The sequence below is a fragment of the Rhinoraja longicauda genome, chromosome 1 (genome assembly GCF_053455715.1).
Source record: "Rhinoraja longicauda isolate Sanriku21f chromosome 1, sRhiLon1.1, whole genome shotgun sequence".
Taxonomy (NCBI): Eukaryota; Metazoa; Chordata; class Chondrichthyes; order Rajiformes; family Arhynchobatidae; genus Rhinoraja; species Rhinoraja longicauda.
This window is the reverse complement of record NC_135953.1, coordinates 90,662,176-90,796,107: the sequence shown is the minus strand read 5'-3', so window position 1 is coordinate 90,796,107 and position 133,932 is coordinate 90,662,176. Positions and strand designations below refer to the sequence as shown.

The window sequence follows — 133,932 nt, the reverse complement described above, 5'->3', positions numbered from 1 at the left end:
CCAGTTGAGGTTGGCTGTTGTCATTGAAGAACCCATATCTCTGTACAATATCATTAACTGTATGTCTCCTGGTAATCAATCCGAGATAATAGGTCTCTAAAATGATGACAACTGACATCAAAACGTCAGTAAACCTTGAACAAATGGATCTGACTTTGTGAGAACTCCATAAATCATTACCATTAATTAACTCAAAATTAAATGGATGTGTGCATTAGTTTTGAATAGATTTACTGCTCTAAATAAACACAAAAAATATTTGATTTTCTACCTTCTATAAACATTCATCTCATTAATTATTTTTGTTAGTATGGCAGTACTCTGTGCCAATAAAGTTCGCTTGACAAAATTGATGAGGAATGCAGATGAAACTAAAAGTAGTTATGCGTATAGTTATTGACCAGTGGTGTTGACCACCTTGGTTACAAAGATTGACTGATTTTCTTTCCTTTATTTTGAAAGTAAAATATAAACTCTTAATAATTAGGCCATAGCATTAATTACAACTTATAACCAGTTTGCTTCTTCAGACTAATTTCATTGTTAATTACTTACTGCTTTGCTGTTATTTTTAAAGGACGTGCTTACTTCAGTGCTTTTCAACTGGATTTATTTTTACAAGGCTTTGTAATAACTTTGATTTATCTTAATAAAGAAACATAACAAATGCCTTTTGAGTGCAAGTGTTGTGAATTATTGTCACTATTTTTAATTAGAATAGTTCAGCTTCTAAACTATTATCTTTCTAAAATAATTTTGTAAACCAGTTATTTGCTGTAGGGTTATTGTTACACATTCCAGTACACAAATACAAAACTATGAAAGGGTTATATTGAGATGAAAGAAACATTTTATGAGGAAAACCAAAGCATAGAAACTCAGTGTATATACTGATCTATGTACAAAATACAATAATCAAACAGGAATGTGAATATTGCAATGCAGGTAAGTGAAACAAGTTCCTCTTTACTGCCTGAGGATCTGGCGAGTTTTGTGAACACAGCATTGGTAGTATCTCTCCAGCACTTGCAGGTGCCTGCTCTAGGTACGTCATGCCTCCCAACCATGCAAAATACGGGGAACACAGGATGTGGAGAGGATGTTTCCACTATTGAGAGAGTCTAGAACCACAGGGCATAGCCTCAGAATAAAAGGACATACCTTTAGAAAGGAGATGAGGAGAAATCTCTTTAGTCAGAAGGTGGTGAATCTGTGGAATTCATTGCCAGAGACGGCTGTGGAGGCCAAGTCAGTGTACATTTTTAAGGCAGAGCTTGACAGATACTTTATTAGCAAGGCTGTCAAAGGTTATGGGGAGATGGCAGGAGAATATAGTTGAAAGAGAAAAATAGATCAGCCATGATTGAATGGTGGAGTAGACTCTGGGCTGAATGGCCTACTTCTGCTCCTATGATTTATGAACACTGCTGCATGATCAACCAGGTGTGAGAAGGGAAAGATCTACTTTAAGCGACACCTCAACAAGTATCAGTGGTCGCAGGATGTTGTGATCTAGCCTCTTCTCTCACTCACCAGGAGAAAAGTCTCACTTATTACAAATTAATCATGGAATATTTTACAATATTTGAGCTAAACTTTTCTGAATGAAAACATCATTTGATAATTTTCCATTAGAACTGAAAAAAATTGAACTGAATGTTTTAAGACATGTTTAATGGGAGAGGTGGAAGAACAGACGGTGAAGTCTCTGATAGAATGGATGGCAGCAGGGACTAGGTAATTTAATCTCTCCTGTCCATCAGATGATCCCTATCGACCTCTCCTTTGTCAGTATCTTAAAACCAGATACAGAGAGGAAAATAATTTTGATACTACACAATAGTCTTTCGTGCAGAAACAAATCTCTAAATGCAATCAGGAACACTCTGAAAAGCAGTATGCATTGGTAAGTTAGGGCATAGCTCTCTGCACTCTAAATATACTTCCAGATAGAAGGTGTTGAGTGGGACTTTGTTGCATTAATAAATGAGCAATACTTGACTGAAATTCAAGAGCAACATTGCCCTTCACAAATTATGTTGGTTTTGGCTGGAGTTGGGGTAGTTAAGGTACTGGGGCCCAAACCACCTACACATAATGGTTGTGTAGGAAAATAACTGCAGATGTTGGTACAAATCGAAGGTATCACAAAAAACTGGAGTAACTCAGCAGGTCAGGCAGCATCTCAGGAGAAAAGGAATGGGTGAAGAAGGGTCTTGACCCGAAACGTCACCCTTTCCTTCTCTCCTGAGATGCTGCCTGACCCGCTGAGTTATTCCAGCTTTTTGTGATACCTATACATAATGGTTGGTTATTGAAATGTGTCTGCTTTCATTTTGGAGGTCATTGCCTGACCCACTACCCATTATTACTCTTCTGAGCACCCTTGAAAGTTCCCCTGAAATCATGGCCAGCATCCACATACTGTGACCACAATTAAGTATTCGGGACGTTGGCACTCAGAAGATGTGGTGGCATGGTGGTGCAGCAGTAGAGTTGTTGCCATACAGTGTCAGAGACCAGGTGCAATCCAGACTGTCTGTCTGTATGGAATTTGTATGTTCTCACCCTGACCTGCATGGATTTTCATCGGCAGCTCCGGTTTCCTCCCACACTCCAAATACATGCGCGTCTGTAGGTTAGTTGGCTTGGTAAAATTGTAAATTACCCCTAGTGTGTGTGTAGAATAGAGTTAATGTGCAGGGATTGTTGGTCGGCACAGACACCATGGGCCGATGGGCCTGTGTCCACGCTGTATCTCTGAACTAAACTAAAAGATCTGTTTAGATCTGATAAAGATCTGGACTCCAAAACATAATTTTCTGGACACCACCAGCCATGTCAATCCACAATGTCTCCTTTCAATGCACCAATTGCTTTTCAAGCCATGATTTGTGAATTAGGCTTCTCCCGTAACTACCCCTCTAATTGAGAGGGCTCTTGATTGTCAATTTGTCTGTCTGTTTGGCAGAATCTCTAGTCAAAGGATCTCCGTCATTATATTCTGCAAGGCTTTGGAGAAACCCATTCTAGGCAAACGTGCTGACAGTTACCTCCATCTCTGCGCTCACACACACTAGTCCCCTGAATGAACGTGGAAATGATGAACATTCATTCAGCCGATTGTTGGGGATATCGTATTGTTGGGCTCCAACTTCTGCAACGTTCACACCCATGATGTCGGGAAAGCTGCCTGAGGAGGAGTGGGTGCAAGGAAACGGTAAAGCCTGAGCTAAATTACTTTTTTAATTAATTAAGCTAATTTAAATATGACAAATTAAATTATGTGTTTTCTTATTTTTATTTGAAGGCTACTTTTAAAGATTTTTGGAAAATTCTTGGTATGTTCAATTTTATTGTTTTGAATGTTTGTATGTCAGAGGCAGCTTTGACAAGTGGTCAGTTGCAGGCACGGCTGAAGCAGTTGGCTGGTCAGATCACTGGGCAAGGCTAGTTGAACGAGCTGTCTTGTGCTTCACCAATCTGCTCATAGTTCTCTCGGATGTTCACGGCAGGGAAGCTGCTCTGGGTAAGAGTGGGTTTAATGGACAGTACATTGACAGACTGTGAGCCAGTCCAGAAAAGATATGGATCAAACATATATTGTAATGAATGGTCAAAGTAGTTTACCTGGCAATGTCTATCAGTAAACAATGATTTGCTTATTGATATTCCAGCACAATGTGAGAAGTGGTAAATAAATGAAAAGCAAGGTGTGCATTTCTAGAGGAACTTTACATCATTACTGCAAACTAGGGAACATGGCAGCCAATTTGTGCATTTCAAACTCCAATAATTTGCAACGTGATAAATGATCAAATTTTCATGAGATTTATTGAAGGAACAACATGGGGCAGGGTTCAAAGCGAACAACCCCTGTTCTCAGTTTGATTTGAGATTTTTATATCCAGCTGAGAGCGAGGATAGTCCCCTAAAGGCAGCACCTCAGGTGGCCTGGGTATTTGTGCTGCAGAATCTGGAGTGGAATTCAAATAAGAAGTAATTGTATTTCTATAAAGCACAGAACAAAATGTGAGGAGCCATAAGGAGTGAATTTCCTCACTCTTTCTCCCACTCTGGCACCTGCACTTTGATGGAGAAAGATCCTCTGGCACTAAATTGAGTAAATATTGTAAATAAGCTCAATTCTACCAAACCCGTCATTCCCATTCCTGCATTTTCCTACATTTTAACATTTGTATGTAATGGTAGAATTTATAACATAAACATGAGAAATTTTACTCTCCTGATAAAATCAAGATTTTATAGATTTAGCAACATTTAGTACATAATACCATACAATCTTCTCTGATGTTGCACGAGAGTTATTTAGATCTGGGGTAATGTAAAATGAACAGCAATAACTGAGTAAATTTTAAACATCTCCTTTAATTATAATTTCCATTGGTTCTGTAACCAAGAGATTTTTTATTTTTATAATCCAATCAAGTAAAGTGAAATATAAAAACAACCGTAGCATAAATGGACAATAATTACCATAATTGTGAGGGCATTAATGATGTGATAATGCATGCCTGTGTAGTGTAAATAAAAACACACCCCATAAATTCTTCCCTTGTTTTTATGTTTTCATTGTAAATCCTTTTGGCCATGTTTATAATTGAAATAATGTTACCTAGATAAAGGATCATGTAGCATGTGTTCTCTCAGAATACCCAGGCGAATCATGTGAACAAGACTCTCCAGATAAAATGGTGACCTTCACCAAATTAAATGAGACACTTCTATCTGGGGTCCACACTAGTACATCTGACCTTCATGCAGGGTCAGTATGTATGCAATTATGTAACAACTTTAGCACTGCATATTTCATGACACACCAGCCAAAATTGGACCTTTGTTGTACATCAGTTGCAAAATAAACAAGGAACACAACCCACTGAGATGAACAATGGGATGCCCATTAAAGGGTTCCATTTTGATATTGATGTGTTGCAGATGGCATCTGTCCACTTCAATATGCAATGCTCAGGATATTTGCAAACTCATCATTGATTAGTCTGTCAATGATCCTGCACTGTGGCTGGCAGAAAAGGCTCCAGCAGCCTTGTGTTGCTCAGTGATACCATTGACTACATGCTGGACAGATGGGTGGACTTACGCTACTGACCAGGCGAGGCCTTGAGCAGAAGGTCATGGCGTAAATGATGGACCTGATCTGCAAAATGGGCTTTGGGAAGGAATTGAAAGCAACTGCTTTATCAGTAGTATTTATTCACAAAGTGCTGGAGTAACTCAGCAGGTCGGGCAGCATCTCGGGAGAGAAGGAATGGTGACGTTTCGGGTCGAGACCCTTCTTCAGACTGATGTCAGGGGGGGGCGGGACAAAGGAAGGATGTAGGTGGAGACAGGAAGATAGAGGGAGATCTGGGAAGGAGGAGAGGAAGAAAGGACAGAGGAAGAACCTCTGACAGATAGTTCCTCTGTCCCTCTCTTCCCCTCCTCCTTCCCAGATCTCCCTCTATCTTCCTGTCTCCACCAACATCCTTCCTTTGTCCCGCCCCCCCTGACATCAGTCTGAAGAAGGGTCTCAACCCGAAACGTCACCCATTCCTTCTCTCCCGAGATGCTGCCCGACCTGCTGAGTTACTCCAGCACTTTGTGAATAAATACCTTCGATTTGTACCAGCATCTGCAGTTATTTTCTTATACTGCTTTATCAGTAGGGCAGTTCAAATGAACGAATAGGAATTGGATAATCGGCCCATGAAATCTGGAGTTAGACAAGGCTGCCCACTTTCCCCTGCCATGTGCTTTACAGAGCCTCTTGTTTCATCCATCAGGAAGCACAAAGTAATAAGATGACAGACAGGCAATGGTGTCACTCATTTCAAAGGGGACATTGTATTCATCCCCAGTCTTGCAAAGGATGGACCTGGCCTCATTGTCACACAATGTTCCATTCAGTTGGGAATCAGTTGAATTCTGCACTCTCTGTCATTCATACATAGAACATACTTAATACATACATATATACATACAACAGTACAAGGGCCAAGTTAATCTAATTTCCTCTGCCTGCATGTGATCCATATACCTCCATTCTCTGCATATCCATCTGCCTGTTTGAAAACCTCTTAAAACCACCATTATATCTGCTTCCACTACCACCCCTGGCTGCATGTTCCAGGCACACTCTGTGTAAACAAAAACGTGCCCTGCACATCTCCTTTCAACTTTCCCCCTCTGACCTTCAAACTATGCCCATTAGTCTTTGACAGTTCTACCCCGGGAGAAAGGTCTGACTGTTTATCCCTTTCATATTTTTATAGGCATCTATGATCTTCCCTTACCCTCCAACATTCCACAGCAAACAATTCAAGTTTGCCCAACCTCTCCACTTAACCAATACCTTCTAAACCAGGCAGCTTTCTGGTAAACCTGGCATTTTTTTCCAAAGCCACCACATTGTTCCAGTAATAAAGCGGCCAGAACTGCAAGCAAAACTCCAGATGCAGCAAAATTAATTGTAAGCAAAATGTTAGAAAAATCTTGGCAGAGGAACAACCTTGACTAGCCATCTGGTAGTAGTCAGCATGGAGTCTACTTCAGGCTCTCTGGGAGAAGAAAGATGGTTCAGAGGGAATGATTTCTTGAGCATATGGTCAAAACTACTTGGTAGAATTCATCAACAGAACTCATCAACACACACACAAAAAGACCTTGACCGGCCGACAGTGAGAGGAACCTCCTGATCAGGTCCTTGCTGCACGGTCGGCAGTATGTTCCACAGAACTCTGAGGCATATGTACTGTTCCTATGGATGCATATTGAGAGAAACTTTGACTGCAGCTGTAACCATGGCTTAAATTCTAGGAACTAGTTCTTAATGTTGGACTGGAGATACTGCAATATCTTTCAGATCCTGTAATTGAAAGAGAGCTGGCTCTATTGCAGTCTCTCTCCTGGAAGCAGAATATTGAGGCAGCAGAGAGTTTGTTCAATGCTAGGAACTTTTCTGTAGTTATGGGGTGTCATCCATTGTACACGCTATTTAATGTATCACCACAAAGAATTGCTCATCACCCTGCCCAATGGTCACATGACCATCTGTAATGCATTAACTAGGTCATCATGCATGGCAACTGACAGTAACAATGGTGATGTCCGTTTTGACCACAGCAATTGTTATAACTATGACAAACCATAGGAAATCTACTAGACAATAAAGTCATCTAATGGTGGCTTGGCTCATGCAAGCAAATGGGGAGCCTGCATACAGTAGAAGCCATTCTGTCATCTGAGAAGAGATAGAGCAAACCCCATCAGTAAGTCGAAGCAAGAAATCTGTGACATGGTTTCCTCTGAGGTAACCTTGATGTACTCGGCAGAATCAGTTCCAAGCTTTGTGGAGGTCTCCTGTAATTTGCAACAATCTCCCAGTCATTCTCATGTGCCTTTAAACAGCCTAAAATGTTCTTGGTGGAAAACCATAGATTTGGTACAATAATAGTAGAAACAATTACAAAGCAGATTTTCAAGTTTAACAGGGATTTAAAATTGTCAACCCATTGCTTCTGGAGAAACTTGTACGTAAATTGGAGATAATTTAATTAATTTTAATTAAAAAGTTACTTGTTACTTATCATGGTGCTTTGCAGCATAGAAATAAATATAGCACTATGTTTTGTTGAAATTTATTATCCCATAATATCTAAAAAAAAATAATGTATTAGTTGTTATTGACCTATAGTGAGCTTGAAATAGGAAACATGACAGGCTTACTGCTTTCTTATACTCTGTGGACTTCGAAAGGAAGTGTGAAAAATGGCAGGATGGAGCTCCACAGGAAGGATGGCCGAAGGTTTTAAGACAATAAGGAACAAAAGGGCAATAATTTTTTTAAGGTAAAATGTGCAGGAAAGTGAGTCTGATTAAATTGTGTTTATGCTTTGTTAAAATTCTGTAGAAAAATATAGCTGTTTGACATTCAAGTTTCACAAAAAAGCTTGGCAATTTTAGTTTCTTTTTAAAACAATGACACTGCTTCATTTTATAAGAAAATAACTGCAGATGCTGGTACAAATCGAAGGTATTTATTCACAAAATGCTGGAGTAACTCAGCAGGTCAGGCAGCATCTCAGGAGAGAAGGAATGGGTGACGTTTCGGGTCGAGACCCTTCTTCAGACTCATTTTTGTATACACTAAGCAGCAGGAAAATACCAGCCAACTCTGTGGCAAAAAGGTCAGTGTGTCGAGTATAGAATTTGTTCCAGGCATAAAGGAGATAAGAATCTAGCTGGAACCACTCTGCCACAACCCATTGGCATTTATAATACAGTCCAAATAGAGGAGGGTTCTTATTACCTGAGCTGATTGCAACCACAGTAGCTCATGACTAACGACTGTCTCACATTACATCCTGTTCAATCCTCCACTGAAGCCTGTTCATCGGTATCATTAAAAACTTACATCAACATGAAGGTAATGATGGTGAAGTGTGTTCCCTATTTCAAACTGTATCTAAGGCAGGGAAAACTGAAGATACAAGTTGTATGACAGTGATGTTAGATTTATTTAAAGAAATAAAATCTTCCTGCACGCAGCTTCACAGGAAATGAGTAAGATAAGTACATGTCACAATTGATTCAGTTCAGATAAGTTCAAATTAAAGCAAATGAAACCTGAAATGCAGATTTATTTCATTTTCTGTTGAAAAAGCTGCCTGAAAAAATTCAACAGAAGGCTGTTAGTTGCCTGTTTGCGGTCCTCTATGGAAGAAGGCTGGGCTAGCTCAAACCAGATTCTAGTGGGTATTGAATCAGTTTGGCACAGTTGGCAGCCTCTCTCAGGCAGCACAGTAAGGCTTGTGTGGGAAATGAGAAATGCCACATTGTTGCACTAGAGTCTTGTAATGGTGTAACACAGAGACAGATTTGGCCATCGTGTCTCTGCCAGTCTTTTTATTCACAAGCCACTTAAGCTAATCCTGCTCTCTTGCTCATTTTCCAAACTCCGTGAATTACCATTTTGAAAGCAACTAGCTTAATAATTTTTAAAATAACGTATGGACTTATGTTTAAAAATAACATTTCTTTCGATCAGAAGTCCACAGGATATACCAAATTCTAACTTATTTATTAAAAAGGATTATTTTTAACTTCCACTATAATTCATTTTTAACAATTATCTTAAAATTATGCACTAGTAATTTTATCTCAACATTCAGTGGGAGCTATCAATCTCATACACTTTACAATAGTATTTCTTAAAGCGCAGGCCACTATCAGCTGCGCTTAATTTTCTGTTGCCATTCTGCTAAAACATTAGTTTGTCAAGAATTTTCTCCTCCATGATGTTGACTGACTTGTGAATATTTCCACTATGTTCAGCTTTTGTTTCAGATATTCAGCATATGAAGGGCTCTTTATTTGCCATTTAAAATAAAATATTTATCACTGATATTCAGAAGCATTCAAGATCCTTTCTTGCTTTTGACAACTAACAGAGCACTGGTGGCTTAACTTTGCCACTTGCCAATGTTTCATTTGGCATTTTGAGTGTAGGGCTGATTCTGTGCAATCTTCCAGCACCCTCACTCCCCACCTCCACTGTCCCTGATGCACCCTTCCCACATTGGCAACTGTCATTGTTTTGCAAATGCGAGCCTCATTTTCATATTGCTTCCTCTTCCCCTCCCCAGTCCTTCAGTTAATCACCCACCAAACCCAACTCCACTCCCTTCTCCCCACCAACATCAAGCTAATAAGACTGACCTCATTATCTATTCCTTGTCAGCATAACCTTTCAGTCATTTCACTGTCATGCATATATCTAGTGTCCCTTTCAATATATTTATTTTCCCATTAAAAAAAGTTTTGTTAAGTTATGTTAAAGGCAAGTATTATATCTTCTCAAATTTGCCTCAGAGTCCATGGATGTAAAACACCAAGCGCTGATAACCTATAGAAACATAGAAAATATATGTGCAGGGGTAGGCCATTCGGCCCTTCGAGCCAGAACCCCCATTCAATATGATTATGGCTGATCATCCTAAATTAGTATCCCGTTCCTGCTTTCTCCCCATATCCCTTGCTTCCATTAGGCCGAAGAGCTATATCTAACTCTCTCTTGAATACATCCGATGTATTTGGATGGCCTCCACTGCCTTCTGTAGCAGATAATTCCACAGATTCACAACTCTCTGGCTGAAAAGGTTTTTCCTCATCTCAGTCATAAATGGCCTACACCTTATTCTTATACTGTGACCCCTGGTTCTGGACTCCCCCAACACCGGGAACATTTTTCCTGCATCTAGCCTGTCCATTCCATTAAGAATTTTATATGTTTCAATAAGATCCCATCTCATCTTTCTAAATTCCAGTGAATATAAGCCCATTTTTAGTGAAAACTAGACTGAGGTGGATCCATTGGGTCCAAATCTCTCCTGTGGGCCTCTCCTAGGGCAACCTTCCCCCAACTGACGAACCCAGGTCACTGGCGCTTTAAGGCAGCAGCTCTACCTCTGTGCCACTGTGCCGCCCTACTGTTGAGTTACTCCAGCACTTTGTGTCTTCACTTGGCTAGAAATTATATCATACACAGAAGAAAATACGAGCAGGAGTAGGCCACTTGCCCTCTCGAATGTGCCCCAACATTTGACATGGTCATAGCTGTTGCAATTCAGGTCTCAACTCTGTGCCAGTTCCACTTCTTCCTCAGTTACCCAGTCTTTGCACATTTATCTTACTCTTATAACTGCAATGACCGAGCCTCCATAGCAGGATAGAGAATTGCAGAGATCCATCACTCTCTGTCAGGATTTCTGGAATTCTCCACCTCAGCTTTTAATGACTGTCCCTTTATGTATGTCCCCTCATTTGAGACTCTCGCACTGTTAGAAACATCCCAAATCTACCCTGTCCTGTCCCCTTTAGGATCTTTATTTATTTCAATAAGATTATCGCCTCATTCTTCTCAACATCAAAGAAGGTATATTTAGTTTTTTTCGGCTGTCATGATGGCACAACCTGCTTATTTCAGGAATTTAATCCAGTTAAACTCTTCTGCACCGTCTCCAATGCTGGTATATTATTACTTAAATAAATGAACCAAAACCGTGCACAGTACTCCATGTGCAGACTCATCCTGTACGATTAACATGATGATTTCATTTTTTTTAACTCCACCCCCCTGTTGCAAGGGCCAAAATGCCATTAACCTTCACTTGCTTCACCTCCTATTTTTTTTGTGCTTCATATACAGGAGTAACCGCTCTGCACGACACTCGCTTGCAGTCTCTTTCCAATGAGATAATCACCTGCTATTTGATTCCTCCCACTGAAGTGCAATACCATACACTTTCCAACCTTAAACACCATTTGCTACATTTTAGTCCACACTCTAAACCTAACTGTATCCTGTTGCAGTCCAAATATCCTTCTTGCAACATACTAATATACTACATCTACAGATTCTCCTCTAATGACACTATTCTTATATCCTTGAAGAACTCCAGCAACTTGGTCAAACACATTGTGCCTTTCATAAAACCAAGTTGACTTAGTTTGATTGCATTAACATTTTCTGAATGACCCGCCTTTTCTTTCTAGGTTTTTTCAATTTCAGAATTTTTCCATCAACTGACCTACAACATCCTACTTTTTGTCTCCCTTCCTTCTTGAACAAAGGTGTCAAATTCATTTTGTCAATCTTCCAGTACGTTTCAGTAACTTGATGAGTTTGAAGAAACTTCACCCTATCTGTCTCTGCAATTAATATGATTTAAAATCCTTAGATGCAGGTGTTTGGTTCCTGTTCACCAAAGTTCACCTGGTTCCTGTTCACCTGGTTCCTGTCCAATTCTTTGCTCTTTGTGATAATGATTGTTATGAGCTTTCCCATCCTATTTGAAACTAGACCATTTGTTATTTTGGTAATGTTTCAGTGTCGTCCACTGTGAAGATCGATTCAAAGTATTGGTTTAAATTATATGTTCTTTCCTTGTTTCCTTTGATTAAAGCTTGTCTCATTTTCTAGGTGTCACACTTACCTTAATTATCCTTTTCCTTTGAATATCTCCAAAGTTATACCCAAACTTTTTATGATCTGATTTGACTGTTTACTTTCATAATCAAGTTTATCCCTTCTTTTCAATCTTCCGTTGATTTCATAAAATGTCTTGGTTCTCTGGTCAATCATTGGCTTTTGCTGCTTTGCATACTGTAGTATTGTTCTCATTTTTCGCTTAACCTCCTTTGCCAAACATGGATTGTTTATTTTTCTCATTGAGACTGGGATACATTTCTGTATTATGCACTATCTGCCACTGCTCATCAACTGACCTTTCCTTTAACCTATGTTCACTCAAAACTCCAGTCCATTTTTCATTCAACTCATTGTAATTAACCTTATTTAAGTTGAGGAAGAATTCTACCATGTTGAGGTCCCTGCTTACACAGCTTTGATATTTCCCTGTTTAAAGAAGCTACATTGGGGGTCGATAGACCACCAGTGTCTTCTTTCCTCTCCAATTCCTTATTTCTACCCAATCTGATTCAACATCATGATCCACTGCTCCTATATCACTGATCAACACTGCATTAATAACCTTCCTTGATTAATAACGTTACCCCACATCCTTTCCTTATTTGCCTATTCTTTAGGAGCATCAAATAACCTGGAATATAAGAATTCCCAGTCCTGGTCATCCAGCAACCATGTTGCTGTAATAGGTATTAAATCAAACTCCATTACTTCTATTTGTACCACCAATTCATCTACCCTGTTACAAATGCTACACACATTCTGGTAAAGAACCTTAAACTTTTTACAATCGTGAATTATTTCCATTTATAATTTCTGCAGTGAATTTTTGCTTATATTTTCTGGCCCTTCCTGAAAAGCTTTGATACTCATTCACCACTTCACTATTCTGCGCTACTAGCATTGCCTTGATGTATTGAACTTCCCCTCACTTGAATCTCCAACCTTCTGATTAAGGGCCTGTCCCACTTAGGCGATTTTAAGGCAACTGCCGGCGACTAGGCTGTCGCCGAACGTTCGCCGGGGTGTCGTGGACATGATCGTGACGAGTCTTCAATGAATCGTAGTGGATCTCGGCGCGTCGTGGAAAAAAATTCCAGATAGAAATTTCTCGACGACATATGGCTTGTCGCCAGCTATCGTAGCTTATTGCGGACGCTGTCGCATGCTGTCCCCAGGTTTGCTAGGTTGTCGCAGATGCATTTAGAAGCACGTAATATTAAATTAAAAAATGGCATTTGAAGATACCAGAAGATAGTTTTGTTTAACCAATTTATTTACCATCAGGACATTCGACAGGTAGATTGGAGGCGACAGTTTGACGGTCAGGTAAGCGTGGGAATTTTGCGATGTTTCCAGAGATGGTGTAATCTTTTAGCCAGGTGCTGGTTTCACAAAAAAAGTAACTTGTATCGACCTGACTCGGCATTGTCGTGGTCATTGTCGTAGGGTAAAAGAAAATTTTGGCGATCTGCTACTACTTTGACAGTCGCCGGCAGTCGCCTTAAAAATCGTGTAACTGGGACAGGCCCTTTAGTTTAAAGTCTAGAATATAACATTAGTTAAGTGATTTGCCAGAACAATGGCCCTAGCTCTCCTAACTTCCTGGTTTTTCCACAAAAATGTGGATTCCACAAGAATTGGATCAATCTTTGAGCCACACGTTCATTTCCCTAATCTCATTTACCCTCTGTCAATGTGTCTCAGGCAATAATCCAGGGATTATTGCCTTAATGGTTCTGCTTTTCAATTATTCCTGAGCTGCTTATAATCTCTCAGTAGAGGGTTTTTTCATAGACATACTTACTTTGTTAGATCATACATGCAGTGTGACAACTGGAGCTTCCACAACAATTCAAATTTCTCTGTGTCCAGAGAATAGGTACTTAACCCTGGTACAGGAGATATTGCCTCTGGAGCACTTTGGCTTTGTTGCAGAGCAAAAATCTGATCCTATCACTTTGCTTTCCCCTGTGACTGCTGTATTTTTCTTTTCTCTCCCCACTTGAATGGTCCCCAGTGCCATGGTGCGATGGATGGTTAGTACATCATCCCTGCAGTCCCCGCCCAATCCAAATTGAGAATAATAACCTGATAGTAATTAAACTAAGGGATATATAAAAACATTGTACAGATAACTCTCCCCACCTTAATATAACACTTCCTCTGAAACTCAGACTCCAGATCATGTCCTCTGAACCACGATTCCTCGAGCAGCCAACCCTCTTTGCAAATATGGTCACTGTCCACCCATTCCTATATGTTACAGCTATAGGCATCTCTGATCTATTTATTTAATTAGTTCGGATTTAATTATTTTAGACATGAACTTCTTTACTGTGGTACCATCCCCTTGGCTAATTAGCAGAGTGAAAAGAAACACACATCAGCACTGACAGCCAGGAGTAGGTTGCGATTGGGCCTGTTCCACGTCAATCAAGTGAATCGGGATCATTAAATCATACAGTGTGCCATAGAATGAAGTTGCAAAGCATGTCGTAACCAATGATGTACTTTTGAAGTGTATCACTGTTGTCATATAGGAAACATTGCAATTTGTTCTCGGCCAAATATCAAAAGTATGTAATTTTTGTTTATCAAGAGTACATTTTGGCAGTCACCAAGGAGAGAGAACTCCCCTACTCTTTGTGCCATGGGATATTTTATATCTACTTGCAAGGATAGAATAGGCCTTGGTTTACTATGCCATTCAAAACTTGACAGTGCAGTTATACCATTGTGTGACAGTGGATTGTCAGCCTGGGTGTCATATTTAAATCTCTGAAGTGTGACGAGAAGCCACAACGTTTTGATTCAGGATAATGATGAACCATGGAGGTGATAATTCTATCCACAGTATTAAATGTTTTCTACATTATGAAAGAAATTAGTTTATAGACCAACCTACCATGTTGCTGGTATGAAGCTCATCAATCAGTTATAATATTTTTGGATTGGCAATTATTTGGAGAATGCTAGGCATTTCAATAGTTAAGATTTTCTCTAAACCATAGCAGTCAATGAAAGATAAAGAGGAGCAATATGTTTATTTGAGATAACAATAGATTCAGTTTATTCTTAAGCAACACAAAGCCATACAAAATAAAGGGTAAAGCAGATTAAGGTAAGAATGATGAAGTAAATCAGTCAGCAATTCTTTTTTTTTAAATGAGCCACTGTGACAATCTGATGTATTCTTTGGGGTTTCCCAGCTATTGGTTAGAGGAAGACATGAGTTAAACTCACTTCATTAGATAATGTTAAATAACATTTAGGCATATTCTTTCAATGTCTAATGAAGAGACCCTTCTTCAGACCCAAAACGTCATGCATTCCTTCTCTCCAGAGATGCTGCCTGGCCCGCTGAGTTACTCCAGCATTTTTTGTTGACCTTCGATTGATACCAGCATCTGCAGTTTTTTTCTTCCTTATTAGGGACCTCTTTATAACGGATTTCAGTTATAGCGGACAGACCTACCAACCATTACTGCCAGGCCGGGCTGCCGACGCCACCCCTGGCAAGCCGATGCCATCCCCGGCCAGCACAGAGCTCCCCAGCCGCTTCCAGGCTGCGCCTGCCGCCACCACCACAACCTTTACCTGCACTCTGGCTACCTATGGGCTGCAACCAATTACTCCACCAATCGTCGCCTCTCCCCCGGCTGCCAACAGGCTGAAGCAATCAACTCACCTGGATCCCGGCCCAGGTTCCAGGCCTCTAGTCTGAAGAAGGGTCAAGTGTTCTCCAGTTTATGGAAGACCTGACTTGCAGTGATCTGATTTTATGTGAATTCTCCTATAACTTTTCATAACAATAGTAATCATAAAAAAAGTTATGTGGTATTCATAAACAACTGCATAGTTTAATTTAAGGATAGTGTTAGGGTGAACAGAGGATATTCAATGAAATTATAGAATTAAAGGAAGTATCTACAGACACTGCAAAATTGGTAGTTCCAGAAACAGCCAATTCCGACTTATGGAAAAATCGATATATGGACAGTTCTCATGAATAGATCCGTTGTGTAATCCAGGAATTGTCTGTACTTAATTATAAATATTTTATTATGCTTTAGTCACTTTTATTAATATTTTTATTTGTAAAATGATCAGTCTACATTTATAAATATTAAAGTATTGCCCAAAATTTCTCTCACCCTATTTCAGCAAGGCTATTAAGCAAATTAATTGGTTTAATGCCTCCACTAAAGTAGTTTACATTTTAGGATCCCCTATCCCATGGACTAATTTCAAAGTCATGATCATGGGAAATTCAAATATGATGAAGCATGTTGTCAAGAAATACAAGAAGTTCTGGAATCAAATACTAGAATTTAGCTGAATTTCAACCAGTTCAACTAATTTCAACCATTTCAGAAATAAAAGACTCCTAATGCAAAAGCAAACCAAATCATAATAATATTACAGTATTTACTTGTAAGAAAATTAAGGCGAAAGAAAATAAATGCAATTATGTAAATATTAGCCAACATATGTGTCATGGTCATTTGGAAAGGACAGAGTGTAACTAGCATTCCTGTTGATAATCAAGCTAACCATATATTCTATTGGCACTCAACGTTATCTAAATCTGGTGAAGTCTTCTGTAAATTGTGAGGATATAAAATACTGATGTTGAGTAGAATGTATTAACTTATTGCAAAATCTCGCTCAATCCCTTCCTTCCCTATGGTATACTGTAAATAATGTAACATCTTTTGAAAATGACTAATCATTTACTGAAAGTCAGTGATAATGGAGAAGATGTTTAGCAATCTATTTTGTAAATTAATATAGTTTCTGGACCAGGTCTTCTTGCACCTTAAGATATTACACATTAACAGGGAACAGTAAGAATAGAGCTGAAATCATTTTATTGCAATGAATACAAAGGTACATGTTTTTGAGACATAGGGCGAATCTTAATGTATAGACATTTTACATATGTGATTTCATCTCAGTGCATCAGTACATTATTGAATGACAACAAACACCTGTGGGAAGTGGTAGGGTAGACAGCAAGCTGCACTTGCTTTTTGTTTGTCAAAATAAATTCAAAAAAGCTAATTCAGAAGTACACAACACAGCACAAGTACATAATGAATCACTGGACTTGCTGGCATGGAATAACTCAAATACAAGAACTGGAAATGAATGCAATGGTAATTTATCCCACTATTGTGCAAGGTTGTTGAAATATGATAGCCCTGGGGATTAATGAAAGTACAGAGGGAAAATTCAGTGCTTTGTGCAAAGACGCATATAGTTGTACAATGTTTGTGAATTTTGTACAGCAGTTTAAATGCAGTAGTCTTTAAAATAAAACAACACATATAATTATGCACATTTGCTTATCCTCCAAATCAATTTTCATTCTTACTGTACATCCACAAAGAATCTTTTTTTGTCCTTGTACAAAGATGCCAAACATCATTGGGAGCTGCCCTTCACAGAGAGGCTTGGTGAAAACAAAATGTTGCAGTGCAATGGTCACAGGGGAAGGAGCAGTGGTAGCAGGTAAATATTGACCCACCACCTGTGCCCTTTCCCCTGTGATCGGTACTGCGATGTCAATGTTGAAGTTCACTATCACTTTCAATATACCAGTATTACTTTTGGATAATTTGGGAAAGGGTGTTTGAAGGTCATGATCAGAGGAGAGTGCCAGGGGACAGAATGGCTGGATGGGTGGAGTGCGAAGTCATGGAGAGAGTGGTCCCTGAGGAAAGAGTGGTCCCTGAGCTAAGGGGAGGGGGTTGGAGGCGAGGTTGGGAATAGTGACTGGATTCCTTTGTAAATTATCCAAGTGAATTTGAAGGCAAGATGAAAGTTTGTAGCAAAGGTGATGAAATTGAGGAGTTGCGCATGAGTGTCTCGATTTTCTCAGAAGTTGACATTAAATTGAAAATTAAAAAATTGGAGTTGCTGGATACTGATTTTTTTTTTAAGTGCTGGAAACACTTGGCGGGTCAGTCTACACTCTCTGGAGAGAGAATCGAGTTTATGTTTTTGGTCATTGACCCTTCATCAGAAATAATGAAAGTTTATTGACCTGGAATGATGACTCTGTTTTTCTCTCGCCACACAATGCAGTCTGACTTGCTATGTGCTCTAGCACCATTGTTTTTATTTCACATTTTATTTAAATTGATGCTATTACATTAATAGAATCTATCTCTGAGCAGGCAGAATGAACGTGTTTAGATATGATTGTCATTTATTAAGGTGAACAGTAATCAAAATCATAAGTAGGTTAATTGGAATTCTTTTGAAAATCATTTAAACTTATATTTTTAATCAGGCTAAAAATTAAACATAGTACATAAGAAATTATAGGGCATAACAGTACATATATTAGTTTTTGTAAAAATATATATTTTGTAATATTCTAAATCATGCTCTGTAGTCTGATAGTTTGAAAAAGGGAAGTAGCCAGGCTATATTCTGAACTGAGCACTTCCCCAATCTGTAAGAGCTTCTGCCCTTGGCTTCCTCCTCTCCTCACCATTTCAGCATTTAGCTTAAACTGTAGATTTTACAGAGTACAGAGTACAGATGACATTTGTATTTCCATTTTTCACTCCATTTGTATCCCACCAATACAAGTCACACATGGACCATGCCAAGTCCACAGCTTTGCCACCCGTGTGTCTTGAATGACAGTGGAATTCTACATTGAAGTCATAGTAACGTATCAATCATAATTGGAAAATGTGAAACATATGCATCACTCTCTTTCTCAAACAATTGGGAAACACTTGATTCCTGGAAAATGTGCATTTTGTAGTGAGTCCAAAACGAGCGTTATTATCCAAAGGTCTTTATTCATAGCAAAAACCGTAACAAGCTGCGCACTTACTTTGGACACCACTACTTAACTGCTTACATAATCTAATCTAATCTTTTGAGTTTGGCGCCAGACACAACTATACCTCGCGCTCCCGCATCCCGTGACTCGTTAGCCCAACCGAGGGTTCGAGACCCCCCCGCTAATCCGTATGTCCCTACATGACCCCCCCCCCCCAGAACCCTCAAAACCATACCTCACGGGTGCCCGGACCTCCCTCCCGGAACGCGTACGGAGGGGGGAAACCGATACCGCCAATGTGACGGGAGGCGGGGAGGCCGCCGCCGCCGGAGGCGATGGAGGGGCCACGGAAGCGGAGGGCGTAGGCGACGGAGAGCGCTTGATCGGGAACGGGGGCCCGGGCCCAACCATAGGCGGCGGGGGGGCTGAGAGGTGGCAAACAAGGCGCCGCTGGCGGCACCAGGGGGGCGGCCAGCGCGGCCCCGAGGGAGGAGGTGAACTGGGCTCCCCGATCTGTGGTGATGATAGCCGGTACGCCGAAACGGGCCATCCAAAGCAACGCCAGGGCCCGTGCACAGGAGGCCGCCGAGGTGTCCGACAATAGGAGCGCCTCCGGCCAACGTGTAAACCGATCCACCACCGTCAGGAGATGAGTATAACCCCTGGAATAAGGCAATGGACCCACCAAATCCACGTGGATGTGGAAAAAACGGACTGGGGGAACCTCGAATCTCTGGTATGGGGGCTGGACATGGCGATGAACTTTGGAGGTTTGGCACGGAATACAGGCCCGTGCCCAGGCCGCCACCTGCTTCCGCAGGCCGTTCCAGACAAACCGGGTGGCCACCATTGCCGAAGCCGCACTGATGGACGGATGTGCCAGGCCGTGAATGGCCTCAAAAACCTTACGCCGCAGGGCGGCAGGCACCACCGGGCGAGGGCATGAAAGGGAAACGTCACACCACAACTTGGTACCTGTGGGGCCATACGTCACCTGCTCCAAACACAGTCCCGAGGCTGTGGAGGCGTACACCTCGGCCGTTTTTTCCAGGCGCTGAGCCTCCGCTAGCTCCTGCAAATCCACCTGTCCGCCTACCACGGCAACGGAGGGAATGGCCGGCCGGGACAGGGCATCAGCAACCGTATTAAGCCTACCCGCAATATGACGGACATCGGTGGTAAACTCCGAAATTAGGGTGAGGTGCCGCTGCTGGCGAGCTGACCACGGATCAGAAACCTTAGCAAAAGCGAATGTCAGAGGTTTGTGATCCGTGTAGGCCACGAAAGAACGGCCTTCCAAAAAATAGCGGAAGTGGCGGACTGCTAAATAGAGGGCCAGAAGCTCCCTATCAAACGCACTATATTTGAGCTCGGCTCGCGAGAGCTGCCGGCTGAAAAACGCCAGGGGCTGCCATGGACCTTCGACCTGCTGCTCCAAAACCCCACCCACCGCCACGTCTGAGGCGTCCACAGTCAGCGCCGTGGGGGCGGAGGAGCGCGGGTGCACCAGCATGGTGGCGTTGGCGAGGGCCTGCTTGACCGCGACAAAAGCCGTCTCTGCAGATGCGGACCATACCAACTCGGCGGGTTACCCGCGAGGCATAGAAAAAGGGGGCGCATGACCCGAGCTGCTGCAGGCACGAACCGGTGATAAAAGTTCACCATGTCCACGAATTCCTGCAATCCCTTGATGGTAGTAGGACGTGGAAAAGAGCGGACCGCCTCCACCTTAGCTGGCAAAGGGGTGGCTCCGGCCGATGTAACCCGGTGACCCAAAAAATCTACCACCGACAGGCCGAATTGGCATTTGTCCGGGTGCAGAATCAGGCCGTGGTCCTGCAGCCTCTGGAATATAGTGCGGAGGTGGATAAGTGCTCCTGGACCGAACGGCTGGCAATCAAAATGTCATCGAGGTAAATGAACACGAACGGCAAACCTCGACCCACACGGTCCATGAGATGCTGAAATGCCTGAGCTGCGTTTTTAAGGCCGAAAGGCATGCGCAACCACTCAAACAACCCGAACGGAGTAATGGTAGCCATCTTTGGGATGTCCGGCGGATGGACCGGGATCTGATGATATCCCCGCACCAGATCGATCTTCGGAAAAATTGTAGCCCCCTCTAGGCTAGCTGAGAAGTCCTGTATGTGCGGAATCGGGTAGCGGTCCAGCCGTGTTGCCGCGTTAAGTCGTCGGAAATCCCCACATGGTCTCCACCCCCCAGATGCCTTGGAAACCATATGCAAGGGGGAGGCCCACGGACTACTTGAAGGCCGCACAATTCCCAGCCTCTCCAAGTTCAAGAACTCCTCTCGAGCCATGGCCAGCTTTTCGGGTGGGAGGCGCCGTGCCCGGGCAAAAACCGGCGGGCCCTCGGTCGGAATGAAATGCACCACCCCATGCTTCTCGGAAGGTGCATCGAACCGCTGAACGAGGAGCTGCGGGAACTCCGCTAGGACCGCATCGAACTGACCGGGGGCCGTGATGGCCTGGATCGCTGAACTGGGTGGGGCGGCGCTTGGAGGGGCCGCAGGCCCCGTACTTCGGGGCCGTTCGTCGGCCGAGGGCTGCAGGCCGCTACCGTGGACGTCTACTACCAACGAAAACGCCCATAGGAAGTCCGCACCCAAAATGGCCTGGCCCACATCCGCCACGATGAAATTCCAATGGTAGGTCCTAGACCCAAAGGACAGGGACATAGTCCTCTTACCGTAAGTGCGGATGGCGCTACCGTTCACTGCAATAAGGGGCGGCCCCTTCCCCCCCGCTTGAACTTCACAGCCGTAGGGGGGTACAATACTCACCACCGCTCCCGTATCCACCAGAAACACGATCCCGGTCTCTTGGTCCGTCACGTAGAGGCGGCGATTACGGCCAATCGAAACTGCCTCTACGTTCGATCGGCCCATGCATTTCCCGGAAACGTACACGGGGCTCTGCAACTTCGGGCGTCACTGCCCCACCGCCGATGGAAGAAACGCCAGCCGCTTTTATTCTGCCGTGCTGGTTGTACCCGCGACCAATAAACATGTTCTGCAGCCCCTTCTTGCCTGGCAGACTGCGAAATAGCGGCCGAGCCGTCGCTCTCCCGGCCGCTCCCCCGACTGCCGCTGGGCCTCGAGACACGATTGACCGAGTCGTCCCGGGTGTTCCACTCCCTGACGAGCACGTCGGCTTTCTCGGCGAACGTTCCCGGGTCGTCAAACGAGACGTCGGCCAACACCAGCCTGACGTCCTGGGGTAGCTTCTCTCGAAATGCCGCTTCAAAAACCATGCACGGCTGATGGTCGCCCACTAAGGTCAGCATTTCCGTCATCAACTCGGACGGCAGCCGCTGCCCCAACGCTGGTAGATGGAGCAGCTTCAGAGCCCGCTGGTTCTGGCTCCAGCCGAATTTCTTCAGTAGGAGCCTCTTGAGCCCCACGTACTGCTCCGTTTGGGGTGGACTGGTCGGATATTGACTGACCCTCGCAGCCACCTCCGCCTGCAGACAGCTCACCAGGTGGTGGTACTTCTCCTGTTCGCTCTCCACCTTTTTTATATGGAACTGCGACTCCGCCTGTACAAACCACAGGTGCGGCTGATGGGCCCAGAATGGCGGTAGGTGAACCTCGCCCGCGCTCGCTCCCACTTGCGACATTCTGCGTGTTCTTACGTTCGGGTCACCAATGTAGTGAGTCCAAAACGAGCGTTATTATCCAAAGGTCTTTATTCATAGCAAAAACCGTAACAAGCTGCGCACTTACTTTGGACACCACTACTTAACTGCTTACATAATCTAATCTAATCTTTTGAGTTTGGCGCCAGACACAACTATACCTTGCGCTCCCGCATCCCGTGACTCGTTAGCCCAACCGAGGGTTCGAGACCCCCCCGCTAATCCGTATGTCCCTACAATTTATTGTTTATATCAAAAATTGCGAACCATCTGTATGTTCAAGTGCCACCAACAGATTATGGAAACAGAGGACTAATCATGAACTATCTAATAATAATGAATGCACTCAGCAATGCCCTCTATCCATGAAATATCATGATGAGCAAATAAGATATAGTCTCCATAAACTATATACCTCTCTCACAGTGCAAGTGCATTTGTGAACAATGTGATCCTGTATTGAATTCCATACTATAATAATAATAATAATAATGCATTTTTTTAATATACTCAAAGACGCTTTACAGAGATTTTGAGAACATAGGGAAATGAATAAATAGATAAATAAGTAAATAAATAAATGAACAGAGAAAGGAGACAGAAGGTGAGGTGATTTTCAGTGGTTGAAGGCAGTACTGAACAGGTGAGACTTCAGCGATGAGACTATGAGCTAATTGTTATGTTGAACGATGCAGTTGAGTGTATTACATTGAGCATCTTTGCTTCTGCTTAATGTGCCATTGAAATAAACCCTATTTGTACACTATTGATTATTGAAGCAAATGTTTAATTTAAATCCAAATTTCATTTATCTAGGGGTTGTAGACAAGGATGTCCACTATCCCCGCTTCTATTTGCCCTTATTATAGAACCACTTGCTGAGAGTATTAGATCAAATTCAGATATTCACGGCTATAACACTAAACATACAACCAATAAAATTTCTTTATATGCGGATGATGTATTAATATACATTACAAAGCCAGAAATTAGCATTCCGAATTTATTAAATCTCATAACTCAATTTGGTTCATTTTCAGGTTATAGAATTAACTGGTATAAAAGTGAAATTATGCCAATAATGGAGCATAATCCGGCCATACTTCAACAATTTCCTTTTAAAATTGCCTATGAAAAGTTAAAATATCTTGGAATTTACGTGACTAGGAAATATACTTCTTTATTTAAATTAAATTTTCCTCCTTTACTCACTAAATTACACAGAAATATCCAATTTTGGAAAACACTTCATATATCATTAGTTGGTCGTAGTAATGCTATAAAGATGATCTTTCTCCCACAGCTACTATACTTATTTCAAGCAATTCCGATCTATCTTCCAAAAAAGTTTTTTTTAAAAATTGATTCAATTGTTACTAATTTTATTTGGGACTACAAGACTCATAGAATAAATAAAAGACATCTATGTAAGTCTAAAACTAATGGAGGAATTGCCTTACCTAACTTCTTATTTTATTATTGGGCGGTTAATATTAAAAATATAACCTGCTGGTTGGATGATTCTGATCAACAACCGGATTGGTTAAAGATGGAGAAAGAGGATTGTTTACCATTTGATATAGGTGCGATCCTCTTAGCTCCAATAAATTTAAATAAAAAAACATATGGAGGTAATCCCATTATACACAGTGTTATCCGTACCTGGAAACAATTAAATCTTACTTTAAAATTGAGTAAATTATCTGTTTTCCTTCCTATTGCGAATAACCCTTCTTTTAAACCGTCTGTCTTAGATAGAGGATTTGCTCAATGGAAAAGTTATGGAATTAAAAGGGTGGGAGATCTTTATCATAAGGGAACTTTTCTTTCTTTTCAGGATTTACAGCAGAAGTACGGATTACATGTTAATAATTATTTTAGATATTTACAACTTAGACTATGTAAAATTACACATGCAAGAATATAAGTTTAGAGGTCCAGAAACACTTGATGTATGCCTGAATCGACATTATAATTCAAATAAATTAATATCCTTTATTTATAATACTCTCCTAGACACTGACATTACGTCATCAGAATCTTATAGACGAGCATGGGAGGACGAATTGAATCAACTCATAATGCAAGATATATGGGATGAAAGTTTACAACATATACACCAATGTTCATTAAATACTAGACATTCCTTAATACAATTTAAAATAATACATAGATTACATTATTCGAAGACGAAATTAAATAGGATTTTTTCTAGTATCTCTCCTATTTGTGATAAATGTCAATTTCAAGAAGCTAATTTAACTCATATTTTCGTAACTTGTATAAAAATGCAAAACTTCTGGTTGGAGATTTTAAAAATAGTTTCTAAAGTTATCAACAAGCAATTGGATATGGATCCAAAATTAATTATATTAGGATTATCAGAACATACTACAAACTTTACAACAAGTCAGGTACATTTTCTTGATTACAGTCTAATAACTGCGAAAAAATTAATACTTAAATTTTGGAAAAAACCAATAACCCCCACAATTAAAATGTGGACTACGGAAATGACAGAGACCCTGCATTTGGAAAAAAATAAGATTTGCCTTAATTGACAAACCTGAGTTATTTTTTAAAATATGGTCTCCATTTATTGAATTTTTAGAAAAGTAAATGGGTTTGGCACAGGACTAAAATAAAAATTTAAAATTTAAAGTTGAAACTTGAGTTGAGGGTTGGATGTACAACTGTGGTTATTGTCTCCCGGATCTACCCCATTTAATTTTTATAGTTATATCTTTTTTTTAATCCTCTTATTCTCTCTTCCCAATAGTTTATAGTTTTTTTTGTTTTTTTCCCTTTCTTCTTTATTTTTTATTTTCTCTCTTTAAAAATTTAAAAATTGAAGCTATGTAAGAACACTGTAACAAATGTGTCTTTTATTTCTATTTGTACATATGCTTTTCAAAATAAATAAATAAATAAATAAATAAATCCTGTCTTTCTTGACTTCTGGATGTCCTAAATCCAATTGAGTTATTTTTCGATGTGGATTTATTATTTAGGGTGTATAGCAGCCAATTTGTGCACAGCAAAGTTCCAGAATGCAAACAGCAAAATGACAATGACCAAATTCTGATTCTGGTGATATTATAACTTTGACAGAGCGGTTAGGGTTGTATTAGTTTTGATTCTGAAAAATGGCATTTTTGGCAGTGCAATATTTCCTCAATACTGCACTAGAGTGGCAGTTAGATTCTTTTGCTCCTGTCGAAAATGTGAATTGAACCCACTATTTTTGGAGATACATTTGCAACCAATTGAGCAGAAACTGATGCTGTCAACTGAGACCATATAAATAACCCTGACTAATGCAGAGAGCAGGCTTGATCAAGCAAGATCAGTCCCGTTGGCTTAGTGGAGATGAAGGCTGGATTTTATCTCATCTACACAGGATTCAAGGGTGATGTTTATTTGGTTGATTGTTTTTGTCACAAGAACAATCTCCTAGTCTTTTTGGTTCTTTTCTGAGAAGTAAACAGCATAGTCCCCTTTTAACAACTTATGCTCTAACAAATTCCTCCAGGATAAAAAAATCAGTACTCTGCTGGAAATAGGACCTTTATTATATTAGGGTAACTTAGCAGGTCAGGCAGCATCTCCGGAGAAAATGGATAGGTGGTATTTTGCGTTAGGACCCTTCAGTTTGAAAGGGTTGGATGTTCTTTTATGTAAACCAGCATCTGCAATTTTTTGTTTCTCTGTTTAATGGGCAAAATCAGTCTATAAATGATGGTCACTCTGCTTGTAATGAACTGCAGTTAATATATTGGGCATACAAGGATGTGACATTTCGGGTCAGCTATCGTAGTCTGAAGAAGGGTCCTGTCCAGAAAAGTCTCCTATCTTTTTCCTCCAGATACAGCAGTTCCATGCTACCTGAGTTACTTCAGCGCTTTGTGTTTACCCCTGGAACATACTGCTTGAAAATACAATGAAAGCAAATTTAGTAGCCAAAAGAAATTTGCATGAATATTTGAGGGAGGAAATATTACTGGGATACAGGGAAAGAGCTGTAGAATAGGACTGATTGAATTTGTCTTGTAGAGAGTTAGCATGATACACTGATTGGTTTTCTTCCAATGCTGTAATGATAGGGCACCAGTGTAGGCTCTCTTTTTCTTACTTCCTTGAATTCAGTATAGGTGAGGTAAAATTCTGCATTGATGATCTTCACAAACTCAATATGGTTGATCAAGTCTGCTGCCTGCACTTGTTGCCACTTCCCATCCTCTTCCCCCCCTTCTCTCACCTCGGTTTGTGGGATTGACTGGACCGAGGATTAAATACTACGGTTATCATCTGAGGCAGAGAGAGCTGTGAGCAGCAGTTTCTCACTTGAGTAATGGAACCTGAGGCCCAGCTCCATGACTGCCCTGCTTATCTTTTGACTGCTTTCTGGTGTCAAAGGTCTCTTTAACTGGATTTAAATATCTCTGATAAGCCGAGATAATTAGGAACAGTTTTAACAGACAAATACTTAAAGTAAATAATTATCAACAAAATAAGATTTTTAAAAAATGTACTTGAAAATACTGTTAGATTTTAAATAAAGACTTAAAGATAAAGAAAGTAAAGAAAAATAAGCCATAACCTGCACTTAAATTTAGAACAAGGTTTGGTGACTCATTTGAAAGAATGTGTTGGGGCTATTTACACTGGCCTTTGCTTGCATAAAGCTGAGGGTCTGAGTGATGAAGTATTTCCAGCCATTCAGTTGAGGAAATTCCTTTCCTATCAGTGAATTTGGTGGATGAATCCATTGAGCGGGAATTGTGGAAATCAAAATACAGATGCAGATGTCAAAGACTAACTGACCCATTAGGAGGTAGTTTGTTAGCAGTCCTCTTAAGGCCCTGTCCCAGTTGGGTGATTTTTTTAGGCGACTACAGGTGACTAGGCTGTTGCCGCAAGGTCGCCGGGGTGTCGTGGGCATGGTCGTGAGTAGTCTCCAAAGGGTCGTAGCGTTTTTCTGGTCGTCGCTGGATTTTGTGAAGGCTTGAACTTTTTCGGCAACTGTTGGTTTGACGCCAATGAGCTTAGCTTGACGTCTCCTGACATGGGCGCTGTCGTAGGTTGTCACCAGGTTGTCACCTGGTGAAGTAGGTTGTCGCCAAGTGATTAAGGTTGTCGCCGGTGCTGACTTCGGCGAATTCCAAGTGTGGACTTGATCTGATCATCCATCAGTGTAATGTGTCCATAAATGATGTTAGGCTTTGTATGTTTCTGCACTTGTATTCTGTTTAAAGTTTAAATTTTAAAGTTTATTGAAATTTATTGAAGTTTATTACAATATGTTTGTATGCACCGTTTTATGTTCTTATCAACTTTTTTAAAAAAAATGTTTGTATATCAATAAAGGAAATTCTTGACATTTTGACGGAAAATTGATGTATGAAGTTCTTGTATTTCAGAGTAGTTTCTCATGGCATCACTTTCAAATAGTCATGATGCAGAATGATTGGAAACCCTACCGTACACCCCCTTTTATAGGGAAAGTGAGTGAAACGTGAATTGTCTTCAGTTGTCTTCAGGGTTATAGCTTGTCGCGGGTGGATATAGGTTGACTTCGGTTGTCATAGATTGTCGCAACTGTGGTGGTAGGTTGTCGTAGGTACGGTCGTAGGTGGATGTTCTACTTGCGGGTCGCTGGTTTTCGGTAGCTTGCCGTAGCATGACGTCGACTAGGTGGTAGGTTGTTATAGCTTATCATAGACATTGTTGTAGGGAGGTCCAGTCACTGGTTTTTCAGCGACCTGCTACGACTACTATGACTATGACAGTCGCCTTAAAAAACGCCTAACTGGGACAGGGCCTTAAGGAGCCATGAGCCAGTGTATTGACCTAGTGGTGTAGAAAATCTGACTAAGATCTAACATGTGCTGATCACTACTGCTCAGTATCTGGCAACCTGGCTCAACAACTGATGTTGAATTTCCTCGTAATCTCAAAGTCATTTCCTGTTCTCCAACACATGGCTTCAAACGGTAATGGCAGCATATATGTGGAATTGTAACAGGAAAGATAAGAAAGGTAAATACATGTACCACCTTATCTACATTGTGCACAATATATAGGTTTTAAATTAAAAATAAGAATGTAATTTAATCTCTGTTATCAGAGATAAACGTTCACAAAGATTACTGCATTAGCCGTGTGCAAACATGCTGTGTTGCAAGATGCAGGAACTTGAAATTCTTACTAACATTTAACATTAATAACTACTTTTGAATTTTCTAAAACTCCTTGTTCTCTATTCTTTCTCCAGAGTTTTACACAGTACCTTAAAACATTAAAAAAGCATACTAAATTCCTTCCATCTCACTCCAGCTCATTGATTTCTATGGACACAAACCCCTACACACTGTTTTCAGGTCTTTGGTCTTGATTATAATTTGTTCAATGACTTTACTTTAGTCTATTTCTTTAATGTCTTTGGCACACATTTTATTTCACCTTCTCTGGTCTTCTACATTGGTCTACTGTGTCCAGTTTTTTGTCACTGTCACTGCTTGAATGAATTCTTAGAGGTTTTGTCAATAAGAACAATTACCTTTCTTCATTCCTCTCAGTTAGACAATTTTTTTACTCCAATACTTTTCATATTGAATAAGTAGAAATGTTCTAAAATGAAACAGAACACACAATTTCAATGTTCATATTGATGATTTGTCTTTCTCAGTTTGCAGTAGTTTCCAGATTGCTTTCCAGAAATTCCAGGAGAACACTGCAGCATTGATCATGCTAGCTTCATCTTCCACTATCACGACTCACAGAGTTAGGTATCCTAATTAATTGAAAGATATTGCTGTTTATGTGTCAACACTCCCTGGTGGAAAGTTGAAAAGCCATATGTTCCCTCCTTTGGCGTCATGTAAAATACATAAAATGTTAGAATACATTATGCTGCATGAAATGGATTTAAATTGATGGTCATACATGACTTTTATCTTATTGCTGGCTTTAAAATAGCTCAGTCAGCAGGACAGATCTTTTGTTTCAATTTGTTTCTTTATTTAGACTGAAAATCCATAGGGGAAAATAAACATATACCTGTCACATTTGAGATATTTGATTATTTGTTTCTTCAGAATAAGATTTAGAATTAATTATGCCTAATTGTTATTGTTTCAAAAACAAACTGAATTGACAAATTTAATATGCAGGTAGGAACTGCAGATGCTGGTTTACATCAAAGATAGACACAAAATGCTGGAGTAACTCAGCGGGACAGGCAGCATCCCTGGAGAGTGAGAGAGGAAATGGGTGATGTTTTCGGTCGAGACCCTTCTTCAGACTCAGGGGAGAGGGAGATTACAGATATGGAAGGGTAAGGTGTGAAAAAGACAAATCAAAGCAGACATGAACAAGAAAGAGTAGAATGGTTCTTTCAGCCGAGGGGAAGGTGACAATGAGGCATACGGTCAGTAAAATTAATCAGGAAGACAGTGAAACTAGTCGGAGAACTGGAGTGGGGGAAGAACGGAGCGAGGGAAAGCAAGGGTAACTTGAAATTAGAGAAATCAATATTCATACTGCAGGGTTGTAAGCTTCCCAAGCGAAATATGAGGTGCTGTTCCTCCAATTTGCATTGGGCCTCACTCTGACAGTGGAGGAGGCCCAGGACAGAAAGGTCAGTATGGGAATGGGAGGGAGAATTAAAGTGTTTAGCAATTGGGAGATCGTGTCAGCCTAAGCGGACTGAGCAGTGTATCTTGTTTATCTTAACAAATTTAATGCAGGCCATCAGATGGATTTTTGAACTTTGCCCGATGGGTTGAAATGGGTGTAAATTTCAACATAGTGAACAATATAGTCAATAGTGAACAATATAGTCATAGTCAACATAGTGTCATATAGTGTGGAAAGAGGATCTTCGGCCCAACTTGTCCGCTCCGGCCAACATGACCCAGCAACACTAGTCCGACCTGCATTTGGCCCATATCCTTCCAAATCCTATCCATGTACCTATCCAATTGTTTCTTAAACATTGGTACAGTCCCGAATGATATAACTATTCTTGTCGATAATAGCAGCTGCTTTCCATAAAACCACTCCCACAAGTGAAAAAAATGCACTTGTTTTATTCATATGCTCGCTAACAAAACATTGAATGGGGAACTACTCAAAGGGAGTTCCCACGAGTGAGTTTGGGGAACATTGGACAAAGGAGGGAAACCCTACTTACCACAAGCTCAGTTAATCATGGACAGAAAGACGAGAAAATGTGTTTTTTGGATTTTTCTTGCTCTGACAGGGAATTTTATGGTTAGTTGATACAAAATCAAAACTGACTACATCTTTTCATCTGTACTTTTTCTGTAGCCTGTTAAGTGATGTATTTCCCCACTCATTGTTGTAGTCCACCATGGAAGAGTTTGGAAAAGTGCATGTTTTAAAGTGAATGGTTCACCATTTTCCAATTACTCACACCACTGCTGGCAATGTCCCAACCAATTGTTCTGGCCGGCCTCTTCAACTGCATCATTGTTGCTGCTGGATGATATGGCAGGGCCAGCGCCAAACTGGACGGAAATGATAAAAGGTGCCAAGCCTCGCACATTGTCAGCCACCCTGTAGATTGAGCACAGCAGCAGTAAACTTGATAGTTTTCCTGTTTGTGTTCAAGTAAACAAGATCAGATCCATCAACATTATTCTGACATTCTTCTTTGATCACTAGTTCCCGCGAGCTGACTACCGATGGGAAGATCAAAAGGTCGGCAAGGGAACATGGAAGCTGGGCATCAAATTGCTGACCATGGAAAATTTTGAGGAACAAAGGATAACGTAGCCTAGAGAACTATGAAACACATCTTTGATTCCACAATGCACTGGAGGAAAAAATCAATAGTTTCTTCATCCTCAAAAGGACTAAAATGGACTTTCGCTCTAAACTGAAATATGAGGTGGATGTTCTTCAGCTGTGGCTGGGCTAGCGCACCATCATTTCCTACAAGGCAAAATCAGGGGGAAGCACAAGAGACAGTGAAGCTTCACTCCCAGACAAGCTCAATGCCTTCTATGCACGCTTTAACAGGGAGAACACTCATGTGCCTTCCTGGGCCCCCTTAACCCCTGATGGTATTATAATCTCAGTCACAGATGCTGACATCAGAAGATCCTTCATGACGGTGAACCCTCAGAAAGCATCTGGATCTTATGGTATACCCGGTTGTGTTCTTAAAACCCGTGCAGACCAACTGGCTGGAGTTTTTGCAGACAGCTTCAACCTAACGTTACTGAAATCTGAGGTTCCCACTTGCTTTAAGAGGGCATCAATAATACTGGTGCCCAAGAAAAGTAGGGTGACATGCCTCAATGACTATCGACCAGTGGCACTAACCTCTGTGGTGATGAAGTGCTTTGAGAGGTTGGTTATGATGCATATCAACTCCTACCTCAACAAGAAACTGGACCCACCACAATTTGCCTAATGCCACAACATGTCAACAGAGGATGCGATCTCACTGGCTCTCCACGATGCACTGGACCACTTGGACAATAAAAACACATTCGTCAGGCTGTTGTTCATAGACTACAGGTCATCATTCAACACATTCATCCCTTCCAAGCCGGTTACCAAGCTCATGGAACTTGGTTTCTGCACATCCCTCTGGAACTGAATCCTCGACTTCCTCATCAACTGACCACGATCTGTACGAAATGGCAGCAACACTTTCTTGTCAATACCATCAGCACGGAGGCACCTCAAGGTTGTGTGCTCAGCCCTTGTTCTACTCACTCTATAGTCATGACTGAGTAGCCGGATACATTTTAAACTCCATCTTCAAGTTCGCCGATGACACCAACGTTGTTGAACGAATTACAGATGACGATGAGTCAGAGTACTGGGGGGAGATCAATCTTGCTAAATGGTGCCAGAACAACAACCTTGTTCTCAACATCAATAAGACCAAGGCACTGATTGTGGACTTTGGAAGAGGAAGGATGAGGATGCAAAAACATGTCTTCATCGACGGGGTGGTGGTGGAGAGTCAAAAGCTTCAAATTCCTGGGCATATACACATCCCTGAAGATCTGTCTTGGACCCAAAGTATTGATGCAATCATAAAGAAAGCACATCAATGCCTCTACTTCCTGAGAAGATTGAGATTTGGTACGCAACAAATACTCTCTTGAACCTCTACAGGTTTACAATAGAAACTATATTGATTTGTTGTATCACGGCTTGGTTCGACAGCACAAATGCCCAGGAACTAAGAAGATTGCAATGAGTGGTAAACATTGCCCAGTCCATGACCTCCCTACCAAAGAGTCGCTGCCTGGAAAAGGCAGCCACCATCATGAGAGTGTAATAAAAATGAACTGCTGATGCTGGTTTATACCAAAGACAGACACAGAATTGTGGAGTAACTACAGGAAATGGATAGTTGATGTTTTGGGTCTGGACCCTTCTTCAGACAGACGGCATCATCAGAGTCCCACACCATCCTGGTCACAATCCCATTTCACTCCTGCCATCGGGAAGAAGGTATAGGAGCCCGAAAACTATAATGTCCAGGTTCAGGAGCAGCTTCTTCCCTACAACCATCAGGTCATTAAACACTACAACCTCCAAATAGGCTCCAAACTATGTAGACTCGGGAACATTATTTTTGACGTGCAAAATTATTGTTTGTTTATTTTTGTTAAAAAAATTATATATATTGAACTTTTTTTGTTGTTTATCATGGTTTTTACAGAGAACTATGTTTACATATCTGTTATGCTGCTGACATATGACAATATAACATGCTTGATTCTTGAAGATCTTCTGAAAATGAGAGAAATTCAGAAGCAATTGCTTTAATTCTAGAAAAGCATGATCTCTTTCTGCTGCTGTTGATGGAGGTGGATGTGGAAGAGTGATCCTGATAGCTAAAGTGTCAGCAGGTTTTGGTTTTTACCTTGATGTCCTCCTTTATCACCTTTCAATACATAGTACACTCCGCAAAGCTGGATGAGTCATGTTCGTACTTCTTCTGCTAAATGTTCATAGAGGGAGCTGTTAGCATAGCTTCCTGGAACTTCCTGTCCTATAGTTCAGAACTTTTAGATCATAGCATGTGGGGATGGTCTGGACCAGCCATTGTTCTGGACCTGAAGAAATGTTTCAATTTCTCTGAGCTGAATAAAACTTGTTTTGGGGCCGGTTAATTGCAGTGAGAGTGAAGCCTTGTTCTCTGGCTACTGACCCGATTCATTTTCTGTTCCCTTCACCATCTGGTCCAACTTTAGTTTAGTTTAGAGATGCAGCGCGGAAACAGGCCCTTCGGCCCACCAGGTCCGCGCCGACCAGCGTTCCCCGCAAATTAACTCTAATGTACACACTCTAGGGACCATTTTTACATGTATCAAGCCAATTAACCTACAAACGCCTTTGGAGTGTGGGAGGAAACCGAAGATCTCGGAGAAAACCCAGGCAGGTCACGGGGAGAACGTACAAACTCCGTACAGACAGCACCCGTAGTCGGGATCTAACCCAGGTCTCCGGAGCTGTAAGGCAGCAACTCTACTGCTGTGCCACTTTGCCGCCAACTACCCAAAGGTGCTTGAAATCTAGTTCGACAAAGTGGGGATGCGAGGCTGCAGCAAACAAAACAAAGTGAAACAAAGTTAGGAATGGGGAGGCAACACTCTTCCTCAATGGTGGGGAATGATCTGGTCATTAGTTTAAGAATGTGCAGATGTGGCCCAAACTCAGCACTTCACCTGGAGATCCAGTATGGATCCTGATGGTGGGAACGTTTTATACAGGTTTCTAAAGAGGGAAAAACATTTTCAATATAGCCCTCATACCAATGGCAATCTTGTGTGTGGTTTCATTAAGCTGTGCATAGGGTCCGAATGTACAAACATTAAGTGCCACTTTATGCTGAGATTCTATCAGCAGGTTATTCCATTTGGTTTGAATTTTCCGCACCACCTGTCCCTTGCAGAAACATTTATGTGGGGAAACATATTTGGCCTTAAGTCCATCAGCTAGTGCTCTGCAATAAATGTCCTGGAAGCCCCGTGGGGAAAGGAAATGATGGGTCCTCTGGGATGCTTCCTTGAGCAGGCTTGAAAGTTGAGCTCATTATCAAAAGTACCTCATAATCATAACTCACAAACAAGCATCAGGACCCGAGTTTTGTGATGGTGGGATAAGCCCTCCCCATCAGATCCTTCCATTTACAATTTGATTCTAAACCCCACTGCATCCTGCTCTTGAGATTGCTGAGATGTAGATGAGATGGTCATCCGCCTCATGTTTGGAAAGAGTCTGGACAGGGATATGGTGGTGCTTGCTGTCTTTGCCTTCCGGGCTGTTTCTGGGGATGCATGCTGAGACAAACACTGCTGGAAGATCAGCAAGTCAGTGAAAGATGCACGGTAGTCTTCCCAAAAAAATACTGACCTTCCAGTATAGGATAACCATGGCTGAATACTACCGAGCACATTCTACGGTGCAGGAGCATGTGCTGAAGGATGCAGTGAAGCTTGTTGCAAGGCACTGCAAATACCCTGTGGGGAAGGACCACAGTCCAGTCACCAATGAACACTGAGAGATTGTATTCTATATAATTGTCCCTCCAATATTTCACTAATTCAGACATTGACATATTGTAAGTTAATGTATTGGATACATTTTTACAGTGAATAAACATAATGACATCTACCTCTTCTTTGCCTATTTGAATTATGAATAAAGAAGGTTTTGGAGGAAACAGGGCTTTCATTTAGGTTGGTTTACACCAAAGATAGACACAAAATGCTGGAGTAACTCAGCGGGACAGGCAGCATCACTGGATAGAAGGAATGGGTGAAGTTTCGGGTCAAGACCCTTCCTCAGACTGAGAGTCACGGGAGAGGGAGACACAGAGAAATGGAAGGGTAAGGTGTGAAAATGAGATATAACTCGTCGGAGAGAACTTCTTCAAAGTAGAGGTACCTTGAGGAGATTTCGCAGTGGAACACATTTCATCTGTTCCACTGTGAAATCTCCTCAAGCTTGAGCCTTGGCAGCAACGGGGGCCTCGGCGGCAATGGAGCATCAACGGCGGCAGCGGGAACGTCGGTGGTGGTGAAGCGTGAAGGGGGCGAGGAGAAGACAATGGGGATCCGGCGTGGGGGGACCGCTGTGAAGAACAATGGAGGACCCAACGTGAGGGGACCGCCGTAAGGGATGGTGGGAGAACAAAGGGGGACCCGGTGTAGGGGAGGGGGGGAGGAGCACTGTAGTTTTACAATCCTCTGCTGAGGGATAAGCATGCGTTCGTTTGTTTGTTTGTTCATTCCGGTTTAGGCGCTGTGCACACGGCAGCCAGCCAACAGTCGCTTGTCCTTTTCTTTTTTTTGCACTTTTAATTTCAAGTTTTTGTGTACCTTGTTGTGTGTTGTGACTGTTGGCAGACCAATTTCCCTCCGGGGATGAATAAAGTTTATGGTATCGTATCGCTCATACCACTGGGTTGTAAGCTACCCAAGTGGAATATGAAGTGCTGTTCCTCCAGTTTGTGTGCGGCCTCACTCTGGCAATGGAGGAAACCCAAGACTGAAATGTCAGAATGGGACTGGGAAGGGAAGTTAAAATGGTTAGCAACCAGGAGATGCAGCAGGCCTTGGCAAACCGAGTGCAAGTGTTCAGCATTTGGTCGTGCCAATGTAAAGAGGCCCACATCCTTTGAATTCTCTCATTTTAATTAACAAGCCCTTTCCTTCCCCCTCCCCTTTTCCATGCCCACCAGGATATGCACCCAATTCTCCTTTACTCCTTGCTCCCATCCCCTTCTGCTTATATTCCTCCTTCTGGCTTCACATTTCATACATCTTCTATTCTTATCTCCTTTACTCTCTTTTTGCCTTTTGATCGACCCTTGTCCAACAATCTGTTAATCAACCCCCACCTGCTCACCTGAATTCACCTATCACTTGCCAGGCTTTAATCCCACCTCTCTTCCATCTTTCTGCTCCCTACTACAATCAGAACAAAGAAGGAAACCAAGCCCAAAAGTCACCTATCCATGTTCTCCAGAGGTGTTGCCTGACTGCCTGTGGCACTTTGTGTCTTTTTAAACTAATTTGAAAGATTAAGATTAAGAATGGATGATACAATACAAGATCGTTAGCTTGGTTGGGTGGATGTGGAGGTGTTTCCTCATGTGGACAAGGAATACTGTTTAAAAATAAGGATTTTAAGGAAACAGAGAGATTACATTTTTATCTGAGCACAATGAGTCTTTGTGAACTATTAAAAGGGAGATGGATGGAGAATCTTTGGTTATTCTTAAGGAGATGTTGATAGATGAAAGATTGCCGGTGGCATACAGGAATGTGGAATTGGGATTCAGCCACAACTTTATCAAATGGCTCAAAGGCTCCAGGTGCCAGCTGGCCAACTCCTGCTGCTGTGTCAGACTGATTTCTCTGTCATACTATCAGCAAACATAATTCCAACTTTTCCACAGTGCTGTGATTAGTCACAGATATTATTATGTGTAGTAAAAAAATCACAACAGAACTTTGCTCTACCAATCTGCATAATATGTTATTGTGGTTTACCAAGTGGTAAACAGAAAATCCCCTGACCATTAATAAACACGCACTCAATCTACATTTCACCCAAATCTCCCAAATGTCATCTTCTTGCGGCCACGAAAGTTATGAAATGTTTTGAAAAAATATATATTTTTGCCTGTTGTTAAAAAAAATCTGGGGTAACTGTAACAAAGTAAGAAGTTATCAAAACTTTCCTGGGCAATGGTGAGTGGGCGCCTACTGCAATAAACGCCCATCATGTTTCTGAAGACATCAACTCATGTGCTTGCGAGCATTTTAATGACCAACTTGGTTTTGCATTGAAGTTTTTTTGCTAGTTTCATCAACTCATAACATTCGTCCGCTCCGTTTAACCCCCGCAGCACGGCTTGGCAAGGCTCGGCAGCACGGCTTGGCAAGGCTCGGCAGCACGGCTTGGCAAGGCTCGCCATCCGCCTCACGCAGGGCTTCAGTTTAGTTTAGAAATACAACACGGAAACGTGCACTTCGGCCCACCGAGTCCGTGCCGACCAACGACACTATCCTACACACTGGGGACAATTTTACCGAGGTTAATTATCCTACAAGTCTGTACGTCTTTGGGATGGAGGAGGAAACCGGAGAAAATCCACGCAAATCACGGATAAATCATACAAACTACGTGCGGACAGCGGCCGTCGTCAGGATCGAACCGGGGTGTCCGGCGCTACGAGGCAGTAACTCCAGCGCTGCGCCGCCGCGCCGCCCCATGACAGCGGAACAAGCCCGACCACGGCTACGCGACTGACAACGGTGCGAGCCAGTCACCGGCAAAGACGTCCGGAGGAGGGCGGGGACATGTTGGGAGGCTGGCAGGTCGGGGCGGGTTGTGGGTGATAGAGAGAGAGAGTCTGCTGGGCGACCAGGCAGAGCGGCTAGGCAGGACAGCACAAGCGCACACACACACTGCCTGGCTCTGCTCGCTCACGCACGCACGCAGCAACGCGCGCGCCACACCCCGAGCTCGCTCCGAACTTTCAACGGGATGGAATTTCGAGTCGTTTGAACCGCTGCGAGTGCGATGCCGTTGGGCTGGTAGGGAGGGGAGGAGAGAGCGCGCCCGCCCGCCCGCCACCTCCTGCGCATTTGCCGCCGGCCCGGCCCGGGGCAGGCGGCGGGGCCGACGGACGGAGCAAGTCAGCCAGGGGTGGAAGCAGTGGCTGGCAACATCTGACTGGCGCAACTGCTGGAAGTTGCTCGTTGCTTTTTTTTCCCCTCTCTTTTGAAACATGAAGAAATTCTCGCGTATGTCGAAACCCGAGCCGGGAGCGGGATATGTCGGTGCTGGAGGAGGGGGCGGCGGCGGCTCCGGCTCGTCGGCGGGCAGCGCTGGCAACTATGTGGGCAGGGTGTTCAGCGTGGGACGTTACCAGGTGACCGTGGAGGAGCTGATCGCCGAGGGTAGGTCGGGTGGGGAGCGGGATGGTGGGTGGGTGGATGTGCTGGCCGAGGCTTTGCGCAGTTGAGGGAGGGGGCGTGCGAGAGGGTGCGGGGTCCGAGGGGGTCTCTGCCCCATCGCCAAACTAACCCGTGGGCAGCCTTCAAACTCCCGACCCCATCACTTCAGCAAAGGCTCCCGTTTCATTCCCAGCGTGTATTTGTTTACCGACTGACGAGCTCCTCTTAAAAAGGTCAGCCAGAGGTTTAAAGTAGGGTAATGGCTCACGATGCTGCACTCTCTCAACATGACAATACAGTGCCACCTCTCCTCCCCTTTTAGTAGTCGTTTGCCCACTTTGTTCTGGTGTCGAATTTTATTTTAATGCTGTCTTCTTTTGATCCCTTAGCCAGCCGTGTGTCTTAATGTAAGTGTGACAAATTTCAGTTTTTGATTTCTTTGCAGGCCTACACGTGCAAATCAAACTTGCAAAACTTTTTAACCTATGTGAATTGTGTGATGGGGTGGGCGGGGAGGCATGTCAGGTACTGCACAATAACGCAATAATAGTTCTAACCTACTATAAAATAGAAAAATGTTTTGGACTCTTCTTTATACTGTCTGTTGCGTATTAGCCCTGTTAAGTTTACTTTACGAGAGTTTGTACACTTTTCTCCCTTCAACCCAGTTGCATCTAAATATATTATCTGATCACTAGAAATTGACTGTGTTTAAGCGAGCACTTTTGTGGCAAGAAGTATTTTTTTTTAGTGCAAAATAGCTTATTTTGCAAAATCATAACTTGTTACACCATTTCAGTACATGTTTGCATAGTACATTCAGTGACAAGTGTATGTAACATTGTATTTCAGTCAATTAAAAATAAGAACGCTTCATAAGTTATGTTACCTCAAACCTATATGAATAAAATTAAGACATTTGTTTTTATTCAACATTTTAATGTCCTGTTACATAGTGTGGTTGAACGTTGTGTTTTAGATGAAAGGGATTTTAGTGGCACCTTGATGCAAAGATTAGTTTATAGTTAACCTGGCTGTTGTAAAAACTTGGCATATTATTCTATCGTTCGCTTCCAACTTTATTTCTTAATTCTGTACTGTTTGTTAATGTTGCAACATAAATGTGGCTGAGACTGATAGTCATATGTTTGTTCCATAACCCCCAAATTCACCTCTCGAGTGGAAAAAAAACCAGTACTGGAGGTATTATGGTTCTCTTATGCAGCATCTATGGAGGAAAATGGGCAGAATAAAGAAGGATCCCGACCCCGAATAATGTCTATCCATTTCCCTTAACAAATGCTGCGTACCCCACTGAGTTCTTCTTGCAGTTTGTTTTTTTGCATTTATGACTGGTTTACCATCAGACATGCATCAAGACACATCATACGCTTACTTAAAACTTGCACTTGCAACCTTGCTTCCTGTGCTAGCACATTTGACCACAAGACCTTCCTCAGTAATATATTTCCATTCATTGTGCTCCATTGATTAGATGAAATGGTCTTCATTTTAGTTTGGTTGTAGTGTATTACATTCGCACATTTAGGTAACATATGTTGAAATTACATACACCAAAGCAATGCTCCTTTTTAGATCCTTTTGACAGCCTCTTTCTACTCTTTTATCCCATCCTTTGATGAGGTGTTGATTTCTTATCTCTTTGCATGGTAACTTCAATTAGTCATATATATATGCTGTGTTACAACATCAATACCCTATATCAATCTGATGTTCTAGTTTGCACAAATTTGAGCACCTAGTTAAATTTTTTAGTTATTTTTCCAAAGTAATCCACCTGGTGTGTGGAAGCTTGCCAATTTGTGTTCAGCACTCAACTAGTTTATTTTATTTTTTAACGTCTAGTTAAATACCACAAGATAACTAAATTTGTTCAAATGCACAGAGTTTTGGTCGAAGTGAGAGCAAAACTATTTATTTGTTTTAATTGTTATGGGCTATGATTAATCTGTTTCCATCGTTAATTAATGGGCAGAGGTGCTGATCAAACTTGTAACTTGCAGCAACAGTGATGGCTGCATTCAATGCCTGACGAGCACCTGATTCAGGAAATAAAGCATTTTTCAGAGCACCATGTGTTCTCAGTATGATTGGACATGTTTTGCTATTTTAATGCAAACTTGTTATGCTGTTACTTATCTTGCTGCTAATGTCAATTTGTATCAAATATTGTATAATCCAATGTTTGATTAGAAAACTAGAGAATCTTCTGGGAGCCCCCTCTTATCCTGCTTAATATGGTGTGATACTTTACTTGTCACATGTACCGAGGTACAGCGAAATTAATTTTTGTATACAGTTCTGTACAAGTATCACTATACTTAAGCACTTAGATACATTTCAGAGAAGCATGTCAGAAACAGTACTAGCAGTAGTACACAGACAGTATGCAGAGTTGCCAGTTTGGCACCATTTTCAAGTCCCAGTTATAAGTGCAGGGTTCTTGACCTGACCCTGAAGGTCTGTTGTCCTGGTGGTGTTACAGGGTTGGCCTGGTCAAGCGTGGCCGTTGGTTGTTCCACTGCTGTCGGCCGTGCCCGGTCCATGTGCTTGGCCTATTGGAGCATCGCTCGGTCCAGCTGAGCGCGCGGGATGTTGCAGGGCCTCCAGCGGCCCGCTCTACTGTTGAGGCACTGCACTGCCTCCTGCAGCTGGTCTGCATACCGGCTTAATATCTTCAGTTCTCTTGCTTCTCTGCTTTCCCTACCGTATTAGAGCTTTTTTCCTTCACAATCAAGCTCCTTGTCCAAGGATTCAAAATTTCCCCAATCACGCTTTACATATTGAACTTTAGATGGCACCCATGTCAAAGTCCGTGACGAATTCTATTACAAGGTTTTTGATTTGTGTTCAGTGCAAGGAGCAGTGTTGAAATGGAAGTGGCAAATGGTCACTTTTAGTATGGTTCTAGAGAATAGTTTCAGATCATTTGATAGAAGTTGGTTCCTGTGGACACTTTGTATTACTGTCAAAGGGTTTGTAAAGAATTTGAGTACATTATTTGTTGTGGTTAGTATGGCGAGTGACACTAGGAAACATAGAAACTTAGAAAATAGGTGCAGGAGTAGGCCATTTGGCCCTTCGAGCCATCACTGCCATTCAATATGATCATGGCTGACCATCCAGAATCGGTACCCTGTTCCTGCTTTCTCCCCATATCCCTTGATTCCCTAGCCCTGAGCTATATCTAAATCTATCTTGAATACATCCAGTGAATTGGCCTCCACTGCCTTCTGTGAATTCTACAGATTCATAACTCTCTGGCTGAAAAAGGTTTTCTTCTTCTCAGTCCTAAATTACCTACCCCTTATTCTTAAACTGTGATCACTGGTTCCGGATTTCCCCAACATGGGGAATATTTTTCCTGCATCTAGCCTGTTCAATCTCTTAAGATTTTTATATGTTTCTATAAGATCCTTCTAAATTCCAGTGAATATAAGCCCAGTCGATCCATTCTTTCATATGTCAGTACCGCCATCCCGGGAATTAACCTGGTGAACCTACACTGCGCTCCCTCAATAGCAAAAATGTTCATCATCAAATGAGGAGACCAAAACTGCACATAATATTCCAGGTGCGGTCTCACCAGGGCCCTGTACAACTGTAGTAGGACCTCTTTGCTCCTATACTCAAATCCTCTCGCTATGAAGGACAACATGCCATTAGCTTTCTTCACTGCCTGCTACTGTTCCTGCATGCTTACTTTCAGAGACTGATGTACAAGGACACTTAGGTCTCGTTGCACCTCCTCTTTTCCTAATCTGACACCATTCAGATAATAATCTGCCTTGTTCTTGCCACCAAAGTGGATAACCTCACATTTATCCACATTATACTGCATCTGCCATGCATCTGACCACTCACCCAACCTATCCAAGTCACCCTGCGGCCTCATAGCATCCTCCTCGCAGCTTACACTGCCACCCAGATTTGTGTCATCCACAAACTTGGAGATTAAAAAAAAATGACAATTAACTTTTGTCCATTTTGTAGCTTTATTGCTTTGCATTATGCATATTAGTACAGTAGCACTGCCTCAATAGCAAGGACGTCGTTCCTCAAATTAGGAGACCAAAACTGCACACAATACTCTAGATGTGGTCTCATCAGGGCCCTATACAACTCCAGAAGGACCTCTTTGCTCCTGTGCTTTCGTTATGAAGGCCAACATGCCATTAGCTTTCTTCACTGCCTGCTGTACCTGCACGCTTAAGAGGATAGACACAAAAAGCTGGAGTAACTCAGCGGGACAGGCAGCATCTCTTGGATTTTTGCTTGGATTTTTATGCCATCATTTGTTCTGCACATGCCATGAAAATGCATAATTTTGGAACTTGCTTGTCCACATTGGGATATTCACATGCTTTTTCCAGTTTAAGTATGAAATTAGTTGATTACTTTATTACTTTGAAAGTGAAGTATAATAGCAAAGATGAGAAAGCAACTGTAGATTATATTGGCGTAACTTACATAATGCTAATTTTTTTTATTTTCGGACAAAATACTAATGTATTTCTTGCATTACATGAATATATTTAGTGCACTTTCCATATACTTAGAGTAATCGAGTTGGAATATGGAAATGTTATTGTTAGGCTTACAGATAGATTTTGCACAATTTCTTTCAAATTTAAGTGATTGAACCTGAAAATTTCAATGAAGAAGTTCAGCTCTCTAGGTCGTACAGATAATGTGCATTTTGCATGGGATAATTATAACCGTTTAAAACTTGTGGCTTCAATAAACTCCATTGCTAAGTTTTCTTCAACTCATGCTTCCATCTATTTTCCAGTTGCCCAACGATTTTTAGGCTTCTCTTTCAATAACTGTTGAGTTTAACCTAATTACGGGCACAAGGAACTGCTGATGCTGTTTTAGAAAAAAAAAGGAAAGTGCTGGAGTAACTCGGAGTAACCACGGGAGAAGAATGAGGAGGAGATAAGACTTTTCTTTGCCTTCTATCACAGTGAGGGTGTGCCTGGAGCAATCACTATGATGGCTGTTTGTGTTAAAATTGTAATTGTGTGTCTTGTGTTCTTTATTGTCTACTGCCGGACCCTGACGTGAGAGGACGCTGGCGCTATTTGTTCGCCGCTTCTCCGTCAGGATAGTTTGTCTGTTTGTTTTTATGTCATGACTGTTTTTGTAAAGCGTCTTTGAGCACGGAAAAGCGCTATATAAAATAAATGTTTATTATTATTATTATAAACACACAAATTGGAGGAACGACACCTCATATTTCACTTGGGTAGCTTGCATTCCAATGGCATGATCATTGAATTCTCCAATTTTAAGAAACTACAATACCTCCCCCCCCCCCCCCCCCCCCCACCGTGCCACACACACCTATTGCCCTTTTCCCCTTCCACCTACATTTCTTCCTCTAGCGTTGTAACTCTCCAATCCTTTTATCTCACGTCTTATGTTTGGTTTAGAGATACAGCGTGGAAGTAGGCCCTGCGGCCCACCGGGTATGCACTGACCAGCGATCCCCGCACATTAACATTATCCTGCACACACTAGGAACAATTTGTACATTTACCAAGCCAATTTACCTACATACCTGTATGTCATTAGAGTGTGAGGGGAAACCGAAGAGGCCACGGGGAGAACGCACAAACTCCACCCGTAGTCGGGATCGAACCCGGGTCTCCGGCGCTGTAAGGCAGTAACTCTACTGCTATGCCACCATTGAGCCACTACCCCATCGAGCCGCCCACTATTATGTCTTTTCATCTCTGGCATTTGTCCATCATATCCCCCCCCTGCGCCCCAACCTTGCTTTCACTGGTAAATTAACCTATTTCCTGCTAGGCTTTGTCCTGCTCCTCCTCGCTTCCAGCTTTCTTTCCCCTTTCTACAATCAGACTGAGGAAGGCTCGGCCGGAAATGTCACCTATCCATGCTCTCCACAGATGTTGCCTGTCCCACTGAGTTACTCCAGCATTTTGTTGTTTTATTAAACTTAATTACCTTCTATGGTATGGAAAAGCTTCTCACCCAGCTTATGACATGGGTAGATGCACATTTCAGGTGCAGCAAGATTTATTCTTTTTACTAATCGACTGAAAGCTTTAATTCCAAAAATGCATTGGAATTTAATATATTTTTCCTGATCATTGTGATTGACTGTAGAAATGTGTACATAATTGCTTACAGTGTATTAACATAAGGACACCATCAGAAGTCTTTTTGAAGTTTGTGACACTCATTTGGCAGAAAATGTAGTTGTTGATTTTAACAGTGGAGTTTTCCCCATCATTGTTGTAAACAACTGGACATAATTGAATTCACCTTCAATATGTTGAGAATAGTATGAGACCACATGAGGATTTTGCTTTCTATTTCCTGGTTGTTTATTTTGACTGTAAAAGCTGCATGTTAGAATAAATGTTAATTCAATTGCAGCATTAATTAAGCCTTCATGGTTTTAACACCTAGAAAATTGTTCAATGTTAATACATGAAAGTGGGCCTGAATCGCTTGGTTAGCCTTTAAATAATGACAGGGCTATCAACTTTGAAGTGGACCGAATAGCATCATTATGCACTTTTGAGACAAACTTGAGCTAAACAGGGACTTTTTCATTGTTTTCGTATCTTAATTTTGTAAACTTAATTTTATCCCATTTGCTCATTATTTTTCTTTCTATATCTGATACTACCTTTACACTTTGTTTCTATGTTTTGGTCTCTTTGGTGAAGGAGACATACTGTGTTGCTGTCTTCGATCACTTGAGTCATGTTCCCTCACAACAATGCTATCTCCTTGAGTTTTGAATCATTTGTTGGGCATGTAATTCAAGTGTATGCTAAATAGTGGTTAATAATCGCAAGTTGACAGTAATGTATTAAAACTAAAAGGTTAATTTAAAATAAAAACTAAACCTTACAGTCATTTCTCATTCCTCTAAAAAATGTTAATTCAAGAAAATGGAAAGGACATTACCTTAGATAATGGAAGCTTGTGTGTCGGCGTCTCTCGAAGATTGTGTCTTGCTGGAAGCAAGATATGTTTTAAATTTATGTTGTGCTGCATTGCATCAATGCATCTAAAAAAATCTCGTACAATGAAGGTACAGTGGATTTATACCAAAGCCAATTGCCTCTAGAAATAATAATTGTTGTATTTTGGGTGCAATTCGTCTTTTCAGCACATGACAACCCAGATATATTTTTCTAGTTAAGTCCTATTGCAGCTATAAAATATGTTCATTCCTTTAAAGTAACATTGTGATTCTTTTTTAAAATTAAGAACAGAAGGATTTACTAAAGTGCAGCTAACTTGAATGTGACTCTTATGTTCCTACTTTTATGGAATATACTTCTTCAAAGAACTATTTTAAGTTGCTGAAAGATCTAGCGGCTTAATCAAACATCTGCACATTTAAATTGAAGTCTAACTTTTTCAGATGTATTGCTGGCTTCTAGCTCAATACTTAGATCAAATTGTCCACGTTTCTTTATCTTGCAATGTGTGTTGTACTGATCGCTAACCTGAGTTAGTTCACTGCCTTCCATTTATTTTGATCTAAGATGGAATGGAGGGATTGTATTCTGCTTTCAAAAATCCCTGGTCTGTTCTCCAGAGACATAATTTGTTCCTCCTGGGCAACTTCACTATCAGTGTATGAATAGACCCCCTTGGCAAATCACAATTAACAAGGATGGTGCAGGGACGTCAAATTCCAACAAAATATTTTGAGTGTGATCTTGTCATAACCAACATTCTGTTTTGTCAGAGTGTGTCTACGTTATAGGGAGAGATTGAGCAGGCTGGGACTCTATTCTAAATACTGTCTAAATACTGGCACTTGTTAGATTATATCTTGATGTTATAATTCCACTGACCCATTGCATTATTGAATGGATCATCACAGTAGGAATGAATGCTTACTTGTAAAAGATACATACTTGTGGGTAAATTGGATCTCTTAATGTTAATTTATTCACTTACATGAATAATTCCAGCATTTCTTACTCCAATGCAGGCAGTTAAGAGTCAGCCACATTTAAGTTTCTGGAGTTGCATATAAGTAAAACTTTTTTTATTTTTTAAACCCACAATGGTTGCATAACTCAGTGGGTCAGGCAACATCTCTGGATGACATCGATGACTTTTTAGGTTGGGACCCCTCTTCAGACTGGTTATGAGGTATGGATGGTGGATTACAAATGTTGTTCAGGAAAGTAAATCTAAGTCTAGTTTGAAACATCTAGTAACTTCATGGTATAGTTTCAAGCCCCTTTATAATAATTCTTGCTTGATTTTATTTGGTATAATGGAATGAAAACTGGTCTTTGAAGTAGTAACCAGAATTTGATTCACGATTTCAGGGACTTGACCACTATGCATTTGTGCCCTTATTTAAGAATAGTTATGATAGCATTGTACAATTTATGTCTTTTCAAATTTGCTTTAGGCAAATAGGTTATCATGAAAGGTTTCAGAGGTGCTGTACAATAGGCTCACAGGTACTTTTGCATACATATATTGATGTGTTTTATATTTTATTTTAGCATTGTCCAAAACATATTTGGATTTCTGTTTGCAAGCAAGTCGTTGAGATATTTGTTTAGTTTAGCAATACAGGGTGGAAGCAGGCCCTTCACCGAGTCCACGCCGACCAGCAATCCCCAACAATAACATATTGTTGAATGTAATTATTTTTGCCAGAATTGAAATACCAGAATATAGGAAGTTAGACAGATTCGTGAAATGGTACAGTAATGGTTAAAGTCATTGTAATCTGGAGGCACGTACTTGTACCCTAAAGCCTTGTGTCTCTATGCCCAAATGATATCTGAGGAATTTAAATTCTACTAATTAAGTGGTCTATTTCAAAATGTTCTATTGTCAATAAGAGTGGGGATGATATCCTTAGACCTTTGCAGCAAAATGTACGTTTTGCAGTAGGGAATTCAGTTGAGTTGACAGTCAGATGCTGGCGCAGCTGACTTGCACCATCATTGGGTTCTTCACCAAGGCCAGGATAGAAGCAGGCTTGTATTAAGCTTGCCAATATATATTTTTTGCAGGATAAAGTCAGTTGTACTTGAATGTGTAAACATTCTGAATTCATCATTCACATCTGGGCTGTGGTTCTCTATTCCTGTATTTTCTCACGTACAGTTATTTTGTAAGCACATTTTGTAAAGGTTAAGTAGCTCACAACAAAATCCCTGTTGATTATCCCATTTACAGAATATGAAATTGTCAATCAAATTCAGTATCCCAGATGTGTGTAAATTAAAAGCATGCAAACATGCCTACTTAAACTAGTATTTAAAGTATCTACATACCAAGTGGATTAAAATATCAATGACAGGATTCATGATCTTTTTAAATGTCCCTGGATTATTGCCCTGAGAAAATTTGTGCTATAGTCAAATTATCTAATCAGTTATGTATTGCAGTATAAAATCAATGTCAGATATTAGCTTTAACGGTTATGCCTTTTTGTATAGAATCTCCTACAATCCCAACAGGTTCGTTATGCTGTACGTTTGATATTGATACCTTCCTACAATTTGTATAACCGCCACAAAATTATGTTACTTTTGATTGTAGATGGAATACTGATAAACCTGCTTTATACTTTTTGAGAGGTGTCCTTAGGTGTCCAAAAAATCCTTAGTGTCTGGAAAAATCCCAGCTGAATGGAAATCTGCAAATTTTAAAACTACTGATGAAAAGAGGGAGACTAAACAGAAAACAGGACCAATTGGCCTAACGCAAGTCATTGAGAAAATGTTGGAATCAATTGTTCAATAAATAGAGGCAGAATGTTCAGAAAATCATAGCAGAGTTAACCTAATTTTATCTACTGGAAGTTATCAATGTCTAATTTATTAAGATTCTTTGGTGTAACTGGCAGGCTAGATGAAAAGGAACGAGTAGATTCAATGCTGTTGGATTTCCAAAAAAAAAGCTGAAGTGCTATGGATTACTATACAATGTAAGAACTCGTGCATTGGGGTTAATATATTTGTATGAGGTTAATATATTTCTATTGGTTCAATAGAGGGATGTAGATATCCTTGAATGTGAAACACAATTAGCATTCAGGTGCAGTAAATAATTCGGAAGAAGAATAGTACATTGGCCTATGTTGGAATGGAGATTAAGTATAAAAGAAGGGATGTCTTGCAATAACTTCACAGGGAGACCACATTTTGTGTATAGGTCCATTTGTGAGCAGTATATTTTAAGGATTTGCTTGATTGAATCGTTTCGGATAAGGTTCACTGAGTTGATTCATGAGATTAAGGTGTTGTCCTCTGACAAACAGTTGAACATGTTGAGCCTATACTGAAGGTGTAGAAGAATGAAAGGTGATCTCATTGGAATGTAAGTGATCCACTTGGAATGGTTGAACTTAGTGGTTTAGGAGAGAGCCAGTTGGCTCAATATACTGCATATTTTTCTTTTTCTCTACTTTCATTTGTCTCGACAAACTTTTCTTTTTTAAAGTACACGATTTTAAAGTACCACGATTTTTAAAGTACCACTGATTTTCTGGCATCCTTGGTTGCAAAGCTATCTGTACTATCTGTGTTGCTGGACCAACAGAAGGCTCTGAGAGGAGTCCAATGGTACCGGAATGATCTGCCTTGGGAGCAGAGATAGCTGCCCACAAAATTGGCTTCGGAAGTCAGATATGGGAATGGAACTCTGGCTGGGCCGGAGTTCCAGAGCCCTGGCTGCAAGGGGCATATTCGACCTGCCAATCAGAGCGGAAGTCCACATTTTTGGGAAGACTTCGGGGGGCAGATTTCAAGTGCGCTCTCGTAATTTTGTCTGGATTAAAGGAGGTGCCAGACGATTAGTTGCCAGAAAATCTGTGGTGATCCTGTATATATCCAATTTATTTTTGGAAGTTACTACTGGATTGGTCATCATTAAGTTTTCATTCAGTGCATGCAATGCTAACCCAGTGTTAAAATATTAGCATTGGGTTAGCATTGATGGATTTTATTTCTTTTAAATGTGGTCTTTATGTCTCACGGTAGAGACTTAAGCATTAAATCCGTGCTGACCCTTTTATGTCATTACTGATCAAGTGCTGTCTCGTCAGAATCGCGTTTGTCTTAATCATGGTTGTGCTAAAGTTTGGAGCACAATTCTAAAATAAGTCAGTGAGGAACAGGAAACTTTGGGTTTAGTACTTGGATGCTTTATGAGCATCAGGTGATGGCATACTGTATTTGTTTTGGCTTGACACATTTGTAGATTCAGTGCACATACCTTCAATTCCATAAAATGGATAATTGTGTTCCACTGCTGTGCTTCATAGATGTCAGCATCCCAATCATTCTACTATGATCAAGATCACTGAAAGAAGCAGAGTAGTACAGGTCGTCCCTGACTTATGCACAGCCCATACATACGAGTCCGACTGCGGGGGACTAGTGGAATGGGTAGAATTGTATTTTCCAAATGTTATGGGGCTGCAGGCAACTTCTATGAGCCTTTGGTTCCTATCACCCCGATAGTTGCAACAATCGGGAGCTGTGTTGCTGAGCTGACTTGCTCACTCAATAGTCGATGATGCCAGTTGACAATCCTCCCATCACAGCTGTTTCTATTTGTGAACTCTTTCTTTTCAAGTTTGAAATTTATTGGACAAATAATCAGTGTACCAGTCCTAAATACTGCAGATTGTTTCACTGTACAATTAAGTTATTATTGCAACGGAAATCTTGTCTTTTGGCTAGCTCATCTTATAGAGTTATCACAGATGGATTTCCCTGTTGTGTAGCGGTGATCACTTGCTGACGGTGTCCTAGATGAACTTATCCGTAATGAGTTTATTAGTGAGAATTATTTTTTTGCTTTGATTCTATTGTCGTATGATTTTGTCTTAATTGCAAGGTGTGTTCTTTGGGCAAATTCAATCAGTATGTTACAATAACTTCAAATTAATACTTCAAATTAATGAAAGAGCAATGTGCTTGTGTAGTCATCTTTATTTTTCTTTATTGTAACTTCATCTGCTGGTGGGTCAGCACCATTGGAAGCCATGGCAACAAATTGCATAACGCTGTACATCTGCCTTGTCAGTCCCTTAAGATGGTAAATGTCATTTGAACAAAAAAGCAAACTTGAGTCAAGCAATATCAGCAAAATAATAGTTGATGTTTTGGGTCGTGACTCAACATCAGAACTGCGAATATGGCGAGAAGATGGCCAGAACAATGACCATGAGAGGGGAGGGTGGCTCTCATAGGTGTTAGGAGGAACAAGAGAGGTGAAGGATGATGGGCAATTGGACCTTGGTGAGGAGGAGAGATGAATTCTGCTCCCAATTCCTCCGTCTACGCCGCATCTGTGCCCAGGATGAGGTGTTCCATACTAGGGCATCGGAGATGTTCTCATTCTTTATGAAACGGGGTTCCCCTCTTCCATTATAGATGAGGCTCTCACTAGGGTCTCCTGTATATCCCGCAGCTCCGTTCTTGCTCCCCCTCCCCCATTCGTAACAAGGATAGAGTCCCCCTTGTCCTCACCTTCCGTCCCATCAGCTGTGGCATACAACACATTATCCTCCAACATTTTCGCCACCTCCAACGGGATCCTACAACTGGCCACATCTTCCCATCTCCACCTCTTTCTGTTTCCACAGAGACCGTTCCCTTTGTAACTCCCTGGTCCACTCGTCCCTTCCCACCCAAACCACCCCTCCCCAGGTACTTTCCCCTGCAACTACAGGAGATGCAACACCTGTCCCTTTACCTCCCCCCTCGACTCCATCCAAAGACCCAAACAGTCTTTCCAGGTGAGACAGAGGTTCACCTGCACCTCCTCCAACCTCGAGTATTGTGTTCGCTGTTCCAGATGTCAACTTCTCTACATCGGCGAGACCAAGCGCAGGCTCGGCAATCGCTTCGCTCAACACCTCCACTCAGTCCGCCTTAACCAACCTGATCTCCCGGTGGCTCAGCACTTCAAATCCCCTTCCTATTCCCAATCTGACCTTTCTGTCCTGGGCCTCCTCCATTGTCAGAGTGAAGCCCAGTGCAAATTGGAGGAACAGCACCACATATTTCGTTTGGGTAGTTTACCCCCCAGCGGTATGAACATTGACTTCTCTAACTTCAGGTAGTCCCTGCTTTCCCTCTCTATCCCCTCCCCCTTCCCAGTTTTCCCACTAGTCTTCCTGTCTCCCTCTTACCCTGACTCTGTCTGAAGAAGGGTCTCGACCGGAAACCTTACCCATTCCTTGTTTCCAGAGATGCTGCGTGTCCTGTTGAGTTACTCCAGCATTTTGTGTCCATCTCCGATACATGAATCCTGTTGCCTCTATCTTTGATATCATATAATCGGCAGAAACAACCCTTGCGAAGGAGGAGAGGTTGAGATGTTTTAGTTTTTATTTATTCGTGTCATCATACTGCTGATGGTCAATAGCGAGCAGATTTTAGTGCCACATCGTTGGCCTCTGCAAGATCCTTTACAGTGCATGTGTCATGCAGCATGTCACAGCTCAGGAGATGTTCCATAGTCTGCCGCATCTTCAGTATATACCCACTTCAGCATGTTTGATTTGCTCCTCCCCATGCCTGTCCGCAGTCTGTTGAGACTGCGCCAGGTTATCCACGGTTGGTCGGAACCTGGTGGGAGTTTCTCAGAGGGATCGATTGCCATGTGAATGTCTCGCAGATTTCTCTAGTCTCTCTTCCCAGAGTTTGAGCCTTCTGGACGATGCACTGCAGTCCAGGGGATGGACAGGAGAGGAAACTTCTGCATGATTTCAACAGCTGAGGTAGCAAAGGGTGGTCATGTAGGGGGTGTCTTTCATCCTCATTGTCTGAGGTGTTTTAGTAGGAAGGGAATTTCATGGTTGACAAAGGGAAATAACAAATGTGCAGTAAAATCTCTTGGGGTTACCAGATTTGAGGAAAAGGAGATATGAAAGTTAAATATTAATAATGGATGGAGCTAAGGAGGCAGGGAAGAATAAGTCCACAGATCCTGATACAAATTTTAAATTGGTTCTTTTGAGGTTATAAAAAGCTCAGTATTTTCAAGTTACCAGCTAAAAATATTGATATTGGGGTTGTATTAAATAAGATATAACAACAAGCAACCCTCAATTATGTCATGAATTGACCAATTATAGCAGCAAAACATAATTTAAATTTGTGTAATTCAATGCTTTTTTGAAGATGTGTAAAAAGAAAAATAATCCATGTTTAAATGTGTTACAGGTGGATTCTCAATAGTGTTCTTAGTTCGAACTCACAACAGTATTCGTTGTGCCCTGAAGCGCATGTATGTTAATGATGTACATGATTTGAATATCTGCAAAAGAGAGGTTGCTATAATGGTATGTATTTTTTAAATTATGGGGCAACATGTTGAAAGTTGCTGTGATTAGTGTGAACATCTAGGTGATTACTTTCAAATCTCCTTGGATAAGGTACATTTTAAATCCATAAATTCTGTGTGATGGAGTTGAATTTGGATATCCTGGATATGTAAATTCCAAGTACCCCATGTATACAGTCAGTTGTCTCTAACTGGATTCCCTATGTAAGACCACCTGCATTACCCATTGAAGTGGCATGATATATTACTCACCAGTCTTTGAGTAAAATTGCTTATCTGGCCACAAATAAATGAGGTTGCCCAAACTGATTTTGTAACTTCAGACATTTTAAAAGAACCAACTTTTGACCCTCGGACTGATCTGTGATTTCGGTTGTAGGTGGGAAATATTAATCAACGACATTGTGGTATCATTCACTGCACAGTGTTTTTAATTAGAATAGAAATATATAGTATAGCCAAACAATTCCTATGATTTATTTCATAATTGGCTCTTCTGCTTTTTGCTTTTTAGAAAGAGCTTTCGGGCCATAAAAATATTGTAGGTTATTTGGATTGTGGAATTGCGTCAGTCAGTGATAATGTCTGGGAAGTGCTGATTCTAATGGAATATTGCCGAGGTAAGCCTACCATATTTTAAGTTGTCTGCTTATGTAAGTTTTCCTTTTGAAATACTTTATGATACATTTGTTATCAGTTTCCGTTTTATTTTCCTTTAATTACATTGCTTTTGTTTTAGAAACTGATCATGCAAAGCCAAATGATCTACACTGAGACATGGCATCGACTGAACAAGCAGTATTTTGGATTTTTGTTACCTGCTTCAGTAGTGCAAACATTGACTAAGTTCACATACTTAAAATATCTGCACTCAAACTCAAAAACATTGGAAATTAAAGCTAACATGAAAGTACATTCATATTTCCAGTGTTGTGAAGCTTCATCAACTAAATTCAATTAATCCAAAGGCAGTTTATCATATGGACTTGGTTACTATTTTCTAAGATACACCAACAGCTTTTCTTCCCTTCCTATCTCTTTGCCCATTTTCTTATCATTCTCAAGGGAGATATGTCTCCAACATTTCTGGTTTGCTTCTTTGCCGATACATGGTCTCATCCTGCCACTTTTCTGTGTAACTGGGCACTGGATCTTTTACTGCTTCTCATTATGCATTCCCAAGTACACTTTCCAGGTGAAACTGCGATTTATTTATTTTGTACCTTTTGTGTTTGGAATGCAGTATTTGTTCGGCATTTTGCCAGCGGGGAGATTAAATGTAGTTTACCCAAAACCATTCAATCTGCAAGCATGCTTCCAAGCTTCTGGCAGTGTATTCCTTTAATCCTCTATTCCTCTACTTCTTTGACTTCCATCTATTTTAGTGAAGTACAATGCAAGAATGTGGTTTAGCGTTCTGTCTTTTGACATGGCATATTAACACTTCTTCAGCTCAACTTTGAAGAATATTTTGTTTGAACCATTTCTGTTTGCACAGAACCCTTCACCTTCTGTTTTGATGTCTCCTTTCCCCTTTCTCTCTCTCCCTTGGATGTTTTCTTCAATTTTTACTGATTCTCATAAAAAGGCAATTTTTTTTTGTTTGATTCCATAAATTTTCTTGACCTGGTTCGTATTTGCAGCAATTTCTAATTTTGTAGCCTTTTTTTTTGTTTAGCAAAAGGGAACCATTTTCTGGAAACCCACACCTACTGTGTTTCTTTCCCACTTCACTGGTCCACCCGGGGTCTATCTCCCTTTGTTCGCCTTCAACCCAACTTGCCCCCAAGATGTTATCTAGACATATTAGCTTTTCCTGTCTGGCTCAATATGTCCATCAATTCTCCTTTGTCAGGTTCCATTTACTATCTACCAATCTATGTCTCGCACCTCCTTTCATATATCGGTTGCCTTGTCTCACACTCTGTCCTGATGCTGATTCTCACCTCAAAATATCCACAGTCCTTTTGCCACTTGACCGTCCCTTTTCCTCCCCACTTGCTACTTTACCCACTCTGCTCTTCCAGCAGTTTGTTTCTTTGAAACATTTTCTCTTTTGGTTCAAACATTATAAATTGAAGATATTCATAATGTGCTAGAAATAATGTCACAAGGTCATAAGTGATAGTAACAGAATTAGGCCATTCAATCATGGCTGATCTATCTCCCTCCTTTTCCCATTCTCCTGCCTTCTCCCCATAACCCCTGACACCTGTACTAATCAATAATCTATCTCTGATTTAAAAATATCCATTGACTTGGACTCCACAGCCTTCTGTGGCAAAGAATTCCACAGATTCACCACCCTCTGACTAAAGAAATTCCTTCTCATCTCCTTCCTAAAGGGAAGTCCTTTAATTCTGAGGCTGTGACCTTTAGTCCTAGACTCTCCCATTAGTGGAAACATCCTCTCCACATCCACTCTATTCAAGTCTTTCACTATACGGTATGTTTCAATGAGATCCCCTCTCATTCTTCTAAACTCCAGCAAGTACAGGCCCAGTGCTGTCAAACACTCATCATAAGTTAACACACTCATTACTGGGATCATTCTTGTAAAATGTCTCCATAATAACAGTGATATTATTTGCCATTGTTTCCCTAAAACCAGAAATTATTCAGTTACATGTGGAAAACCGAGCCTGCTGTCTAAGACCAAGTTTCTCCATAGGAAGTGTTAAAATCCTTGCAGATGGGAATCTTATTAAAACCATTGAATAAATACATACTTTTTGCTCAGCTTTTTGCTTATTATTCTCTAAATAAAATGATTGTAGGTGAGGCACTTTGAGAGAGGCATAACTACATTTCAAAGTTGTACTAAGCCATAATTGCAACTAGAAAAATGTTGCTGGCCCTGAAATTAAGCATGGAGTCTTTCTCAGGCATAATTATTTTAAACATTTTCTAATGGACCTATTGATTCCGACAATCTCGCATCTTCAGATCTTTATTTTGATTTAAGGACTTCAGGTAGCTAGTTACTAACTTAAAAACCCAGATTTTGTTCCATGACAATTTTTCAATGGAATTGGTTCCACAGCCAGTTTGTTGATATCCTTGATATTATATGCCAGAGATTCCATGAACTGATGCCATGACAATACCACAAGTTGAGAGAGAGAGGATTTCAATATGACTGGTCATCTTTATGGGCATCTTTTGTTGTGGTCAACGATGACTGCCTTGCTACTGCCCCAAGGTTCTCTGCACAAATCTTAATAGATCTTAATATTTTTAATTTATCAACCATTTTTAGTTGAATTCTTGAAATATATCAGTACTCAATGTTAAATCCTTTGCAGTTGATGCCATGATTTTAGTATCAATTAATCTCAGAATTAACGAGGTTCACAAAAAAAAATTACGTAAGCATTGTGGAATAATTTGCATCAGTGTAGTGTTTTCTATGGTTACGTTTTGTCATGCTTGTCTAAAGATCTTTTGAAATTCCAGGTGTGTCTCAAACCTATAAGCCTTGATAGTATTAATTTTAAGGCAAACTTGAAATTTATTTGACAGCGGGTCAAGTAGTGAACCAAATGAACAAGAGGCTGCAAACAGGTTTTACTGAAACAGAAATTCTGCGAATTTTCTGCGATACCTGTGAAGCAGTAGCAAGGCTGCATCAGTGCAAAACCCCAATCATACACAGGGATCTGAAGGTAAGAATTGCTTTGTAGTAATAATTTTAATTGTGAAAGATCACATATATAAAAAGTTGATTTTTCTCAGATTGTACTATAGTTTGTTTCATGGATCTGTTACTGATTACGGATTGCAAACAACTCTCCACCACTGCCCTCTGTCTCCTATCAATAAGGTAATTTTGAATCCAGTTTGGCAAATCGCCTTTGACCTTGTCTCCCAACTATCTGAAAACCTATTGAGAACACAAGAAAATAAAGTGGGAATAGGTCAGTCAGCCCCTCAAACTAGCCCTGCCATACTACCCCAGTCATCAACTTTTTTACTGTACCATATTTGCTGTAGCCCTGAATCCCAAAATTTAAAACACAAAATTATCTACCCCTAGTTTAAATCTTTTGAATGAGTTAGCTTCTACAGCCCTCCAGGCCATATAATTCCAGAGTTTCAATCACTTAGCTAAAAAAAAAATCTCTGCACCTGTTGTTTTAAATGACCAGCCATTTACTGTGTAACTTTGTCCTCTTGTTCTAGATTCTTCCATTAGTGAAACCATCTCAACATCTCCCCCTCATTCTACTGAACTCTAAAGAATACAGGCCCCATTTGATAGGAACATTCTCTCATTCTAGGAGTTAGCTTGATATCCTTTCTTGACTAATGCACAGGTATGCGCCACCAACACTCTGGAAAATCATAATAACATTTCAAAGCTTCCACCTTTGTAATAGAAGCTAATATGGTATATGACATCTTAGTTGTTGCATTTACCTGGTAATTTTGTAATTTAAGTTTGTTTAGAGATACAGCCCGGAAGCAGACTCTTCCTACTGAGTCCGCGCCAACCAGCGATCCCCATATACTAACGCCATCCTACACACACAAGGGACAATTTACAATTATACCAAGCCAAATAACCTACAAACCTGTATGGCTTTGGCATGTGGGAGGAAACCGGAGACCCCCGAGAACACCTCCACAGGTCACGGGGAGAACGTGCAAACTCTGTACAGACAAGCACCCGTAGTCAGGATCGAACCAGTGTCGTTGGTGCTGTGAAGCAGCAACTCTATCGCTGCGCTACCGTGCACAAGAACGTGATCCCTCTGTATTTTTGATTCCTTTTTCTGAAGTACAAGACCCTCTCACTTTCCCATGTTAAACTCCATTTGGCAAGGTTTCAACCACTCATTCTATCTCATTGCAGTCACAATATCCTCATCACAATTTGCCCTTCTGCATACTTTCTAGCTGTACAATCTTTGGAATCGAGACATATCATGCATATGGAATGAAAGTGAGGATAATTATAATTAGTTTTATTTATGTGAATGAAAGTAATCCATGTATGGCGTGACTAATTTAATGTTTTGGATTTTTGGGATACCGTATCTTTTCTTTCGATCAGTGATGTATGATACAGTTAATCAGGCAGCTATTCTCATTGTATAGCATGCGTGTCAACCCAATTACCTCCACAATTATCAACGGTCAGTTTATTGTCACATGTATTGTCACGGGCGGCACGGTAGCGCAGCGGTAGAGTTGCTGCTTTACAGCGAATGCAGCGCCGGAGACACAGGTTCGATCCTGACTACGGGTGCTGCACTGTAAGGAGTTTGTACGTTCTCCCCATGACCTGCGTGGGTTTTCTCCGAGATCTTCGGTTTCCTCCCACACTCCAAAGACGTACAGGTATGTAGGTTAATTGGCTGGGTAAATGTTTAAAAAAAAATTGTCCCTAGTGGGTGTAGGATAGTGTTAATGTACGGGGAAAAAAATAAATTGTCCCTAGTGGGTGTAGGATAGTGTTAATGTACGAGGATCGCTGGGCGGCACGGACTTGGTGGGCCGAAAAGGCCTGTTTCCGGCTGTATATATATGATATGATATGATATGTACCAATTAAGGTACAGTGAAACTCGAATTACCACACAGCCATACTAAAAAGCAACAAGACACACAACTACATTAAAGTTAACATAAACATCCACCACAGATTCCCCGCATTCCTCACTGTGATGGTAGGCAATAAAGTCCAATCGTCTTCCTCTTTATTCTCCATCGGTCGGGGCAGTTGATCCATCCGCAGTCGGAGCGATCGAAGCTCCTCGCAGCCGGCGGTCGAAGCCCCCTTGTTGGGGCGGTCAAAGTCCCCGCGTTGGGGCTGTAATTTCTGCGGCTTGGGGCTCCCGAAGCCGGTCTCTAACCCTAGGGATCGCGAGCTCCACGATGTTAAAGTCTGCAGGCTCCCGCGGTTGGAGCTCTGCGGTCGATCCCCGACAGGGACTGCAAGCTCCACGATGGTAAGTCCGCAGACTCCCGCGGTTGGAGCTCCCGAAGCCGGTCTCCAGCAGAGGCCGCCAACTCCTTGATGTTAGGCGGCAGTGTGGTCAGAGATACGGTGCCGAAAAAATCGCATCTCCGTCGAAGTAAGAGATTTAAAAAAAGTTTCCCCCACCCCCCACATGAAACAAGCTAAAGAACACTAAAACATACATTTAACACATACTAAAAAAACAACAAAGAAGGAAAGGACAGATAGACTGTTGGCAAAGCAGCCATTGCTGGTAACCTCTCAGAATAAGATAATTTAAATTGGAAACAATGACATTGCAAGGCCAATTTTTTACTTAGACAATAGGCGCAGGAGTAGGCCATTCGGCCCTTCGAGCCAGCACTGCCATTCAATGTGATCATGGCTTATCATTCTCAATCAGTACCCCGTTCCTGCCTTCTCCCCATACCCCCTGACTCCGCTATCCTTAAGAGCTTTATCTAGCTCTCTTGAATGCATTCAGAGAATTGGCCTCCACTACCTTCTGAGGCAGAGAATTCAACAGATTCACAACTCTCTGACTGAAAAAGTTTTTCCTCATCTCCGTTCTAAATGGCCTACCCCTTATTCTTAAACTGTGGCCCCTTGTTCTGGACTCCCCCAACATTGGGAACATGTTTCCTGCCTCCAACGTGTCCAACCTCTTAATAATCTTATACGATTCGATAAGATCCCCTCTCATCCTTCTGAGGCCACTGGGATCTCTTCTGGGGTAGGGTGACCTGTACAAAGGAGACGGGTTACACCTTAACAGCAGGGGGACCAACATTCTGGCAGGCAGGTTTGCTCGTGCTACACTTGTGGGTTTAAACAAAGTAGTGTGGGGGAGGGTTTGACAAACTGGGAATATGGAGATAGAGTTAAAAGGGAAGCAAATACAGGAGAAATTGCAAAGGACTCTCAAATGAATGGGGAGGGAAGTTCTATAAGGGGCGTGGCTGTGTTCTGCAGCTGCGGCTCACCGGCAGTCTCTCCGTTTTTTTCCCTGTTTTTTTGTCAATGTCGTCGTTAAATGTACGTTTTATTTTATTTTTAATTCTGTGTATGTAGGGGGGTGGTGGGGGGGTTGGGGGAAACCTTTTTTTCAAATCTCCTCCTCAACGGAGATGCGACCTTTACCGTGTCGTATCTCCGTTCGCGCTACGGCCTAACATCGTGGAGTCGGCGGCCTCCAGCTGGGATCGACCTCAAAGACTCCGGTCGCAGGGCCTGGACTTACCATCTCGGAGGCTTCGGCCGTGGGCCCTGCAGACCGCAACATCGGGAGCTCGCAGGTCCCTGGCTGGCGACCGGCTTTCGGGAGCTCCAGCTGTAGCAGCTTCGACCGCCCCGAAGCGCGAGGTTTCATTGACCCGCTCGCAGGCCCCTCATGGCCCTGCGTGGCCCGGCCGCAGCACTTTCCATCGCCCGGTGGGGGCTCAGGACCTTCATCGGCCTGCTCGGCTCGGCCCTGGGACTTTCCATCGCCCGGTGGGGGCTCAGGACTTTCATCGGCCTGCTCGGCTCGGCTCTGGGACTTTCCATCGCCCGGTGGGGGCTTCAAAAAGTTGGGAGCCTCGATCAACTCGTGGCACCACGGGAGAAGAATGAGGAGGAGATAAGACTTTGCCTTCCATCACAGTGAGGGTATGCCTAGAGCAATCACTGTGATGGCTGTTTTGTGTAAAAAATTATATCTGTGTGTCTTGTGCTTTTTAATGTCTACTGCCGGACCCTGACGTGAGAGGACGCTGGCGTTGAGTATTTGCCGCTTTTCCGTCAGGATAGTTTGTCTGTTTGTTTCTATGTTAATTGTTTTTGTAAAGCGCTTTGAGCATGTGATAAGGTGCTATATAAAATAAATGGATTATTATTATTATTATTATTATTATAAGAGAGTAAGGTCAGGGCCAATTGTGACCGGTGTGAGAGGAGAGGTGAATACGGAAATTAAAGTGTTGTATTTAAATGCGCGAAGTATAAGAAATAAAGTGGATGAGCTTGAGGCTCAGTTGGACATTGGCAAGTATGATGTAGGAATCACTGAGACATGGCTACAAGAGGACCAGGGCTGGGAACTGAATATTCAGGGGTACACAACATATAGAAAAGACAGACAGGTGGGCAGAGGGGGTGGGGTCGCTCTGTTGGTAAGGAATGATATTCACTCCCTTGCAAGCGGTGACATAGAATCAGGAGATGTAGAATCAGTATGGGTAGAAATGAGGAATTGTAAGGGTAAAAAGCCCCTAATGGGGGTTAGCTACAGGCCCCCAAACAGTAGCCTCGACATAGGGTGCAAGTTGAATGAGGAGCTAAAATTGGCATGTCGCAAATGTAATGCTACGGTGGTTATGGGAGATTTCAACATGCAGGTAGACTGGGAAAATCAGGTTGGTAATGGACCCCAGGAAAGAGAGTTTGTGGAGTGTCTCCAAGATGGATTCTTAGAACAGCATGTACTGGAGCCTACTAGGGAGAAGGCAATTCTGGATTTAGTGTTGTGTAATGAACCTGATCTGATAAGGGGACTCGAGGTAAAAGAGCCATTAGGGTGCAGTGATCACAATATGATAAGTTTTACTCTACAAATGGGGAGGGAGAAGGGAAAATCGCAAGTGTCAGTATTACAGTATAGCAAAAGGGATTACAGAGGAATGAGACAGGAGCTGGCCAGAATTGACTGGAAGGAGGCCCTAGCAGGGAAGACGGTGGAACAGCAATGGCAGGTATTCCTGGGAATAATGCAGAAGTTGCAGGATCAATTTATCCCAAAGAGGAGGAAAGATTCCAAGCGGAGTAAGAGGCACCCGTGGCTGACAAGGGAAATCAAGGACAGCATAAAAATAAAAGAGCAGAAGTACAACAAAGCAAAGAAGAGTGGTAAGCCAGAGGATTGGGACTCTTAAAGAGCAACAGAAGATGACTAAGAAGGCAATACGGGGAGAAAAGATGAGGTACGAGGGTAAACTAGCCAATAATATAAAGGAGGATAGTAAAAGCTTTTTTAGGTATGTAGAGGAAAAAAATAGTCAAGGCAAATGTGGGTCCCTTGAAGACAGAAGCGGGGGAATTTATTATGGGGAACAAGGAAATGGCAGACGAGTTGAACCGGTACTTTGCATCTGTCTTCACTAAGGAAGATACAAGCAATCTCCCAGATGTTCTAGTGGCCAGAGATCCTAGGGTGACGGAGGAACTGAAGGAAATCCACATTAAGCAGGAAATGGTGTTGGGTAGACTGATGGGACTGAAGGCTGATAAATCCCCAGGGCCTGGTGGTCTGCATCCCAGAGTACTTAAGGAGGTGGCGCTAGAAATTGTGGACGCATTGGTGATCATTTTCCAATGTTCCATAGATTCAGGATCAGTTCCTGTGGGTTGGAGGGTAGCTAATGTTCCACTTTTTAAGAAAGGAGGGAGAGAGAAAACGGGAAATGATAGACCAGTTAGTCTGATATCAGTGGTGGGGAAGATGCTGGAGTCAATTATAAAAGACAAAATTGCGGAGCATTTGGATAGTAGTAACAGGATTGTTCCGAGTCAGCATGGATTTACGAAGGGGAAATCATGCTTGACTAATCTTCTGGAATTCTTTGAGGATGTAACTAGGAAAATTGACAGGGGAGAGCCGGTGGATGTGGTGTACCTTGACTTTCAGAAAGCCTTTGACAAGGTCCCACATAGGAGATTAGTGAGCAAAATTAGAGCACATGGTATTGGAGGTAGGGTACTGACATGGATAGAAAATTGGTTGACAGACAGAAAGTAAAAAGTGGGGATAAATGGGTCCCTTTCAGAATGGCAGGCAGTAACTAGTGGGGTACCGCAAGGCTCGGTGCTGGGACCGCAGCTATTTACAATATACATTAATGACTTGGATGAAGGGATTAAAAGTACCATTAGCAAATTTGCAGATGATACAAAGCTGGGTGGTAGTGTGAACTGAGGAAGATGCTATGAAGTTGCAGGGTGACTTGGACAGATTGTGTGAGTGGGCGGATGCATGGCAGATGCAGTTTAATGTGGATAAGTGTGAGGTTATCCACTTTGGTGGTAGGAATAGGAAGGCAGAGTATTATCTGAATGGTGTCAAGTTAGGAACAGAGGACGTACAACGAGATCTGGGTGTCCTAGTGCATCAGTCACTGAAAGGAAGCATGCAGATACAGCAGGCAGTGAAGAAAGCCAATGGAATGTTGGCCTTCATAACAAGAGGAGTTGAGTATAGGAGCAAAGAGGTCCTTCTGCAGTTGTACAGGGCTCTAGTGAGACCGCACCTGGATTACTGTGTGCAGTTTTGGTCTCCAAATTTGAGGACGGATATTCTTGCTATTGAGGGCGTGCAGCGTAGGTTTACTAGGTTAATTCCCGGAATGGCGGGACTATCATATGTTGAAAGACTGGAGCGACTAGGCTTGTATACACTGGAATTTAGAAGGATGAGAGGAGATCTTATCGAAACGTATAAGATTATTAAGGGGTTGGACACGTTAGAGGCAGGAAACATATTCCCAATGTTGGGGAGTCCAGAACAAGGGGCCACAGTTTAAGAATAAGGGGTAGGCCATTTAGAACTGAGATGAGGAAAAACTTTTTCAGTCAGAGAGTTGTGAATCTGGGGAATTCTCTGTCTAAGAAGGCAGTGGAGGCCAATTCTCTGAATGCATTCAAGAGAGAGCTAGATAGAGCTCTTAAGGATAGCGGAGTCAGGGGGTATGGGGAGAAGGCAGGAACGGGGTACTGATTGAGAATGATCAGCCATGATCACATTGAATGGCGGTGCTGGCTCGAAGGGCCGAATGGCCTCCTCCTGCACCTATTGTCTATTGTCTAAATTCCAGTGTATACAAGCCTAGTCGCTCCAGTCTTTCAACATATGACAGTCCTGCCTTTCCGGGAATTAACCTAGTAAACCTACGCTGCACGCCCTCAATAGCAAGAATATACATCCTCAAATTTGTAGACCAAAACTGCACACAGTACTCCAGGTGCGGTATCACTAGGGCCCCGTACAACTGCAGAAGGACCTCTTTGCTCCTATACTCAACTCCTCTTGTTTAATTTCTTTTTCAATTGTATTTACTTTTGGTGTTAGTTGTTTTATAATAGTGTCTATACTTGCATTTCCTTTGCAGGTTGAAAATATTTTGTTAAACAATGATGGAAACTTTGTTCTGTGTGACTTTGGAAGTGCAACTCTTAAAATCCTCAATCCTCAAGTACATGGTGTGAATACCATAGAGGATGAAATAAAAAGGTAAGTTCTGTTTCATTGAATCCCTTCAAGCTTTTGGATTTTACACCAATTTTGAAGGCTGCAATAGCATTTGTTTTCGCTGTCTCACTTGACTAGATGACTAGATTTTAGAGGCTTTATTCCATGGGTGATTTGTGATAGCTGTGGTAGGTGGCTCCAAAGGGAACCACTGGCATTCAATCATTTGGAACTGTGATCTGGAAATCATGTGATATTCACTGGCTGACAGTGGTGCTAGTGGATACTAATTAAAACTAGGTTCTAAACCATACAGCTGCTCAGATTTTGCTTATTTAATTTGGTTTTCTATGATGAACAATATTATGATTTAACCTAGTCTTGTTGACATATGGAGTATATAACATTTGTAAATAACATTACCTTTGAGTATCAGTTCCGGCTTAAATGTGTTTGTCCATACTTGGATCAATAACAAAAAAGTTGCATAATTTTGAAACATTTATTGTTTACAATGCAGAACTTGTAAATCTCATTGGTGATTTTCATTTTCTTCTCAATAGCAGTAGACAGAATATATAAATGATATTTGGTGCATTAACTTTAATGCTACAAATAATTTGCATAGGTTGAAAATGTGCATTTTATTTTCATGCAAACTAAATGTGTTTTACACTAACCAGAACATTTTGAAGATATTAGACGTTTAGTTAGATATTGACTATAAACTGACCATTAGGTTACTAATTGCTTAACTTTGGAAGGAGATCAGGAAAGACCATTTCAGGTTGGATTGTTTTCCTTTTTTTGGTAGACTGGAAAAATCAGTTATCAATTTCATATTATACTACTTAACTGTGAAATCAATTGTGCAGCAGAACATAGTTTCACACAAAATTATATTCTACTTCTATTACCATTTATGAAAGTAGCAAAGTGATTTTAAAATGGTACATTCAATTTTTGAACTTTGTTCTTTAAATTCTGATATTTTATTAAAAAACGTCAAAAGGGAAGGCACCAGAATTTAATATTGTTTTGAAATCAACAGTACAGAATACGTAACACCTCTCAATTTATCGCTGCTATAATATTTGGTTTCACATGTGGTAATTTATTCAAAACACCAATGAATGCAAATATAAACTGGGTGTATTAAAACTATGAAAGGAATAGGATTGCACGAAAGTAAATGCTTGTAATTATCTTTTTAGATACACAACATTATCTTATAGAGCTCCTGAAATGATAAATCTTTTTGGAGGGAACTCGATCACAACAAAGGCAGATATATGGGTGAGCAAAACTTTCAAAATTTCATAGAACCTGGAAGCTATTTGAGCTTTAAGCCAGTTATGTGGTGAGCAATGAGGCAACTTGGTTCACTTCAGTCCCTATACACTAGCGACTGCAAATGGAATAACATTCTATGTGAGTTAACTAGGGCCAATGTTGCAGGGAAAAATACAAATTGCATCTTTTTTGACACTGACCTGTTCTTTAAATTTCTTTCTCATGCTCGAGCTTGCCTCATAGTCATAGTCAACATAGAAACAGGCCCTTCAGCCCAACTTCCCCACGCCGACCAAGATGCCCCATCTACGCTAGTCCCATCAGCCCACATTTGACCCATATCCCTCTAAACCTTTCCTATCTATGTAGCTGTCCAAATGTCTTTTAAATGTTATAATATCTTCCTCAACTACCTCCTCTGACAGCTCGGTCCATCTACCCACCAACCTCTGTGTGGAAGAAATGATCCCTCGAGTTCTAAATAAATGCATTCTCTCTCACAAAGCTATGACCTCTGATTCATGATTCCTCAACTCTGGGTAAAGGACTCTATGCATTCACCCTATACATTCCCCTCGGGATCATGTGCACCTTTAAAATCACCCCTCAGCCTCCTGCACTCCAAAGAATAAAGTTCTAGCCTACCGAACCTCTCCCTATAACTCATGCCTTCAGGTTCTTGCAACATCCTCTTAAATCCTCTCTACACTCTTTCCATCTTAAAGACATCTTCCTATAGCAGGGTGACCAAAAATGAACACAATACTACAAATGCGGTCTCAACAACTTCTTGCACAGCTGTAACATGAAATGCCAACTTTTATTCTCAATATCCTGACCGATGAAGGCCAATGTACCAAAAGCCTTGACCACCCTATCTACCTGTGGCACAACTTTCAGGCAACTATGTACCTGTACCTCTAGATCCCTCTGCTCTATAACACTCCCAGGGCCTCGCCAGTTACTGTGATGGTCCTGCCCTGGTTTGATTTCCCAATTGCAACACCTCACACTTGTGTGCATTAAACACCATCAGTCATTCCTCAGCCCACTTGCCAAACCTTCAAGATCCCGCTGTAATTTTTGATAACCATCTTCACTATTTACAATATCATCCACTTCAGTGCCATCTGCAAACTTACTAATCATGCCTTGTACGTTCTCATCCAAATCATTGATATAAACCACAAACAGCAAAGGGCCTGGAACTGATTGCTGAGGCACCCCACTAGTCACAGGCCTCCAGTCCGAAAAACAACCTTCCACCGTCACCCTCTGCTTCATTCCAATTCTCTATCCAGTCAACAAGCTCTCCCTGGATCTCATGTGGTCTAATATTCCAGTGCAGTCTACCACGCGAAGCTTTGCAAATGTCTGCGTGCCTTGTATGATGACACCAAGGGTAATTTCAATCGTTCTGCACGAGTTCACATCCTTACTTCATTGTAAGCTTTCTTATTTCAAAATAGATCAATGTCTAATTAAAATTGTTATAGCATTAAGCTGTTCAGATGTACATCTTGATAGCAGTGTTGCTAATGAGCAGTGGCAAGTTTGATCTAATATGCAATCAGATTTACAAAAAGGAAGAATATTAAACCAAATTGTAATAATGAGCTGCAACAATAAATATAAAATTGTTGTTTTACCGTTGACAAGCACTACCTAACGTAAATGACAGTTTTAATCATTTTGAATATCGAACATTTTGTTTAACTGACAAACATTTTAATGTAGGTTATTTTCTTCACTCGTGTTGAATATGCTGGGTTTTTAAATTCATGATCAGATATTTTTTGAAAAATACCATGTTTCTTCTTTTTAGGCACTTGGGTGCTTGCTCTACAAACTTTGTTTCTTCTCTCTACCCTTTGGAGAGAGTCAAGTTGCAATCTGTGATGGGAACTTTACAGTGCCAGACACCTCTAAATATTCTCAGAAATTGCACTGTTTAATACGTATGTACAGAAATTTATTATTGCTTTTAACATCCTAATTTTTAAAGCAAGTGTTGTAAATCGTTTCATCCCAAAAATATTTAAACATTTATTCACAATTTTTTAAGCTTTTGATATTGTTTTCATATTCCCCATGTTCTTTTTGACTTTGGGGCAAGGGGTTGGTCAGTTAACTTAAACTTAAGAGTATGAGATCCATTCTTGAAGGGAAGATTTTTGTATTTAAATATTTAAATGGTACTTGCACACACTTGCTTTACCAAAAATGCCTATGGATGTTCCAGATCAAATACTGATAAATATATAATGCACAGAAGATAAAGTTCCTTCATAGTTTTTGCTGTGCCTCAGAACTGCTAAGGTAAAGATAGAAAACAGGGTGAAGATAAATTATTGTTATGCAAGAGGAGACATAAATCAAGAAATGAAAAACCATGTCATCAGGTAATAGATTCCATTTTGGTATTGATATGTCAGGATGCTATTCAAAATTCCAAGTTTGATGGGAAATAATTTCCAGTCGATGTCTTGGGCAAAGTCAGAGAATCTACCTTTTATTCCAAGTGGATTCAATAGCATCTTAACTGCCTTAGCTACAGGAAACTAAAATAATCAGGCATAATGAGAACCAAAACCTCTGTTTTGCTTGAGTGTATTTGGCTCATGAAGATTTTGAAGAAGCATTGTGGAGTGTTATAAACTGGAGTGTGTAATCATCATTGCATATGGTTTCAAATTTAAATTAAATTAAACATTCTCTTCAATCTATGGCACTTTAGTTCTCGGAATAGTTTTTAAAAAACTGTCAGATTGATACTTTTTTCCATTAGTCTTTTAAAAAAATTTAAATTAGTTTGCATTAATTTTGGAGTTGGGTTCATGAGCATTCAGTATTATGTCTCAAGTCCACAGTTGCTGATTTGATAATTGTACTTTAGGTATTAAAGAAATCCGAGCAATCCATTTTATTTTACAAGACTGCTTCTGTTGTTTAATGTACAATGCATTTCATTTGTACTTTTTAACCTTTTATTTAAAAGGCTATATGCTTGAACCATGCCCAGACAAGAGACCCGACATTTATCAAGTTTCAGATTTTGCTTTTAAATTGACTGGAAAAATATGTCCCCTGCCAAATATAAATGTGAGTGTACCTTCTCTGTTCGGTATATTTACTCTAAGATGATCCATTGTGAAGATTTGGTTATCCTTTTAAAATAAAATGGATAGAAGAAATGTTGCAGTTACTGGAAAACACATTGTGCCAATATTCATTTGTTTGCCTGTAATATTTAGAATTTATATAAATTAAATCTGAAATTGTAACAATACTAATGAAATTATTTAAAGTAAAGCAAGTTTAAGATTTTTTGTATTTTTCATAATTTGAGATGCTGGAGTGTGATATGCAGAACTGAGTAGGATTCAGTTTTTTAGCTAACAAAGTTGTGAAACCAGTCTATAATATTAACCTTCACCCAATGATTGTTATAAAAAACGAAGAGCATTTTAGGATAGCACCAATAAAGTAATTTGGATATTCCGGAGGATTGGGCAGAAGTTGTAGCAGGCATTTTTTCTAGACCCATGTGTCCATATACAATGATCAGCAAAGAGGGATGGAAAATCACCTGACAGGTTTTTGTTTTATGCTGGACTTCTGATAGACTTCCAGAAAGGAGGAGTACATTTGTACCTGTTACTTGTTCAAGTCAGTTGTAGCCCTGTTAACAAAGCAAGAGGGGGCTTATACACGTTAAGGGGGTTAACAATGTCAGTGAAATTTAGTGTTTGTTTTGTGGATCCTGAAGGCAGGAAAAAAATTACATGTTTGATTCTTCACCTACCCCATGCTACAGTTTACGTGATCTTCACACTTTTGATTTGTTAACACAAGGACAGTCCCAGTGTTAAAATTCTAACTCTTAACAACCCCTTCAACTGTGATTGCACTCAAAATGCACCTTTCTGATCAAAGAGATGAAGGAATTCTTCCTTTTAGTGTGTCGTCAGATTAAAGCAATTGGCATTTAAGAACAAGGAAACGGGATACCCTCCTAAAGCCTATCCTCCATGGCTGACCCTTAATTCTTAATTACCCACGTTGAAATTATATCCCTTCACACTTTTTTTTAACAATCTACAATGTGTTTTGCCATGTTTGTGCTTTTGTATTCTGGCTCTAGGAAAGAGTTTTCCAAAATTCCACAACTTTTGGATGTGCTTCAGACCAATCATCTCTTCTGGATGAAATGGCACTGTAAAGTTATGACCGCCTGTTCCAGAATTTTCCACAAGATAATCTACTGTATATTCTCCATTATTCAAAAATTGTCTTCATATAATCATGTTTAGGACAACAATCTTACTCTATGTGACCTATGCTCCCTTTTTTGCCTTGGTCTAAAAATATATACTCAGTAGCTCAGACATCATCTATGGAGAGACAAACAGTTAATGTTCCAAATCAGTAGTTTTTATTATCAGAACTGAAAAAAGGTGAACCAGTTTTCATATGCAGTGAAATTAGCGTGTGAGGACAAGGTTGAGAAAATAAAAAGAGTATGATAGAATAAGAGGAGGGAATGGTTACATTCCAAAAGAGATGTGACAAGGAACAATGGATGGGTGTAATAAAATAAATTGAACAATAGAACTACTTTGAATTAAAAAAGAATTAATACTGAGTTCAGGATGCAAATTGAAAGATGTAGAACTTGTCCTTGAGTTTACAATGAATTTCATTGGAGTAGTGTGGGTGTCCCAGCACCAAGGTCATTGCAGGAGAGGAACTGGGAATTAAAGTTGGTACATTTGTTTCCCTGTACCCTTGAGATAAAGGATAACTTTCTACATAGCCTTTCAAATTCTTTTTTGTACTTGCCCAGTAATCCGAGTGATTCATTTATATGGCTCCTCAGTTTCTATTTTCTCTATTTCGAACATACTGATCTATATTTTTTTAATCCAAAATGAACACGCTCATACAGTTATTATACCAATGTCCATTGTAATGGACCTTGGTCCATTATACCAAGTCCATTTGCCACAGTTCTGCCCTTTAGTCTACCAATGACCCTTTGAACTTTTTTATTCCTATTCATTGTGTCAATTAAATTAGTATAATTAGCAAACTGTGATATTTGGCTTGCTATAGCTTCTTTGGTTTATAAATACAATGAAAATGTGTGTAGTGTTTTTGTGGTCCTAAATCACACTTGGACCATTAAACAATTAATTAAATACTAAACATGATCTGTTATTAATGGCCTACTTTGCCTCCAATTTCCTGTTCTGTTCCTTACCAAGACAATTGCTTATTCGATATATATTCATATGCTCCAAATTCCATATCTTTAAATAATTCAAGTACTAATTCCAAATGTATTCTTTTAAAATTGACTACAGGTTCAACACTGATTTTCCGGCACCCTTGTTTCCAGAGCCTTTCTGGATTATCAGTTTTTCTGGACCAACCGAGGTCACGTGATAATGAAACGACAATACACCCCTAGCTTGATAATGACTCTCCTCCCGTGTCTCAAAACCACCATGAAGTGCCAGAAACCTAAACAGAACAAATATAAAATGTAAACTAAATGTGAATGGAATGATCTGCAAAGCCACCCTCAGCTCCCACCGTCTTCCTGGCAATTTACAACTCGGGCTTCCGACCCCACTCCTGACTCGCAAAGTGCCCCAGAGAGCCATTCTGCACTCACCACACATTCCCGTGACTGCTGTTGTTCCAATTCATGTTGTAGCCTCTGGGGATAGTGCTTCTGGTCGCTGGCCCCTCCCACCCCCTTGCCCCCCCCGCCTCCTCCTTTTTACCAAAGTCGCTTTGAAAGCGACAGCAGGTGAAAGGAGAGGGAGCTGCACGGTGACCGAGCGCGTTCTGACAGTGAAGGCAATTGGAGAAAGTGCTCTCCCCAGGGGTGACAGTGTGAGTTGCAATAACAGCCACGTGAACTGGTGAAGAAGGACTCGCTGGTGCAGACCTGTGACATCGGCACCTAGTTTTAAAGTGAAATGACGCAAAGGTATTGAAGTAATTCAGTTGACTGAATCGGTCTGAGGAGGGTCCCAATGTCACCTCTCCGTGTTCTCCAGAGATCCTGACCTGCTGAGTCACTCCAGCATTTGTGTCCTTTCGGTGGGTTAAGAAAGGCTTGCTGATGCACGTTGCGAGACGGGAGTGGGGTCGGAAGCTGGAGCTTTAAACGACTGGGGAGACGATACAAACTGGGGATAGGTCGGCAGGCTGTATCTGACTACTGTTATAAGTGGGTTGTTAAAATGAGAGTTTACTGAATTGTATTTACGAAATAGAAGAGAAGATTGAGAGCATTGTTGATTCTATCACAGCGGAGGAGCGCGACTGGAAAGAGCACTTGTCTCTTGTATCTGTCAGGGAATTTCAACTGAACTTTCGTAATTTTGTCTGGATTAGAGTGGTGGGCGGACCATCAGTTGCTGGAAATTTGGTGTTCAACCTGTAGTAATTTCGGGGAAAAAACACATTTATATTTGTTTAATGTTCATCTTTGAATTAAAAATTCTAGTTCTTAAATGATTTGCCATTCTATTTTGCAGAATGTTTCTATCCCTGCAGTACTTCCTGAACCTATGACTGCCAGTGAGGCAGCTGCCAAGAAGAGTCAAACAAAAGCTAGGTAATTATACCTAAATTTGATCTTCCAACAACAGATGTCATTTATAATTTGGATCTACAACTTGAAAAAGGAGAAATAAATGAGTTGCGCGACATCAAGGTACAGTCTTAGGTGGAATAGAAGTTCGGGAAATGCTTTGCATGATCTCCTGACCCCTAAACTCTGTAATCTGGGGTCTTTATTTTACCAGAGATTTAAACTTCTCTCCCATTTTTCACTCCATTCACTGGGTACCTCCTTTTGAAAACTTTTCAAATTTGCTCTGAGCCTCATTTACTTGTCCTCTTCATTTAATCCCACACTTGCTTGGATTAAACTCTATCTGTCATTTCTCCGCTAATTTCTGTAGTTGATCTATATCCCGCTGTATACTTTGACATCCTTCATCACAATCTGTGACTCCAGTAATCTTAGTATCATCTGCAAACTTCCTAACTAACCCATCTGCGTTTACATCCAAGTAATTTATTTATATATATGTGTGTGTGCGTGTGTATATATATATATATATATATATATGTATGCACATGTATACATGTGTGTATATATATGTATGTATATACATGTGTGTATATATATGCATATATATGTCAATGTATATGTCAATGTATATGTATGTATATATATGCGTGCAAGTATATATGTATGTGAGTGTGTGTGTGTGTGTATATATATATATATGTGTATATAACAGCAGAAGTCCCAATGCAGATCTATGCAGAAGTCCATTGCTCAGAGACCTCCAGCCTGAATATTGTCCTTCCGTCACAACCTCTATCTTCTATCAGGAAGTAAATTCCAATCTTCAGGATCATCCTACTATGGAGGACTTTAATAAATGCCTTACTAAAATCTGTAAAAATCCACTGCCCCAACCTCATTGATTATAATTTTTGCATCTGGGGAGATAGAAACATTTTCTCTAGTGCTGTCCAACCTAAGGACCATTTTCGGTGTTATTTCCAATTTCCTGCATATTCAATATTTTCTGCTTCTCGGAGCTTTTCTTATTTCAATGCCTCTTCTGATCTATAGTCTATATGCTTGCCTTGCCTTCAAAGTTTGCTCCTGCAATGATCAAGTTGGGTTGCCTTCCATAATATTTGGGACAAAGACCCATCATTTATTTATTTGCCTCTGTACTTCACAATTTGAAATTTGTAATAGAAAAAATCACATGTGGTTAAAGTGCACATTGCCAGATTTTAATGAAGGCCATTTTTATACATTTTGGTTTCACCATGTAGAAATTACAGTAGTGCTTATACATAGTCCCCCTGTTTCAGGGCACCATAATGTTTGGGACACAGCAATGTCATGTAAATGAAAGTAGTCATGTTTAGTATTTTGTTGCATATCCTTTGCATGCAATGACTACTTGAAGTCTGCGATTCATGGACATCACCAGTTGCTGGGTGTCTTCTCTGGTGATGCTCTGCCAGGCCTTTATTGCAGCCATCTTTAGCTTATGCTTGTTTTGGGGGCTCGCCCCCTTCAGTTTTCTCTTCAACATATAAAAGGCATGCTCAATTGGGTTCAGATCGGGTGATTGACTTGGCCACTCAAGAATTGACCATTTTTTATCTTTGAAAAACTCCTTTGTTGTCTGAGATCATTATCTTGCTGTAAAATGAACTGCCGGCCAATGAGATTTTAGGCATTTGTTTGAACTTGAGCAGATAGGATGTGTCTACACGCTTCAGTATTCATTATGCTACTACCATCAGCAGTTGTATCATCAGTGAAGATAAGTGAGCCAGTACCTTCAGCAGCCATTCATGTCCAGGCCATAACACTCCCACCACCGTGTTTCACAGGTGAGGTGGTATGCTTTGGATCTTGGGCAGTTCCTTCTCTCCTCCATACTTTGCTCTTGCCATCACTCTGATATGTCAATCTTCGTCTCATCTGTCTCAAAACCTTTTTCCAAAACTGTGGTTGCTCTTTTTAGTACTTCTTGGCAAACTGTAACTTGGCCATCCTATTTTTGCGGCTAACCAGTGGTTTGCATCTTGCAATGTAACCTCTGTATTTCTATTCATGAAGTCTTCTGTGGACAGTTGTCATTGACAAATCCACACATGACTCCTGAAGAATGTTTCTGATCTGTCGTACAGGTGTTTGGGGAATTTTCTTTATTATAGAGAGAATTCTGTCATCAGCTGTGGAGGTCTTCCTTGGCCTGCCAGTCTCTGTGATTAGTAGGCTCATCAGTGCTCTCTTTCTTGTTAATGATGTTCCAAATGGTTGATTTTGGTAAGCCTAAGGTTTGGCTGTTGTCTCCAACAGTTTTATTCTTGTTTCTCGGTCTCATAATGGCTTCTTTGATTTTCATTGGCACAACTTTGGTCCTCATGTTGATAAACAGCAATAAAAGTTTCCAAAGGTGATGGAAAGACTGGTGGAAAGACTAGATGCTGAGAGCTCTCTTATACCTGCATTAAGGAGGCAATTAAACACACCTGAACAATTACAAACGCCTGTGAAGCCATATGTCACAAACATTATGGTGCCCTGAAATGGGGGGACTATGTATAAACACAGCTGTAATTTCTACATGGTGAAACCAAAATGTATAAAAATACCCTTTACTAAAATCTGACAATGTGCACTTTAACCACATGTGATTTTTTTCTATTACAAATCTCAAATTGTGGAGTACAGAGGCAAATAAATAAATGATGGGTCTTGTTCCCAAACATTATGGAGGGCACTGTAGGCCTGATAACAGCATGATTGCAATAGTTCGACACATGAAATCCATAAACACTTTTGAAGTGTTTTGTCTTTTGTTCAGTATCTGTTCTCATGGCTTGGTTCCAGAAGTTGGTAAGAACCAAGAACCAGAAATGAATGCACAAGGTGGAAAACCTAGAGATGGGGTGAACTTTTGATTCCACCACTAATTAAAAATAGCTGAATGTAATTGCATGCATCTCGTACTGATGCATTCCGTCATTATCGATGTAATGCAGTAATTTCCAGTTACATATAACATAGTAGGAGTAATGAGACAAAATCCTACCAATAACTTGTTTAATTCATTGACACTCATTTAGACTACACGGGGCATGATCTGTCTCCCTGTTTGATGCCAACTTTAATAAGTATGCTGTCCTCAAAAGTTTTGACTCGAGGTTTTGTATAGTAATAACATTGAATTGTCTCATAGCTGTTATTAGAAATTGTGTAATACAACAAACTAATATCATCTAAAGTGAGAGATTGATTACTAAGAGCGTGACAGTTTGAGCTGGCCACTTCACACAAAACATCCTAAATGGCTTAACGGTAACTTTTTCAAAGCACGTCTTAGTTCAGATTTATTATGGTTATTTCATAGAATGGTAGAAATTATAGCAACAGGTTTTCCCTTGCTTCCTGATTCTTCTGTCAGTGAACATTCAATTCATGGACCCTTGTTCTTCAGTTATTGCATTTATTTTATTCCTTTTTATATTCCTATGGTTGTGATCCTTTGGTCAAAGAACCTTTCCTTCCCCCCTTCTCCTTGTGCTTCATTTAAGAACCCTTGGGTGTACACATCCTTGTTTCCTGGTCATTCATCATATCCGGAGCTGAATGTACGAGGAATTAATTGATAAAGTTAAAATTGTGGTGAAGCTCTTGAAGTCCTTAGATAAAGTGTGGCGAAGCTCTAAATATGTAAATTAATACTAACACGTCAATATTGGACTTGCAGAGTTCTGATTGAGATTAATCCCCAAATTGTAAGTCTTGCAAACATTTTTTGCCAAACTGATCAAAACTGCAGCAAATTTTGCAACTAAGCATGTTTCTGTACCTGGGCTCTGAAAACCTTTTATAAACAGAAGAATGAATTTAAGCTTCAAAATCTTGCTAAGTTGTGGGTAGATCCAGTGTTCATTTTCAATCACAAACCATGCAGCATTTTCTGCCCCTACCCTCCAGCACCTCCCTCATTCTACTACCTGCTATGGTGTCTATCCTGTCTGAGAAGAATGTCAAACAGGGTGACTTCTGGTTAGGAAGCCTTTTAAAAAGAAAACTTACAGCCCCCTTCTATGATAATAGACCCAATGAATGTAGGGTCTTAGCATTTCAGTTTAATTCGTAGTTAGCGATTACAATCTACTGGGCAATTGTTCCAGCATATTGAGCCCATACATTTGTTAGTTTCTAATAAAGGCTAATAGAGTTGTTTTTGTTAGTCGAGTTTTGTGAAAATGTGAATTACTTCATTACTTATCAACTTTAATATTCATTACTATTAAAGAATATTATGCATAATTTCCACAGATTAAGTGAGGCAGTAGGGCCAACGGAGACATCAATAGCACCAAGGCGAAGACCAAAAGCTAACACTAATGCCGTAAATGCAAGTGTTTTACCAATTCAGAGCTCAGTAACTCCATTGAAAAAATCAATTCCAAGTGACGCTGGAAATCTTGGGCAAAAAGGTAATTCCTCATTAGGGAAAAAGTATTAAAGATATAAACTAATACTAACATGTCAATATTGTATTTAAAACTGAGACAGCATAACTTTGAGTATTTTAAATTATACTTCGTTGCACAATTATTTTGGCATCTAGCTAGATGAGGATTTGATGTATGGATTAATTACCTCCATCAGCAGTTTTATTTAGAAAAATTCACCTTTCAATTCAGAGATATTTGTGGAGACCTGTGCTTAGGATGGTATTAAGATATATTTGTAAATAAGACTGTTAAAATGACGGCAAGCAGAATTTGATTTTAAAATGGGGATTTAAAGATGTGCTGTGAAAATCCTTTCAGAAAGAAAGATCCCAGCACAAATATTGAAATGGTCCCGTTGGAAATCATTGCTGTCCTTGGGAGACTTTGGGAGAAAGGGATCCTGGCCAATTTTTATTGGGTCATTATTATTGCAGATCCACCTAGAATGGCCACCTGAAAATACTGGAAAGTATATCTGCAGAGAGGTGTAAAATATAACTGTAGCCTCCATTGTAGTTGGACTACCTTAAGAAAACAAAATGTTCATGAAGGTGGTTGTGTTTGAGGTGGGTGAGCATCTGAGCGTATTAGGTTACTATTAGCCCAGTAGGTTACTATGAAATCCATGATTAAGGCCAAAATCTGTCTTACTTGGAGGCTGGATTAACATCTAGTGCATCAGAGGACTTCTGCCAAAATTACTGAGAGTTTGCGAGATTGCATTTGGTCTTTTTGGCAAATCATTTTAAGATACTGTAGAGATCCACGTATTGTGTAAACACTCTGTTTAATCATTAACCGAATACAGCCCCCGTCGCTCACCCGTGTGTGCCCGAGTTCAAATCCCAACTGCCAAATCCTTTGTTCTCCTGGCACACGACGGCCTGGCCCTCCTGACAGCGTGATGGTCGCGCCCGACAAAGGATGGTTCGCTACCAAAGTGGCTCAGCCCGCCATAATACGTTAATATTCCCTGTTAAAGCATTTGATCCTGGAAATAGCAAGAAATGAAAGTGTAATGTTAAGAGGTACAAATGACAAAATACATTGTGTTATTTATCAGAAGTAGAATTGAATATACAGAAAGGATTGGCTTTTCTGTCTTAAATGCTTAGTATTGTAATAGTCATAAAAGGGTGTACCCTTCAATTTGAAACATTGTGTCTTTCTGGAGATTAGCCTTCTGTCTAGTCATGTTAAAGGTCACACTTCAAATCTTGATTGTCTTTGAGCACCTATTCGGTTGCACATTTAGAATTTTTATATCTGTTGGAGCAGATCAAAATATGCTTCAATGATCTATTTTGGGTACAGTTTAAATTAAGCATGCTGTGTTTTTTGGTAGCTTGCTATTTATTTGCATAAATATCTTCACAGCTGTTTTGCAAGCTGGAAATGGGCATTTAATTCATATGGCTCAGGGGACTAGGCAACAGCAGAATAGAGTTCTACAGCAGATACAAGAGGGAGACTTGAAGCATCATCATCAACAGTTGCAGCAACAACAACAGCAACAGATACCTAATGAGGCCCAAAAGGTAACAGCCAAGAATTTTAAAGTATAATTTCCTGTATCTTGTTTCAATATAATTTGCATTTCAGAGCACCAGCTTTCAGCAAATTATCAATCTTGAAGTGGCAATATATTCTGAGGATTCTAGCAGGGTACAGTAAAACTCTGATAATCTGGCATCTTTGTGACTTTGGTGCTGGAGTGGCAGATTTTCTGGATTTATTCGGTGTTAATTCTATTAATACTCCACATACTTAGTCATTGAGCTATCCAGCAAGGAACATGCCCTTTTGCCCAACATGTCTGCTGACCAAGTTGCCCCACTGAGCGAATGTCACATCTGACCATTACCCATATCCGTCTAAACTTTTCCTATCCATTTACCTGTCTGTGTGCTTTAAATGTCGGAAATGCATGCAATTTCTACTTTATGTGGCATGTACGCACCAACCTCGGTGTGGAAAAGATTGCCCCTCGAATCACTTTTAAATCTATTGATTCTGATCTATGCCTTCTGGTGTAAGACTACCTTACCCTAGGAAAAGACTGTGGCTATTCACCTTATCAATATTCCTTGTGACTTTATACACCTCTAAGCTCCAGGGGAAAAACATGGTTTATCCAAACTCACCTTGCAACTCAAACCCTCCAGAAAGTGTTCATAAATCCTTATTTTTCACCCTTTCCAATTTAATTACATATTTCCCATTGTAGTGGCCAGAACTGTGCATGTACTCCAAATGTGGTGCAAGATGTGCCCTTGCCAATATTCTGTAGAACTGTAACATGATGCTACTGCTAAACTCAATACGCTGTTCATTTATGTCAGCACCTTCATGGAACTATATATCTGCATCCCTAGATTTCTCTGCTCCACACCAATCTCCAGGGCGTTGCCATTTACTATGCCAATTTTGTATCCAGTTGGCTAGCTTGTCCCGGATCCCTTGTGATGTAACCTTCCAGACAAATCTACTGTAAGGTACCTTGTCGAAGGCCTTACTGGTGTCCATGTAGACAACATGTACCCCATTGCCTTCATCAATCTTGGTTGCCTCTTCAATTAAACTCAATCAAATTGGTCAGATGTGATTTCCCATGCACAAAGCCATGCTGATTATCCTTAATTAGTCCTTACCTTTCCAAATGCAGATATAATTCTCTCCCGTAAGTTTGCCACCACTGAAGTTAGGCTTGCTGGTCTGTAGTTCCCACTTTTTGATTCATTTTTAGTGGATGTTGCACAGTATCATAATTTTATAGTAATCCTTGCAAAGGGAGGGTGTAAACTGCTGAGCCAAATGCCAAATCATTGGAATTTTCAAAAATCGGATAGGAGAGTATCAGAGTTTTACCATGCATTATATGTTTTGTGATTTAATGAGCTGTTTTTGGAGAATGAACAAACGATTAAAGTTTTTGTTTCTTACACATTGCCACATAAATTCGAACACCAGTTCAAAAATATATTCACAAGTTACTCGGGAAAGTAATTGAAACCTGAGCCCTGCTGTTCCATGATGTCTCAAATTTATTCAGTTACATTTTACATAAGGTGCTACAGCCATAAATTATTTTATAAATCTATGGTACTTATTTCATATATTTTTTTAATTTCATATTTCAGATACAGCGCGGAAACATGCCTTTTCAGCCCACCAAGTCCGCACCGCCCAGTGATCCCCGCACACTAACACTATCCTACACACACTAGGGACAATTTTTACATATACCCAGTCAATTAACCTACATACCTACTTCTTTTTATTGATGTGTAACATTTTTATAGTATGAGATTTATTGTGATTTCTGACTCTGTAAACTATCTGAGGTTAATTCAGATCACCTTAAGTGGTGTTAATATTTTTGTTTGTCAGTGTCTGGGCCACTGAATAGCAATTTTGATCAGTGTGCTATTTATGTAGATCCTCCCCAAGACAGAACATGAAAAAAACCTGCACATTCTGGAAATATAAAATAAAAACACAAAATGTTGAAAATATTGAGCTGGTCATGCCACATCTGCAAAGAGTAACTGGTAATGTTTCAGGTCACAACTGGAAGGAGGAAAAAGTTTAAGTTGCAAAGAAAGTGGTGATGGGGAGGAAGGGATGCTTCTGATAGGCTAAACCCCAATTTTATCCCAATCAGGAAGATAACTTGGGGATCATGTGGAGTATCTGCATTCAGTCCGCAGGGGTGACCTGTTGTTGCCTACCACTTTAACTCACCATCTCAATCCCACTCTGATCCATCTGTAGCCTTTTGCACAGTTTATATTGACGCACAACAGAAGTTTGAGGAATAGCACCTTGTCTTTGCCTAGTCACATTGCAGCTTTCTGAACTTGATATTGAATTCTACAGCTTTAGGTAAATTTATTTCTGAATTGGTTGTCCTTCTGTCAACTCATTTGTGGTTTTCTCTTTTTCCCATTTTGTTCTGGAATTGGAGGACATGCCCCCACCTGACCTGCTGGCCAGGTGTGTATGTCATCCTGTTATGCATTTTTCAACTTTTACATTCTTTTGTCTCGTATTGTTCTATGTTCTTGCTCTCTACTCACTCCCATTCTTTCATTGACCAGATAACCTTGTTTACAACTTATCACTGAGGTCACCCTTGTTTTACCCCTTCAGAGACAATCCCCACTTCCTTCCTCCAACGCACCTACAGTTAAAGGCTTTTTTTCTCTTTTCCAGTTCTGAAGAAGGATTTTGGATCTGAAACATTAACTTGGTTTCTCTTCCAACAGATGTGGCTTGACCTGAACATTTCCGATAAAATAGGCCAAAGTCAGCATGGCTTTGTGAAGGGGAGGTCGTGCTTGGCAAATTTGCTGGAATTATTTGAAGAAGTAAATAGCTCAGACAAAGGAGAGTCAGCAGATGTTGTTTACTTAGATTTTCAGAAAGCCTTTGATAAGGTTCCACATGTAAGGCTGTTGAGGAAGATGAGAGCCCATTGTGTCAAAGGGCAGATCCTAGCATGGATTGCAAGTTGGCTGGATGGCAGAAGACAAAGAGTGGCAATAAAGGGGGCCTTTTCTGGTTGGCTGCCAGTGACTAGCGGAGTTCCACAGGGGTTGGTGCTGGGGCTGCTGCACTTGTATATTGTATTCACATTGTATATTACACTTGTATATACGTGGTATATTAATGATTTTGGATGAGGGTATTGAAGGCTTTGTGGCCAAGTTTGCGGATGATACGAAAATAGGTGGAAGGGCAGGTAGTGTAGAGAAAGTAGGGACTCTGCAGAAGGACTTGGACAGAGAGTGGGCAGTGATGTGGCAGATGAAATATAGTGTAGCAAATTGAGGAGTCATGCATTTTAGTAGTAGGAATAAAGGCGTAGAATATTTTCTAAATGGGGAGAGAATCCAGAAATTGGAAGTGCAAAGGGACTTGGGAGTGCTGGTGCAGGATTCCCAAAAAGTTAATCTGCAGTCGAATTGGTAGTAAAGAAAGCAAACTCAATGCTCGCATTTATATCAAGAGGGCTTGTATACAAAAACAGAGATGAAGAAGGGTCTCGACCCGAAATGTCACCCATTCCTTCTCTCCCGAGATGCTGCCTGACCTGCTGAGTTACTCCAGCATTTTGTGAATAAATCGATGTAATGTTGAAGCTCTACAAGGCGCTGGTAAGGCCGAATTTGGAATATTGTGAGCAATTTTGGGCACCATATGGGGGAAGGATGTGCTGGCTCTGGGGAGGGTCCAGAGGAGGCTTACAAGAATGATCCCAGGAATGAGTAGGTTCAACTATGATGAGCATTTGTTGGCACTGATCCTGTACTCGCTGGAGTTTAGATGAATGGGGGTTGGTGACTTCATTGAAACATACAGAATACCGAAAGGCTTGGAGAGAGTGGATGTGGAGAGGATGTTTATACTAGTGGGAGAGTCTAGGACTAGAGGTTTTTCACCTCAGAATTAAAGGACATTCTTTTTGGAAGGAGATGAAGAGATATTTCTTTAGTCAGAGGGTGGTGAATCTGTGGAATTATTTGCCACAGAAGGCTGTGGAGGCTAAGTCTGTGGATATTTTTAAGGGAGAGATGGGTAGATTCTTGATTTGTACAGGTGTCAGAGGTTATGGGGAGAATGTTGGAGAATGGGGTTAGGAGGGAGAGATAGATCAGCCATGATTGAATGGCGGACGGAGTAGATTTGATGGGCCAAATGGCCGAATTTTACTCCAATCTCTTATGACCGTATGATTTTTTGCCACAAGCTGGTCAGTTTATTTTCAATTTTGGTGAGGAAAATATGTTTTGTAAAGTTACTCTTGTCATTAAAATTAAAACTTTTTTGTCAGCTCTGAAATTTCAACATATTGAGATCACATTATTTGGTATTAGGCCAAACATAAATATGGGTCTCCTTTTAGTTTCCAATCGATGGCTACTTGTTGTGCCTGTGCAACACAGTATTTATGTGTTTGGTAACATATAGGTGTTGTGACTCCTGTTCTATACATAATTTTTTTTAAATTTCACAGTATCAACAGGCTTTGCAGTCGTCAATACATCAGCAGCAGTTACAACAGCAATTAATGATTCAGCCAATGTATTATCAACAACAATTGCCTCAATACTCTATGGTAAGTAAAGTACTCTAGGTGGAGACGGAACTATTAAGTGGATCAGTTAACTTGAGTAAATCTTGTATTCTGTTATAGAGAAGAATGGGTAGCAAAGTATGGTTTGGAAGTGTCACAGCTCCTCTGGGGATTTTGCTTTATCTACCTTTGAATATCCACTTCTGTGTTAATCACTTTTAAGAATGCATTTTCATTCCTGTCCTAGACTTGGCTTTTTCTCGTTTATTTCTATGATCCCTTTCCTTTTCTTGCAAATTACTTTTAAAAGATTCATAATTTGTTTCCTGCTCCAGCTATCTTTCAAGTCACCTTGATTTTCCTGTAGCATCCTGTTTGCTATGGTTGATGCTCTCGATTCATTGAACATCCTCAGCATTTCCTGTTGGTAATTCTGCTTTTCTCATTAGGCCATTCTTTGTTTCTGGTACCATGCTATTTTGCCTTGTAACATCATCCCAATTGTTATTTAATTTCTTCTACCTTCCTGCTTATTATAGACCTTTGGTATTTTGCCTTGCCTTTTCTATTGACTTGAAATATGCATTTAGAACTGACCTTGCATGTTATTTTATTTCTCTCTCCATAAAGTTTTATCAGAGTGTTTCCAGCATTTTCTACATTTGTACTTGAAGGCTCACAAGCCTTTCTACTTCAACTATTTCAACAATAGTAATGGAGTATGCTTGGATCCATTACATTTCATCTTGTTTCTATCCATTTTTTGTATTTTCCCAATATGTGAATTGCACCACAACTAATTTTAGTTTGGTATGGACTGCATAAATGATCAATTAGAATGAGTTTCAGAATCTTGATTATTCAATGGCAGCTATATATTCTAATCACAGTTTTTTGTCCTTCATTTTTATTAAGTACAGAATTTTAATGAATGAATGAATGAATAAGTTTATTGGCCAAGTATGTGCATATACAAGGAATGTGCCTTGGTGCTCCACTCACAAATGACAACACAAAATAAAGTTAACAATTAAGAATAAACCATAAACGACATTACGGTCTATACATGTGGGTAAAAATAAACCAGAGCAAAAAAGAGACTACAGACTTTGGTTGTTGAGTAGAACTACTACTCATTGAAAAAAGCTGTTTCTATGTTTGGCTGTGGCTGCTTTGGCAGTCTGGAGTCGCCTTCCAGAGGGAAGTGCTTCAAAGATTTTGTGGCCAGGGTGAAAGGGGCCAGAGATGAACTTGTCCGCTCGCTTCCTGGCCCTTGCAGTGTGCAGTTCGTCAATGGGGGGAGGTTGCAGCCAACAACCTTCTCAGCTGATCGAACGATCCGTTGCAGCCTCCGGATGTCGTGCTTGGTGGCTGACCCAAACCAGACCATGATGGAGAAGGTGAGGACGGACTCAATGATAGCAGTATAGAATTGGACCATCATTGCCTGTGGCAGACTGTGTTTCCTCATTTACTGCAGGAAGTACATCCTCTGTTGGGCCTTTTTGACTGTGGAGTCAACCATTTAAGGTCCCTGGAGATGATGGTTCCAAGGAACTTAAATGACTTCACAGATGTGACTGTGGTGTTGTTGATTGTGAGTGGGGGAGGGGAGGGGGAGCTCTTCGAAAGTCTACAATTAGTTCCACTGCCTTGAGAGCATTGAGCTCTAGGTTGTTGCAATAGCACCAGGATGTCACTTCCCATCTAGGCAGATTCCTCCCCATCCTGGATCAGTCCAATCAGGGTTGTGTCATCCGCAAACTTGAGGAGCTTGACAGAGGAGTCTGTGGAGGTGCAGTCGTTGGTGTCGTGAGAGTGAAGGAGAGGGGAGAGTTCGCAGCCTTGCGGTGAGGGTCTGCGGTTCCGAGATGTACTTTCCCAGCTTCACATGCCGCTTTCTGTCTGTCAAATAATTGACAGAAAATAATATATTATCTACCTCTGAAACCATTTTTCTCAAACATTTCACAGACCATTTCATGGAGATTCTTTTTAGTTTCACCTTCACTCTTGATCATTCAGAGGTTATGTTCCCTTCAGCTTTTGTACAATTATGCTCAGGATTTCACAGAAACATGATCAAATTAGAGTGCGAATAGGTGAACAGCACCTGGCCACAAATTTTTGGTATGCCTTTAAGTTGGCTGAGAGCTTCTTGACAGTAGAAGATATGACCATCAAGATGGAGTGTGACGCAATCTTGAATTTGCAAATGGGTTGTATGGCACAAAGAAATGGCAGATGAGATTGAGATAGGGCAAAGCAATGTTACGGTGAGATTTCAAAGAGAATATTAAAATTGTATTTTCATAGATCAGAAGCCAGTATAAGCACAGATGGTGAATTAAAAGGATGTGGAGGATTCAGATGAACCGATGATCAAGTAGACCTGGATTAGCGTTGCAATCCAGGAGAGCTATATTTATGATTGAGGTTTGCGAAACTTGGTGCCAGAATTTTGCGCTCTCTCATGATGTAACTCAACCAAGCTATAGATTTTTATAGATCTTTAACTTAACGATCCTCAGGGAACATGGTGAAAATTACACTCAGAAAATTGGTAAGATGGAGCTCTTCCTCTGGTTGGAGACAAATTTAACACAAGAAAGATGATTGAGGTTGCTTGAGACCAGTCATCTCAGTCTTGGGATATTCCTGCAGGAACTCATCCAGATGGTGTTATTGGCTCAACCCTTCTCTGCTTGATCAATGTCCATCATATAATAAAAAGTATTGATCTTTAAGATTTGCAGTGTTTAATTCCCTTCATCGGCTAGTGCAGCTATCTGAGTGAAGACATCTCCACATAATGTTCATTCTCTTTGCTATTGGCACATCCTCCACTGTTCGCATCTTGTGGGCTGGTGATAGTGGTAGGGCAATAAACCAGAGCAAAAAAGAGACTACAGACTTTGGTTATTGAGTAGAACTACTACTCGTGGAAAAAAGCTGATTCTATGTCTGGCTGTAGCTGCTTTGACAGTCTGGAGTAAGAAGGTGTAATGTATCAACATTACACCTTCAGCACTCAACTGTCTGCCCTCACTGACTAAATTAGTTTAGTTTAGAGATACAGTGTGGAAACAGGCCCTTCAGCCCACTGACTCCACACCGACCATGATCCCGGCACACTAACGCTATCCTACACACACTGGGGACAATTTACATTTATACCAAGCCAATTAGCTGTGTGTTTGGAGTGTGGGAGGAAACTAAAGATCTTGGAGAAAACCCATGCAGGTCACAGGGAGAACATACAATCTCCGTACAGGCAAGCACCCGTAGTCAGGATCGAAGCCGAGTCTCTCGCACTGTAACGCAGTAGCTCTACTGCTATGCCACCATACCACCCTAAAATGCAAGACTAAAGGAGCAAGTTTGGATAGGAAGGGAATTCTGTAGCAAGTGCTTCACTCTTTTACTTCAACAAAGAACCAATCAGAGATGTAATGGGACAATGTCAATTTGTCTGAATGTCTCAACAAGCTTGACAACATTCAGGACAAAATAGATGCTTGATTAGTTTCTTGTGTCTCACTTTAAATGTTCACTCACTCCAGTGTGCATCATCTACATTATAAGCCACCAGTTGTCAATGCCTCTTCAGCGTTACTTCTACCATCAAGGAAGGCTGAGATCAAGGGAATAGGAATACCATTTGCAAATTCCCTTCCAGGTCTTTCACCATTCTGAAATGAAGGCACAATTTCCATTCCTTCATTGTCACCAGATCAACATATTTGAACTCCCTACTTAAAAACATTATTAATAACAGCTAGCGGCCACTCCTCCACATACTACATTAATTTACTTTTTGGCATTAAATAATGTGATTGAAATTATGTCCCCTAAATTAAGTTTTAAAAAGCGTTGTAACATGGGGTAATTGGTAGCGTCTCTGTATCCTGATCCTGTTACGACTCTAGAAATCGTGGATGCATTGGTGATCATTTTCCAATGTTCTACAGATTCTGGATCGGTTCCTGTGGATTGGAGGGTAGCTAATGCTATCCTTCTTTTCAAGAAAGGAGGAAGAGAGAAAGCAGGGAATTATAGACCAGTTAGCCTGACATCGGTGGTGGGGAAGATGCTGGAGTCGATTATCAAAGATGTAACAGCGGCACATTTGGATAGCAGCAGCAGGATCGGTCCAAGTCAGCGTGGATTTACAAAGGGGAAATCATGCTTGACAAATCTTCTGGAATGTTTTGAGGATGTAACAAGTAAAATGGACAAGGGAGAGCCAGTGGATGTAGTTTACCTGGACTTTCAGAAAGCCTTTGATAAAGTCCCACACAGGAGATTAGTGGGCAACAGTAGAGTACATGGTATTTGGGGGTAGGGTATTGACATGGATAGAAAATTGGTTGGCAGACAGGAAACAATGAGTAGGGATTAACGGGTCCCTTTCAGAATGGCAGGCAGTGACTAGTGGGGTGCCGCAAGGCTCGGTGCTGGGACCGCAGCTATTTACAATATACATTAATGATTTAGATGAAGGAATTAAAGGTAACATTAGCAGATTTGCAGATGACACAAAGCTGTGTGGCAGTGAACTGTGAAGAGGATGCTATGAGGATGCAGCGTGATTTGGACACGTTGGGTGAGTGGGCAGATGCATGGCAGTTGCAGTATAATGTAGATAAATGTGAGGTTATCCACTTTGGTGGCAAGAACGGGAAGGCAGATTATTATCTGAATGGTGTCAGGTTAAGAAAAGGAGAAGTACAACAGGACCTGGGTATCCTTGTACATCAGTCACTGAAAGTAAGCATGCAGGAACAACAGGCAGTGAAGAAAGCTAATGGCATGTTGGCCATAATGAGAGGAGTTGAGTATAGGAGCAAAGAGGTCCTTCTGCAGTTGTACGGGGCCCTGGGCGAGTCCACACCTGGAGTATTGTGTGCAGTTTTGGTCTCCTAATTGGAGGAAATGCATTCTTGCTATTGAGGGGGTGCAGCATAGGTTCAAGAGGTTAATTCCCGGGATGGCGGGACTGTCATATGAAAGAATGGAGCGACTGGACTTGTATTCACTGGAATTTAGAAGGATGAGAGGGAATCTTATAGAAACATATAAAATTATTAAGGGATTGGACACGTTAGATGCAGGAAACATGTTCCCGATGTTGGGGGAGTCCAGAACCAGAGACCACAGTTTAAGAATAAGGGGTAGGCCATTTAGATGAGGAAAAAAAATTCACATAGTTGTGAATTTGTGGAATTCACTGCCTCAGAAGGCAGTGGAGGCCGGTTCACTGGATGCATTCAAAAGAGAGTTAGATAGAGCTCTAAGGGCTAGCGAAATCAAGGGGCATGGGGAGAAGGCAGGAACAGGGTACTGATTGTGGATGATCAGCCATTATCACATTGAATGGTGGTGCTGGCTCGAAGGGCCTAATTGCCTAGTCCTGCACCTATTGTCTATGTATTTATGTGTCTATGTATCCCTGCAATAAAGCAGCCCATGCAGGTACAGATTATCTTTAATAACAGTTTTCATTCTTTTATATTTACAAATGTGTGCGCTGCCTGAAGTTGCTGCCTCCGTTTTATCTAGTAATGACAGTGGCGTAACCTTATTATGATACAAGAAATTCTGAGCCTTTAGGACGTAGAACAGGTATTTTCCAAGTAATATCAGGAATCAAGTGGGACAGGCTTGAATAATTGGACCTTAATCACTAGAATAAAGTTCATTAATTTGGAATTTGATGCAGAAATAATGGTTAAATATTGATACTTGTCATTAATCCTGGCAGCAGAATACAAGAGGCAAATTAAAATTGGAGATCTGGGGAAATTGATGTCAAAAATGCAGTTGCAATCTTTCTCGCCTTTGGAAGGTGTGAAGTTAAAATTAATTACCATTTATTACATTAAAGGCTGAAAAGCCTTTGCTCTTTAGGGCAAGCCACAGTGCGCTAAAGTTTTTTAATTGCTTATGAATTAGTCACTGAACTGCAGTATAACAGATGATTTGTGGCATAGCATAATGGTGTACCTTAGACTGCATCCAGTTCCATCTGTGACCAAATTAATAATAGAAATCGAAAATGCTGTCAATATCAATAGGTTAGGCGAATCTGTGGAGAGTGTTGGAGTTGGTTTCAGGTCGGTGATGTTTAACTGAACTTTCTTGCAATGTGGGTTTTTAAGTCCAATTTACCAGGAATAGTTTCTTGCAAAGTATTGTGCCTAAAAACACACTGCTTTAAGTCTTCTGCATCTATTTCTTCACTTCATTAACCTTTTGTCAACAGACTTGTAACTTGGTCATAGTTTGGAATGCAGTAAGGAAATAGGCTGACTGAATATTTTCAGGAGGATTTGTGAGCATAATGAATGGCATTTCACTGCAGCACACTGATGGCATGTCCCTTTTTTCTTCAGCCTTGCGTTCACTCAATGCACCTCCATGTTTGGCAGTTCCATCTATACTTGTGTTCCTGGAGAATTTGTTTATTTATCCAAAGCCAGGTTTTGATTCTTCAAAATACTTCATTAAGTCTTCTGTCACCTTTTCCAGCTTCTGAGCTATGCCTATTCTCTCGTCTACTTTAGGGAAACATCTTGTAATATTTGCTGTGTTGAAGATGTAATTGCTATTGAGTTCGCTTTCTTTTAAAGAGTGGTTTTCAGTTCAGTTTAGTTTATTGTCACGTATACCGAGGTACAGTGAAAAGGTAAAACATTGCACAAGTTTTTAATCTAATTATGGATGCATTAAACATGTTTATTTCTAATAGGTACAACAGTACCAACAGGCTTTTGTGCAATCTCAGGTTGCTGTACATCAGAACCCACATTTTCAGCCGTTAACACATGAATGTCAAGCTGCTTTAAGAACTATTGTTTCTCCAACCTCTCCAACTTCCCATCAAACCATTGGCCATCTTAGAATTCAGAATGATGTCTCGTATGCTATGGTTACTGGAACAAACACAGTGCATCCTGCTGGAGTAATGATGGAAACTTCTAACAATTCGGTCAGGTCAGTACTGAGGGATGAGGAAAATGTTGATTAATAATATTAATTGGTGATTTGGGGAAAATTGGTATCAATGATTGGAGCAGCTCAATTTATTATATGTAAACTGTTTGTGACAATTTTTTAATGTTGCCAGTTGAATGCACTTGCTTTTTCTACTTTGAAGCTGAAAAATTGCAACTTGTTATGAGGCACTATCCTTCCTAAAATTTGGAAAATGGGCAATTTGTGCATTAAAAGATAAAAATCCAATGTGGTCTTATGGCTATAACATCTCATGGGGTCCAGTGTGAGCTAGCTGACTAATAGAAAATTGGCTTCATGGAAGGAAGCAATGGATGATGATGGAAGCTTGTTTTTTGGTCTGGAGGCTTGTGACTAGTGGTGTGCCTCTAGGATTGGTGCTGGGCCCATTGCAGTTTGTGGTTTATATCAATGATTTGAATGAGAATGTACAAGGCAGGATCAGTAAGTTTTCAGATGACATTAACATTGGTGGTATTGTAGATATCAACGATGGTTTACCAAAGGTTACAGCAGGATCTTGATCAGTTGGGAAGTGGGCAGAAGGATGGTTAAGGGATTTTAATGCACATAAATGTGAGGTGTTACATTTTGGAAAGTCTAACCAGGGCAGGACCTTCACAGTAAATGGCAGGGCTCTGGAGAGTGTTGATGAGCAGAGGGATCTAGGAGTGCAGGTACATCGTTCCTGGAAAGTGGCATTGCAGGTAGATAAGGTGGTTAAGATTATTTTCAGCCCATTGGCCTTCATCAGTCAGGTGTAGAAGTTAGGATGTTGTGTTACAGCTGTACAAGGCCACAGTTGAAGTTTGGGTTCAGTTTTGGCCACCCTGCTGCAGGGAAGATGTTGTTAAGCAGGAAAGAGTGCAGAGAAGGTGTACGAGGATGTTGCCAGGACGTGAGGGAGAGGCTGGGCAGGCTCGGTCTGTATTTCTCTAAGCATAGGATGAGAGGTGTTCTTAGAGGTGTACGAGATCATGAGGGGAATAGATGAGGTAGATGCAGAGTATTTTACCCAGTGTGGGGAATCAAGAACCAGAAGACATGGGTTTAAGGTGAGAAGGGATAGATTTAATGGGAATCTGAGGGGCAACTTTTTCCACATGGAGGTTGGTGGATATATGGGATGAGCTGCTGGAGGAGGTCGTTAAAGCAAAAACTATAACAACATTTAAATGGCATTTAGACAGGTTCATAGATAGGAAAGGCTTTGGGGGTGAAATATGGGCCTAACAAGGTCAGATGGGACTACTGTGGATGTGGCACCTTGTTTGGCATGGGCAAGCTGGGCCGAAGGGTTTATTTCCATGACTGACTCTATGACTAAAATATTGAGACATGGGAGCTTGAATTTCTTTTAAATATTGTTGCTGAGTTGTCTTATGGGTAGGTTACATAGAACATAGAAAATAGGTGCAGGAGTCATAGAGTCCTACAGCACAGAAAGAGGCCCTTCGGCCCATCGTGTCCGTGCCGCCCGTTACCAAACACAGTCTAATTTTAATCCCATTTTCCCGCATTTGGACCGTAGCCCTGAATGTTGTAGCATTTCAAGTGCCCATCCAAATGCCTCTTAAACGTTGTGAGTGTTCCCGCCTCCACCACCACCCCAGGCAGTGAGTTCCAGACTCCAACCATCCTCTGGGTGAAAAAGTTCTTTCTCACATCCCCCCGAAACCTCCCTCCCCTTACCCTGTATCTATGTCCCCTCGTTGTTGAACCTTCCACCAGTGGAAGAAGTTCCCCGCCATCTACCTTATCTATGCCCCTCATGATCTTGTACACCTCGATCATGTCCCCTCTCAGCCTTCTCTGCTCCAGGGAAAACAACCCCAGTCTGCTCAGTCTCTCCTCATAGCCGAGGCCCTTCATCCCTGGCATCATCCTGGTGAATCTCCTCTGCACCCTCTCCACAGCTATCACATCCTTTCTATAATGTGGTGACCAGAACTGTACACAATACTCCAGCTGTGGCCTCACCAGTGTTCTGTAAAATTCCATCATTACCCCCCTACTTTTATATTCGATGCCCTGGCTAATGAAGGCCAGTAACCCATATGCCTTTTTGACCACCCTGTCCACCTGTCCTGCTGCCTTCAAGGACTTGTGTACCTGTACTCCAAGGTCCCTCTGTACCCCTGTCTTCCGTAGGGTCCTTCCATTCATGGTGTACTCCCTCTCCAAGTTATTTCTGCCAAAGTGCATCACCTCGCACTTTTCAGGATTAAATTCCATCTGCCACTGCTCCGCCCATCTGACCATCTCATCTATATCTTCCTGCAGCTTGCAGATCCCTTCCTCGCTATTCACCACCCCCCCTACCTTTGTGTCACCTGCAAACTTGCTGATCATTGCTGAGTAGGCCATTCGGCCCTTCAGGCCAGCACCGCCATACATTGTGATCATGGCTGATCATCCACAATCAGTAACCTGTGCCCAACTTCTCCCCATATCCCTTGATTCCACTAGCCCCATTTTTCCTGAATCTAGCTTGTCCAGTCCTTTTATAATTTTGTATGTCTCTATAAGATCCCCTCTCATCCTTAAACTCCAGTGAATTCAAGCCTAGTCTTTTCAATCGTTCCTCATATGACAGTCCCGCCTTCACAGGGTTCAATCTTGTGATCCTCCGCTGCACTGGCTCAATTACAAGGATGTCCTTCCTCAAATTAGGAGACTATACTGAAATCCTCTCGTTATGAAGGGCAACATGCTATTAGCTTTCTTCACTGCCTGCTGTACCTGCACGCCAACTTTCTGACTGGTGTACAAGGACACCCAGGTCTCGCTGCACTTCCCCCTTACCTAACCTGACACCATTGAGATAATAATCTGCCTCCTTGTTTTTGCCACCAGAGTGGATAACCTCACATTTATCTACATTATACTGCATCTGCCCACTCACTCAACCTGTCCAGGTCACCCTGCAACCTCCTAACATCCTCTTCGCAGTTCACACTGCCACCCAGCTTTGTGTCATCCGCAAACCTGCTAATGTTACTTCTCATTCCGTCATCCAAATCATTAATATATATGGTAAACTGTTGCGGCCCCAACACGGCACTCCACTCGCCACTGCCTGCTATTCCGAAAAGGACTTGTTTACTCCTACTCGTGGTTCCTGTCTGCCAACCAATTCTCTATCCATGTCAACACCCTACCCCCAATACCATGTGCTCTAATTTTGCTCACCAATCTCCCGTGTGGGACCTTATCAAAGACTTACTGAAAGTCTAGATACACTACATCCACTGGCTCCCCTTCATCCATTTTACTTGTCACATCCTGAAAAAATTCAGAAGATTAGTCAAGCATGATTTCCCTTTCATAAATCCACGCTGACTTGGACTTATCCTTTTACTGCTATCCAAATGCACCGTTATTACCTCTTTAATAATTGACTCCAGCATCTTCCCCACCACTGATGTCAGGCTAACTGGTCTGTAATTCCCGTTTTCTCTCTCGCTCCTTTCTTGAAAAGTGGGATAACATTAGCTATCCTCAAGTCCACAGGAACTGATCCTGAATCTATTGAACATTGAAAAATGATCACCAATGTGTCCACTATTTCTAGAGCCACCCACCTGAGTACCCTGGGATGCAGACCATCAGGCCCTGGGGATTTATCAACCTTCAGTCCCATCAGTCTACCCAATACTAAATTTCTTTCAGTTCCTCAACCCCCCTAGATCCTCTGTCCTCTAGTACATCTGGGAGATTGTTTGTGTCTTCCTCAGTGAAAACAGATCTGAAGTACCCGTTCAACTCTTCTGCCATTTCCTTGTTACCCATAATAATTTCACCCGTGTCTGCCTTCAAGGGACCCACATTTGTCTTTGCTAATCTTTTTCTCTTAACATATCTAAAGAAGCTTTTACTGTCCTTCTTTATATTCTTGGCCAGTTTCCCCTCGTACTTCATGTTTTCAGCCCGTATTGCCCGTTTTGTTACCTTCTGTTGTCGTTTGAAAGTTTCCCAATGCTCTGGCTTCCTGCTACTCTTTGCTGTGTTATGCATCTTGTCTTTTAGTTTTATTCCATCCCTAACTTCCCTTGTCAGCCAGTTAGGTTGTATCCTAATTAGAAATACCACTTTTTTTTTTCTTTCAATTTTCTTGGGTCATCTTGACAATTTCATCCTGACAAATATGCCCAAACATTAGAAGGGGGGGAAAACGTATTGAAATGTTTTGGGATCCTAGGGTCGTAAATCATTTAAATCAAGCAACACTTAATCATTGTTTCGCTAAAATTACATTTTCTGTCATTAATCAAGAGTGTTTTATTGTCATATGTTCCAAAGCAGAATAATTAAATTCTTATTTGTAGCAGCGGCACAACTGATTTGTAAACACTGTATTTTAATGGTAAACACAACAAACAAACAAAAAAAGTTCAATAAATAAAAAAACAAATATAGAGCCAAAACAAAACTGTAGCCTGGTGGTTCATAGAAAGAAGCTGTTCCTGAATCGGGATGTTACAATTTTCAGATTCCACACCACCTTCCTGATTGCAAGAGTGAAGTGAGAGCGATGTGGGTCCTTACCCATTTTCCAAATTTTAGGAAGGATAATGCTGGCTGCCTTTATTTGTCTTGATTTTGTACTTGTGTGAAATACCTATAATTCTTTTGCTTAATATTTAAAACTGTATTGCATTCTCATTTTATAGGCCAAGCTGTTTAGATTTAGATGAAGCTTCCAAAATTTCTCCACAAAATATAAGTAACCCCCCCGACATGTCTGGATGGAATCCATTTGGAGAAGACAATTTCTCAAAATTAACCGAGGAAGAGTTACTTGATCGGGAATTTGATCAACTCAGATCATGTAAGAGTGGTAAAGATTTTGTTTTATTTTCTTTCACAACTAAAATTGATGTTATTGTTGAGGTTTTGTTGATTTGAGATGATTAGGAAAATAATTAATGAATGGTGGTCTTAATTTTCACCATAGTAAGAACTATTTGTAGATTCAAGGTCACTTGACAAATTTTAACATGGTTTAAATTTCTAAATATTGTTAAGAGGGGATAAAGCACAAAATCCAATTCATAGTCTGATATGGCACCTTGTGGTCTACACTGCATCATAAATACAATTTGCATAAGGGACATGCATGGTGAATTTAATATTGATTCTGAAATGGGAAAACAATCTAATTGTCTTGGATTTTAAAGAAACTGCTAGCATTTTCTTGTGTAACTGTCAGAAACTTTGGGATTTCCAAGGAAGAAAATCTCAGTGCACATGACAATAATAAATTAATAGCAAGCAGTTCTTATGATGTAGTTAAAATCCCCATTTATTTTGCTTTTAGATAATCCTCATTCAGCTGAGTAGTTTAGCACCAACTGCTGGATATGTGCTGAACAATATTGAACTTTAAATTCACAATGCCTTTAATATAACCTTGTATTGAGAAATTTACTAATTTTTCTAATATTCTTGCTCTTGGAAATACAACTTGTACATGCTGACCTATAGGTTTCACACAGAAAATGCTTGTGTTATATTTATAGGTAAACCAGAACAGAGAAGAACATCCATGGAGAGTGAGACTGAACAGCATTCCATTCAACAAACTCCAATTAAGGAAGACTTGTTTGGATGTGTTCCGTTTGTTTCACAAACAGGTTAGTTTCCCATCTTTTTAAGGGTGAGAATGGATTCTTCTCATTTTATCTTGTCTTCTGGAAATTTTCTAGTCTGAGATCTGGGACACCTGTAAAAGTTTGCATTGCTCTTTTGGATTAATTCACTGGTAGATATGAGTGTGAGCTAACTTTTAAATTAAAACAATCATCTCTTACAGAATATCTTTGTGGAATTAACACTCCTATAATTCACTCCAGTTGCTTTTCAGCTTGCATATGATTGGCTTATGATGTCAACCACTTTTCTTCCTTGTCCTATCCGTAAACTAGTCTTTATAAAATGCCTCTGAACATTTTCTATTCATATCTGCAATGATGCAGGAAGCCTTTATTTGTTCAGCCAATCTCATGTTAAGTTAGCATTGGTTTCCAAATGAAAGCTAACATTGCCTGAGCATGATATCAGTGGAAAGGTTTATAGGAGAAGGTGGTTCTCAAAGAATGTTGCCACAGTGCTCACCTTTTTTGATACTGCAATAATATAATGTGTCGTCAAGTCTGAGGAACCAAGCGTCAATAATTAGTCAAACAGTATGGAAACACGCCCTTTGGAAAAAGATGCCCCATCTAAGCTATTGGCTTATATTGGCTTAGGACCAATTGGCTTATATCCCTCCAAACCCTTTCTGTCCATATACCTGTCTAAATATGTTTTAAATGTTGTTGTACCTGCCTTGGCTACTTCCTCTGGCAGTTCTTTCTATATTCCTGTGTAAGAAGAAACTGTAAATGCTGGTTTAAACTGAAGATAGACACAAAAAACTGGCGTATCTCAGCGGGTCAGACAGCATCTCTGGAGAAAAGGAATAGGTGACATTTTTCGGACCGAGACCCATCTTCAGACAGAGGGGAAAGGGAAACGAGAAATATAGACGGTGATATAGAACAAATGAATGAAAGATTTGCAAAAAAGTAACAAAGATAAAGGAAACGGTCCATTGTTAGCTGTGGGCTAGGGGTGAAAACGAATTATACAGACAATGAAACTCACCAGGATGACAGTGATACTAGTACAACAATGAAGGTAGGGGAAGGATGGAGAGAGGGGGAATGCAAGGGTTACTTGAAATTGGAGAAATCAAAACATAGACAATAGACAATGGGTGCAGGAGTAGGCCATTCAGCCCTTCAAGCCAGCACCGCCATTCAATGTGATCATGGCTGATCACTCTCAATCAGTACCCCGTTCCTGCCTTCTCCCCATACCCCCTCACTCCACTATCCTTAAGAGCTCTATCCAGCTCTCTCTTGAAAGCATCCAACGAACAGGCCTCCACTGCCCTCTGAGGCAGAGAATTCCACACCTTCACCACTCTCTGACTGAAAAAGTTCTTCCTCATCTCCGTTCTAAATGGCCTACCCCTTATTCTTAAACTGTGGCCCCTTGTTCTGGACTCCCCCAACATTGGGAACATGTTTCCTGCCTCTAATGTGTCCAATCCCCTAATTATCTTATATGTTTCAATAAGATCCCCCCCTCATCCTTCTAAATTCCAGTGTATACAAGTCTAATTGCTCCAGCCTTTCAACATACGACAGTCCCGCCATTCCGGGAATTAACCTAGTGAACCTACGCTGCACGCCCTCAATAGCAAAAATATCCTTCCTCAATTTGGAGACCAAAATTGCACACAGTACTCCAGGTGCGGTCTCACCAGGGCCCGGTACAACTGTAGAAGGACCTCTTTGCTCCTATACTCAACTCCTCTTGTTATGAAGGCCAACATTCCATTGGCTTTCTTCACTGCCTGCTGTACCTGCATGCTTCCTTTCAGTGACTGATGCACTAGGACACCCAGATCTCGTTGAACATCCCCTCTTCCTAACTTGACACCATTCAGATAATAATCTGCCTTTCTATTCTTACTTCCAAAGTGAATAACCTCATACTTATCTACATTAAACTGCATCTGCCATGTATCCGCCCACTCACACAACCTGTCCAAGTCACCCTGCAGCCTTATTGCATCTTCCTCACAATTCACACTACCCCCCAGCTTAGTATCATCTGCAAATTTGCTAATGGTACTTTTAATCCCTTCATCTAAGTCATTAATGTATATCGTAAATAGCTGGGGTCCCAGCACCGAACCTTGCGGTACCCCACTGGTCACTGCCTGCCATTCCGAAAGGGACCCATTTATCCCCACTCTTTGCTTTCTGTCTGTCAACCAATTTTCTATCCATGTCAGTACCCTACCCCCAATACCATGTGCTCTAATTTTGCCCACTAATCTATGTGGGACCTTGTCGAAGGCTTTCTGAAAGTCGAGATACACCACATCCACTGACTCTCCCCTGTCAATTTTCCTAGTTACATCCTCAAAAAATTCCAGACTGCTGGGTTGTAAGGTGCCCAAGTGTTAGGCTTACTGGTCTGAAGTTCCCAGATTTTTCTTTGCAGCCCTTCATAAGTAGAGGCATAACATCAGGCACCCTCCAGTCTTCTGACATCTCACCCATGTCTTATGATGATCTCAGCCAAGACTCCTGCAATTTCTTCTCAAGCTTCCCGCAGTGACTTTGATTATGTCTGATCAGGCCCGGAGGATTTATTTTGCATCATATGTTGAAGGACATTTACCACCTTGACCGTGACGTGGGCTGTCCTTGACGTCATTAACGTCTCCAAATTCCATAATCTTTCTCCATGGTTAAAACAGGAGAAGTATTCAATGAGTACCATTTCCTGTGGCTTTAGTTTTTGAGGGGCCCTATTTTCTTTCGAGTTCTCATCAAAGTTGGGTTTGCCCCAATTTAGAGTAATATGTGTTGTCCTCACCATTGTAGGTGCCGTGCATTGCCTGAGCAAACTTTCCTGAACACACTTGACAAGTTCCAGCCTGTTTAAGCCCCTACTATGACAGCCCTATTAGTCTTGCAGCTGTTTGCAATCTCCTGGCATATTTATTCCTCAAACTGCCGTTGAGTATTTGTGGTCTTCTAGTGCAATTTCAACAATGTGATCATCCTCTTTTTATTTATCAGCTCCAGCAATATTGCCTCACTGGACAATATGGCTTTGTTCCTGTGGACACAAGGAACTTGTTTACAATAAAAGAAATGCTGGAGTAATTCAGCGGATCAGGCAGGTTTGATGGAGAACATGGATAGATTATGTTTTTGGTCTGGATCCTTCAGACTGATTGTGGTGGTGGGTGGGAGGGGGGATGTGAGGGAGAGAATAAAGGTGGAAGAGAGGAGGGGTGGGACTGGCTCATGAGGTGAGGGAGATATTTGATAGGAAGAGAGGGAGAAAGGGAAGGGGTTTGTTGGATACTTACCTAAAATTGGAGAATTTGGTGTTCATACCGTTAGGCTGTATGCTACCCAAGCAGAATATGAGGTGCTGTTTCTCCAGTATGTGTGGCGCCTCTCTGGCAATGGAGGAGACCCAAAACAAAAAGGTCAGTATGGGAATGGAGTTGAAATGGTTAGCAATCAAGGGAGGCAGCAGGCCTTGGCGGGCTAAGTGCAAGTATTTTGAGAAACAATCACAGAGTCTATGCTTGGTTTCACTGATGTGAAGGAGGCCACGTTGAGAACACCAAATGTGGTATATGAGGTTAAAGGAGGTGCACATGAACCTCTGTCACCTGGAAGGGCTACTAGGGTCACTGGATGGATGTGAGGGAGGAGGTGTTGCTGCATCTAAGGTTGCAGAGGAAAGTACCTGGAGATGGGGGGGGTTTGCAAGGGAAGGGATTAGTGACCCAAAGAATTGCAGTAGTTTCTGTGTATGGGGGTGGGGGGGGGGGGGGGGAATGTGGGGGAAGGTGGCAGAAATGTCGGCGAATGATGTGGAGGCTGTGGGAGAGAGTATTTGAGGTCAGACAGGGAAACTATCCTTGTTCCATGTGTGGGGATGATGGAAAGCCCCTCCCCATTTCCCTCACCTGGATCCACCTATCACTCATCAAGCTTTGTCCTGTTGTTCTCTTCGAGCTTTCTACCCCCACTGCCACAATCTGTCAGAAGAAAGGTCTAGCCCAAAACATTATCAGTCCATGTTTTTCAGAGATGTTGCCTGAACTGCAGAGTTACTCCACCACTCTGTCTTTTTTATTACTTTATTCTTACTTTCTCAAGATTCCAATTCACTCCTTGTGTATATTCCAGTATTTCTTTTGGTTTGGTGCAAATTTACCATTGTAACTTGAAAAGCAGATGGTTTCAGAAAAATGTTTTAGAAATGAGCCTTAGATATCCCATAACAGGCTCTTGGATAGTCTTTTACATTGCCAACTACATAGTCAAATAGACAAACCACTGCATTCTTAATGTAAATAGATTTGTTCAAATATACAACCCAAATAAGTACAACAGATTTCCAAGCAGTTGGAATAATATCCATGTCTGCTTCTGCTACGTAACCATGTCATTGCACCAAAATGCTTTTGGCACACTTACGGTATCTCAAATAAACGGACTTGCAGGTGAGTATTGACATGAATTTTGTGGTTGGCAAGCTGAGTTGCTGTTAGAAGAAATGGGAATTTCAGAGTTGACGTCACTCTGATGAATGTTTCCGAAAAGGTAAATTTCTCATGGAAAAGCAGTTTATTTTTAAGACCAGTTTAAATTTTAAGGGACCAGATTGTTCTTAATAAATTCGTTCCTCGCCCTCAAATTTGAAATTTTACCGTAAAGGAGCTGTAATATTAAATAGGGGAGCTTTCCTCAGAAGTTACCCTCTTAAAAAACCGTGTCAAATAGCTTTGGATTATCCATGGAAGCAAGTTTCCAAATCAGATATAGCCACGAAGTTCCTTGCCCAATTATTCCTACTAATACATGAATGCAAGGCATGTAATTACAAGTTACAAGACATCAGCTGCTTTAATCTCTTGTCTGGAAAAAGAACATCAACTACAAATAATTTTTCAAAGATTTGGATCATAGGATGTGATTAAATGTGTTTTTGTTCCACTGTTTGGAGAGGGTTTTAAAATTATGATTGCAGTTCGTGATAATCCTTTGTGCATCACTTGCGCACTTTCTTTCTTTACTTCTTTACTTCTATCTTTTTCTTAAAGCTCAAAAAAATGAAGCGGTATAAAAAATGTATTAAGATATATCTGTTGTATTATTGTAATTTACCGTACTTTTAATAAAAATATTTAAAAAAAAAAAAAAAAAAAAAAAGTTAAAATCCATATTTTTAGTGATTTATGCAGATTTGCATTTTCAAAATGTTACCAAGTGGATTAATAATTTCAAGTCTTGTTTGGTTCGGAAACATAATTAGATGTCCTTTGGAAAGAAAATGCTTTAGCATCCAATTTTTTAAAAAAAATTATTGCCAGCTTACTAGATATTAGAGTCATAGAGTCATAGTCCCACAGCACAGAAAGAGGCCCTTCGGCCCATCGTGTCCGTGCCGCCCGTTACCAAACACAGTCCAATTTTAATCCCATTTTCCCGCATTTGGACCATAGCCCTGAATGTTGTAGCATTTCAAGTGCCCATCCAAATGCCTCTTAAACGTTGTGAGTGTTCCCGCCTCCACCACCACCCCAGGCAGTGAGTTCCAGACTCCAACCACCCTCTGGGTGAAAAAGTTCTTTCTCACATCCCCCCGAAACCTCCCTCCCCTTACCCTGTATCTATGTCCCCTCGTTGTTGAACCTTCCACCAGTGGAAGAAGTTCCCTGCCATCTACCTTATCTATGCCCCTCATGATCTTGTACACCTCGATCACGTCCCCTCTCAGCCTTCTCTGCTCCAGGGAAAACAACCCCAGTCTGCTCAGTCTCTCCTCATAGCCGAGGCCCTTCATCCCTGGCATCATCCTGGTGAATCTCCTCTGCACCCTCTCCAAAGCTATCACATCCTTTCTATAATGTGGTGACCAGAACTGTACACAATACTCCAGCTGTGGCCTCACCAGTGTTCTGTACAATTCCATCATTATCCCCCTACTTTTATATTCGATGCCCCGGCTAATGAAGGCCAGTAACCCATATGCCTTTTTGACCACCCTGTCCACCTGTCCTGCTGCCTTCAAGGACTTGTGTACCTGTACTCCAAGGTCCCTCTGTACCCCTGTCTTCCCTAGGGTCCTTCCATTCATGGTGTACTCCCTCTTTAAGTTATTTCTGCCAAAGTGCATCACCTCGCACTTTTCAGGATTAAATTCCATCTGCCACTGCTCAGCCCATCTGACCATCTCATCTATATCTTCCTGCAGCTTGCAGATCCCTTCCTCGCTATTCACCACCTCCCCCCCTACCTTTGTGTCATCTGCAAACTTGCTGATCATGCCCTGTACGTTGACATCCAGATCATTTATGTAGATTACAAACAGTAAGGGACCCAACACCGATCCCTGCGGCACCCCACTGGACACCGGCCTCCAGTCACAGAAGCACCCTTCTACCATCACCCTCTGCCTTCTGTCACTAAGCCAATTTTTTATCCATTTTGCCAAGGTGCCCTGGATCCCATGGGCTCTTACCTTCTTGACTAGTCTCCTGTGTGGGACCTTGTCAAAAGCCTTACTGAAATCCATGTATACCACATCCACTGCATTACCCCCATCTACCTCCTTGGTCACCCCTTCAAAAAATTCAATCAAGTTAGTCAGACACGACCTTCCCTTATCAAAGCCATGTTGACTATCCTTAATTAACCCTCGATCCTCCAAGTGAAGACTGATTCTGTCCCTCAGAATCTTTTCCTTTTGCCAAAATATACTAATTTATAGAAGCTGCTGCTGGAAATATTTTTTCAAATTTAATACATGCATTTTTGTTACAGCAACAAACTTTGTAAAAAGCATATTTACCTTGGAGTGGTGCACAATATCTATGTATTCTCTTTTTAGTTTAGTTTAGAGATACAGCGCAGAATTAGGCCCTTCGGCCCACCGAGTCCGCACCAACCAGTGATCCCCACGCATCAACACTATCCTACACACACTCGGGACAATTTACATTGATACCAAGCCAATTAACCCACAAACCTGTACGTCTTTGGAGTGTGGGAAGAAACCAAAGATCTTGGAATAAACCCAGCATACAAACTCCGTACGGATAACACACATAGTCACATTCGAACCCGGGTCTCTGGCGCTGTAAGGCAGCGACTCTACTGTTGCGCCACCATGTTGCCCTGCTGTGCCACTGTGCAGCCCTTTTCTTTTACAACTTGGCTTTAGATCTCTGGGAACGTGAACATATTGGTCCTTGCTAATTACTGCATGTCACATTGCTTGTCGAGGACAATGTCTGTATATGTCTGGATTTGCATTTAAACCTGATCCATAGAAATAAAAGGCTTGTTTGCATATCAATATGCTGTTCTGTTTCCCCTGATTTCATCTTGTGGATGATACAGAGGTGCAGCTCCAGAGTGACCAGGATTCAATTCTAATCTGTAGTTGAGTTCTCCCTATAACCATGGGGTGTCCTCTGGGTGTTTCTGAGTTGGTAGAGTTGACTGCTATAAATTGTCCATTGTGTGAGTGAGTGGCAGAATCTGGGAATGGGATGGGAAAGGAGGAGGCTTGATGGTGATAGGATGGGATTTGTGTAAATGGATGCTTAATGTTGGTGTGCACATGGTGGTCCTTCTGTGGCTATTACATATTTGTGGTTGGTGTCGAATTTATTTCACTCTGTTTTAAGCTTTTCTGCTTCAAACTCCATGTGCCAAGTTTACCTCCCATGGTAGCTGTTTGTGTTCACGTTGGTTTATGATTAAGAACTGATCGTAATAGGATTGAGAATGTTATTCAGCTTTCAGTGGATGTATCGCAGGTCCTATCTGCACCGAGATTCCACGTACTTCTAGTATAATGACAACCATGTTGTTTGAACAAAAATACCTCAGAAATAGGAAGATTTGGCAGTGAGATGGAGATGGTTGTTCAGATCAATGACTCATAGATGAAGTAGATACAGTCATACAGGACAGGAACAGGCCCTTCAGCCCAACCAGCCCATGTCATCCAAAAATGTGCCATCTAAGCTTGTTCCATTTGCCTATATTAACCCATATCCCTCTAAATCTTTGCTATCCATGTACCTGCCCAAATGTCTTTTAAATATTCTTATTGTACCTCTCTCTATGCCCCACAAACCCACATTTAGATTTAGAGATACAGTGCGGAAACAGGCCCTTTGGCCCACCGAGTCTGCACCGCCCAGTGATCCCCGCACATTAACACTACCCTGCACACACTAGGGACAATTTTTACATTTACCCAGTCAATTAACCTACATACCTGAACGTCTTTGGAGTGTGGGAGGAAAACGCGAAGATCTCGGAGAAAACCCACGTAGGTCACGGGGAGAACGTACAAACTCCGTACAGACAGCACCCATAGTCAGGATCGAACCTGAGTCTCCGGCGCTGCATTCGCTGTAAGGCAGCAACTCTACCGCTGCGCCACCATGCCGCTCCATGTTTTGGGATGTGAGAGGAAACTGAAGTACCCAGAGGAAACCCATCTGGTCACAGGGAGAACGTGCAAACTCCACACATACAGCACCCATGGTCAGAATCTAACCTGGGTCTCTGCCGTTGTGAGGCAGCAGCTCTATCACCTGCATCATTGTGCCACCCAGAGGAATGAGAAAATGGGATAACATTGAAGTAGTGTGAATGGGTAATTGATGGTTGCTGTGGGCCAAAGGGCCTATTTCCACACTATCTTTAAAATTTAAAGCAACAGCATGGAAACAGGCCCTACAGTCTACCGAGTCCACGTCGACTAGTGATCACTCCGTACACTAACACTATCCTACACACTAGGGACAAATTATTATTATTTTTTGCCGAAGCCAATTAACCTAGAAAAACCTGTATATCTTTAGAGTGTGGGAGGAAACGAGGACCCTGAAAAAACTCACACTATCACAGCGAGATCGTACAAAGTCCATACAGACAGCACTAAAGGTCAGGACTGAATTGGGGTCTCTGGTGCTGTAAGGCAGCAACTGGGCCGCTCAATCAATCCATCCATCCCAATCCTATCCAAATACATTGCTCTATCTGACAAAATTGCGCCTCAGGTCCTATTCAATCTTTCACCTTTCACCATAAACCCATCTCCTCTATTTCTTCATTACCCTACCTTTGGAAAAAGACTGCATTCATGCATTTATATTGCTTTTTAAGATCACACCTCAGCCTCCTGTGTTCCAAGGAATATAATCCTATCCTGCCCAACCTCCCTCTCTCCAATGGTCCTTCCATAAGCTTGAGGACTGGATTCATCTCTACACCATTGTGGACATTGGACTTTGTCTCTGGAACTAATGTGTTACATTAGCCTGAGCTCTGGGGACAGGTTGAGCAGACTCTGACTTTATTCTTTGGTGCGCAGGAGGCTGATTGATGGGAGTTCTTGTAGAAGTGTATAAGATCACGAGGAGAATAGATAGGGTGAAGACTTACTCTGTCTTTTACCCAGAGTAGGGGAATCAAGAACATAGATTTAAGGTGAGGGAGGAAGGATTTAATAGGAGCCTGATGGGCAACTTTTCTTAAACGAGAGGTGGTAGGTACATGGAACGAGTTGCCAAAGGAGGCAGTTGAGGTAGGTCTATCCCAACTTTTAAAAAAACATTTGGATAGGTATATGGATAGGTTTAGAAGGATATGGGCCAAGTGCAAGCAGGTGCGATTAGTGTAAATGGGGCACGTTAGTAAGTGTGTGCAAATTGGGCAGAAGGTCCAGCTTCCACGCTCTATGGCTCTATTCAACTTGAGTTTGGCTTGATTGTATTTATTGTAACATCTGATTTGGCTGGATAGCCTGCAAAATAAACTTTTCACTGTACATCAGTACAGATGACACCTACAATATTTCTTGTGTAGAAAAGAACTGTAGATGCTGGTTTAAATCAAAGGTAGACACAAAATGCTGGAGTAAGCGGGACAGGCAGCATCTCTGGATAGAAGGAATGGGTGACGTTTCTGGTCTGAAGAAGGGGACCTTACAATATTTCTTGTGTGGTTCAGGAAAAAAGGTGATAACAGTGCTCTTGGAGGGGGGGGACCCATTCCACAAAGCTGGCATTTCTCATCTGGATTACTTTTACAGAACGTTCGTACTGACAGCCTTGGTATTTGTGGTGCCCATCTTCTGTCTGCTGTGTCTCAGGGCGGTAAGGTTCTGTTAATCTAGTTCCTAAACTTTGCATTGAAGGAGTGAAAGGTGCTTGTACATGACTTCTGTTAATGTGGGATGGACTTTGCTTTGTCTAACTCATGTGGCAGCCTGTGTGCAATGGTAAGATAATCCGCAAGGACTGAAGATAGAGCTCTGCAGCATATAGACGCTAATATATAGGGAGGCATCCATCAGCAACTCCTCACTTGGTCACCATTATTGCATATACTCCACTGAAATATATTATGCTGCAAGTATGACTGTGATTATGCCTGACCAGATTGTGGGGCAGCAGTCCCACTTTCAGACACTAGAGCCCAGACATTAGTGAATCAACTGGACTCTATGCATTGGTTGATGCCAGGTGGTCAGTTGAACAACTGGCTTTTAGAGCTATTTCAGTAAATTAATAATTTGTTGAGGTAATTACAGATTTCCTTTCCTTAAATCATGATAAGACGAATTTTGCAACAATTTTGTAGATTCATGGTCACCATTACCAAGCTTTTGATTTCATTCCAGATTTCACAAGTAACTGAATGATATTCCAATTCATGGTGAGATTTAAATTTGCCTCTGAATTACTTGTCAGGTATACCTCTTCATTGTATTCTTTAGCCATTGGACTTCAAAAAAACTTAATCAATACTTTCTACTGCTTGCGTGAGGTACTTTTTTCATGTGACTATTGTGCTTGTTTAAAAAGGATGGAAGACTTCCACTTGTAGAATCCAGTAAAGTATTTGCTTGTTTTCCTCAATGTTCATGTTTTAACAAGTTAGTAATGGTATAATTGTTATTTTTCCTTAGGATCAATTGCAAGAAGTGAAGAAAATGCAGAAAATTCAAATACCATTTCAGACAGTGCATTTATAGCTAATAAACAAGGGCATATTCTTCAACTCGGTGACCAGAGCAAAGAAAACAACGATGACCCAAATATTATCTTGCAAAGCAAAAGAAATGAAGACTCTGATAGTGATTTTGAGTCTGACCCACCTACTTCACAAAGCAGCGAAGAGGAAGAACAGGAGGAGGAGGAGTTCCATGGTGAACATGGAGTGTTCAATGATGTAGAAGCAGAAACCTTTGGGCAGAGGCCTTTGTTAATGGAATCTGATGAAGATGAAGAAGTGGGTGAAGAAGAAAAGCATAGCTCTGATTCTGACCAGAGTAAAGAAAGATCTTCTGTAACAGAACAAGGTTCAGAATACAATGCTGATGATGAAAGTATTGCAAGTATAGAGTCGGCAGCAGCCCTCATCACCCCTCCAGATTCCCCTCGAATCAAAGGAGTCAAAACAATTCAAGAAGTAGATATGTTCGGTGCTGTGCCATTTGTTGGTTTGCAGCAGTATATGCAACTTGACAAAAGAATGGAGAATAAGGATAGTATTCAAAAGGCACCTTTCAAAACAATTACTCTTAAAGAGCAGGAAGATTTTGATGTATTTAGTAATGCGCCTTTTACCAGAAAATTATCTCATCCTATTTACTATGTTGAGGGTACTCTGACACAAACACCACCTATTTCGCCTAATGATGTGGATATGTTTGGCTCCACTCCATTCCAGCCTCTTCATCCAGCTCAGCATAGAGAGGAAAGCAAAGAAGATGCATTTGGACATGTACCTTTTGAGGAGGTCACCGCAAGTCAGCAACACAAATTAAAACAGCGCAGTTTACAGAAACTTTCTTCTAGGCAACGTCGCACCAAACAGGAATCTTCTGGTGGAAATGGAAAACGTCATCATGGTACACCTACAACTGCAAGAAAACCTTCCAAACCTAACTATAGAACTCCAGAGCGAGTGCGCAGGCACAAAAAAGTAGGTAGGCGTGATTCACAAAGTAGCAACGAACTTTTGAATATATCGGATTCTAAAGAGAATATTGGTGTGGCACTTTCAGATGGAAAGGAACAATGTCATTTGTTGCCTACTGATGAAAGTCTACTTGACCCATTTGGTGCCAAGCCATTCCACCCACAAGATCTCGACAGAAACTCTCAGTACCAAGGTCTAAGTGATCGAGGAGACCACAATCCTGTTGCTAACAGATCCAGACCTAGTTCTGTACATGGGGCATTTCATGCTGGAGATGGGCTAAAAACTGATGATTTTGGTGCTGTGCCCTTTACTGAACTAGTTTTACACAGTGTTGCACACCAACATGGTGATTTTGATCCATTTGGAGCAGCACCATTTTCTTCCAAACAATAGTCTTCCAACAGAAAAGATATCTGGTTTGATAACTTTCCACCACAAGGCCTTATGAGCAGGGCTTCTTCCCCATGCTACTTTACCTCTGAGCCATTGGTGAGGGGAAAAACCCAGCTGACACTAGCTCTCAAAAATAATCTGTGAACATCGACTGTGTACAATCCATTCCATCCTTTCAAGTTTTAAAGGATTTATTATAACTTCCTACTGCAATTCTTAATTATTTTAACTTGAAAGCATTTCATTAAAATCAATAATAAAAATGTGAGCATGCAGAACTAAAAACGGCTAACATTTGAAATCTCCGAACAATGGAGTTGGACCCAATCATCTAGACTATGCATTTTACTTTTGCTGAGGTAGGATTCAGTGACTTCCTTTATGAAAATATGCTGAATAATCCTCAGACTAGCAAAGTATCATGCCTTGTTTTGCTGTTTGTAATGGTGAATATAATATGCAGCAACAGTTAAACCAACAACTTTATATGCTTAAAACTGGAGTTTAAATGCCCCTGTAATAAGTCTGTCAAGTTTTAATGCTTGTGTTCAGCCAGGCTGTTTTTGTGTGAATGGAAATCAAAAATCTAGTAGTCTTTTTATTGCTGCAATACAGTTAAAGTGCACTTTTCAGACTTGAAAGTGAGCGAGTCCCTTTTTTTGTATTAATAGTTTAAAATTTGTTAAATCTATCATTTATATTTAGTGGGCTTTCCACTGTTTAACACATGGGGAGCTTTGCTCATATTTACTTTTTACATTGCAAATTGTATTGTTAAATGAAAATTTAACAATTGGAGGGACTGGATTGCCACACTCCTTTTATTCATTGATACCTGCAATAAATTCCACTTGAAATTATAGTTATAAAAATGAAGTTTTATTTAAAGTACTCTGCAAATTTCATTGTTTTCAGTTCCTACTGTGGAATCGTGATAAGTTTATAGTGACTTGGTTTTGGCACAGAGCACCAGTAGAGTTGTTGCCTTACAACAGAGACCCGCGTTCAATCCTGACTGGACGCTTTTTGAATGGAATTTGTAAATTCTCTCCATGACCGCATGGGTTTTCTCCAGGAGCTCCAGTTTTCTCCCACATTCCAAAGATGTACAGGTTTGTAGGTTAATTAGCTTCTGTAAATTGTCCCTAGTATGTAGGATAGTGCTCGTGGTAGGATCACCGGTCGGTGCGGACTCGGTAGCCGAATGTCCTGTTTCTGCACTGTATCTCTAAACTAAGCTAAGGAAATTTAATGGCAAATGTACCAATTGTATATATTGAACCAGCCTTGCTTGCTTTGCATAATAACTAATTTCACAGAAATTAATTCAACATGAGCTTTTGTCTATTTTTGATTGTTCTGGGAGTGGAGGGGGGGGGGAGGCGAAGAAGGCGTATTCTACATTGAGATCACTGCCATAAAGATCCTAGGTTGAATAAAGCAAGCACAACGAATTGCAGCGCCCCAACTGCTGCCTTGAACTTGTTTTCTGTCATGGTGGGTTGACAGACATTTTGTAATTAACATGGATTTTGAAACAACTGTTGCAAATCAATCATAATTCATTTCTGAAGATTTATTGACAAGTTCAACACTAAAGTCACAGGAAAAGCAAAGTTTAAACATTAAGTTAAACCCAACTCTTTTCTCCCCTCACCACTTTATCATCTCTCCCCCCCCCCCCCCCCCCCCTCACAAAAAACAAAACTTTTACAGCCTGAATACAATACAGAACAAATCTGAAAAACACAAGACCGGCTTGTCCTTTTAAGGGCAAGTAGTAAAAATGTATGTGAAAACCAGAAAGATGATTATTCCAAGAAAATATCTTTGTAAGAGTGATTGTTTAGATAGACATTTTCTGTGCAAAAATAAATTAAAAAACATTGCACTTTACTTTCCATAGGTGAATTTAATATGCTTGGGCAGAAATGTTTGAACAATTTATGTACAAATCATTAATGGTGCTTAGTAGTAATGGTTTTTTTTTTCACTGCATGGTTATCTAAATTTGCACTTTAGTATTTTGTCTATCACATTTATCAATTAAGTTACAAAAGATTATCCATTGCTAATCTGCTCGAGTATTTTACCAGGACAAATTAATTGCCTGCTTGACCTCTTCACTTGTACGACATTAGAAGGAAAAATAACCACCTTTCTCCCTTACCTGCTGGGAATTTCAGTGCATAAAATATTGGGCATACTTTTTACCCAGACTCCCAATTAGATTGTTACTTAAAGTTACTTAGCTATACAATTACTTTAATGATTTTAATCTGAGTCATTTTAAGCCAGTGACATCCACTATAATAGTTTTTGAAAATGTTGTTATAAATTCAAGATTAAATACATGTTATGTGTATCCTTTCACCACCCGCCTGTTAAATTTAAAATGTGTCAATTCTCTTCCCATTTCTATTCTTTATACACACAAAGTATTATGTTTCACACATTTAGTTGCCATATTTTCCTCCACATTGGCTGTCTTCTCCACAAACATTATACCTCTATTGTATTGCTGAAGAATGGCTTCAAATCTGCATGAATGCAAAAATGGTAGTGAAGCTCTTGATTTTGGCTGCCTATTGACCAAAAGTACACAAGATATGAGTTGACCCCCTAAGAATCCTTGGTTTTCCAAGCAGGGATATCAAGAGTGTAGCACAGGTTTAAAAAAACCATCTAAGTAACCTTGGATGTCGAAATGTTCCACTGATACTGCAGCTATGTTTCTGAATAAATGCAAGTCCTGACCATTCACAACTAAGTCATGTGTGTACTGATTTCCTGTTTTATTATCTATATTATTTGAAGGATTATTTTAACAGTGGTACCCGTGTAGAAAATTTAAACAAAGACGTCCTCAAAGGCTTGTTCAAAATAATTAGTGCTTGAATGGACAGAGGCAAACCAAATTGCTGTTGTTTAAATAATGCATTTACATATACAGAAGATTAATGATGGAAAAATATCATCTTTCCCTGCTCAATATATCACTACAGATTCTCAATAGGCACTTCCAAGGAATCCTTACATAGCAGCTACTACTGCTTGTTTATGTATTGATTAATTCAGAACAGGGTTGGTTGTGTCTATACTGCGTAATATATACTCCAGTTTGGTGCCACCAATAAAACATCAAGACAACAAGGATATGCCAGCACTGATGACTGGAACCAAGGTAGTTCACCTGTCCTGTAAAAAGGTACAAAGGTGTTAGCAACTGGACTTTTCCTTCAATTAAAAATATCTTTGTAATAAATGTGGTTATCATTTTTAAATGAATGAATATAGGATAAATTACATTAGTGAAAAATCAATTTATCTACATTATCTTAATCTATTAATTTATTGTCACGTGTACTGAGGTACAGTGAAAAGCTTTTGTGTGTTAACCAGTCAGCAGAAAGACAATACATGATTACATAATCTCCCAATAGGAACCTTAATTCCAATTGCCTAGCAAACTATTGAACATGATATACCGCTCTACAAATAAAGGTGGAAGATCCAATATCAAATACCTTTCTAAACATACATACTAAGTATTCTTCCTATGCTCTAAGGATCTTAGTTTCTGTTCATTTTTGATTGCCAATATTACTATTGTATTCACTCACCAGGCATAACGTTTTCTTTGAATGCACATTACAGAACAAGTTGATTTGCTATGGAAGTAATGCCCCTTCTAAATCATTTTTCTTGGCTAGCTTCAGAACTAATTGCCATTAATTGTGATAGTCCAAACGCACAAGTTTATTGTATAGTTAACATTTCAAGTTGAAGATCATCCGTCAGAATGCGGGAACTCAAAGCTGAAATGTTGACTTTCTCTTTCCACAGATACTGTCTGACCAGCCAAATGTTTCCAGCATTTTCTGTTTATATTCAGATTTATATGGAATCTACAGTTTTTGTTAGTTAGAAAAATGGGAAAATATTCTCCAATATCCTTAGTGCAGTTGGCAGAATAACCCAGAACACACCAGGCAGGTGCAGTGACATCATCATTAACTGAAACATTTAGAAACATAGAAAATAGGTGCAGTAGGCCAGTCGGCCCTTCGAGCCAGCATCACCATTCAATATGATCATGGCTGATCATCCAAAATCAGTACCCCATGTTGGCCTTTTCCCCATATCCCTTGATTCCCTTACCGCTAGGAGCTAAATCTAACTCTCTTGAAAATATCCAGTGAATTGGCCTCCACTGCCTTCTGTGGCAGCAAATTCCAAATTCACTACTCTCTGGGTGAAAAGGTTTTTCCACGTTTCAGTCCTAAATAGCCTCCCCCTTATTCCTAAACTGTAACCCCTGGTTCTGGACTCCCCCAACATCGGGAACGTTTTTCCTGCAGCTACCCTGTCTAATCCTCTAAGAATTTTATGTTTCTATAAGATCCTCTCTCATCCTTCCAAATTCCAGCGAATACAAGCCCAGTCGACCCATTCTTTCATCATACGTCAGTCCCGCCATCCCGGGAATTAACCTGTTGAACCTACGCTACACTCCTTCAATAGCAATAATGTCCTTCCTTAAATTAGGAGACCAAAATTGCACACAATATTCCAGGTGTGGTCTCGCCAGGGCCCTGTACAACTGCAGTAGCACCTCATTGCTCAGAAACTCAAATCCTCTCGCAATGAAGGCCAACATGCCATTGGCTTTCTTCACTGCCTGCTATACCTGCATGCTTCCTTGTTGGCCTTCCAATTTACCTAACCCATGTCTATTCAGTGATTGTGCCCTTTTCAATTAAGTTCACCAGAGTTGTCCTCATTCTTTTCCAACTTATTCCAAACCTTACATTTGCAGTTTCCTAGATATTAGCGCACGGGTGCAGTCTTTGGAATAAGATGGGCTGCAACAGCATGTATAGAAAAGTGACTGAGTAACAGAAACAATATGGCAGTGAATGTTATTTTTCAAACTAGGGCAGCACAGTGGCATAGCAGTAGATTAGCTGCCTTTCAGCACCAGAGACCCAGGTTCGAAGCTGAGTATGGGTGCTGTCACACTCCAAAGACGTACAGGTTTGCAGGTTAATTAGCTTTGCTAAGTTGTAAAATTGTCCATAGCATGTAGGATAGTGTTCGTGTACAGGGTGTTCACTGGTTGGTGCAGACAGTGATCCAAAGGGCCTGTTTCCACACTAACAGAGTGATTGGAAACGGAATGTGCCAAGAGCAAAGGGACACAATGTAATCGGCAAAAGAACCAAAAATGACATGATGAAAAACATTATGCCACAATTGGTTCAGAATACAAATAACAAGACATTTGATTCTTTAAGCCTTGTCTGCCACTCATCAAGATAATGGCAATTCTATTATGTGGGCATTTGCCTGCAGTATTGTTAGATACACTTAAATTTATGAACATGCTCAGGGCATTAACTATCACAACTGCCACCTCTAAAAATTCCTGATGCAGCTCATCAGCTTTTAGACTCTCAAACGTTACTAGTATTTTGTGGATGTACTTATTTACTTAATTCCCTCATTCTCGCCACACCTCTGGATCCCTTGAATTCCTGACAGGTATTCTGTGAAAATAGGAAACGCAATTATTCCATTCCTCTGCAATTTCCTTTCTTCCCCCTTTATGCATTTGCCCATATCTTTTATCCCTCAGAATTCTCTCCAGTAATTTGCCTGCAACATGTTGGGCTCACTGGTTTATAGTTCCCAGGCTTTTCCTTGCAGCCCTTCTTAGGGTCACAACATTAGGTAACCTCCAATCTTCTGGTACCTCACCAGTGTCTAATTATAGACAATAGGTACAGTAGTGGGCCATTCAGCCCTTCGAGCCAGCACCGCCATTCAATGTGATCATGGCTGATTATTCTGAATCAGTACCCCGTTCCTGCCTTCTCCCCATACCCCCTGACTCCGCTATCCTTAAGAGCTCTATTATGAATCATATATCTAAGCCATTTGTTTTGTGCACTTAGTAGTAGCGATATTCAAATGCAGTATTCAAAACAGCAGAAAGCAATAGGTTTTCAGGGCTAAGGGGGAAAGACAGTAAAGGAATGGGACTAACTGGACTGCTCATACGTAGCCATTACAAATAAGATAAGATGTTATGTGGCCTCCTCCTATACTATAACTATTGTAATTTTAAATGCTATGCAATAATCACCACCTCACATTCTCAAGCATATGTGAGCATGCTTTCCACAGGATTTGGCCTACATGAGAGCAACTTTGATGTAATCCCCAATAGTCCCAACCTGTGGAGCTTTGTACATCTAGTTTCAGGGTATTCCACAAGTTAAAAGTTTGATGCAACCCAGAGTACCATACCACTCCACGCATCCCCACCTCCTCTTCCCCTCTTTAATCCCCTAGCCCTCAAAAGAAAACTCCTTCCACCATCAACTCTCTGCCTAATTTAGGTTGTACATCACTTGCAAGATGTTTTGCAGTAATACCACAAGGCTTCTCCAATCGCACCACCCAAATTAGTAACATCCTTTAATCCCATTCCATACTGCATTTTCACTATAATAGTCAAAACCCTGCAGCTTCATATCTAAAAGCACCATGTGTAATAGTTACTGCGTGGAGAAAACTAAGAACAACAATAAATGTTATTCTTGGAGTTATAATCCAACAAATTATGCACTTTGATCTGTTCATGCTCACCTGGGAAGTATCTTTCTGGAATTTTTGTGATGTACAGAAAAAAAGCAAGTGCTCCCATGAAATACATCATGAATATTCGTGGAACAAGTGCCTGAGAAGACAATAATTGAGTAATAATAAAACAAATGAAAAATTGAATTTGTGAACTCTCATTCTTATCTGTCCATACTTCTGCCTTTCAACAGCAATTTAAGTCCATTTATGTGAACACATTTTATTAAAATTCTCCATATTAAGGGCAGGTAGTGTACAGAAAGCAGGGTCTCTGCAGAAGGACTTGAACAGGTTGGGAGAGTGGGCAAAGAATTGGCAGATGGAATACAGAGTAGCAAAGTGTGGAGTGATGCATTTTGGTAGTAGGAATAAATGCGTATACTTTCTAAATGGGGAACAGATTCAGAAATCGGAGGTGCAAACAGATTTGGGAGTGCTGGTGCAGGATTCCCAAAAAGTCAATTTGCAAGTTTAATTGGTAGTAATGAAGGCAGATGCAATGCTAGCATTTATTTTGAGAGGACGAGAATATAAAAACGAATGTAGTGCTGAAGCTTTATAAGGCACTGGTCAGGCAGCACTTGGGTAAAGATAACATTGAAGACAAACTTCACCTGTGGAGTAAGATGTATAATTAATATATTTTATTCCAAATGTTATTAAACTCAAAATAATGTGCTTTGGACATTTAAAAATAAAATGTCATATTTGATTGCTTGCTGAACTAGATGTTTTTATGCGAAATGCAGAATGGAGTTTTGTAGTCTCAAACATATAAGCTGACAAACAGTAAATTCTGTACTAATATTTACTAACTTGGTGCACTTACCTGAACTATGGGTGCACTCAACCCTCCATTCTGCCAAATCCAGTGAATTGTTGGAATAAACCCATATGCAGAAACACAACAAAAAATGAGTGCACGCAAGCTGTACCACTGTTGAGTGAGGTAATAGGGATGTATTTGTGCAAAGAATACTGCCAATATCATGGCCAACACCATTATTAAGTACACCTGTCGCCAAAACTAAGCACAAAAACAAAATAGAATTTGTTTAACATTTGAACAGGCATGGTTAGAAGAATTACTACACTTAAAGAGATTAGTAATTCAATTAACTCTGAAATTCTGATAGTTGAACAAATAGCATATTTCTAGAAGTATTGGTTAGATCTTGGTTAGATACCCAGGTAATGATTTGGTACAAAAGCAGAGTTTTAAGATTTGGTTCAATTGTCTTTAAAAAATGTCATTTACCCGTAGCAAAGTTGCCTCTTCCACCTGTAGATAAAGCAAATTTGTAAGAGGCAACATTCTCCTGTGAATATGTAAGTAACATACTGGAACGAGCTGTACATCCAAAATTCAAGAGGGAGGGATGAACTCAGGAAGATTACTGTCACCAGGGCAGCAGGGCCATGCAAACTGTTGGAGTTATGGGCAATCAGCATTTTGGTCTTGATGGACTTAACCTTACGATCTTTAAAAAAGTGGCTGTCAAGGTAAACGATGCATTGTTTTAATTTTCAAAAAAGCCTAGATGAGGGACATTAGATTGGAAAAGAGCAGAACTTTTTAATTATAAAAGAGGGAGACAAAAAGGAAATTACATGCCAATTTGCTTATTATCTGTCACAGAGAAAACATTCAAAACTATTAAAAATGTTATAGAAGGGCATTTAGAAAAATTAAAAATAATCACAGGGATCAGACATATACAGTTCATATAAATAACTCAGAATGCACAAAGATAGTAGGAAAGCAAGTTGTGCAGGCAACTTATCTATATCCCTTTATAGTCTCCTTAACTGCAAGGACAAAGATCAGACAGGATGTAAAATATGGGAAAATATAAAATTGTTCATTTTGGCAAAACATTATCCAAATCATAAGATGGTAGAACTCAGAGGTGCAAAGGGATCTGGGTCACCTTTTTTTCAGGAAGGATGTAAATTGTGGGAAACAGATCAAGGGGTTTTCTAGACATTTGTGAAACAGTCAGTTGTGACTTCTGAGGAAATTATGGAGAGACTGAGCTTGTATTTTCTTTAGTTTAGTTTAGTTTAGAGACTTGATGGTTGCAACATAACATCCCATCTCCTGTACTCACATCATGCTCTGGTTCAACTTACTACAATGACACCTTTCAGAGTTAAATTCCATCTGCCATTCCCTGGTCCTCTTCCCTATTTCATCAAGATCCTACTGTGATCTTAGATAGCCCCCTTCACGGTCCATTACAACATTAATTTTTGATTGTCATCTGCAAACCTACCTACTATGTTAACAACATTATCATTTATGTTAACAATTTGGATGTCAAACAACAATGGTCCCAGTACAAATTCCTGCAGCACACTACTGGTTAAAGGTCTCCAACCTGAATAGCCCTCCACTACTATCCTTTGACTCTGTTTGCTTTGCCAATTTTGTATCTATGTGGCTAGTTCATGTGATCTATCGTTCCAGACCAGCCTTGACAAAAGCCTTACTAAAGACCACGTGGACAACATCTACCACCCCACCCTCATCAATCCTTTTTGCCACCTCTTCAAAACATCTCAAATCAACATTTCTGAGACATTATTTCCCACGCACAAAGCCATGGTGACCATCCCTAATCAGTCCTTACATGTTTCAGATGACTTGAATCAATAAAGTAGAGAATAAACTATTTACCTCATTGCAGTAAAAGGCATAGAAGACTGCAGGTACATAGCAGCCCAAAATCCCAATGGCAATCCCAGCATAATCAAGGGCCATCCAGCGACGATTCGCTTTCTCAGAGCGATGGCAGCAGAACAGGTGATATCCCACTGAACAGAGCAAACAAACCTATAAATCCAAAAACTCCTTGTTAAATGCACAAAAACAAAATTCATAAATTGTAAAAAGTTATACATAACGTCTTGCAATTGACTGCCTTCAAACTAACTTGAACAGTTGCAGCTTTTCTACTTATTCATCATGAATATGGCATGCCACAAGTAATATCTTGTTGTGCAATAATGCCAACCTTTCTTTCAACAAGGGTTAGAGTTAGGAAAGAACAGTGGTTACAATAATAGAAAAATAGCAGATTATCATGAGTAAAAGGATATTCGTGGAATTTATAGTTGGAGTCTCATACTTAGAATGCTGGAGCAGTGCTTTACTTACACTTAACACCAGTTTCACAAGCACAGCAACGCCTCTACCACCTTAGAAGGCTTAGGAAGTTTGGCATGTCCCCAACAACTCGCACCATAGAAAGCATTTTATCAGTACGTATCACAGTTTGGTTTGGGAACAGCTCCATCCAAGACTGCAAGAAATTGCAGCGAATTGTAGTCCATCCAATTGAAATATTTTGAAGGTAGAAGGGGAGAACGTGGGAGTGGATGTGGGGGTTTAGGCATCAAGAAACGATTGGGGGGGGGGGGGGGGATGGAACTTGCACATTGGAATTATTTGTTACCCATCGCCAGCATCGGTAGCTGACTATTCTGATCCTAATGTTCTAATATAAAATAGTGATATTATATTTGTTTGGCAGAGATGTCAGGCAAATCACAACTTCAAGAGTTCTAGCCACTGGAATATCTAAAATACATAAATGAAAATGATCACTGTCCATATTTTCTGAAAGTAAAAATAAATCTACACCACTTACCTGGAAGCAGAAGAGACAAATGGAATATATAACATAATCATCCTTGGAGGCATTTGCTTCAGGAAGTACGATGATCATATCATAAATTCCAAGACTGAAGAACAGGAAAAATCCTAGAAGGTGACTCCAGATATTTACCGTCTCATTGGAAAGGATGAAAAGACTGTAGGGAACAATGCTAATTATTACATGACAAAGGCACCTATTTCATTTTCAGAACCTACAAATTTTCTGATAAACTGTACAAAATTTCTTTGTTTGAACCATAAAACATGTGAACAATTATTTTAAAACAAATACCATTTCAAGTGTTTTGCACTTATTAAATTAGTAAAAAAGTTTTAAACATACAAAATCTGTTTAGCAAAGTATGGCTTATAAAATAAACATTTTATTGCACTCATTTAACTTCCATCAGATAATTTTAGCCGACTTTTCCTACATTTCCTACATAGCAGTAAAACTCCGTTAATATAACACACACACACACACATGGCCGTAACCCTGCATTAGAGCGAGTTAACCTGTACAGAAGTATTTATTTTCAATAACAATCAATAGTCAGGAAATTCGGCACTACCAAATTTCAGAGTATGCTGGTTAACAAGGTTTTACAGGACAAAAAGAATTATATTATATTTGACAAACAACTCTTCAGTTTCTCCCACCCCCAATAATCACAATTGTCCAAAATCTTTCCTGAGTTTTATAATGCAAAACTTTAATCAACTGCTATCTGATTATTCCTATACCTCAGCATATAACTCATATGTTGGTTCCTGTGGTCCCTTCTCACTTACTAGGACCATGGTTCCTGAACTCTGTTCAAAACTCACTTTTGCCATACCCCCATGAAATTTCCAGGGCCTTGTTTCCAACATTCCCCAAGGTAAACTGGAAAATGTGCGTATTGATAGAATAGCTTCCAATTGTCCAGGAAAACTGCTTATTCAGCACATTTAAATGTACTAGTATAACAGAGTTTAACTCTTTAAATGTGCTAGTTTAACAGAGTTTAACTCAACTTGAAAAACGTATCCAAACAAACTAATATAAGGAGGGATGTAGCTTAATAAATCTATAACCCACCTTTTTAAACACAATTTTGAAGGTAGATAAGCTCTGTATCCATCTGTAATATAAGGGTTATCCTTAAGAAAAGATGGAATTTGTTCATAAGTATACAGGCGGATACCTCGTGGTACAAGCACAGGCCAATAGTGGTAATTTCCTAATTCAATGAAGTGAGCACTTTTCAGTAACTTCTGAGGCATGGTGCTGCAAATTAAAAAATAAAACACAGGGCAGAATAGACATTAGAAACCAAAAATAAATGGGCTGTAAAGTCCATTTGACGTCTTTCGAACAAGCAATGCCGCCAATATAATTTTTATTGTAATACAAAAGCGATTTACAATAACAATCAAAATGACCTTCACCACTGCGCATCAACATCGTTGCCCTGAGCACTGTGCCCAGCAGGCACCATCACCACTGTCACTCTGGGTGCTGTTGCTAGGCTACTGGGCTACTGTCACCTTGGAAACTTTTACCAGAAGGCAATATCGCCACTGACTACCTTTACCACCATCACCAGTAGGCATCATCACCAACAGGACTGGGAACTGAATATTTAGGGTTATATGTCCGAAAGAAAGGACAGGCAGGTGGACAGAGGAGGTGGGGTAGCTCTGTTGGTGAGAGATGAAATTCAGTCCCTTGCGAGGGGTGACATAGGGACTGATGATATAGAGTCACAGTGGATAGAGTAGAGGAATTGTAAAGGTAAGAAGACACTAATGGGAATTATCTACAGACCCCCAAACAGTAGCCCAGATATAGGGTTTAAGTTGCAGAAGGAGTTAATACTGGCATGTAACTGTGGTTATGGGGGATTTCAATATGGAGGTAGACTGAGAAAATCAGGTTGGTTCTGGACCCCAAGAAAGCAAGCTTGTAGAGTGCCTCGGAGATGGATTCTTAGAGCAGCTTGTACTAGAGCCTACCAGAGAGAAGGCAATTCTAGATTTAGTGTTGTCCAATGAACCAGATTTAATAAGGGAAAGGAACCATTTGGAGTTAGTGACCATAACATGATTAGTTTTAATCTGCAATTTGAGAGGGAGAAAGTTAAAACAGGAATGATGTTGTGGGAATCACTGAGAGCAAGTATGATGTTGTGGGGATCACTGAGACGTGGCTACAAGAGGACCAGGGCTGGGAGCTGAACATTCAGGGGTACACAACGTACAGAAAAAACAGGCAGGTGGGGAGAGGGGGCGGGGTAGCTCTGTTGGTAAGGAATGATATTCACTCCCTTGCAAGGAGTGACATAGAATCAGGAGATGTAGAATCAGTATGGATAGAGATGAGGAATTGTAAGGGTAAAAAGACCCTAATGGGAGTCATCTACAGGCCCCCAAACAGTAGCCTCGACATAGGGTGCAAGTTGAATCAGGAGCTAAAATTGGCATGTCACAAATGTAATGCTACGGTGGTCATGGGAGATTTCAACATGCAGGTAGACTGGGAAAATCAGGTTGGTAATGGACCCCAGGAAAGAGAGTTTGTGGAGTGTCTCCGAGATGGATTCTTAGAACAGCTTGTACTGGAGCCTACCAGGGAGAAGGCAATTCTGGATTTAGTGTTATGTAATGAACCTGACCTAATAAGGGGACTCGAGGTAAATGAGCCATTAGGAGGCAGTGACCACAATATGATAAGTTTTACTCTACAAATTGAGAGGGAGAAGGGAAAATCGGAGGTGTCAGTATTACAGTATAGCAAAGGGGATTACAGAGGCATGAGGCAGGAGCTGGCCAAAATTGACTGGAAGGAGGCCCTAGCAGGGAAGACTATGGAACAGCAATGGCAGGTATTCCTGGGAATAATGCAGAAGTTACAGGATCAATTTATCCCAAAGAGGAGGAAAGATTCTAAGGGGAGTAAGAGGCACCCGTGGCTGACAAGGGAAGTCAAGGACAGCATAAAAATAAAAGGGAAGAAGTATAACATAGCAAAGAAGAGTGGGAAGCCAGAGGATTGGGACTCTTTTAAAGAGCAACAGAAGATAACTAAAAAGGCAATACGGGGAGAAAAGATGAGGTACGAGGGTAAACTAGCAAATAATATAAAGGAGGATAGTAAAAGCTTTTTTAGGTATGTAAAGAGGAAAAAAATAGTCAAGGCAAATGTGGGTCCCTTGAAGGCAGAAGCAGGGGAATTTATTATGGGGAACAAGGAAATGGCAGATGAGTTGAACCGGTACTTTGGATCTGTCTTCACTAAGGAGGATACAAACAATCTCCCAGATGTTCTAGTGGCCAGAGATCCTAGGGTGACACTGGAGGAAATCCACATTAGGCTGGAAAAAGTTTTGGGTAGACTGATGGGACTCAAGGCTGATAAATCCCCAGGGCCTGATGGTCTGCATCCCAGGGTGCTTAAGGAGGTGGCTCTAGAAATTGTGGACGCATTAGTGATTATTTTCCAATGTTCTATAGATTCAGGATCAGTTCCTGTGGATTGGAGGGTAGCTAATGTTATCCCACTTTTCAAGAAAGGAGGGAGAGAGAAAACGGGAAATTATAGACCAGTTAGTCTGACATCAGTGGTGGGGAAGGTGCTGGAGTCAATTATAAAAGATGAAATTGCGGAGCATTTGGATAGCAGTAACAGGATCGTTCGGAGTCAGCATGGATTTACGAAGGGGAAATCATGCTTGACTAATCTACTGGAATTTTTTGAGGATGTAACTAGGAAAATTGACAGGGGAGAGCCGGTGGATGTGGTGTACCTCGACTTTCAGAAAGCCTTCGACAAGGTCCCACATAGGAGATTGGTGGGCAAAATTAGAGCACATGGTATTGGAGGTAGGGTACTGACATGGATAGAAAGTTGGTTGACAGACAGAAAGCAAAGAGTGGGGATAAATGGGTCCCTTTCAGAATGGCAGGCAGTGACTAGTGGGGTACCGCAAGGCTCGGTGTTGGGACCGCAGCTATTTACAATATACATCAATGACTTGGATGAAGGGATTAAAAGTACCATTAGCAAATTTGCAGATGATACAAAGCTGGGTGGCAGTGTGAACTGTGAGGAAGATGCTATGAGGTTGCAGGGTGACTTGGACAGGTTGTGTGAGTGGGCGGATGCTTGGCATATGCAGTTTAATGTAGATAAGTGTGAGGTTATCCACTTTGGTGGTAAGAATAGGAAGGCAGATTATTATCTGAATGGTGTCAAATTAGGAAAAGGGGACGTACAACGTGATCTGGGTGTCCTAGTGCATCAGTCACTGAAAGGAAGCATGCAGGTACAGCAGGCAGTGAAGAAAGCCATTGGAATGTTGGCCTTCATAACAAGAGGAGTTGAGTATAGGAGCAAAGAGGTCCTTCTGCAGTTGTACAGGGCCCTAGTGAGACCGCACCTGGAGTACGGTGTGCAGTTTTGGTCTCCAAATTTGAGGAAGGATATTCTTGCTATTGATGGCGTGCAGCGTAGGTTTACTAGGTTAATTCCCGGAATGGCGGGACTGTCATATGTTGAAAGACTGGAGCGACTAGGCTTGTATACACTGGAATTTAGAAGGATGAGAGGGGATCTTATCGAAACGTATAAGATTATTAAGGGGTTGGACACATTAGAGGCAGGAAACATGTTCCCAATGTTGGGGGAGTCCAGAACCAGGTGCCACAGTTTAAGAATAAGGGGTAGGCCATTTAGAACAGAGATGAGGAAAAACTTTTTCAGTCAGAGAGTTGTGAATCTGTGGAATTCTCTGCCTCATTGGCAGTGGAGGCCAATTCTCTGAATACATTCAAGAGAGAGCTAGATAGAGATCGTAAGGATAGTGGAGTCAGGGGCTATGGGGAGAAAGCAGGAACGGGGTACTGATTGAGAATGATCAGCCATGATCACATTGAATGGCGGTGCTGGCTCGAGGGGCCGAATGGCCTACTCCTGCACCTATTGTCTATTGAATGTCAGTGTTGCAGTTAAACAAAGGGAGCTGTGAAGGCATGAGAGAGGAGCTGACCAAGGTTGAATGTAAAAGGATCCGAGCAGGAATGACGGTGGAACAGCAATGGCAGGCATTTCTGGGTATAATCCAGGGGAGTAAGAGGCAACTGTGGCTGACAAGGGAAGTTCGAGATGGAATAAAACTACAAGAAAAGATGTATAACATAGCAAAGAGTAGCGCGAAGCCAGAGGATTGGGCAACTTTCAAAGGACAACAGAAGGTAGCAAAAAGGGCAATACGGGCTGCAAAGAGAAGCACGAAGCGAAGCTGGCCAAGAATATAAAGAAGGACAGTAAAAGCTTCTTTAGGTATGTTAAGAGAAAAAGATTAGTAAAGACGAATGTGGGTCCCTTGAACGCAGAAACGGGTGAAATTATTATGGGTAACAAGGAAATGGCGGAAGAGTTGAACAGGTACATCGGATCTGTCTTCACTAAGGAAAACACAAACAATCTCCCAGATGTACTAGAAGACAGAGGATCTAGGGGGGTAGAGGAACTGAAAAAAAATTGCATTAGGCGAACAATAGTTTTGGGTGGACTGATGGGAATGTAGACTGATGAATTCCCAGGGCCTGGTGGTCTGCATCCCAGGGTATTCAAGGAGGTGGCTCTAGAAATCATGGACGCATTGGTGATCATTTTCCAATGTTCAATAGATTTAGGATCAGTTCCGGTGGATTGGAGGGTAGCTAATGTTATCCCATTTTTCAAGAAAGGAGCAAGAGAGAAAACGGGAAATTATAGACCAGTTAGTCTGACATCAGTGGTGGGGAAGGTGCTGGAGTCAATTATTAAAGAGGGCGCATTTGGATAGCAGTAAAAGGATTGGTCCAAGTCAGCATGGATTTCTGAAGTAGAAATCTTACTTGACTAATCTTCTGGAATATTTTGAGGATGTGACAAGTAAAATGGATGGAGAGCCAGTGGATGTAGTGTATCTAGACTTTCAGAAAGCATTTGGTAAGGTCCCTTAGAGGAGAGTAGTGGGCAAAATTAGAGCATATGGTATTGGGGGTAGGGTATAGATATGGATAGCGAATGGTTGGCAGACAGGAAGCAAAGAGTAGGAATAAACAGGTCCTTTTCAGAATGGCAAGCGTGGAGTGCCACAAGGTTCAGTGCTGGCGTTGCAACTATTTACAATATACATTAATGATTTGGAAGTAACACGAGCAAGTTTGCAGATGACACAAAGCTGGGTGGCAGTGTGAACTGCAAAGAGGATGTTAGAAGGTTGCAGGGTGACTTGGACAGGTTGAGTGAGTGGGCAGATGCAGTATAATGTAGATAAATGTGAGGTTATCCACTTTGGCGGCAAAAACAAGGAGGAAGGGTTTGGAAGGATGATGGGGGATCTTATTGAAACATATAAGATAATTAGGGGATTGGACACATTAGAGGCAGGAAACATGTTCCCAATGTTGGGGGAGTCCAGAACAAGGGGCCACAGTTTAAGAATAAGGGGTAGGCCATTCAGAACGGAGATGAGGAAGAACTTTTTCAGTCAGAGAGTGGTGAAGGTGTGGAATTCTCTGCCTCAGAAGGCAGTGGAGGCCAGTTCGTTGGATGCTTTCAAGAGAGAGCTGGATAGAGCTCTTAAGGATAGCGGAGTGAGGGGGTATGGGGAGAAGGCAGGAACGGGGTACTGATTTAGAGTGATCAGCCATGATCGCATTGAATGGCTGGCTCGAAGGGCTGAATGGCCTACTCCTGCACCTATTGTCTATTGTCTATTGTCTATAAATGTGAGGTTATCCACTTTGGCGGCAAAAACAAGGGGGCAGATTATTATCTCAATGGTGTCAGATTAGGTAAAGGGGAAGTGCAACGAGACCTTGGTGTCCTTGCACACCAGACACTGAACATAAGCATGCAGGTACAGCAGGCAATGAAGAAAGCTAATGGCATGTTGGCCTTTATAACGGGAGGATTTGAGTACAGGAGCAAAGAAGTCCTTCTGCAGTTGTATAGGGCCCTGGTGAGACCACATCTGGAGTATTGTGTGCAGTTTTGGTCTCCTAATTTGAGGAAGGACGTCCTTGCTATTGAGACAGTACTACAGCATAGGTTCACGAGGTTAATCCCTGGGATGGCGGGACTGTCATATGAGGAAAGATTGGAAAGACTGGGCTTGTATTCACTGGCGTTTAGAAGGATGAGAGAGGATCTTATAGAGACGTATAAAATTATAAAAGGACTGGACAAGCTAGATGCAGGAAAAAAATTCCCAATGTTGGGGGATCCAGAACCAGGGGCCACTGTCTAAGAATAAAGGGGAGGTCATTTAAAACTGAGGTGAGAAGTAACTTTTTCACCCAGAGAGTTGTGAATTTGTGGAATTCTCTGCCACAGAAGGCAGTGGAGGCCAATGCACTGGATGAATTTAAAAGAGAGTTAGATAGAGCTCTAGGGGCTAGAGGAATCAAGGGATATGGGGAGAAGTTGGGCACAGGTTACTGATTGTGGATAATCAGCCATGATCACAATGAATGGCGGTGCTGGCTCGAAGGGCCAAATGGCCTCCTCCTGCACCTATTTTCCGTTTCTGTGACCAGTCCACACCATGGCCAGTGGGCACCGTGGCCAGTGGGCACCGTGGCCAATCCACACTGTGGCCAGTCCGCACTGTGGCCAGTGGGCACTGTGGCCAGTCCGCACCGTGGCCAGTGGGCACCGTGGCCAATCCGCACTGTGGCCAATCCGCACCGTGGCCAGTGGGCACCGTGGCCAATCCGCACTGTGGCCAGTGGGCACCGTGGCCAATCCGCACTGTGGCCAGTCCGCACTGTGGCCAGTCCGCACCGTGGCCAGTGGACACCGTGGCCAGTCTGCACCGTGGCAAGTCCCCCACCGTGGCCAGTCCCCCACCGTGGCCAGTGGACACCATGGCCAGTCCACACTGTGGCCAGTGGACACCGTGGCCAGTCCACACTGTGGCCAGTGGACACCGTGGCCAGTCCCCCACCGTGGCCAGTCCACACTGTGGCCAGTGGACACCGTGGCCAGTCCACACTGTGGCCAGTGGACACCGTGGCCAGTCCCCCACCGTGGCTAGTTGGCACCGTGACCAGTATCCAGTCTCCCTCTTCCCCAGCCCCGACAACTCACCGCCACGTTAATGGCGGCGCCAAATCGCCAACCCGTCTCCGCCTCCAGATTTCCCGCCGCACAACCCACCCGTTAACGACTAACCAGCCCCCGGGCCGCGTTATCACCTCGGGCCTCAGATACCGGTCCGCCATCGCCACGGTCCCGGCCCCGACCCTGGCAGCGCCGCCATCTTCATCCGGGGAGAGCCGGGAGTCGGCGGAGCCGCGACCACTGGCCCCACCGCATGGGGGCAGCCGCTGCCATCCGGGCAGAGAGCGGGGACGGGGAGAGAGTGGGGACAGGGAGAGAGTGGGGAGGGGGAGGGAGTGGGGACAGGGAGAGAGTGGGGGCAGCCGCTGCCATCCGGGCAGAGAGAGGGGACGGGGAGAGAGTGGGGACAGGGAGAGAGTGGGGAGGGGGAGAGAGTGTGGACAGGGAGAGAGTGGGGAGGGGGAGGGAGTGTGGACAGGGAGAGAGTGGGGAGGGGGAGAGAGTGGGGACAGGGAGAGAGTGGGGAGGGGGAGAGAGTGGGGACGGGGAGGGAGTGGGGACAGGGAGAGAGTGGGGAGGGGGAGAGAGTGTGGACAGGGAGAGAGTGGGGAGGGGGAGAGAGTGGGGACAGGGAGAGAGTGGGGAGGGGGAGGGAGTGGGGACGGGGAGAGAGTGGGGACGGGGAGAGAGTGGGGACAGGGAGAGAGTGGGGAGGGGGAGGGAGTGGGGACAGGGAGAGAGTGGGGAGGGGGAGGGAGTGGGGACGGGGAGAGAGTGGGGACGGGGAGAGAGTGGGGACAGGGAGAGAGTGGGGAGGGGGAGGGAGTGGGGACAGGGAGAGAGTGGGGACGGGGAGAGAGTGGGGACAGGGAGAGAGTGGGGAGGGGGAGGGAGTGGGGACAGGGAGAGAGTGGGGACGGGGAGAGAGTGGGGACAGGGAGAGAGTGGGGAGGGGGAGGGAGTGGGGACAGGGAGAGAGTGGGGACGGGGAGAGAGTGGGGAGGGGGAGGGAGTGGGGAGGGGGAGAGAGTGGGGACGGGGAGAGAGTGGGGACAGGGAGAGAGTGGGGAGGGGGAGGGAGTGGGGACAGGGAGAGAGTGGGGACGGGGAGAGAGTGGGGACAGGGAGAGAGTGGGGAGGGGGAGGGAGTGGGGACAGGGAGAGAGTGGGGACGGGGAGAGAGTGGGGACGGGGAGAGAGTGGGGACGGGGAGAGAGTGGGGACGGGGAGAGAGTGGGGAGGGGGAGGGAGTGGGGACAGGGAGAGAGTGGGGACGGGGAGAGAGTGGGGACAGGGAGAGAGTGGGGAGGGGGAGGGAGTGGGGACAGGGAGAGAGTGGGGACGGGGAGAGAGTGGGGACGGGGAGAGAGTGGGGACGGGGAGAGAGTGGGGACAGGGAGAGAGTGGGGAGGGGGAGGGAGTGGGGACGGGGAGAGAGTGGGGAGGGGGAGAGAGTGGGGAGGGGGAGAGAGTGGGGGCAGCCGCTGCCATCCGGGCAGAGAGAGGGGACGGGGAGAGAGTGGGGACGGGGAGAGAGTGGGGAGGGGGAGAGAGTGGGGAGGGGGAGGGAGTGGGGACAGGGAGAGAGTGGGGACAGGGAGAGAGTGGGGGCAGCCGCTGCCATCCGGGCAGAGAGAGGGGACGGGGAGGGAGTGGAGACCAAAGATACTCTGGTGGAGACGGGGCAGAGAGTGGAGTGGAGAGGAGTGGAGAGGGCAGCACAAGACGATGCCGGTAGTGGTGAGTGCGCCAGAGGAGAGGTTGGGAGAGGACAGGAGAGGAGTGGAGAGGAGAGGGCAGGTCTTCCCTTCCCAGGTCTGAAATCGGACATGGGGGACAAACGGTCAATTGTGGAGAGAGGAGGAGGAGGAGGAGGAGGAGGAGGAGGAGGAGTGGCCGGGACAGGACGGGAGGGCGGACGAGGGGAATTGAAGGGCTGAGGGGAGGAGAGGAGGGGAGAGGCTGACATGGGACATGAGGACAACAGATCAGGTGTAGAGGGTGAAGGAGAGGGACCGAGACGGTGTCGGGTGAGCGGAGGGCAGGGCCGGGCCTGAGGGGGGACATTAGATCAGAAGAGCGTGTAAAGGGTGAAGGTGGAGGGGAGGGTTCAGGGGTTGGAAGTGGTGCTGAGGAGAGGCTGAAAGGGGGGGGGGGGGGGGGGGGCAGCATGAGGACCGAAGAGCAAATGTTGAGGGGGGTCAAAAACAAGCACCCCCCGCGGCTCCTGCATTGGCAACGATCTCCCAGAAGCAGATAGTATATGGTCAAAATGTGGTTGTAGTGTGTGGTTCCCAGTCAAATCATACTATATATAAATATAGTCAAATCATACCAAAGTGCAACAGATACTGCAGAGTGAATAAAAATCACAGTACAAAACATAGTATTATAAAGTTATAGCTTTATGGTTATAGAGAGTGCAGATAAAAAATAGTGCAGATGCCACAAAAATGTAGGCTGGGTGTTCAGCACTACACCCTTAGTTTATGAAAGGACTGTTCAGTTGTTTGATCACAGCAGAGAAGCGGCTTAATGTGTAGGGAAAAAACTGCTGATGCTGGTTAAAATCGAAGGTCACCCATTCTCTCCCGAGATGCTGCCTGACCCGCTGAGTTACTCCAGCATTTTGTGTCTACCAGAGAAGCGGCTTAGTTTAGTTTTAGTTTAGAGAAGCAGATCATCGGTCTGCGGTTGTGAGGGGCAACTACTGTCTTTGGGATCCTACTTCTTCATCTCACCCCACCACCAGACACCCTTCGCCACGTCCCACACCCATCCAGAGATATCCTTGGTACCAGGAAACCAAAAACCATGCTGGAAACATATCTGAATAGCAGTCTGCCCTCCTAACTAAAGAATACCCCATGGGTAGCACTGTCTTGATCTTTCCTCCCTCCCAGGCATAGCTTGTTCACCCATGCTCTGTCTCCAAAGACGTACAGGTATGTAGGTTAATTGGCTGGGTAAATGTTAAAAAAAAAAATTTAAAAAATTGTCCATAGTGGGTGTAGGATAGTGTGAATGTGCGGGGATCGCTGGGCGGCACGGACTTGGTGGGCCGAAAAGGCCTGTTTCCGGCTGTATATATATGATATGATATGATCTTAGGTTGGGCCGCATTCAAATAGCAGTTTTGAATCTGGTTATATGTGCTTTCAAGAAGATATACAAGCTTGAAAGCATGTACCACCCGATTCAAGAAAGCACCTGCCGCTCAGCACCAGAAACCTGGAATTGATCTCGACCTCAGGTGCTGTCTGTGCGGAGTTTCTACATTCTTCCTGTGACTGCGTGGGTTTGCTCCCGTGCAGGTTTGTAGGTTATTTGGCATCTGTAAATTACCTTGTGTGTGTAGGGAGTGGTTGAGAAAGTGGGATAACAGAATTAGTGTGAATGGGTGATTGATGGTCGGCATGGACTCACTCGGTGGGTTGAAGGGCTTGTCTCCAAGTTGTGTCTGCACTACAATATATCTTTATTGTCATTGTACAGGGTACATCTCTAAACTAAAACTAAACTAAGATCTCTAAACTAAAACTAAACTAAGCCGCTTCTCTGGTAGATACAAAATGCTGGAGTAACTCAGCGGGTCAGGAAGCATCTCGGGAGAGAAAGAATGGGTGACCTTCGATTTTAACCAGCATCAGCAGTTTTGTCCCTACACATTAAGCCGCTTCTCTGCTGTGATCAAACAACTGAACAGTCCTTTCATAAACTAAAGGTGTAGTGCTGAGCACCCAGCCTACATTTTTGTGGCATCTGCACTATTTTTATCTGCACTCTATAACCATAAAGCTATAACTTTATAATACTATGTTTTGTACTGTGATTTTTATTCACTCTGCAGTATCTGTTGCACTTTGGTATGATTTGACTATATTTATATATAGTATGATTTGGCTGGGAACCACACACACAAAGTTGTTCAAAGTGCTGGAGTAACTCTGGATAACGTCTGAAATGAAGCCTATTGATGTACTCCAAGGATGCTGCCTCACCCGCTGTTACTCCAGCATGTGTTCAATATGACCTAACTATTTCATGAAAAATTGTCTAAAAATCTAATGCTGTGTTATCAAATTTAACATGATCAATTCTCCAGGAATAAATCAAACCAGAATTAATAACTCCAACATCATCCCAGAAAAAAATGAAGATATGATAGTACTCTATCTGTCCAGAACTGTTTATCCATGTCAGCCTCAGAATGGAGATCAAGCATTGTTTATTCAAACATAAAGAAGGCCATCTTCAACTTGCGCTATATAGTTTATAATAGATAAAGTCATCACTATCTAACTGAGAATCAGTAATTGTTTTCAAAATTATGACATGTAAGGGAAAAAACATTTGATGATTCTGTTAAAGATTTTAGATGTGACTAATGAAATATATAGTGGGGAAATCAATGAATCAGGGAGGAGTCAGGATGCATTTGGACCTTTAGAAGGCCTCCCAATGTTGCTTCCTTTACACTGGCGAGACCAGAGCAGACTAGGCGACCGTTTTGTAGAACACTTGTGCTCGGTCTACCAGGCGCTACTGAATCTCCTGGTTGCTGACCATTTTAACTTTCCCTACCTTTACCATGGTGACCTTTCAGCACCTCATATTCCGCTAGGGTATCTTACAACCCAATAGTAGGAACATTGATTTTGCCAATTTTAGATAACATCGTCCAGTTTTTCTCCCTTCAATTTTTTATGCTCCACCCCCCATATCCCTGGTGCATATCCATTTCTCACACTATCTGGTCCCTCATCCCCTTTCATCAATATCTCTCCCTCTCTCACGTTGCATTACATTTCACTCCTCTCCTTATCTAACATCACTTTGTCTCCTTTTCTTCTCTGGCCTTTGTCCATCCAGCTGTTAATCATATCTTCCCCTGTATCCACCTATCATTTGCCAGGTATTGTTCCACCTACCTCTTTTCCAGTCCTCCCACACACCCACTGCAATCATTTAGAAGAAGGGTCCGGGGTATTGAAATGTCACCAATACATGTCCTCCAGAGATGTTGCCTGACCCACTAAGTTACTTCAGATTTGGAGTATTTTTTTGTAACTGAAAGGAGGGTGATTTGAAAGGCAGGCGTATGATTGGTTCAGTGAGAGGCCCAGTGGCCAATAAAGGATGAGAAGGTTAAGAACTGCGGGAGATGCCTTTTACCTTCAGAAGTCAAGATGAAAGTCAATATTGGTGACCACACATTGTGAGAGCAGAGCATTACAGATAATTTGGCGGGAGAGTTGAGAAAATAACTGTTTACAGGTCAAAGAGGCATTTTTTCAAGTGAAAAGAGGAACATTTAAAAATCAGGCATTTGATTGTCTCAGTGAGAGGCCCACTGGCCAATTTTAAAAAAAAGGGAAAGTTTAGCAGAGCAGCCTCTTGGGAGCGGCCATGTTGGGAAAGTGAAGTTGTGTTGAGGTGAACTGCTATTTGAGGGTAAGTGCAATACTGAGGGTTCAAGAGGCTTTGGTGAGGACTGAGCATAGGGTAACTGCAGGTTAAGGTACAGTTTGTTTTTCTGTGTAATTCTTCCTAGGTTTTGCAGCTGTAGAGATGACAGTTGGTTTAGTATAGTGCTCTGCTGGATGCTGGAAGTGAAAGGGATTTCCAGTCCCCTTGGGGTCCACACATGCAGTAAATGCATTCAGCTGCAGCTCCTTACTGACCGTGTTCTGGAACTGGAACTGGAACTGGAGGATGACCTCATTATTATCCGTGGGTGTGAGAGTGTTATAGATAGGAGTTACAGTGGGGTGGTCAAGCCAAAGGAATAGGCAGAGAGTAGATGGGTGGCCACCAGGAAAGGGAGTAGGTTGAGAGTTTAAACGGAAGATACTGAAGAAGGGTCTCGCCCCAAAACGTCACCCATTCCTTCTCTCCAGAGATGCTGCCTGTCCCGCTGAGTTACTCCAGCATTTTGTGTCTATACTTTGGACACTGGGTATATCCGGTCAGTGGAAAGCAGCAGCAGCAATGGTCTGGGTCCAGTATTGGACCTGGCTCTGAGGCACAGCAGTGAAGGGTAGTGTCAGACAGAGCCACAGTGTTTGAAGATTCATTAGTTAGGGGTACAGACAGGAGATTATGTGGCTGCAAATGAGACTGCAGGATGGTATGTTACCTCCCTGGTGCCAGGGTCCAGGATGTCTCCAAGTGGTTGCAGAACATTCTCAAGGAGGAGAGTGAGCAGCCGGAAGTCATTGTGCGCATTGACACCAATGACATAGATAGGAAAAGGGATGAGGTTCTGAGGAGTGAATATAGGGATTTAGGCAGAAGGTTAAAAACCAGAATCCCGAGGATACTAATCACCGGATTACTCCTGGTGCCACATGCTAGAGGGGGTGGGATTCTAAAGATAGGACAGATGAATGAGTGGCTCAGGAGTTGGTGTTGGGGCAGGAATTCAGATTTTTAGCCATAGGGATCTTTTCTGGGGTAGAGGTGACCTGAATAATAGGGACAGGTTACATTAAAACAATATACTTGCAAGAAGATTTGCTAGTTCTGCTTGGGAGGGTTTAAACCAGAGAGGGGGGGGGGGGGGGGGGGGGGGGAGTGGGAGCCGGAGGTGTAGGTCGGAAATTGAAAGGTGTGATGGGAGGGTGGAGGTTGTATCAAGTAAGACTCAAAGGAAAGGCAGGCAGGGAGAGATGAAGAAAAATGGTGAAGCAGATGGGCTGAAATGTGTTTATTTCAATGCAAGGAGTAATGGGAAGGAAGCAGATGAACCTAGTGCCTGAATCGATGCTAGGAACTATGATGTGGCCATTGTGAAAACGTGGTTGTGAGAGGAATATGATTGGCAGCTCAATGTTCCAGGGTTACAATTTTTCAGACATGATAGGGAGGGAAAAGAGGTTGAGGAGTTGTGCTACTAATCATGTAGACTGTCATGGCGGCACTCCAAGAGGACATACTGGAGGATTTATCTACTGAGGCAATATGGGTTGAGCTTAAAGATACGAAAAGTGCAAATATTCTAATGAGATGGTACTATAGCCCTCTCCCCCACCCTTCAATATCGGGAGATGGAGGAATAGATATGCAAACAGATTACAGATAGATGACAAAGCAACAGGATTGTCTTAGTGGGTGACATTAACCTCCCCAATATTGACTGTGACTTGCTCAGTGCCAAAAGCTTAGATGGGGCAGAATTTGTTACATGTGCCCAAGAGGGATTTTTGAAACAGTATGTGGATAGTCCAACCCGAGAAGGGAACAAACTGGACCTTGTGTTGGGAAATGAGCCTGGCCAGGTGACTGGTGTTTCAGTGGAAGAGCATCTTGGGGATAGTTTTAAGATAGGTTTGAATAGGGAGAAGGCTAGACCTTGCAGGAAAGTAATAAACTGGAGTAAGGCAAATGACATTGTTATTAGCCAGGAGGGTACACTGGAAGCAGTTGTTATTCGGTAAGTCCACATCTGATATGTGGGAGTCGTTAAAAGACCAGTTGATCAAAGTCCGGGACTGACATGTTCCAGTAAAGTAAAGGGATAAAGATGGCACGGTAAGGGAACCTAGGAAGACCAAAGAGGCTGTAAATTTGTTCAAATAGAAAATTAAAGTACATGCAAGTTTTAAGAGGATGGAATCAGACAGGGCCTTTGAGGAATGTAGAGAAAAAAGGAAAGAACTCAAGTGAGTGATTAGAAGGGCCACAAAATAGCTTTGGCCAGTCAGATTAAAGGAAACCCAAAATCTTTTATACCTATATTAAAAACAAGAGGGTAATCATGGGGAATGTAGGACCATTCAAGGATAAATGAGGGAATTTGTGCTTGGAATTGAGATGTTGGCAAGGTACTAAACAAGTATTTTCTACTTGATTTCACCAAGGAGAAGGACATGGAAGACAGGGAGATCAGTGTGGATAATGCTAATATACAGTTTGAGATTAAAAAGGTTTTAGGACTCTTGAAGAGCAGAAGGTGGATAAATCCCCAAGCCCCTTTGAGATCTATCCTAGGTTATTGAGATAGGCAAGAGCAAAGATTGCAGGAACCTTGACAAATGTTGTCTACATAGATTTTAGATAAAGTCT

At 41.6% G+C, this 133,932-nt stretch overlaps 2 protein-coding genes across 9 annotated transcripts; one reads left to right on the top strand and one right to left on the bottom strand.

Moving 5' to 3' along the window:
• Positions 1-37,906: 37,906 nt before the first annotated feature.
• On the top strand, positions 37,907-108,785 carry bmp2k (BMP2 inducible kinase). Of its 6 annotated transcripts, none has more exons than XM_078402145.1 (17): positions 38,316-38,441; positions 38,828-38,845; positions 52,670-52,788; positions 53,305-53,410; positions 56,313-56,455; positions 63,894-64,015; positions 65,188-65,269; positions 67,092-67,224; positions 68,265-68,368; positions 71,821-71,900; positions 76,182-76,342; positions 77,741-77,901; positions 82,383-82,484; positions 89,194-89,438; positions 94,133-94,290; positions 94,982-95,095; positions 106,047-108,785. In XM_078402145.1, exons 3-17 carry the CDS (start codon positions 52,732-52,734, stop codon positions 107,456-107,458), a joined length of 3,180 nt encoding a protein of 1,059 aa, XP_078258271.1. In that variant the 5' UTR covers positions 38,316-38,441; positions 38,828-38,845; positions 52,670-52,731; the 3' UTR covers positions 107,459-108,785. The 6 variants fall into 6 exon arrangements, with proteins under 6 accessions (XP_078258250.1, XP_078258271.1, XP_078258298.1 ...); XM_078402154.1 differs by having other exon boundaries at positions 38,363-38,413; XM_078402124.1 differs by lacking the exon at positions 38,828-38,845 and having other exon boundaries at positions 37,907-38,441.
• A 366-nt stretch (positions 108,786-109,151) lies between these two features.
• paqr3a (progestin and adipoQ receptor family member IIIa) lies at positions 109,152-126,190 on the bottom strand. 3 transcript variants are annotated; one of them, XM_078402183.1, is made up of 7 exons: positions 125,962-126,188; positions 118,849-119,037; positions 117,760-117,922; positions 116,787-116,942; positions 114,936-115,133; positions 114,113-114,203; positions 109,152-110,656 (listed from the first exon to the last, which is right to left on the bottom strand). In XM_078402183.1, the coding sequence occupies exons 1-7, from the start codon at positions 126,024-126,026 to the stop codon at positions 110,517-110,519; spliced, it is 1,002 nt and encodes a 333-aa protein (XP_078258309.1). In that variant the 5' UTR covers positions 126,027-126,188; the 3' UTR covers positions 109,152-110,516. The 3 variants fall into 3 exon arrangements, with proteins under 3 accessions (XP_078258309.1, XP_078258319.1, XP_078258327.1); XM_078402193.1 differs by having other exon boundaries at positions 126,000-126,188; XM_078402201.1 differs by lacking the exon at positions 114,936-115,133 and having other exon boundaries at positions 125,962-126,190.
• Between the last annotated feature and the right edge of the window lie 7,742 nt (positions 126,191-133,932).

Excerpts from the sequence above, each read along its gene's own strand:
- paqr3a (XM_078402183.1), bottom strand. The coding sequence starts at position 126,026 with ATGGCGGACCGGTATCTGAGGCCCGAGGTGATAACGCGGCCCGGGGGC. Across the intron at positions 117,923-118,848 it reads TCAAAATTGTGTTTAAAAAG|TCTTTTCATCCTTTCCAATG; the intron begins GTGGGTTATAGA and ends TGTTCCCTACAG. Across the intron at positions 115,134-116,786 it reads ATGCCTTTTACTGCAATGAG|TTTTGGCGACAGGTGTACTT; the intron begins GTAAATAGTTTA and ends TTTTGTGCTTAG.
- bmp2k (XM_078402124.1), top strand. The coding sequence starts at position 38,270 with ATGAAGAAATTCTCGCGTATGTCGAAACCCGAGCCGGGAGCGGGATAT. Across the intron at positions 53,411-56,312 it reads TCTAATGGAATATTGCCGAG|CGGGTCAAGTAGTGAACCAA; the intron begins GTAAGCCTACCA and ends TTTATTTGACAG. Across the intron at positions 77,902-82,382 it reads TACCTAATGAGGCCCAAAAG|TATCAACAGGCTTTGCAGTC; the intron begins GTAACAGCCAAG and ends TAAATTTCACAG.